The sequence below is a fragment of the Chamaea fasciata genome, unplaced genomic scaffold (assembly GCF_029207755.1).
Source record: "Chamaea fasciata isolate MVZ Bird 193981 ecotype frontalis unplaced genomic scaffold, bChaFas1.0.hap1 SCAF_1, whole genome shotgun sequence".
NCBI lineage: Eukaryota > Metazoa > Chordata > Aves > Passeriformes > Sylviidae > Chamaea > Chamaea fasciata.
Window position 1 is genome coordinate 66,938,482 of NW_027094086.1, and position 121,896 is coordinate 67,060,377.

Here is a 121,896-nt window from a genome sequence, read left to right on the forward strand (position 1 = left end):
AGCAGCAATATTTGGGACAGAAGGCTGGAAGATCAATTTAACTCCTTTGATGTGTCATATCTTGCTAGTAAAGGTTTAAATGCTATTTCTGTCTGCCACATTGATTTTCATTAACGTGGATCCTCTTCCTGAGGTAAAGAATTTCTCTCAGAGAAGTTTCCTAAACTTGTTTAGCTTGTGGTGATGTTATGTTTTAAATTACAACACAAATACCTGCATGCATATATGCACCAGCTCATATTATTCGTAAGAAATCTGTGTATGGTACTGTGTAATTTTAGTTTTCCATGACAGCAGCATTTGAATTATTTATTTTCTTCAGAAAAAGAAAACAAATCATAACTCATCCAGCTTCAAGTACAACACCCTGTCCCATTGGTCCTCTTCCATTAATCTGGAGATTGGGAGGCTTTAAGTGACGCAAGACCTTTGAATCTGCCCCCTCAGAAACTATGACAGCTCAGAACATTGTACGTTCTCTGTTATTGTTCCAAAATATCAGCTTGCACACTCCAAAACTATTTAAGAAATACTGATTTAATCATATACTCCCCCACATTTTTTCAACTGCCATCACTACTGTGAGTGTTAATATGCTGAGTGGGACAATGGTGGTGTTTTGCTGCTCTAAAGAAAAAAAAATTTCCTCATAAATTCCAGGAATGGGTTATTTCTGCTGTTTTATCTATTTCATGTGACGAATAATCTTTGCAATATGAGAATTTGGCTCATCATGCAGATTTGTGTTCTTTATAAGTGGAAAATAATAGCAGACAGTCTTCCCCCTGTGTCAGTGCTTTTATTCCAGTCAAGGTCAATAAAATATTTCTTGAAGACAAACGGACAAATCAGCCTGCATAGGAAACCTGATGATGATGATGAGCGCAAGTTTGGGGGTGACATTCTGATGTAGTGCAGTTCCTTCCCTGTGGCACTTGGGATTTGGCTGGTGGTACTTGATAGGAGACCAATAGAAGTTCTTAAGGCAGAGATGAAATCCATGCATGGTGTTACTGCTGGAAGAGCTGCTTGGAGGAGCCTGAGTGTTCCCAGAATAGTACAGTTTCTCTAACATAGCTACAAGCAACACATCAAGCTCCAAAGAGATTCTTTTTTTAGGCTTGGATCTAAGGGGGGGATGGGGGGGGGGGACAAACAGCAGAAGGCTGACAATGACAAGCAGGCATTTATTTGAAGGAAAGTAATGCATCTACTAAACTCTTTAAGACTCACAACATAAAGCCTTGGCAATCCCATCACTTTCCCCAAATATAATAATGTCAGGATTTTGGTGGTGTTAGAAAAAAAAAGAAACTGCACAATGTTTAAGACTACAAATAGCATTGTGCAGCATTATAATAATAACAAATACAAAGCTATCTGGAAATATATGAAATAAGGGTGCCTTTTTTTGCCTTTTTGTCTGGGCTGAGGTGCTGCTGCTGCTCCTGCATAATCATATACATCAGTCATGTGGTAGGACATGGAGGCCCTGGCAGTGTAAAAAAAGCCACTGGATTTTGCAGTAATTGCACAGTGACTTTAAGAAATGTCAGTTAGCATCCCACAGCATACTTATTGTTTTGTATAGTCACAGGATTTAATGACCCTGGGCTGTATTTTTGAAGGGATTATTTGGGTGTTTATGTTTGTTCACTGCTCCTTGAAGAGTTCACCTTCCTGAGCAGTCTGGTGAAGGCTGTTCAGAATATCTCAGCCCCTCCATGGAAAGAAATGAAAGATTTTGTAGTTAGACCCAGACATTTAGATTTCTTGAGCATTAGATACTTCCTTACCCTCTAGACAGCTTGGTTCTCTGGCTTACAGCTCTGGGTTTCCCTGCTGTCTTGGTCATGTGCAGAAAATACAATCCAATTACTTCTTCCATGTGGAGAAGATGCAGAGAGTCAGCAGTGATAGATAGATCCCTGCAGGGCAGAAAGACCCATCCTCTGCAAAATAATGAACCCTGTGGCAAAAATAAAGAAAAGAAAAAAAAAAAAAGCTTGGAAAAACACAGCTTACAACTGAAGACCCCACGGCCCTGAGTGAACTGAAGTTGAAAGTTCATGTCATTTTGAATCATTGCTCGAGGCTCTCTTCAGAGTCAAAGGGATCTCGGTTCATACACTGGTTATCCATTTAATCCTGCTTTAGCGGCTGCAATCAAGTCAAAAGTTTTTACTGTTTGGGAGGGTTTTGAGTGAGAGTTGATACCGCATGTGGCGAGAGAGAGCTTTCTTCAATTCCACAGACCTGAACAATCACTACCACAGTGTGAGCTCCACTTCATTCAGATGCAGTGTGGGCCGAAACTTCTTTCCTAGTCCTGGATATTCTTCACAGAGGTGAGAGCCTGAACGTTTCTGAAGCAAACACTGGCATTATCAATCACAGCAGCACCCGAGCAAGTGATCTGATTTTAAAAGTGATGAAATGGAAACTGTTGGTGCTTTTTCACCTCTGAACATCAGACAGTATATTCACAGCTTTCTCTCGTTGGAGGCATTTAATATTTGCCACTGTTTTGTAATTTTCCCTCTCTTCCAATGTGTTACGAATGTGGGTTCAACAGGCTAGGTGCCACTATTGTTTCCAATAAGATGCAGTAAATATCCACTCATCACTGCTTCACCAAGATCACATTAATTATAAACACAGGAATTGGACTGCCTTTGATGTCATTGCATTCATTATTAGGATTTCTTTGCCTACTGTGGAAATCAGTATATTTGGGGATCTTCTTAATCAGTATATTTGGGGATCTTCTTAATGGAAGCAGTTCCATTTGGATATGTATAAAATTGTTGACCTTGCAAAACAATGTCTGACTATACTTCTCCCTCCTCCCCAAACCAAAATTTGCCAGTTATGTTTGTGAAATAAAGAAATCATTCATTGTGTGGCAGAACACAGCTTGGAAAACCTTCCCAATGCTCTTTGCCCAGCTTGTAGATTTGGTGACACTTGCTCTTCTTACCCAGAAGCCGGAACAGATGCTACAAATTCAAGGACCCTCTCCACATTGTAGGTGCTCTGGTGTAATTCACAAGCAGCAGCACACACTGTGCCCTCATCAAAGCCCAGGCAGGGTGATGGAAGCCTTGTCCCCACAGAGGAGCATCTGCATCTGCAGATGGTTTTAGAGAAATCAGAAGGCGGCAGAAGAATAGGACTCTGCAACTGTAGCCACCTCTTCCCAGGTGACCTGCACATTAAATTCTTTATTATTCCCTGGAGAAGCTGCATTTGAAACACACACAGAGATATTTTTCAGCCAGTTTAAGCCATGGAGGGGAAGTTTTGTGGGCTACAGAATAGGTGAGTGCAGTTTCAAAAACCTTTACCCTCTTTTAGTAGTCTGATGCCAAATGATGGTGAGTTTATTAGCCTTTCCATAAGGCTAATAAGCATAAGCTTATTAGGCATAAACATCTGTTTCCATCCGTGATGGACAAACTGAATTGCCTCCAAGACTGCTGACATTCTCATCTTAAAAGACATTGGCAGCAGCTGAGCAGAATCAAACTATGGTGTGGGGTTTGTGGAAAGAGCAACCTGCCACACACACATCCTTGCCCAGACAAGTTGCATTGCATAGATCTCATTTCTCTAGGAACTCAGACTCTAAAAATATTTTATTTTTTCTGTCTTTATTCTATGCATTTCATTCAGCTGTGCTTCAATCAGTCTCTGCCAGCTTTTCTTGCTTTTGTGAGGCTGGAGAAGTCATAAATATGGCAGGTCCCTCTGAGTGTTAATACTGGATGCTGTCCATGACTGCTGAGCTGCAATACGTGAGCCAGTGATACCACAGAGAGAGAGTTTATATTACTCCCCTATTACATATTTTTAGTGTGTAAATCCACAGAGCAGAAGAAATTTATAGTGAAGTGAGTGGTCATGGGGAAAGTAATCTCCATATAAAGCAGTGGCAGATACCTCTTTCTGTCTGGGACTCCATCTGTTGGGAAGTTTCCCACAAGGCAGAATGAAACCTTTAGCCACTGCTGTTCTTTTTTGGTGCCTTAGTTTTGTGCCTCAGTGACAGGGGGGTCACTGACATTGTTTATCCATTTTTCATTTAGCCATGCCTCTGGGATGCAACTTAATGTCATGTATTTTTGACTTACATGAATTGCAACAAAATGGTTTCTTCTTCAAGCCTGCCTGCACTGGGAAATTTTTCTAAAGTTGTTTCACAGCCAGCATAGCTTAAACTGTTTGGAGGCTGCAGCAAAGACAGCATACCAGCATACAGCTGGTAAAAGACAGCATAAGGTGAATGATTGGTTTATACCAATGTGGCTTCAGACTGTGGCACTAGCTACACTTACTAAAACATGAACTATTAAGACTACATAACCCAGAAATGTTTTGGCTTTGTTGAAATACAGAGTATCTATCTCTCTTGGACTGAAAATGCTTCTATTCCACAAAACTGCTCATTCTCCCTTGAAAGGACTGGCTTTTGGTGGGAGATTTGAGTTTTTCTTGCTTTGCTTTCCTAGCCTTCTTTAAAGCAGGGTATTTTAAGTCAATATATCACTAACAAGCCCAGATGAGATTTCAGTGCAGCCTTTACTGTCAGAATCAAAATTACATGAAGTACTGCATTTTGAGGCAGTGATATGTGTGCAGTCAAGAGGAGGTAGATTCTGATCTGGCCGGGTGAAAAGCTCCCGCTTAAATCCCATCACGTGCAGGCCTCTGCACAACCAACACGTTTGTGCACTAATAAAACTGAGGGGCTGGAAAGGGGAAAAAAAATCTCTCTGTGTCTAATAGGAAGGATGTGAATAAATCACAGCTGAAAACATGGAGCAGAAAAGTTTGGTGGATACCCAAGAGACGGAGATGGCAGATCCTTTGTTGAAGGAAGGCAGCTGAGGAGAAAGAGGAGGTGCTACACAGAAGGGAACACTCATGCCTGTCCTCAAGTCCTCCTGGTCTTGACATGAGCAGTATATGAGTATATATGGAATGTAGTGGATTAAAAATGATCCTGTAGTTGCAAAGATACATTTCCTGAAGAAATGAGATATGGTGAATTTCAGCTGGTGTCAGATGCACATGCTTCACTCCTTCAGACAGTCTCCAAAAATAGTAGAAGCAAGGTGGGTTGTTAAAGCATGAGTCTAAGTCATTGTGTGAAAACACTTCCCTTGGCATGGGAGGCATTTTTACCTCAGGATAAGGCATGGCCAGGTTAGGGAGCGTAGACCATGCCCACAGGGCCTGGATCAGTCAGAAGTGCTCAACCTGTCCTGGGAGCAACAGAAGACCCTGCTTCTCCTGTAGCTGCCATATCCCCTCCGTACTGGGCCTCTGGCACAAGGAGGCAGGGGGTGTACTTTGCAATGTGCCAGGGATGAGGACACGGGGAAGAGGAGAAGAAAGGCAGGAAAAATGAGTTGTCTCTCAGCCTTTAAAAACCCATTTTCCTCCTGAGAACAGCTCCAGGGCTCCCTGTGAAATTAGGAATCATGTGGTCATATGAAGAGGCACTAGGACCATCCCAAAGGAGAAAGACAGCCTCTTCCGGAGCAGAAATTGTCTGTATTTCCCTTCAGTGCTCCCATACCTTCTCAGATGGGCTATGCTCTCATCTCAGGCTACCCCTGGAGTAGGTTTGGCTTCCAGGGTTCCCACAGCTTTGGAGGACAGTAAAAGGCAACTGGAACTGTTTGCTGACCTGTGCAAAGGGGCTGGCTGGTCACTTTTCCCTTCCCCCTTTCTTTCCAGAGCCAGCCATAGTGGAGATTCAGTGGTCTGTTTGCAAGGGTGCCAACCCAGGCTTAAATTAACTCATGAGGACCTCTGTGTGCACTGAGAGGAACCAGCTTGTTCACACCTCCATGTCCTCTACCTGATGAGGAGAATGCCTGATTCCCAAGCTGGAATTTCTGTCTGGCCAAGTGTCCCAACACAAGACCCTGACCTGTTCTGCTATTGAGCAGCCCTGGAAGGAAGTGCTTCTCTTCTCTCTTCTCTTCTCTTCTCTTCTCTTCTCTTCTCTTCTCTTCTCTTCTCTTCTCTTCTCTTCTCTTCTCTTCTCTTCTCTTCTCTTCTCTTCTCTTCTCTTCTCTTCTCTTCTCTTCTCTTCTCTTCTCTTCTCTTCTCTTCTCTTCTCTTCTCTTCTCTTCTCTTCTCTTCTCTTCTCTTCTCTTCTCTTCTCTTTCTCTTCTCTCATTCTCTTCTCTTCTCTTCTCTTCTCTTCTCTCTTCTCTTCTCTTCTCTTCTTCTCTTCTCCCTGTTCCAGCCAAAGCAGCCTTACACCTCAGGGTGGAAGCATGGTGCTCAAAGTTAGGGTGCCATGTACAGGTCTCCCTTGAGTCTGCACTGAGTGCAAAGGATGCCTGAGGGCACATGGAACTTTCCATCATCCCAGAATTAGTTTCTCTGCATAACAGTTTTGTACTTGCAGACACTTGAGCCTGTCCATGTCCCTCCTTTTTCTTGCCTCCCAGAAGCTAAGATTCTCACATAAAATTCAAATGAAGATGTCTTTGGTGGGATACTCAATGAAAAAGTATGTTGAATGGTGAGACAACAAATCCTTTCTGTCTCTGAGAAATGACTGTATGTGGTCCTTAGGGCGAGACTGCCCAGATTGCCTGCTATCTAATGAACCTTATCTTGCCTCTACCAAACATTTGACTATAATCAAGCTTTTACACATTTGACTATAATCAAGCTTTTACATATTTGCTTTAGTCTATTCTTACTTCAGCTGATAGGGTGGTGAGAACTGCCTTACCAGTTCTCTTGAGGCATTCCTGGTGGCTCTCCAGGTTGCTAAATCATCCTTCATGCAGATCCTCTCAGAACTGGTGGCTTAAAACACAACTTCCATGCTCTCCCTCAGCTGGATTACTGGATGGGGGCCAAGGGGTTACTCTGGCCACTGTGGCAAAGGCAGCAGGCCCCTCTCATCCTTGCAGAGCCACTGCCTAGGTTTGCAGTGAATTCAGTTTTCTCTATTCAGTCATGAAGCTTATGGGCAGCACAATGTGGATCATGAACTGTCAGAAAACTTCCCTACATTCTCTCTATGGCAGACAGATGTGTAGGTGGGTTTTTTTTGGTCTCAGAAGCCTGCAGCTTGATGATTCACCAGCACAAGCTTTGATGACTCCTACCCTCCAGTGCTGTTTCCTGCTCTACAGTTACACTGGCTGCCCAGCTGGCAAGCTGAGGGGAAACCTGCGAAGAGAGGGTGCGAGAGCCAAAGGAGTCTTGCAGTGAACAGAGAAGGCTGTGACTGGTGTGTCATCCACTTTTAATATCATCAGGCATCCCCTTGGAGAGTGTGTCTCCCATGTATACTGCATGCTAGCCAATATATTCCTGCGGCAAGCAGAAATAGGGAAGAGTGAAACCTTTTTGAGGCTCTGTTGGAAGCTGCTTGCCAGTGTCTTCCCATCCTGGCCACAGGGGTTGTAGTCCCAGGTGGAATCAAAGATCAAGGTTTCTCCCAGCATCTGGGCTGTGCTACCCCAGCTTCCTGCTGTGTCCTAACTGGAGGTACAACTCCAGCCATGGCCCTGTGAGAAAGGGGTGGCAGGTGATCCTGCTCTGCAACAAGCAGGCATCCATCCAGGCAAAGCAGGGCACAGCAGCAGCACACCAGTGTTAGCCCCCTCAGAAAAGAGCAGGCCCCCCCCAGAGGGAAGGTCGGCTGCAATGGGCTGTAAGTGGGAATTTGAAGCAGCAGTATTATGTGCACAAAATATCCATATAATACTTATGAATAACACAAGATCAACTATGGACTACTGAGGAGAAAACAGCAACATTCCTTCCCACAAATGCAAGGTTAATACTTCTTATCCAATTTATTTTCTATGCTTAATTTACATTCTTTTTCATGTGGCTGTGAAAATACTCACGATATTTGTGATAATAAGCGTGAATTGCAAACTCCATTTAAATACCTGTATTTATTTTCATTCTTCCCCTTTCAGTGAAATTTTTGGTGGCAGACAGGCTTCTGATGGACAATTTGCATACACATCTATGGGTTTTTTTTGATCTGTTATAAATATAAATTATATAAATTATTTCATAGCCAGATATTGCCTTAATTGCTTACATACCATTATCTGGGGACAGATAATGTGTAGCCTAGGCTTTATTTAGCATCTTAAACTAACATGTTACTGAGTGGTTGGTAGACAAAACATTACATTGTAAGGGTTTGGGTTTTTTCCCTTGTCCTATAATATTTTACTTTGATTAAAGCTGCACTGAGGTAAAATTGCACATCTCATGCAAAAAGCAATTTACCTCAGCTCTTATTGAAGTTAACCGTACTTATTTGTCCTAGCATAATGTATTTTTCTAGCTGCATTCTAACTGCAGTGCTTTATCATATGAACCAAGCTAGATTTAATCAAATTCAGTTTGTGTTGTGAATTTTAAGACATTTGTTCAATTAGTTGGAATAAAAGCAAAACCTTTGGAAGAAAGATTAAAGTTGAAAAATGCTGTTGCTAAGCTGGGCATCCAATGCTCCTTCTGCACTTTTCTCATCCCAAGATAGTTCTCATGCTTGAAAAGGCTCCCAAATCTTTTTTTTTTTTTCTCTTTCTGTTCCTCAGATTGCTGGTAATGCTCATGGGATGGGGAAGATAAGAGCTTTTTTATCAGGTTTCAACAACCAAGGATAAGACCTGACGGGTTTTCCTCCTGTTGTGTCTGTCATGAGCTTTTTCTGGGCTCTGATGGATGGGACCACATTCAAGCTGGGGGCTTTCTTAATGTATTGGAGTCCATCGGGAAGCCGCAGTGCTGCTACCCAGTTCCTCTCTAATCTTCCCAGTGTCCCTCAACTGCTTTCCTATTACACTCCTTGTTGCCATCTTGTGGAAAAGTTGCCATCATTCATTCCTGTTAGCCCTTCAGACGTGGGTGTGCAGCTCAGGGAGACCAGCACAGGAGCGGAGGGGCATCGAGGAGAAAGGTCAGACCCTAACACACCTTGCCAGCAAGCAAATTCCTTTCTCCTCTCACCTCTCTATTGTTTCCCCTAAAATGGCTTGTTTGCACACAGACAAGATATTTTGGGCTATCAGAATTTTTTTACTGTATTGTCCTGCCAATGAAATCAAACATCCATTAATTTTTATTGTATTACTTTTATCAAGAAAAATTTTATGCTTGTTGTTACTATGTCATATTTTCCTCATTAGGAAATTCTTACATAATTCGGCTTAGGTTCTCCAGCCTGAGTGATTTGAAAGGGCCATGGCAAAAAAAAATTGTGAGAAATAAAAATGTCTTAGTGAAGTCAGAGTCCACTCTCTCAACTGAGAAGTGCAGTGTTTTTATATTTTGAGACAGTTTCTCAGACAGCCAGACAAGGTGACATTAAACAAATCACACTAATTACAACACAATTTATGTAGAGAGATTTTACTGGCCTACTAATGCTTGGCAGGAGCTGTCAAGTACTAATGTTTCAAAAAAGAGCATTTCCAGCATTCACTTTTTTGGGTGCTTAGGAAAATGATGGAGCCTGTTGACGTTCCTTGTTTATGCCAAGGGAAGCAGAGCCCTGCCCAAGTGCAGAGAGAGACCAGAGTTCAGGCTATGGCTTTCAGACAGAGTTACACAGACTGTGCTGCTGCCCCAGGCAGATCACTCTGAATGCACCCCATGCCAAACCAAATCAGCAAAAATTTCTGTGATCCCTGGAGACTTTGCAACTCTCTGGCTTCACAGGTGTCCAGCTGCATGTGTGTCACGCTCAGAGGTGCAGACAAGACCCTGCCATTCTGGGCTGAAGATATTTTACATGGTTGATGGTACATTATATGACTGAGGAAAACATCATGCGTTAGCTGCCTTATTAATAGAACAAGGATTAAACACTTGCCTATAAAACTTGCCAACAGCACCATGAAATTTGTTTCTCAGGAGCCTGTAAAGTGCTTTAAGCTTAAACCTGAGAGATATTTAGGGCTTTGCCTCCAATTCACTTAGTTTAATGTTGTATTCCTGTAACATGGTATCTCCCCCCAACCAACCCCATCTAGTGGTTACCTTCACTTTCACAGAACCAGCACAAAGGTACGGGGCACCCACTCCTCACCCATGGTGGTACTTACACCATAGCTTAAACACTATAGTTTACAAGAAACCACCCTGAGAAGCGCTCAGGGGGATTATGCTGATTTTGCTGCAGGGACAACAGCAGCCTGATAATAGCAAATGGCTTTGGGAGCAGGGCCAGGAGGAGAAAGCAGGAAGGGGAGAAGGCTGGTAATGGCCTCTCACTGTGAGGGTTTTCTGAATGAGTCTCTAGCATCGCCGTCTGGAGAGGCATCCACTCCATGTAGTGGCTAGATATGACATGGGGCATAGAATCACAGAATATTCTGAGTTGGAAGGGACCCACAAGAATCATCAAGTCCAACTCTTACATGAATGGGCCGTGTGTGGGAAAACAAAGCTCTGGATTAAACTTCTAACTCAAGGGAGAGTGAAGTGCTATGGGGAAGGGTCTTTGAAACACTGCTGCTTAGAGCTAAATGAGCCCAGACCCTCCCTCTGCTTCTCTGGGACAGCTGGAAATAAAATCCAATTAGATAACCATCTCATTCTCTGGAAAAGTAGAAATGCTCTGGCAAGCTTTTCCTCATGTGCTCAAAGGAAGACAGTGGGAATCAGTCTGAGCTGGACATTCTCAAATAGGCTGGGGGGTGAGATGTGTTGCGCTGGAGGTGGGTTCAGATCCTTCTCCGAAGCTAATTGACCTCAGCTCTGTGAATTGGTAGCTGGATGCAGGGCTCCCCACACTCAGACAAGTTGCTCTCATTCTCCCACAGTCATTCATGTAGCCCGTGCCTGGTTTTGGTATTGTTTGGAAATGTCTGTAAGCATGGGCATACCTCAGCAGAGCTTGGGCATCTTCTTTCTGGGCTTCTTATGCTTTGCCCTGAGCTATATTTGCAAGCAATTCTGCATCTGTGCTTCCAAGGCTTCATGCTGCCTGTGGGAATTTCTCTCTGGTGAGTCCTGGATACTTGTGGAAATTGCTCAAGAGGTAAGCTGTATTTTTGAGAGGGCAATAAGGACTCTAAATGGTATATTTAGCACCAGCTGGAGACAGGAACACCTTAAGGGGCCTTGGTGGAGCTGGCACTTTTTGCATGCATCAAGGAAATGCAAACTCCTGCCAACCATAATAGCACCATTAAGTCCTGCAGGGCTTGCACATCCAGCGAGCATTTGCAAAAGTTACAAAAAAGATGTTTGAGGGGCAAGGGCAGTGTTCTACAAGGGGCAAAGCCTCCATGGGGCATGAAGCCTCCTGGTCTCACCAGGAAATGCAATTCCTGGGAACTGAAGATGATCAGCACCTTGTCTCAGCAACCTCTGCGACTTACACCTGACTAGCAGCAGACATTCTCCTGTGGTGGTGACACACAGAGCTCGTTTTCCCTTACAGCTGTACCCAGTGGCACATGTGATTGTCACTTGCCGAGTATGGGCACATTTTCACACTTGACTCACAATTAGTCCAGTGCCACAAGCCAACACTGCCCATGATTACACAAAAATCTAGTAGGACCAAGAATGCGTATAGCAGGGGAGAGAAATGGGTCAGAAGAGTTATTTCAAGCAGATGTGGGTGATTGATGTTGGTAGCAGCACTAAGTTATCAAAAGGAAACAAACATACAAATCTTTTCAGAATAAAAAATGAGCATCTGCACTTGAACAGGGTTTAGTGATCGCTAAATGGCTCCAATGTCAAGCAAGAAGTTTTATGAACAGAAGGATTTGCATGAAGCAGTTGTTGTTTACACCTGAAACTTGTGTACAAATAAAGCCATCATTCTTTGCTGCCAATTCTCTGCTCTGAGCCAGAGCAGCCTGTGGAGCTGCATGACAACCCTCCCTGCAATTGTTCCTCACAGGTGCAGCTTTTATATGTGTTTGCTAATGGTTGTTCAGGTCAACTCACACACTGAGCCCCATTTAATTCAACAAACCAATGTGTTAAGAAAAGCAGGGAAGGCATTATTCAGAAAAGAGAACTTTGGCCTTGGACAGAAAAAGGAGAGCAGGGAGTTAATTTTCTTCTTTGAATTGCCCTGCAGAGGAGTTTAGCTTTTTCCAGTGAGTGTCAGGGGAGACCAGGGACAGAGGACACCACGGACAGAAGTTTCCTTGTGCAGCTGCCTCCCTTGCCATCCCTTCTACGGGTAGCAATCACAGCCCCACAGACTAAACTTCAACTGGATAAAAACAAAGCCTAAATTGTAAACCACTAAAACGTTAGTCTGAAATCCAGTCTTCTTCTTCCTCCCCATTTCTGTACCATTTATACAACATCATCATCATCATCTCTTTCTCCTGTATCTTTCTCCTTGCTAAGGTAAGTCACATGAGGTGACCTTCACCTTGAGAAGATCAATCCTGGGAGCTGTGACCCTCTGGTACCTCTCACTGCAGCTGCACACCTCCTGTGGAGGCAAACCTCAGCTGCTACAGAAGTGCCAGGGAGCCCTGTGAACCTCAGCACCAAAATTGTCCTCTGCCAGGTGTAGAAGGAGGCAGCAAGCTCTGAGTGATTGTGTCCCTTAAAGCCACCAGGAGCCTGGGGTGAAAAAGTGCCACTGTTGGAAAGGACACAAGAATGGGACCAAGGGACTAAAACCCTTCCCATACTCACTGGGTGCTTGCATGACCAGGAGGAGCACAGGGAGGTGGTGGGAAGGGAGGAAAGTCTGAGAAGGGCAATAAAGAGGGGAGATGGGGGCTGGAGTAACATCAGGAAGAAGGAAATGGAGAAGCAGAAAGAATTAGCAAAGTGAGGAGGTATTGATGGCAGTAGGAAGCATTGTTCCACTGTGCTGCATAATCGTAATGCAGTGTTGTCACAGCTACACTTAAAAACCCCCACAAACTGGATCACAGAAAAGCTTAAAATGTACTGCTTAAAACAGTAAGTTTGACCCCTTTTCTTTTCACTTCTCATTGACAAAGGAGGACTTTGGTCATGTCTTCAGGCATTTTTTTCTAGAAATTAACATTTAAGAAAACAATTCACACCAAGCTGTGTGACTCAAAGAACTGGGGCACTGGGGAAAACATCAGCTATCACAAACCTTTCCACTGAACGGCAAGCACTAACAAGTGGGGGATTAGGTTTTCCAGTGGACCTGCCCCTTTAAGTTCCTAGTAGCTTTGATCTGGCAGCAGAGAACTGACGTGGGAGGACAGATCACATGCTCTCTCCTGGATACTTTCCTTTTGTAGTTGCATGTGATGCTGTCATTTAATCTTGACTAGAAATGGGAATTGATGGGTTCTCTTTTTTGTGGAGAGCATGGATAGGTCCCATGCAGGCATTCTCAGCCATCCACAGATTTGAAGAAGCAGTGGGAAACTGGGTCCAGCCCCAGCTATTGTGGCTTCAGGAGACAGTTTCCAAGCAGAGGTTATCCTGGGGTTCGTTACTGCCTAGGCATGTGTGCAGAAAAAAGCCAAGACACAGACCCATACCCCACTTGTGAAACACTACCGGGTACAGTGTTACTCCCCTGGCAAGCTTTGTTTAGCACTCAGAAACTCCTGACAAACAGTAGAAGTCTTCAAACTGTGTCTGGGCAAAGTTTCCAGATGGACAAAGAGCATATATCTTAGAGAAATGTGGGCTGTATCCAAAGCCAAAAAAATCCAGTTTCCCATTCAGACACCAAGTGAGAGTCAGCCCCAGCCTTCAGATTTACAAAGGCAAACCCAGATCTCTGCATCCCTTTAGACAATGTGGAAACTAATTTGGGCATTTAAAGATAATCCAGATAAAAACTCATCTTAATCTTTCATCCAATGCGACTATTAATGTATTTGAAAGTTTATATCATCTTTTCAAAATCACTTGTAAAGTCTGAAGTCATCACACTCATAATAAATCCCTTCATGAAAGTTCAGCTTTTTGGAATTAAATTAGAATAGGAGGTATCTGGATAGACAGATACACAAAATAAAACAGGCAGGCTGGCTTACAGTGTTGTATACTGTCTGTAAGAAAATACATCAGTGGTTCCCCATATAAAAAGCACCTTTCTATAACTATGGCATGCATTAAATGACATTTTTAATGCTTTTTTTTCTTTTTTACTCTCCAGTAAGAAAAAGTGATTTCCCTGGATATTGCTCTTGCCTGAGCCAAAGCCCATGGGGTGTATTGTCATCCATGTCACTGTAAATATTTCTGTTAGATCTCTTTCTAAGGATTCTTCCTCCAAGCTGACATGATCAAAAGCAACAAATACAACATGTCTTCAGTTTACTTCCTTGCTTACAGGTGTTCTGTCTCCTGAAACGTATCTTACAAGCATTATGAGTATGAACTGGAAAACGTAATCTTTAAATTCATAAAGAAATGCAGGCATATTATAAATTAGTGCTGTTCTATATTAGACCACAGATCTTTCTGTTAAAGGTAAGCCATTTACTTTTCCATTTTACTTTATACAATGCAGAATATTTTCTGAGATTTGATAGATCACCCAAAGCCACAGACATCCACATCAACTCTCAAACAAGTCTTCATCATTTCTTGGAATTCTACTTTTTCCCAAGAAAAAAGCCAAACCAATAATTTTTGCCTACTATGTTCAACTGCATTTAAACTATTGGTTACCCAAAAGGTTTACACAGTTAAGACTGTACTAGATGTGAAGCAGCGCCTTATGACAACAGGTACCACTGCCTAGAGTCTTGCTGGATCTGTTCACCTTTTTCACCCTGGGAAGGCAAAATAACCCCCTCCAGGAGACAGTGCTACTCAATTGGAAAGATTTTCCATCAGACACAGTTAGCAAAGATTTGGCAGAGGCCCTTGCTGGTACGGTCTGCTGTTCAGGAGCTCTCTTGGGCTTGTGCTGAGGCCCTTTGGGGCCCTGCATCACACCTCTCCATCACTGAGGGCTCTCTTCCCCTCAGCTTCAGCTCCATTGGGTGACACTCTTTATCGCCTGTCTTCTCTTCCCCTCTGCCAGAGCTCTACCAGGTGACACTGTTTGTCCTTTGTCTTCTTCCACCTAGGCTTGTGTCCAGCATCTGAGAACATTCTGCTGAGTTTCATCTGCACATTGACAGGGGATTTATGGCTGCTTCTGCATGGCTTACTGGTTCTACCAGCTCTGGTTCCCCACTCAACATCTTCTTCTGCTTGACCGTGGATAGCAAGAGAACCTAGACAGCAAGCCCTTTCCCTTTTCAGCTGTTTCCCAGAAAAACAAACAAACAAACAAACAAACAAACAAACAAAAAAAAAAACAAACAAAAAAAACCAACAAAAAAAACCATTAGCACGTCAGACTGCCAGACAACACACCACAGAGATTCTCCCACATATTGCTTCTTTCTTCCTTTTTTCACGTCAAGAGCTAAAGAGGTGGGTGACAGATTTCCAGTGGAGGAGGGGGGAAATTATGCTGAGCACTGCTATTGTGACCTCTCTGTCTTTTACACTTGAGCAGGAAGGAGCCCTGCAGTGAGGCACTAAAACCAACAGCCTATCCACAAAACCCCTAGGTAATTAGTCATTAAAAAATAAAATTTAAAAAAAAAAAAAAAGAAGAAAAATAATTGCGATCTGCCAAGTGAGGAGAGAGGGCTTTAACAGGATATATCTTTATAGCCATAAATCGCTAAAGAAGAAGAATTACAGGCTAATGTAGAAAGGGTCAATGCAATAAAAGGAGTGAAAAGACACCTGAGTTTCCTTGAAGTCACCGGGGAGGCAGCTGTGCTCGGTGTGCTTGCTGCACATACATGTGGCTGGATAATTGCTTGGTTAGGAACTGAAAGAGCAGCACGTGGGCATCATCCAAAAGAGCAAGTAGACACACAGAAAAAAAAAAATCAGCAGTCCAGCCTTGGGCAAAGTTTCGCTGCATGCAGAGTAGATCAACTATTTATTTCTGAAATTTACGCTTTGTAAAGCATAAATAAGCAGGGAGGATCAGCGTGCACCCCAGCAATGCACATACATACCCTCTGACAGACGTTGTGTTTGGGTGGCTCTAATGAGAGCAGCCCCAGAAACAAGACTACAGACATGCAGGAGCTGTGCACTCTCAAGTTGCTTCTTTTTTAACACACAGCTCGATTAATCTGAAGGTTAACTTAATTAAGTAAAGCTCGCCTCCTTATCAGGTTCTTCTAGATTTTAACAGCACACCAGGTACTGTGAGGCCATTCATTAGGACTTACAATGTGCCTCTCAGCTAGGTAAATATGTGCTAATTGCGTTTCACTGAAGGGTTCAGACAAAGGCAGAACCGTTAAGCCCAAAGTTTTGAACGTCTGGCCTTGGAAGTTGGGAAGGCAAATCTGGGTCAAGGAATGAATTCCACAGCACCCGTGGGACCCATGGGAGTCAGACAAAGGAGGAGAAGGTGACCAGAAATGAATCCTCGCACAAATCACCAATTTCTGTGCTGCACCAAGCATTTGGTGTGCTCCCAAGGTTCTTGAGGCTGGGGTTAACTGCAGAAAAAGCACAGCCACCCTGCCCTGCAGCTGGGAAGGCTCCAGAGAGCCAAGGACTCTGGGATACTGTGACATTTTGTTTCTGATCCATTTTAAGGTCTTGCTTTCCTCTTAGAAAAAAAAAGGAGAGCTCACACCCATCAGCGTGCGTCACCTCTGGCAGGGTGGTCACAGTGCAAAGCCCCGTGGAAGCCCTATGTGCAAATACAACCTGTGCCTCCTGTATGCAGTGAGGAAACCAAGTGACAACAGGCCTGTGACTCTCTTGCATGCCTAGATGTTGGTGACAGTGCACCATGGAGCCCAGGGTAGGGATGCATGCATGTCAACACCGGAGACTGGGGGGAACCATCTCTTGTTCTTACATGATGAAGAAGGGAGTTTGTACTGCTGTTCTGCAGCGATATATAGTGCAGCAAAAGAAACCTGAAAGAACTGGACAAGGTCACCAAAAGAGAAATCTGAAAGAGGGTTTTCAAGGCATCCTGACTTGAATCCACGTCCCATTTACAGTCTTCCTGACTGTCTGCACATTACTTACCTCCATTTTTCTTTACTATGAAAGACAAATGTAATGTTTATTTTTGCAAGGAGTGCAATGCCATAATCAGGTTAAGAAAACAACTGACTGAATTCTGATGTATATTACTAAAAACCTAATTCTGAAAGCTTCATTTACTCATTGGGGACACTTGTCTTGTTTACAATGTCACTTCCGTTACAAGTGTTTTTAAGGACAAATACTTCTGGGAATGAGAGGAGCCTGACAGTCTTACGAATTTGACATGCAAATTTTCCAGGCAGACTCAGCCTTTGTTCCCTTCCCTATCGCTGCTAGAAAAAGAGTGTGCATTGGCCTTGTTTGAAGAAAGAGAAAGAAACAAGAGAAAGAGAAAGAAACAAGAGAAAGAGAAACATGCAGAGAGGAAGGAGGACCGGGGGTGGGGAAACGTGGACCAAGAGCAGTATGGGGAGTTAGCAGCAGAGGTAAGAATTGTTTGTACATCTGTCTCTGTTAGCATTACACCAGTTCTGCATCTACCTTGGAAATACATTCCTTGGTGCTGCTTAAACACTGTAGTTGCTGAAGTTTCAGAGACAAAAACATCTCCCAATAACCCTATTTTCATCTTCTCCCCAGCATTTTAAAAAATGCACCACCTCTCACCCCAGCCAATCTTTTCTTCCCTTTTCACCACAAATAAATTAATGCCAAACTAGTACACAGCCATATTAGCCTTTTTCCAGCTTACTTCAGAGATTCCTCAGGAATTTTTATACTGATTTAAATGACTCAGAGTGGTTGCTTTCAAAGCTGATTTTTCCCATATGTTGCTGCTTTGGAGGTAACCTCAGAAGCTGGTTAGGATTTTCCCTTTCACATACTAGAACCAAGTCCGTGTTTTAAGGACACATTTCTCTCATTGTCATGCTCATATTTACCTTATTTTAAACAAAGAACCATTTCTTTTGAAAAAAATGAAATTTGTGGTAGTGCCAACCTCTCCAAATTTGCCATAAAGGAACAGCTACATGCACTCTGGCACAGGAGATCTGCAACCAATAATTGTGGAAGTGCAAGTGTCTCTTCACTGGCTCACCTTGAGAGGTTTTGGGCACACATGGATTTGCAACTCTTAGGAGCCTCTCCAGTCCTAGCCATTTTTGAGGGACTTTAGATGATCTCTACTTCAGTACCTCTGCCCTCAAATTAAACCGTGTATTGAGCAGCCTAACAAAAGTAGCAGAGCTCTGCATGATGTGCTGACTCTTTTTCTAAACCGGAGCCTTTGGCATGTGAGGTCTCATTCAGCCAACAACATAGCAGAGGTCAATGATTCAAAAGTGTTCTCTCTAAAACAAGAAGGACACATTTAATTAGCAAATCGTCAGCAGCAAGAGATTAAGTTAAGACTGCAAATAATGAAAGCATAGAAGAGCTATAGTTTATAGTTTATAGAAGAGCTAGAGTTCTCCCCTGAATTTTGAGAGGTTGACTTCACTGTAAAGAGCCACAGGGGTTTCTGCAGCCCTCTCCCGGCTCACTGTAAAGGTCAGGAGGAGAGATCATCATAAACCCCTGTGGCTCAGGGTGGTGTGCCAGCAAGCTGGAGCTGAGGTAGTCTTGTAAACAATCCTGTAAAGCAGAACAAAACAGGAGCAGAACGGGAGTCACTTTGTTGAAAGAAGTGTAAGTGGAAATATTTGCCAAGCTGTGCGGGACTGCCAAACTCACAAATGATCTGAGACTCCCTCCCACTTCAGGGCTTGGAAAATATATTCTGTGTTAAGAGCTACATGTGCTCCTAGAAGCCCATAGTTTAGCCTAAAAGTCAGTCTGATTAATTCACACACAGGCTAGGTGGGAGCAACCGAATAGAGATGGGAGAATAAAGAAACTAATTAAGGCAAAATACACTTAGGAGCTCCGTGGTGGTGGTGGAGATACTTGGTGCTATTAAGAGTCAGTGGGATTGATAGTGGGACACCTTTAGAAAAGTCAGCAGATAATAGGAAACAGCATTAAGAACAAATTGAGGTGGCTAAAATTTACTGCTGTCTCCACTGAGACTGTAAATGGAAAACTTGGAGAGAGCTGGTGAAAATGCTAAAAGAGGCCAAACAAACAAATCCCACTAGAACCAGCAGAGTGGTTTTAAATCATGTCCTTTAATAATCTACAATTCACATTACCGTAACATGTCATTGCATTATTCTGGTCTGCAAACAATTGTTGAGTTCCCAACTTCTGCTGCTGGAAAAAGCGATGACCTGGGGGAAGGAATTTTTGTAGTAAATACCTCAGCATGAATAATAAGATGAGGTTATTTAAGCGACTGCTCCTTGAAAAATTAGCCTAACTTCCTAATAACTGTACTACATAGCTTAAAGAAATCTAATTTTATCTCTGCCTCCCACACAGTAAATCTCCCTATCACATTCTTTCCTTGCTTCATTGCTATTTCTTTGCTTAATAATCACCTACTTAAAAGATTTGGGATAATATTAATAATGGGCAAATTATATGCCCAGAAAAACAATGTTTTCTGTACTTTCAGAGATACCCAGCATGACTGTCATTAAACCAAAACCAAGGCTTGAGGAGGGAGCACAGAATCCTAGGCAGGCAGCAGTGGAACAGGGCAAGGACTCTGGCTAACTTAGTGTTGAGCAGACAACATTAGTCAGCGTTGCAATGCTGGAATATTTAACAACGGGAGCGGCTCTCCCCTTCAGCATTTTTCTCCCATAAACTAATTAGGCTATAATATTATGAGCACTTCCTTTGAGGTTAGGCTTTCCTCTTAGCATGACTCTTGGCAGGCTGGGCAAAGCTGAGTTATCACTGTGATGAAAAAACTGGCTCTACATTTTGCCTCAGTCTCCTTTATTATTTTTTTCAAAGTTCTATACAAAGCCACTCACATGCCCAATGGCTCAATCTCACTTCCAATTAAGTCAATGATAAAACTCACATTGACTTAAATGGGAGCAGGTTTGCATCCCAAAGGCTAACAGTCAAGGCTTTTAACAGTCAGACTACTAATGGGGAAAGTAGAAAGGGTTAGAAAATGTCATCATCTTCTCTTTTCTTAGGAGCAGTAATTCAAAGTGAATAGAGTAGGCATGTTCGATTTGAAATTATTTTCAGGGAGAAAATATACGTGGTGAGTCTATTTATAATGCGGTGATTCAGCTCTTCTTATAATACGTGTGGATGGCTCCATGGCAGAAAAGAAGGCAGCACATAAGAATTATCGACTCTCCCTTTAAATAGTTTGCAAGGACTTTCTTAGCCCTTACTATATTCAGCCCTTACTATATCACCTAGCCTGTGCACTGCTAATAAAAGGTTTTGGCCAATTAACTTGGTTATATTGGAGTCCAGTGCTGAAAAAAGAGCAAAAGACCTGGAGCACTCCAGGTGCTCCCTCAGCAATGGCCTCTGCTATGGACAGAGACCATACGAGGCCAGCAAAACAGAGAATTTTGTTTTTTCTTTTTATAACATTGGCAAAATTAAGCAAAAAGAAGATATTAGATTAAAAACAGCCACATTAATGTTAATTTTCTTGCTTGAACAAACATACTTTTGGAGGAGGAAGGGTAATCCATTAATAAAAAACCCTTTGAAGACAGCCAGAGACGCCCAGCATTTAAATTTCCCATGAATCTTTCAAAGGCAGATAATTCCACTCAACCTCCCCAGCCTCAGTGTGATTCCCACTCCTCACAGAGGGCATAGGCACCCACACAGAAGTGCAGCCCTCTGGGAGCAGTGGTTTAGGTGGTGATACCAATTTCTTGTCCTTTCTCCCTTCTCCCCTATCCTGCAGAGGACAAGGGATGCAGGTTGCAGTGACTAAGCTGCAGTCCCCAGCAGACAGCAGCTTCTGCCAGCAGGGAGTGAGAAGGGAGGACGTTGCCACCACCAACTGGGCCTTGAAATCTGCTCCCTTATAGGTCAGTGTGATGCAGTGAGTCAGTCCTCGATGGAGACTCAGCTCAATTCCAGCATGCATGCAGCTGGACAGCTGCCACGGGAACCCTGCGGCTCCCTGCCTGGAACTGCCCCAGAACACACAATGGAGGCATTCTGGAGAGGATGACACCATGGAAAGTTTGGAACCTTCTGCCAGCTGGATTTGGTGTTTCTTTAGGATGCCCAGGACAGCCACAGTTGTAAATGCACACCGTGTGAGGGAACAAGGAAGCCTGCTCTGCCCTGCACTGCCAGCGTTGAAAGTATTTTCTTGCTATTCTGGGTTTTGTTTGTTCATCAGCTGGTGGATGTGTTTCACCTGTAGTTTTGTCTTTCATCTCAGTGCCTTTTCTACTCCAAGCTTTTCCCCTGCTAGCAGAGTAGAAGGAAATGTGTTTGCCTTTTGCAATGTTTATTATCAAATTCAAACAGAAAACACTGAACTGTAGCACTGCCTGAGTAACCTGGTGCGATACACCCACGCGGGGGGGAGAGGTAAAGAGAACAGCTTTTGTGAATGACATTTGGGTTCAGCTTGCAGGTTTGCAACTCTTCTGAAAAACTGAAATGACTCCTGCAGCAAAGACAGTGAGCAAAGTTTCATGACCCACTACTTTAAAGGGAAGCCAGGTGGCTCAGCAGAATTTAATGGAGTTGCTCTGGAGGAACACATGGGAAACAGGTGTCTCTGACATCGGCTCCCAAACATTTGCACCTCTTCTCTCCTCAGCCCATGATCCGGAGAGTACACCTGCACACACCCACACATGCTCTGTTTTTGTCTCCTTTTTTGCACCACTCTCCATTTCAAACCTTTTTTGATTGTCATGGCTTCAAAATTCAAAATAGCCCCAGACTCCCTCTGCAAATAAAGAAGAGATTGTGGCTTTGCACTTCTGTCAAATGCTGAAGGCCAATGGCATTCCAAACATCCATAAAGTTGAAATAGTAGGTCAGTACTGCAAAATCTCCTGGAAGAGGAGGCAGTGCAGTCCTGCAGGATGTAGGTCTAGATCTCCTCCTTTTACTCTCTCCCTACCTCAGCCCCTGACTCTTTCTCCTTCCCTCCCAGCCCCCTTAGAGCAGAATGAGTGACACTGGTGGCCTTTGCCCACACACACACTGCCCTAATGGGATACTCTAATCCCAGCCTGATTCCATCCTGCTCCATTTACACCACATAACCTACAGACCCCCTCTGGGACCATATAGCTCAGAGCTCTTCCCAGCACAGTGATGGTGAAGGAAACGTACCAATGGCATTGCATAGAAAATCCCACTTCTCTCTTTTGCTGCTGTCTTCTACAGCAGCTTCTTTCTCTTTGGAGAGCAGAATCAAGGGAGAAAAGCATCAGAAGTGCAGTGGGGCCAGACAGGAGCCTGTGCTTGAGGTGAGAGCACCCAGCGATTGGCACAGCCACGTGCATGAAGATCAGCAATGCTGTCACAGTGTCATGGTGTCAGCCAGGAGCACGATGCATGAGGATTCAGGACACGGCTTGTACTGCCAGGGAAGCCACTCAGCCTTATAAAGGTAGACAACTTTGAAAAATTTCGTCTCACAGCTAATTGGCTTTGCAGGCCAGTGTGAAGAGGGGAAAAATACCCTCCTCATTTTCCTGCTGCCACAGGCACCAGCCACTCACCCCATCCCTCCCACTGGGATTCTGTGTCAACCCTTTGTCAGATTTACAGGATTGCTCTGGCAGATCTTTCCTTGCTCCCTTCCCTTGCCTGCAGGGAAGAGGCATGCACCCACAAGTGGCCTGCTTTGCCCAGCCTGGCCCCTTTCAAGGAGCACTGTGGGGACCCACATGATTGTCATGCCTCTTTGGCGAGGCTTAATTTACAGGACAATCTCTTTTCTGACCACTGCAAGTCAACCCAAGGCTCTTAATAGATGTTTCCCCTGAATCATGACTACTGATAAACATTCTTCATTAAAGTACTAAATTAATCTCTGCTGAATATATAGGATGCAGCCTGAAGCCCACCTCAATCTCCATTAGCTGAATTGTTCTTGCAGCCGAGAGATATAAGATTTATTTTAGTCAGTAAAGTGAACAAACACCACCTGTGAACCACTCAGGAAACTGACCTGAGCTAGAAGGTGACATTTTTACTGTTCCTTTTTGACTATAACAAAGGCTAATGGTGCATGGATTATTATGTTTCCAGCAAAGCTGCCTTTTTCAGTTGAAAATGAGGTCTTTGTCAATTAAATACTCAGTGAATCAAAGACATGTAGACCATACATATGATAATTCAATTTAAAAATACTGAAAGGAGCTTTAAAGAATGGCACTGTAAATGACAGATAAGATTTTTTTTTGTAGTTTGAGTGAATTGCTACTTTTGTTCTCATGTTCTATATAGTGATCACAGACTGATTCAGCCTGCAAATATAAACAGCTCCTTTGCTTTCCAGGAAAGTCACTGGCTAAAGTAACTTATACAGTGCCGTTGTTTTACAGATAAACAGGCTAAGCCATCTCCTTATCCTGTCAGAATGGAGATCTGACAATCACTAAATTCCATGTTTTGAAGATAGATGGAGAAACTCTTTCAGTGAACTGCATGTGACTTTCAAAGCATAAGTAGAGCTCAAATGAAGACGAGGGTGGCTCTTTATTATATCTCTTTTTCACAGTAAATGCAACCCCTGGGAAGTTCAGCGTCTGTAAGTGCACAGGCCTTTTCCATGTATGCTGCAAAGCTGGTTTCTGCCAGCAAAGTCAAACAGTATGTGCCAAGGAGACGATGCCTTCCCACTTTGTCCTACAAGATGTACTGTGCTGGATTTCCTGCACATGGATGACAGTTAAAAATACAGTCAAGAATTAAGTACTAGAGCTTGCATTCTGCCACATCCTCTGTCCTGGGACTGTCTGAGGGTGTCTGAGCCTTAACAGATCTTAATGACCTTAGTGCTCATTAAATCAGAGAGGGCTGAGAGTATTCAGAGAAGGGGGAGGAGGAGAACAGGAAGCAGAGTACAGATGAAATCACAAAAGGTTCAGGCATGAATAGGATGGGATAGGATAAACCTTTAGGTATTACGCCCCACACTCAGTCTCCTTCTCTCTCACACAAGATGAAATCAGAGCCACATGGGCAGAACTGGAATGATCATGTCAACTTGTGCTGATCTGTGCAAGAAGTCAGATCAGATGGGAATCACATGCAGCAGTTTAGAACCCAAAGGGTGGAGGAGAGGAGAGGAGAGGAGAGGAGAGGAGAGGAGAGGAGAGGAGAGGAGAGGAGAGGAGAGGAGAGGAGAGGAGAGGAGAGGAGAGGAGAGGAGAGGAGAGGAGAGGAGAGGAGAGGAGAGGAGAGGAGAGGAGAGGAGAGGAGAGGAGAGGAGAGGAGAGGAGAGGAGAGGAGAAACTTTTAAATGGGATCTTCAAGACTAGGCTTTGCTTCATTATTTGAAGCAAATCTTGTGAAGCAGATAAGCTATAGACAGTAAGACTAATGCTGTAGTGATTATTACTGTCAAAGGCATCTAACTCCTTCAGATTCCCTGGAAAATCCCTGAACTGCTGCATGTTGCACTGACGGAACTGGGTACGGGCTCTGACTGGTTCAGGAAGAAATAGCTCCCACCATTTTCATGCTTCATCCATGGTTTCCATAGCAGATTTGGCAACATCTCAAAGCTTCCTCAGCCCTATACCTATTATCACTTACGTTATGTTACAGTGCTGCATTTTAATCGCTGGTTTTTCTGAGACACAGGGAGCTGAATCTAAATATATCTCAAGCACCAGCAGTGATATTTAGCACAGCTACTGTAATCAAGCATTCAGCCACCGCCAACAAATAAAACTTCTCACTTGAGCAAATAGGTTCTCTGAAAAACACCTGAATGTTTGACAAAATCTCTCTTTCTGTTACTTTAATATCATTAGGAGGCCTCAGCTTTCTTGATAGGCAGGGTCTGCATCTAAACTGCCACGAAATTACCCATTTTTGATCACCGATCTTTTCCTTTTCTAAATGCAGACACTGACAGCTCTAACAAAGATGCTCAGCTAGGAAGCTTTTTCTTCAGTAAGAGAAATGAAATATTGTTGAGTTAAAACCACTAATTACAGTTTATAATAACAATATTTCCTGGGGGAAAAAAAAATCTATACTTAACTGCTGGGTTTTTTTTCTTTAAACCAGGGGTTTGGGTACAGTCTGATCGCTAACTTCTTGCAAAACTCTACTCAACTGGTACAGTCCAGCTGGCAGATTTCAGAGGGAAAAACTACACCTCTCCCACAATATAGGCATATTTTTCTGTCAAACCATTTGCTTTGTAATTCAAGTGCAAAATGTAATCTATGCAATAGGAAGCAGAGTATTTGAATCAAGATCACTGAAAAAACCTGAAGTACATCCTTAATTTTGAGTATTTTAGGAAGCTCTTGGAATTTTTGCAAGCCCATATGGGATATTTTAGAAAGGGAAAAAAACACTGGGTAAAATGCTTAGACTGTAGTAAACTTTGCAATTGCAGAAATTTACACCCAGACTTCTGCTCTCCTATCCCAGTGCATGAGTTCCTGTTCTCTACTGAAGTGTTGACACCTCCAAGGCTTTCCACTGGGACGGGAAAGTTTTTCTTACTCCTTTTCCCCTCAGAAGATGTCAGAACATGACTTGTATGTGAGAATTCTGAAAGATGGACCTCCTCTAGCAAAACTTTTCAATATTATCAGGTTTAATCCTTCAGGACTGAAAGAAGTGCTGGAGGCAGAGACATGCACACACAGAGATGCAACAACTGGGCTGTTCAACCCAGTGGGAATCAATGGGATAAGAAATAGCATTGGACCATCAGTCTCTTGTGGATTATTTTCCTAATTCATTCTACTGACTTGCAACAAAGCTCAAGAGATCAAACAGAAAAGTATAAATGGCATTGAAAAGTCATCCAGTGACCCAGGGGGCCACTTTCTTAATGAAAGCTCTCTCTCTCATTTAAATAATATCTACACAAAGTGTGCAGGAAACACTGAGCCTGATCAGAGAAGTGAAGGTGAGAATATTTATTTACATTTCTTAAAAGTACCTTTTTTTTCCCCCTCAGAAATAGTAATGCAAAATGAAGTGCAAAAATAGAGTATTGGCCTGGTAAGGCAGTCTTCAAAAACCCTGTCTTATGATGACCCAAGGTTCAGTTCCTGCTATTCTTAACTCTTTGATCAGACCTTTGTTTTGTGTGTCTCGCCACTGAAATCAATCAATAGAGAATGGGGCAAAGTCTGAGTGATCAGAGACAGCCTGAAAACATATTCTAAGTTATTCAGCTTTTACACCAAAATCTAAATTTTGGTGTATTGTCTATTGACACGAGGAGATATGTCTTTGCAGTTTCTTAAAAGAAGTCAAAATGGAAGGACGGGAATACGAATATTTTTAGTCACCATTATTATGTTATTTTAACAACTCAAAATACAAATCCATAATCCTCTTCTGAGTATTTCAGTATTTCAATATATTTTTAATCCATATATTTAAAACATTATATCCCGGTGTATCCAATATAATGCAGCATTAGAAAGGAAGATTTCAGTTGAGTACACTTTATTGGATGGGACAAAAAGCATGCAATGTTTTAAAAAAGTGGCAAAATTCAGCCAAAACAAAGAAATTGTGTTGCAGTTCCTACTAAAGATGAGGCACACTCTGAAGTCAGCTGCTGAAAAAAGTGAAAAATTTGTCCCAGTGAGAAACAAAAACTTCAGTGCTAATCACAGGCATGCTCTCTGCTTAAAACACGTCAGGATACTTATTCTAGTTCTTTTTCTATGGAAAGCTTATAACTGCTGAAGTACAGAGACGAAACAGCTGAGTTTCAACAGGACAGGTCATGAGATAACTGCAAACTGTTTAGTGTTTAATTCAGCGATTCTAGTCAAATTTGCAGAAAAAAACCCCCAAAATAGCAATGCCAGTGGCATTGCAAGTATGGTAACTTTTACTACCTGATTCAGAACTTTCAATCTGCATTCAAGGTCAGGCAGAAATCTGACATCTCCTCTGGATCTAGGAGAAAGCTTCAAAGGCTAAAGCCAGGGATCACATTCCTGAGTCTGCTTCTTTAGATGTTCAATGAAGTCCCACGCCTGTACCCGTCTCTCACTTTCTCTTTACATCTCTTTCACGTTGGTTTCTTCTCCTTATCTCAGACTCTGTTGAAAAGATGTGCCCCTCTGGCTGCAACACAAGACACGAGGGTTCAGAAAAGCTCCCATGTCCTGTGTTGTAGCCGGAGGTCTCACAATAGTTTAGAACAAACCCTCTGATGTGCAGGTTCCTTTTGCAGGCAAAGCTCTTTTCCTGCACTTTTGAATTCAACCTACGTGTCAATCTGTGAAAGAGAAGTGGAGAAGAATGGAAATCAGGTGCACAGATAACACTGTGTGCTATTGGTACGGTCAACACAGCAAATGGAAAAAGCACCCAAGTAGCTGCCAACCTGGGGCAGAAAAGCCAAGTTCTGACCTGGAATCTAAAGCTGCCATTTAGTTGACCTCAGTAAAGACACAGCAGCTCACAGCAGCTGGAATGAGCCCTACTGACTTTGCAGCATGATCTCCAGATCTTGATGGCTGAAAGCATTTCTTTGGCAACTTTGCCAGCATCTGTTCTTTCGATAGTAGATAAAGCTAAGCAAATAATTAGCAACTAATCATGTAAAAACAAATGCCGCCTTTTGTTTCTTGTTTGCAAATTGCCCTTACATGGATCACAACATTTCCAAAATTGTTATGCAGAATTATTTATGAATGCCTTCATAATTAATAATTCCAGGTCTGCAGATCACTCATAAGGAGTTGTGAACACTTGTAAATCACACTGCATTTCTTAATTATATAAGCCATTTAAAAGTTATTCCTGATGAAGTTAGTTGTCTAATTAACTAACTGACACTGTGGATATGCAGCTCAAGACACCACTTTTGGTGAACATCCAAACTTATGAATTTAAAGGGGGCATTGCTGAGAGCAGTTTCTGCTAACAAAGCTCTGTACCAAATATCCACAGAAAACAGGCCCTTGAAATGGTTCAAAGAGTTACATTGAAATTCACTTGTGAATCCAAGTGGATATTCACAGGACAGCATGTTTTCTTACTGTTTGCTCAACTCAAGTCATAAATTAATGCTAACGAAAATATTCAAGGCTGTTGTTGAATTTCTTATGAGCACAGTATTTACTTCTATGTGTTCTTTTCCCTGTGGATTTACATTTCCTTCCCAACTGAAATGTTTTGAAAAGCAGAGCTTGAAAATTCCTTCATATACTTTTATAAATATATATTTTTTTATATATATATATATATATATATATATATATACACTATATAAATATATAAATATAGATAGATATAGATAGATATATGTGTCAATCTAGCACAATATATTGCTATACACTATAATAAAGATCAGCACTTTGAAGCCAGGTGCACAAAACAAGATTATTGCTATCTCTGTTCAAAAAATCTTTGGCAGATTTATTGGGTTTTTTTGTCTCTGACTCTCCACATATTACTTTTATGCTGTCGCTACTTTGGTACTTTTGCTTCTCCAAACAAACTCAAAGAAGTGGGCAAGGAAATGAGGTGTACTTAGCTGCTATTTTTATGAAGATGACCGTCTGAATGCCTGTTCAGGCACTCTGTTGATAAGTCCTCACATTAACAGAATTAAGCAAATTACATAAGCTGTTTGCTTTAAAATGTCAAACTTCTGTTCAAAAAGATTTTAATTTTTTTAAAGCTTTCCTATCTACTTCAAATAAAAGTATAAAAGTCACAGCTATCAGTTTGTTCATTTCCAGATTTATCTTGCAAGGAATAAAGTGCAGTTCAACTGGTCCAACCTCAGATTAGGCAAAGGACAAAGCTATGAATTAAAAGGTCTTTCCCTAGGAGGTCATCAAAAGGAATGCCATAAGTATTTTTGACAGTAGCATAGCTCTTAAGGTTGCCTAATGATGAGTGCAACAACAGTTTTTAGTCATTAGTCTGTAACTTGAAGAATCCCCAAATCTTTTAATGCATGTATTCTAAGGTTTATGCTACGAATTATACAGTTTATCTAGAAATTAGTTATTTTCAGCCACCTGCCTTTCATATTTCAGCTGCATAGTAAAAAAAAAAACCAAAACACAAAACCCTACCACTTTTACATTCAGCGTGAAAAAAACATCATGCTAACCAAGCTCCATCTGTCTTACCAATTCCCTAGACTGTGCCTATATAGGCACTAAAAGGAAATCAAAACACAGAGTACTAGAAACTTGGGACCCGGAATTAATCTGCTTTTTACAGAAAAAGTATGTTCAGATAAAACTAAATGATTCACTCCATCCCGTTTCTACAGCAAGGAAATTCAAGGTTAGAGCTGAAATTGCATCCTTAAAGATTTGCTGATGCCCTATGGAAAAAGCATAAAAATATTTTGAGTTAGAGAAGATTCTGCATAATTAGTCTGCACTTCTTCCTTTTGTGTCTCCTCATTTTTGTTCACTGAAGGCATTTCTAGAAGAAGCTAGTCTGAGCCCACAAGGCCCTGTGGAAGGGTCTCATTGTCTGCTCTGTGTGACACCTCAGAGAGGAAGCAGGATGTATTAGCAAGCAACCTGTTGTACACAGAGTATCCTTTTACCTGTTTTATACCACCAACAAGGATAAGTTGATTTATGGATAAATGGGAAACCTGCTCATTCCTCAGGATTCATTTCCCTAGTCTGACAGTGCAATCATCTTTCACTCCACAGCTATAAACTTTTAGTCATGATGAATAGTGATGGAATGGAGGCAGAGATTTGCAAATCACCTCTTGCCTGGTATTTCACTCCCCTCTTCCCTAGTGTCAGAGGAAGTTGGAAGCTGCAGTGAATGATCACTGAGATCTTCCCTCTCAGCTAAGCTGGCCAGTGTAATCCTCACAGTGAGGAATTCAAGAACCATCACCGGCAGATACCAGTAGCCAGACAGTCATTACCTCTGTGGTTTGCATAAGGAGCAAGAACATAATGTGTTCGTATGACCTCAGAGGTGTCCAAGGGGTTCTTTCTCCAGGATGAGGAGATGCCATTCCATACCTGGTCGTCAAATCAAACCCCTAAACTGGAGGTCTGAGAGGAATTCTGACTTCCACCATGAAGCCCACACATAAAATTCTGTGGTGTGGCTGGACCCAAAGCGAGAAGAGAATTATTTTCCAGTTTCAGAAACACATTACAGGAATACTGAAGCCACAGAATATGAATTTGAACTCAAGCCAGGGTGATTTTTCCTCATCTTCAACCCATTAAATGTAAACTATCATTAGTTCAGGAAGAAATTTCTTGCCACTGTTGAAATCAATTTTTTTTCACAGCCTCCATGCTTTGTAACAATTTTTGAATTTGTGACAAATACCCTTTAGTTCTAATTAAATTTCACATCTCTTCCACACCGATTTATCCTTTTCTTTGGAGAGGACAGTTTTGCTGGGGCACACGAAAAATTTCTGTCATTTTACTGAAAAATAGATGTATGTGTTACAATTTACCTAACCACTGTGAAATAATTTTCTGTTTAAAGTGACACTGTACTAATTACATATCAGTACATTAATGTAGCAGCAGGCTATAATCATTTCCCTTTGAATGAATAGTACACACTTCCAGCAAAGTCCTCAAGAACTGTTTTGGAATTCAAGAAAGCAATAATCAATTCTCTGATGGTGCTACTTCAATATAAAGCAAAGAACAGGCTAACTTTATTCCTAAGTAGATCAATCTCTATTTATTGGTAGTAAAAAGATTTTGACAAACTCTGCCCTTGCATGAACACAAACTCTTGTGGTACTCAATAGGTACAAATCACCTCAGGCAGAATCTGGCCCTCAGTGATCTTAAGTGCTCCATGAGCCTCATCTTCTTCTGATCTGTATCCACGGGGGGTTTCCCTCATTCTAGACTCCAAAGTCTATAAGCACGTAGCTTGGAACAAGGCCTCTGTGGGCTGTGTAGCAGCTCTGCTTTGACATGGTCATACAGAAGCATTTATCAGTGACGACTGTTAAACTTTAACTAGCATAATTTGAGAGAGCAAAAGAAAGGAATTTACTTTTAAATGTGGAAAGCTTTATCTGATATTTTCTGAATTAAAGACCACAATTTAAAATAATCCTGTAAATTGAAAATCTATATCTGATGTGGCTGAAGAGGGACTTCTAAACCTAACTGTCTTAAATATAGATTTTAAATCAATATGAGTAGTTTTGGAGCATTACTGTTCAAGGATTTTGTGCCACTGCTGTTAAAGTATTATTAATTCATGCTCTTATCTTTTTCATTTCATAAAGTGTACGAGGGTTTTTTTTCTGCAAGTCTATTAATGTAGGAACTATAATCCATCTTTTTCTATTTCAACTTGGTATTGTCTCCCCAGATCAAAGTTAGATTATAACACAGAGTGAATTTCATAAATTATTTTGAATTATTTTAGAGAAAAAGAAGGAAAGGAGAAAAAAAATGCAGGTTAAAGTCAGAAACTCATCACATATGACACAATTTACCAAGAAGCAGTCAAGGCTGCTTGAGATAATCTGCTAAAACTCAGCAATAAAAAGTTTGTTTAATTTCTAAAGATGGCAGATGTCATGAAAAAAGGAGGCTGATGAAAAAATAAAGCCTCCAGAGTCTGGCAGTTCTGTTTGGATGTCAATAAAAGATAATGTAACCTGTCAAATTTGCAAGCATGTTTTATCCAACCATCACATTCTACCTTCAGCACTCAAGCATTACCTTCCAAGAAACATCCGCATCTGCCTGATTATCCTAAAGTAATTCTGATGAAGAGAGCAGGCTGCAAATTAAAAGTGTCTTCCTCTGACTAGTTTTCTCTATCTCCCCCCTCCCCACTATTTAATTCTTCATTTTTTTACAGTTCAGCTAATTTTTTCCTGAAAGGTTAAGGAGATAGCAATTATTTCAATGACTCTTGCAGCTTTAGGCTATGTTTCTCATCCGGCCTTTATTTTAAGGAGCTTCCCCTCATTCTTCATACTCCATGTCTCTCAGTGAGCACTGAGATTACTCCAGAGTTGTGTAACTTGGAGCTGCTGTTCCTCTTCCTAGCAGAGCATACAAACCATGGTATGGAGATGGCCTGTAGTGCTTCACACTCCGTTGCACTGGGCTTGCACCACCAAAATTCTAAAGGCCAGTTCTTGATTTATGCTGATTTAGACATATTCTCTCTTGGGAAATATTTTTTCTCCCTATATCCACTATGAATTCTCCAAACATTTTGTCTTCACTTTCTTTTACCATCAGTTCATACATTGTGACTTCACAAAGTTTCAGAGGTTGCTTAACTTTTTCCATTATATATGTTCAGTTCTGGAAGTAGGCCCAAAAAAGTGCACAATCTCAACAAATCAAGCATTTATTTTGAGGCTTCTGCTGCCAGTCCTCATCATTGAATTGAGAAAGTTCATATCATATCCTGATGATATGTCATCATGTTGTTATGCTTGATAGATTCAATCACCCTGGCCACTGTGTTTCTGTCCAAATTCTGGATCAATCTCCAAAGAAAGCTGGAAAGTCTAAAGCTCTCTTGCTTGTTCTCCAGATGCACAGCAAACATGCATAAAATCAGCACAGCTTCTGTCTTGTCAGGCAGTGCTGTCCTCCCATGGCCTGCACAGCCACGCTCTCCTTGCTGGATGGCCACTGGGATGTACGTGCACATCCTGCATAGGGATGCTGTGGCTTGCACAGCTCAGGCTGCTTTGACTCCCTGTCCCTGCAGGGTAAGGATGCACAAGGAGACTGTCATCGTCATTATGACAAGCCATAATTTTTTTCCACTTCTTATTCAGCTGTGACTTGAGTTGTCCTTTTCCCATAGAAATGAGCTTGTGTGACAGCATTTGTGTCCTGCTTGTGAGCACTTAACATCATCTTTTCACTGCCTTTCAGGTTCCAATTTACAAAGCAGAGTGAGGCAGTTATTAAAACTGACCTAATAAATGAAATTAAATAGGACCAAGGGAAGGCATGTGGACTGATATAAAAGTTTCATCTAGAGGTACCCTTCACAGATATAGTGACCCTCAGGCCAATATCTCCATGGGCTGGAGACAGTACCACTGAATGTTGCTTCCTGGAGAACTGAGCAGCTATTGCAGGTATTTTATATCTGGGAGCCCTGCCACACCCTGGCTTATCTACAGTTACATGGAAAGTGTGGGCTAGAATTAACAGTGAAACCAAGATTTTAAAGGTGGAACTGAACAGGCATCTGCTGATGTATGTAAAAATTCTTGGCGGGTTTAGACGGGTTTAGAGCTGGTGCCCAGAGGGCACCAGAAAATAGGATTGGACACAGCGTAACTGGTGTGTCACACTGACACAGAAACAAGCCTCCCAGATCCCATCAGGCACACACAGCACTTGCCACGTAGCTCTTCCCAGCCAGCCTATGGAAAGCCTGTGACTTCAACTTTGCAGAAACTGATTTCCATATTTACTGTTAAGCCACCATCAGTGTTGTCTGAGGTATATAACTGAAACATGCTGGAGAATGGAGCTGATGATGGATTTAGAGATGATATAAATTTGCCAGTCTGTAGGCGGTTTTGTCCACTGCTACTTCCTTCCAGTACTAAGAAATGACTATTGCTTCCAGAATTAAACACTCTATATGAAGAAATTTTTCCCACGGCACAACTGACAGAAATTTGAAATGAAATAATAATAATGTACAGTCCACTTGCTGTCTAATGTATGTGTGGGCTTGAATAGTACTTTGCAATACATTCCTTTCTTACTGAATTACTCTAACTTCAAACTGAATTAAAGTACTTAGTTGTCACTACATCATTGAACTTTGACAGCTGGATGCATTCCAAAAGCTGGGACTGCAATTGCTTTTCTTGCAGAAATTCACAAATAAGGGGAAAAGAGAAGATTTATTGAAAAAAAACCCCAAAAAAACAAAAAGCAAAAACCAAAAAAACCCAGCTTATTCCATTTCATAAGCTCTGCTTCATTCACCAGTCTGGAAAGTACAATTAGGATGTGAAATATGTATGAGGTGGAAACACCCCACCCCAGGTGGGGGTCTGCTGTGGATGTGTTCCCAGTCTCTTATCCTGCAGTGGTACAGATACAGCTCTGACTGAAGCTGTGTGTTTAGCTGTGAACCAATCGATACACTCCAGAAAAACACCTCCACTGGTAACTTTTGCAAAACCATGTGGATACCTGCTACTGAATTCAGTGCAACAGCCTCTCACACCCTTAGCTCGTGTCCCTCTGCCTTCCATTAGTACTACGCTGAATTGTGTGGGAATGCACCAAACTATGGATTATAAAAATTTATACTAAATTATTGCACTATACAAATATTGCACCTAGAATCCTACCTCTAGGGCACTTGTTATCACCAGCTTAGTTACTGCTTAGGCAGCTTAGGTTGTAGCTGTGACTGTATTGAGTCATGCACTCGGGCACAGCCATCTACTAAAGCATCTGCACTACAGTATTTGCTTTTGAATGGGCTCCACTGTTCCATGCTGGTGAAGCAGCAAAGTCAGTAAGAAACTGCACTCACCAAGTCTGGTGCCTGTGGGCAGAACAGGCTTCCTGCTCTTGTTGCATTTGCCCGGTAGTGAGGGATGTAGGCAGACAGACAGCCTGATGAAACTGGCTACCAGGGAATCATCCTGCTGTGTTCTCTGTGTCTTCAACTATTCTTTAATTCAGGGAAAATTTTGTGCAAGGTCCTTCTGACTCCGAACAAGCTATGTATGTCCGCTCCAGTTCTTACAAACATGAAAGAACATAAAAGATTATGTTACCATCCTGTCCACAGATGCCCTTCTGCTACTCAGCCTTCATAGAGAACAAATGCTTCCACTTAAGGAAGGAATAACACACAAGGCATTTTTTGAAGTTCAAACTATTGAAGTACAGTTTTTGAGCATTTCTTATACTTCAATGACTATTCTTGCAGCTAACTGCAAAAGAAAAAGGACAGACGCCCAAAAATAGTAAGTAACTAGTCTGAGGTCACACACACCCTGGTACAGTGTCTGGCAAGGGTAGGATCAAAGCTTAAATATTCTCAAAACTAAACATGTCTGCTGCACAGGGGTGAGCCTGAAAGCACATGAGCTGGTACAGCTGAGGAACACCCTCCAGAGCATGTGCTTTCGCACAACCAGCACATCAGTGCACGGCTTTCACAGCCTGCACACACATCCTCCACTGCCTGCCTCCAAGGCAGCCTGCAAGGATGGGAGGGAGGAAGGAGGCTAAGCACAACACCCTTGCACCTACTCTGAAGACAACCCCTTCAAAGTGCTCTACATTTATCCAAGACACTGGACTTGAATATGATTTCATACTTTTCTATTTCCTCAAGGACAAAGGTGCTTTAGGAAAACCGCAAATTTTGGACAACTTTGGGGGCATCATGTTCAACACTGGAAATGAAATGAAGAGATAACAGAACAGAAGGTTCACACATATAGCTGCGGGGTGAAAATGGGAAGAGGGAAACAGAAAACAAAAGAATCAAGCATCTATACATTCCTTACGGGAATCATTTGCTAGTATAGCCTTTGGTTATTCCAGATGCCATTAGCCCTTCTGCCATGTTGTTCATAAAAAGCAGCATACAAGAAGTCCTTTGGCTGAATTTTGTATTTAATTAAAATAGTTTAGATTGATCAGTAAAATGCATTTGCACAGAATGCATGTGCCATCTGGGTAAAGTGTCTCTAAGTAAATGTAGATTAGGGCTTGTGGTCTGTTTTCAATTCGAGTGAATCGTCTATAAATTAATTTAAATAGAGTAAATGGTGACAGAGCATGCTAAGGACACTGTGGGTTGAACTTCAGAGAAGATGCTGTCCAGTGATAGCAAATGCAGTTGAGATGAATGCCAAGGGACAGCAGGGAAGTTTTGGTGGGATGTGACACAAACCTGGAGCTCTGAACAGTTTCTCGTCAGGTAAGAGGATAGAGCTGGAGAAGTTTTAAAGGTATGCACATATGATAGACAGTGAGAGTCACTGGTAGTTTTCAGTGAGATGTTTGCAGCAGTCTGGACTCTCTGTTTGTGGGAAGCAGCATGAGAGGACCACTGCAGGTTGTGGTACATATGGTACAGGAGGGAAAAGTGGTGCTGAGATCTGATCCTTGTGATGGAGCTCATGGTGACCTACACTGGCTTCATTTTTGCCAGCACTCCAGTGCTAAAATCCACTAAGCACCAACCTCCTGTCAGCTTCAGCAAAAGAATATGCACTTAAATTATCTTTAAGGATTTGTATATCAAATGGTATTACTGCTGTCATCTGTCAGTCCACCCAGAGAATTCTTCATGTCCAGCTTGGGAAATACTGATTAACAGAGGGTGGGAGAAGAGAAGGTGGAGGTCTGGGAAATTTGCAAAAGAAGATATTTGTATATTAAAAAAAAAAAGAAAATAAAAAAAAGGAATACTAGTATTCAGTAAATTAATTTTCTGAGATTCTTAAGGAGATGTTTATTTCTTTAAGAGGGCACAGGCAGGTAGAATTAGCCCCTGTAGATATATTAGTATTCAGACAGACAGATTACCTTTGTAGTCCTGCATAAAAGAATGTAGATAAATGAAAAATTAACTATTGAATAAAAACTTTTTCTGATGTTCAAATGTTCAAAATTTTTTCCCCTTGTAAATACTGTTTTTGTAGCTCAAATCTAGGTTAAAAAAAAAAGAAAGAAAGGAAAAAAAAGCAATCTCTATCACTCCAAATTATGCTCATTTACAAAACATATACAGGGAACATACTCTACAACAAATCTTTGTGTCTTGTTATAAGTAAGGAGGCATCAAAATCCATAGTAACAGAATTTATAAGAGAAAGATCAATATGGCATCTGGTATTTCAAAGGCAGAAAATGATTCTATTAAATTTGTACTGGTAGAAAATGCACTAACAAAATATATAAAACCCATGGTGGGTTTTAGCCTCTCACACTGTGCCACTGGATAAATCATAGGGAAACCATCACAAAATTCTTTGTAAAAGATGCACTAGCACTTGCTTTACCTACTTCAGATTGAAACATCAGCTTTCCAAGAGAATATTGTGGCTCAAGACATCACTGACATCTTCCAATGTGCATCTTATCAGAGCATCTCTGTTGTTGCTGGAATGTGGGAGTAAAGCTTAAGATATGGGGGGTTTTGCCTTAGGTGCCACTGTTCTAATATTCTGTGTGTGTGTGTGTAACTAATTCAGTTGTGCTGCTGGAAAAACAATAAAAAATAGTAACAAAGAGTGAAAGACTCTGATTTTGATTCCCATTTTAGATACACAAAAGCAAAACCTAAGAATGTCTACAGGGGGTCAGACCTTCCCCCAAAGGTCTGTCCACTCCAGCAGTGCATCCTGTTTTTACAGAACTGACATTAAGAGATCTCTGAGCACAGTCTTTGTTCCTGGGACTGTTTACAATCTCTTGTTCTGGTGTTTCAAGTAAAAAAAAAAAAAAAACAAAAAAACTCCACAAAGTATGGCCATAAGTGGATGGTTATGGAATCATAAGAACAGGACAGCCATATGTGAAACTTGCTAATAATCTCTCTGCCTTTAATGCTTTTAGCTCAGGACCTTATTTCTCTGAATGTGGGCTTCAAGCAGTTTGAAATGCTCAGTGGATTTATTTTCATGAACTTCAGTCATCCCTTGTAAATTTTTAGAACCTACCAAGTCCTTTGGCAAGGACTTTCACAAATGATCTACCTGTCATGGGAAGAAGGGAATGAGACAGCCCTAGCCAGTGGGAAGTTACAGTGTCAGCCCACTGGCTGTCAGTGTTGTCATGTACTCTGCTAGGGACTCATAAATGGATCTACAGAGCAAAATAGTTTTGAAGTGTGATGATGAAGTAGATGTTGATGGATATTTGCAGAGGGCAGTCCCTCAGCATGAGAGACATCAGAGGAGAAAGCATGAAAGAGGCTGCTGAGGTGGAGTGTAGGAAGGACCAACATAAGGGCTTCCTGGAGGGAGATGGTACACATGGCAGCCTCAGACCTTCCCAGTACGTGGGTTCTGGGAGTATAGTACTGAAGAAGAGCTCGTAAGAGCAATACAGAGTCAGACTCCATTTAAAATACAAGACAAAACACATACCGCTAGGCCAGAAGAAGTCTGGAAAGTTATATCTTTGTTTCTTCACCTTTATATAATTGATCAATCATACAATTCATTCATTCTTCACATGGAATGACTGCATTCAGAGAGGAGGCTAGACTAAAGCATCTGCTCCCCTTTTCCCCTTGGAATGTGTGTGAAGGCTCATTTTGCTGCAATCAACTGACCCTTTTTACAGTCAAATACAAATACGACTAGTCATGAGACCTGTAAATAGTTTCAGCTTGGAGTAACACTCAGTGCTGAAGACAGTGATGTTTAATCAAGCTAGAGATTGGATTTTTAGATGCATTTGAGACAAAAGCATAGCAACTGGTACAGGGCCTTAGGAATTTGTACATTGGTAGAAATTAACACCAGTCATTAACCTGGGAGCTACAAGGGCTCATGGTGTATGAAGGCCTCCAGTGGTTGCTAATAAATCCAGGCTTTTATAAAAGGAACAGAGCAGTTATGGATAAAGGCAGTAGGATGGATGTGACAACCAGCAATTTTAACTTATCACCCTGTAGTTTGATTTTTGAAAGCTTTTACTTCCCACTGATTGCAGGCTTCCAATTTTGTGTTGTCATGTAATAAATTACAAAAATTATCTTTTTTTTTCTTTTTTTTTTTTTTGGATGGTTCTTCATAGACAAAGAGGAGAAAAAGCTTCTTTTTTTAACAAAATGAGATAAGTATTGCTGCCATGGTGATTATAAGAAGAAATCAGCACCAAAAAGTAGCCTAGAAATCTAGACACAAATTCAAAATTCTCAGAAGCTAGGCTATTTTCGTTTAGTCTGCTCTAACAGGAGGATTTTGCTGTGTGTCTGAGGGGGATGGGCATCATTTTGAAAAGAAGATCTTTAACTCTTTTCCAGAAAGCAGAGGACTGTCTAACTTAATATTATGTCTGAAGGAGATCTGAAGGATATCACAGCAGGGAAATGAACATCCTCCTCTCATCAGGGTTGTGAAGGAGAAGGCATTATCATCCCTGAGGTGGCTGTAAGGGTGACACCACTGTGCTGATCCGTTAAAAGCTGTCCCATTTGATCAGGAACTGCCCTATTTAGCACTAGGGTAGTCTTGACTCTAACATTTATTAACATTCACTGCCACATTTACTGCTCAAAGAATTCATAATCTAAATAAGTATTCTGGACCAAAAGGTCTACTTGTCTTCTTTGCTGACAGTGCATATGCCTTGATCATAACCATCACAAAATGTCATTAATGGATGCAAAGAAAAATTGTGAAGCTAGTAAATATGTTTTCAATATTTAAGTAATTATCTCCTATGCATCACCCACAAGAAGAGGACAAAGGTGTTGTGGGTTAATTAGAGACCTAAAAGCACAAAGACATAAATAAAGCTTTACTCAGACCTGCAACTTTTCTAAAGCAGATGTAAAAGCAGAAATAGGCTGTAAGCATCTGTCTAAAAGGTAAAGTCTTTGCATCAGAAAATGGTATGAACTCAAAGATGCAAAGTTTTTGCCATTAATGTCCCACTATGGCTGGCTTGAGAAGGGAGTCCAGGGACTGGTAGCTCAACAGATCTTTTCCAGGGACACAGAGTTGGTCAATTTAAACTGCCCCATTCCCTATCATATGTGGCATTTGAGATAGGTCACATTTTACGGTCAGTGACATTTAACTATTTCATAGTGATCCATGTGCTATAAGTGATAATATATTACTGAGAATATTTTAATCACCTAAAGTTCCGGGACCTCAAAGCACATATTAATTAATGCTTATTTTAATTAGCTCTGCCTCAGAGAGAGGAAGAAGACAAAACTCTGCAGCCTTATTAGCACTACACTCCAGATCTGTAATTAAATCCAGAACACACAATATAATAAGTATAAGGACCTAAAGCAGTGGAATATTGGTCACCACCACAGCAGCCTCTCACTGTTATAACTTTCTTTTTCGTTAACATCATACTTCTTTCTTCCAGTTTCCACAAGGGAAAAGGCAAAAGAGTTCTGCTCCTCAAGGGCCAAACTCAGCTCTATTCTTGCAGTAACAACATCATCTCTTGTGGAATTATTCTATATTCTATTGTACTCAAAAGAATAATCTATCATTATGAGGAAAAATCTTTTTGTCTACCAGCCACTGTGTTTCTGCAGGCACAGAAACTTCTGTTTTGCTGCCTTCAAGCATTTTGCCTCTTTCACTGTCCAAGAATCGCTGAAGATGCTTTCTTTTAAACTTCACAGCTGCTGGATTATGAAAGGAAAAAAATGGGTTCTTCTTATTTTCTGTCTCTTCATGACAAATTAACTGTGGGCTGAACGGGCAAGTCAGTGTGCAAAGGTCATCCAGCCAGTCAGTTGAAAAGCATCAATACAACGCCCAGTAGTACCAATCTCTAGCCTCCTACCCTTGCCAATGACCAAGCTAGGAAATTCCAATCACTGCAATTTAAGCATCTTCTTATATGCATTAAAGGCACTAAAGACAAACAAACTCCAATAAACTGACATTCTAAGTCCCTGAAAGTCAGTTATGGTCTTCCTGTTGACTTCAAGTTTTTTAGGATAAGATCTTCAGAGCCCAATTACAATATTGGAAAAAAAAAATTATCCAGTTCTGTACTGGTACTATCATATAGCATTAGTTTTCAACCTCGTTTTGGTTGCAGCTCCTTAAAATTTACCCAGTAGGCCTGATTCTCTTAGCAAAGTTCTACAGACACCCTGAAAGTTGTTATCACACTCTCAGACAGGTATGGGTCATGCATTGGAAACATCTGCTAAGGGGAAGGAAATTACACTCATGTAAAAAAAATCCTAAAATCCTACCAGTAACTAAATACAGGAAAGTGGGGGTTTTTTTCCCTCTTTCTTATTTCATAGTAATTAACATTTTTTTAAACTTTAAATTGCAATAAATCCCCTCAATTTCACTCCTCCTGTTCCATTCCATGGAATTTCTCCAAATAAATGATGAAGTTGAATAGTTATGCTTGCAGAAATTTCTATTACTTTAACAATGCCTGAGCCAACAAAAGAATTTTTCATACACCTGCACAAAAGAGAAGGAACTGAACAGCTTTCAAGAAATGTGCTATATTTCAATATGTCCTGGTGACATGCAAAAATATATCTACAATTCTGAAAGGAGTAGAGATGTAAGAATGGGTGGAGAGGGAAATTTTGTACTCTCATGCTTCTTTTACAATGAATTCACCAATATTAGAAAAAATAATGCTGCCTTCCTCCAGAAACAATTCTTGGCCAATAAATTTTGCATCCAGTTCTAAAACATAATTTTAGTAATTTCTAAAATGCAAACCAATGTTAATGTTTCAGAATCTTTTACACTTAAATGCGAAATTTCACTTTATTATTTCCTTATTTGCATTTGCTCTTATTTTGATTTATTGTATTCTAATTTATTTTGCTATTTTAACCAATTTTGGGATATATTTAAAGTGTTTTACGAATTCTGATAGTTTTGTTAACACAACATGACAGCATATTTAGTGGATTATAGCAGGTTTCCATCTACTCAGCATCAAACTGTAGAGATATTAATGTATGCCCAAATTAGAGCAAAGCAGCAAGTCAGTTTAGGCTGGATTAACCTTCCCCAAAGTTTTAGAGGATCTCATTAATGTTGCTCTCCACAGCATCTATAATCTTATAATGAAGACAGTATGTAAGATTGCTTTGATACTTCCTTGCCAAGCTCCCAATACCTTGCAAGCAAATGACTTTTTATGCCCTGTTATTCTTACAGTTATCATTTTTTTCATCACAATTCTTAACTTTGACTCCTCCCATAAAGGTTCCTGATGTCCTCCTTATATTTTGTGGGTTTATTAGAAAGACCAAGAAGAAAGGGGGAAAACAAAAGGCCAGGGTGTCACTACCCTGATTCATACCTATGAATAATGCTTTACTCCATATATTAGGCACTGAACTCACAGCATATGGTACAGGTGTTAGTTTGCCAGAGTTTACCCTCATATGGATATACATATTATTTTCATTACTATTTGGGGATTGGGAGAAGACTTGTTTTTCATTTGAAGTTGAAAATAACAAAAGTCAACCAAAATTTTATGAAAATTGTGTACAACGAAAAAATACAGTTACATTAGTGCTTCAGTTGCTGAACTCCAGCCTCAGGATTTAGCTTGCGACAAAATCTCATCTCACAATGCCTTGGATTTGGACAGATGCAAAACTTAATGGGTTCATGCAGACATCTTTAAATAGAGCACAACAAAGTGTTCTGTTTACTGGGGGCAAATGTTACAGACAAATTTCCTTGAAAACTGACTTCATTTTTTTGCCTAGCTTCTGCTTTCTTGTTAATGCATATCCATGTATAAATTGTGAAAGCCTAAAAAAGATTTTAAAGAGAAAATCAAAGAGAAAACAAAACAAAACAAAACAAAACAAACAGATTCAATTCCCTCTGCAGTGCATTTGCAGAAAGATATCAGACTAGATACTTTTAAGTTAGAGAAGAGCAGGTGAATGGACACAAAGATGGACTTTCCACAAAAAGCTGGCAGTTGTTTTGGAAATATAGAAAAAAAAAGTAATTCTTTTCCCTCTCTGCCCCCAGCTTCTTTCTTCTTTAATCTTCAAGGAACAAACGTTATTTTAACCGTGAACCCAAGTGCATTGGGGTAACTTAACTTCAATAAACTAAGCAACAGCTGTTCCTTTTAGAATTCCAGTTGTAAAAATTGATTAATTAACTATTAAATGTTTCATAATTAAATATACTTCCTGAATGTGTGCCTGCTAGAATGCAAAATCCTGGGCCTACTTTTTTAACTTTCTACATTCAAGTGGTAGAGCCTGAAGTGGAAAGCAAATGGAACATGGCAGAGGATATTCTGCTGCTGAAAAGAAGCCTCTGAAGCTGCAAAAGGTAAAGCAGTCCAACTTCTGTAAACTACACTTCAGGAAAGATGACTAATAGAAATAATCACAATATCAGAAATATAAAGGAAAATATAACTTCCTGAAATAAAATGAGAAAGGCATTCAAAGATAGAGACAAACTGGGAGGTTGACTTTGTTATGCTTTGTGGTAATGAGCAGTGATCAAGATTACAAGGAAGAGATTCATTCCTGAAAGCTGGCCTGCTTCTTTCAGTTGATCTAATAAAGGATAGTATCTCCGCTAAAATCTTGCCTCTCTTTGATTTTTAATCAATTCTGATTAGAAAAAATAGTGCCATTTAATTTTTCATTGGAGATTTTAAATAGCTTTTCAAAGAGGTTTACAAGTATCACTGGGATTCTTGATGCATGAAGTACGATGGACTACATCCTCAGAGACCATCCTTGGTACTTTGACACTCCATATCCTGACTTAGACACTGATGTGCCATTAGATGGGGACAGTCAGGTGCCCCAGCACAGAACATCTGGAAGGCTAATCTGATGAAGCTGGTACAGTGATGCTGCTGAAAATGGAGGTGCCCTTCTTTCCCCCTCCCCCTCAACACAGGCTCTATCCTGAGCTTGGACTTCCACAGTTTATGATTATGTACCATCTCCTGAAGACAGATACTCAAGCCATCCCTTACTCACAAAATACAGACAACATCCTCTCCAAACATCATGGAGCTCACTCGGAATATCAAATCAAATGCTTTAAATGTCTGAAAATGTTTGGCCCCTTCTCCTCTATCTCTCAGTACAGTTCATTCTCCTCCTGCCATCCCCTAATCCAATAAACATTAAATCACTTCATAGAAATTGGAACAGCTTGAAACAAGGGAAAGACAATCCTGACTCCTTGTCCCATCACCCTTTCTTAAAGCTTACTCTGAGTCTGCTGTTTAAGTTGCTTCCCAAGAGAGGCAGAAAATGCAAATTCGTATCTATTTACACAGAGGTGGGATTTGAAGTGGGACCTCCCAACTGCTGGATGAATGCCACTAGACCAGAACTGAATGTGTCAGTGCCATAACATTGAATCTTGCATCCATTTCTAAGTTTAAAATCTTGACAGGTCTGAGGTACAAGACATTGCTGAAATGCTCAGCAGTCTCCAGGCTGGAGACACACTGGGCATGTCAAGGAGGAGGATATAAGGCACATCAGGAACATCTTAACACTAGATGTTTAGACTATACCTGATATCCAGAGACAAGTGGTTCTACCCGTATGTGATTCCAAGACCTCTCTATTTTCTTATCTTGGAAATAAATATCTTCACACTTCAGGAATGCCCAAACCACCACCTTCCAAATCTAGAACACAGAGCAGCAGACTGTGAACAGAAAAGACATCTACAGTGCAATAATGCCAGTTTTTTTTTATTAACAGCTGACCTGCTCAATAGGAGCCTGGATATTGTAGAAAGAGAACTGATGATGGCATGAAGGTGTGCTGGGGCCAAGAAAATGTGGACGAAGCTCTGCATACCTGGGATCAAACTTTCCAAGCTGTCTCAGTTAAGTTCTGTTTTTTTCAAATGGCAGTTTCACATGTGCACATTACCTGTGCAGCTGAGCACAGCTGGGAATGACTTCATTTGAATCCATTCCCATTCAAACTGCAGGCACAAACCCTGTGAGGACCATGAATTACAACCTGGACTTTGCACAAATCTCTCTATGTGAGTAATCTTACATTCATACAAAAGGAGGCTTTTAATATCCTTTGCCAGACAGCTACCACAATTTCATGGGTGTATGAGACGGACACATTTCCTGACCTTTAACTAATTATTGTGCCATTATTACCCTTGGTGCTTTCTACATTTGCTGACCTCAGACTAAACTTACATACCTCTCTTCACATGATTTCAGACTGACTATGACTTTCCTCTCATACCCATTTTCATTTAACTCTGATCTGTCCCTTTTTTGAAATTCTGAGCTGGTTTTCATAGAAATCTTATCTGAAATCAAAGCTCTGTTTCCCTGTAATGCTTTGGAATAAGGCCTTATCTCATGCCATTATTAAAAATGGAAAGCTCTTTTATTCAGGTATATTTTTGACCTCTGCTCTTCTCTATTTGGAACAAAACCTACAGCATCACGGCCAAGAATAGAAGCAGCATCATTCAGTTCCCAATTCTATACTTTAACTTCTAGATGATGCTTCCTGTGAGTATATAAAATTTCATTTAAATGCAAAATCTCATTATGTTTGCTTACACTAACGATGTGTTAATATTATTTTTTATATCCTGCCTTTCCTTGACCTCCCTAGTCCTCCGGGGTTTAGCAGATTTTCAAGGTCCCTTACAACAGTGGAAGAAGGTTTAGGTGACTACTTGTCACTCAACCTGTATGTTGAAGGTTCCCATAGAACAGCTGGGGACATTTATTACACCATAGTCAGTGCTGTTTGAACAAAGCACTCATGACTCTGAACAAAATCTCTGACAATGCAGATATTTTAGGAAAGAAGCAGAAATATTTTGAAGATATTACCACCAGCCAAGCACTCATATTATCCAAGAGTTCAGCACTTTCAATATGTGAGGAAATGTCCAAAAGTACTTTTTTTGCAACCCCATGTATAGAATGGGATGCATTCTGCTTAAACAGAGGACACTATTTTTCTATAAAATAGTGTTAAGACAGCCTCAATCCCAGCCCATCATAATTACAGTAAAAGAAAAACAACATGTGGTTCTGTAGATAAAGTTACCAGGTAAGTGGATAAAGAGTTATTGTTAGTATATAGTGCTCTGCCAAGAAATTATGACTAACAAGAAATTAAGAAATAATTAGAATTTAGTAAAAGGCTCAATAAAAGTGGCTATATTGCACATCAATCTATTCCAAAATCTTTTAATAGTAAAACTATGACTTGTTTGTGACTCTGGCTTATTGTGTACATTAAGAAGCTGTTTTCTGAGTGCAGAAGGAAGGTAGAAGAAACATTCTGCGTTCTACAAAAGCTTGACTTCTATTTAAAAATTTTGTCAACAAGAAATGGAGTATCTGAGGAAGAACAATTGTAACAAGTCTCATTATCTTCTGAAAAACCAAGGCATCACAGACAATGTATTAGTCCAACAGTATAATCATATGTTCATGTTCTTTTGATCAGCAGTAACATTAGCCAGCTAAGCTCCAAATTTGAACAGCACTTTAGTACCAGCCTTTCACTGAGTTGGCAAACAGTCACTGTGAATGAAATACTCGCTGCACTGAGAGATGGTCAAAATTGGAATTTCTGTTCTGCAGGAAACTCTGGACCCTTCAAAATTTGATGATGCTCTAAATCAGAAAGAATGTCACTACTTCAGAATTTCCCATTAAACAAATGGCTTGAAGAAAAGAGATTCAGGAATTTAAAACAAAAGCATTTTGGTAATGACAAAACATTTTTTTTAATATGAATAATGGTTTTAGTTTGATATGGTAAAAAGCTTTGCATCAATTGTATCTAAATGCTGTCTGAACTATTTAGATAACATTTGACGTCATCACAGTAACATGGTTAACAATATATAATGTAGAAGGACAAAGTAAAGCATGGAATTACTAAACCAGAAGATTTTTATGGAACCGAAATAATTATTTCTGACAGTTCTCCATGGATATCTCCACTGTATCTGTTATAAAATCATAACATATGACTACCCTTCATTCACTGGTAATAAACAGAATAATCTTCCCTCTTCCTGCCCCAAAATGACTCGATTGAAAAATGTGATTAGGTTTGGCTTTTCAGAAGTGAGTGGGAGTTCTGGCATTGACATCAATTAAGTCAGAACTTTTTTCACTGATTTCAGAAGGACTATTTGTGTACTTGAAAACATGCAAACATAAATCCTGTATTGATCTGGAACCTTAACAACAAAACTTCAAAGGAAATGATCCCATCTAAATCCCAGCTGAAAGCATAGACCAAGACTCTTAAACATAGTGCATAGACTCTTAAAAAAAGCAAAGGCATTGTCTAGCCAGATTGTGAAACCATTTTCCATTAATTTACATCATCTGGAACAACAGCAAAAATAGATTATTGCAAAATCAGTATGACCAGTCCACCAATTTTAAAGCATCTTCAACCACAGGAAAAGAGTGACACTATTTTTATCATATACTTAGAAAAAAATCATTACTGTTACTGCATTATTAAAATCTGCATACTTATAAATAAGGCAGTGATTTCTGACACGAAGAACATACTGTTCTCAACAGTCAATATAATAAAACTAAACCATGTAGTAAGATGCATGAGAAAAGAATTCACCAAATGTGGGAAATACGCCTCAGGCACCATCTATTATGTGCACATCTGCCCACAGAGCAGATTGCTATCATCTAGCGTTATCAAAAAGCTCTACGTATTTCTCAGGAAACAAGCACAAACACTCTCAATAAATCATGATGCTAAATATATGTTCATCTGTCAGTAAGACATTGCCTTCCATCTTGGTTTTGCCTGAGAGAATTTTTTTTTTTTTGTGAGTTCAGATTTAAAAAAAGAGTTGATTCACTTCTTCCCTCCTGCCTAATCCCTTGAACATGTGCTTTACTGCAGACTTGAAAAGCCTTGTGGGGTCCTTTTGTTATGCTACAGGCAGGGCCTCATTGCCAAGCCCATCTACATTGCCTGCCACTTTTCTGATGGTGCCTGGGAGACAAATTTCTTTGCATCTCCACCGGCCTGGATGTAAACATGAAGCTAAAGATCCTCACATCATTTTTGGCCAGGATAGTCTAAGGAACATCCCCACTGCTGCAGCTGATGAAAGACTAACAACCATCTTCATCTACTTTCAAAATCAGCTGGCGCAAAGTAAAAGGTGTCCTAATTTCCAACAATAGAGAAACATAATTAAGAGAAAGTAGAAAATAATATTTCAAGCACAAAGCATGCAACACAAATTATTGCAAAATGGCATTGAAATTTTCAGAATGATCATTTAAAAGCCTCTTTGTTTTCTTTAAATGAATGTTTATTTTTGCTACGTTAACTCAGTAGTTTTGGTATCAGTAGGTGGAACGCATACTTTAATCTAAACTTGGTAAGAATATTAGCCAGAGCTTTGCAATTGCTTTCATCCAAACAGATGACTGTATTTAATACTGCAGTATAACCTTGCTTACTTTCCAAAATAAATTTGCAAAGGGAGTGGATTACTCTGAGGATAATTAATGTGATAGGGAGGTTTTTTTTAATCTCAATGTCATTATTTGAAACTGACTTACGTTAAGTAACCTGGGGAACCAAATGGAATTTGAACCCTTCTTCCAGGTACAGCAATATAGTAGGAAACAGAGCTGTGCCACGAAGCAGACTACCCAAAGAAAGTAGTTCTGTCAACCCTATTAAAACTGGCCAGAGTGACTGAGACATGTTCCACAGCAAATACACCACAGAGATGGAAAATGAGCAGTGATCTCCCAAGTACCAAGGTCTTTAGCACAAGTCCCAACCATTACAATAGAAGAACCTGCATGGACCCTAGTGGATTAGAACTCTGGCAGCCTGAAAGAAGACAAAACAGAGATGGGGAGCAAGCATGCATCCAATGAAACGTGAGGCTAAGGACCACCTCTCTGTGTTGACAGATGTGATGCACCATTTTGACAACGCAGTTCCACTGAGGATGTCTAATCTCCATTTAAGTATTGTTGGATATTGTTGGTGAATTTTCCACATTTTAAATGTACAAAGAATGATCAAGCACCTTGCTCTATTAATGCAAAATTTTACCTATGTTTAATAATTATGTCTATTGACAGCAAAAGCATGTAAGGTGTTTAACAGTGATGAAAATTAATGGCCTGGTGGAATGTGCAAAAGGTTCACTAGAAACTCGTGGCTAATGGCCAGAAGTCAACATTACCACAAGCGTAAAACTAGAGTAACTGCAAGAATGATTCCAGGCCAATTTAGGTTCAGTAAACATTCAGCATCTGTGAGTTCCTTCTGGTTTTTATTAAGCCAGAATGAAAGGTTTATGCACATAATTCTGTACCATTTTTTGCTTTATGCTTAAATAAGAAGTATCTCCCTAAAGGTCTCCCAAGGTCTGAATCTTTCTCTGTATTTAATCACTTTTGTTGTCTTTCCTTCTTCTTTGCTGCAATTTTGCCTGAGTACTCCTGGGACTGGTGTTGCATTACAGATTCATCAATGATTTGCTGCTTACTCTACATTATCCCACAAGTGCTGAGGCAAACAGTTCCTTGCCAGGATCAAATAATCCTCTATATTTGCCTGCAGTTTAAAATCTTGTTAATGTTGACACTTCTGACGAAAGCTCCACATTGACACTGGAACGTGTGAAACCTGCAGGCTGCCACATAAACAGGTACCCAGGGCACAAAGTTTTTTCTAGGTCCTCTATCTGCCCACAGGGACATAATCAACTTGGGCAACATCTTTACCAGAAACAACGTCAAACAGAACAGCTAACACAGCCAGTCTGTCTGGAGGTGATGTTGCTGAAGGCTGACAGTGAGACTGCTTGCTATCCTATGTTGCTAAACTAGCATGTCCGAGGATTTTGCTCTAAAGTCAATTAACTTAAATGGAAAGACTCCAAATTACTTCAATGATCTTTGGACCAAGCTCAATAAGAACTAATTAGGTCTCCATTCCAAAGGTTAGTTGTCAGAATTATTAATGGATTTTTGTTTGTTTGTTTTTAATATTGGACAGGAGGGTCTTTTTTAATTATTTAGAGGAACTGACATAATATGGAAAGTCCTAAATTGCACATACAGATGCCAATATTTAAAAAATTTATTTCAGGTAAACAGACAAGGAAAAAAATTTTTTCACACTGTGCAGATGAGGTCCATTTCATGAGGACAAAGGAAACACAAAGTAAAGTTAGTGACACCTGTAATTTAGTTCTATGGTATTTACTACATTCCACAGCCTTACCAAACCTTGCATGTGTTTTACATGAGTACAACTTGGTTTACTGACGATAGCCTCCAGTACTGGCAACAAAATCTAGGACCAGGGCTGGACTTTTCAGAACTCATCTCACTCCCTCTGCTGAAAACTCTTGACACAGGAGAAGATTATATGTCTGAAAAACTTACCACAGGAGAGAACATACTTGAAGAAAGGGTGTGATGAAAGGTTCCCATGTGGGAGTGATACCACAGCAAATGCATGTGCAGTCTCAGCACTTTCTACAATTTATTTATTCTGTCAGCAGATCATCACCTGCAAATTCAATTAGGAAATGCTCAGAATCTGAAAGTCACAAATTACACTATTTATGTCACAGTTTTCCTCCTACATTTCCTTCCGTTCTTTTCCTGGAAACTGCAGGAAATAATAGAAGTTCAAAGTACAATAAAATATAATCTAATCAAATTGCACTTATAGCATACAAGACAGGAACCAGAGATGTAGTCCTTCACTATGAGTTGGTCAGAAAACAAAATTATTTAACTTGAAATATAATGTTCAAAAAGAGACCTAAATTCACTCTTTGGATACTAGAGTCCAAATCTCTGGCACTAACAAAATGTCACGTCATTTTCTGGAAGAACAAGGTCTGCACTTTTGCAGCTGAGCTCTGAAGACGTAGTTATAGGAGAGGAGAGTCTGTCTTGGTGGTATAGTGGGATGAGAGGAAAGTTGTAGGTCACATCCTCACATGATGCATACAAAGACAGAGACCCAAAAAAATTTTCTTGTGGACAGGGACTGCCCTTCTTTCTCCCTGATAGGGACTAACCCCCCCGAAATGCCAGAGATTAAAAGAGGGTTGCTCCCCTCTCCTCCATCTCCTGCCCACCTTGCAGTCACCAAAGGAATAAGTTCAACTGAATTCCAGCACAGAGATTTTTCACAGGCTGTACCACCTGCCCCTTTGCCAGAGGCCTTGACAGCTGAAATGTGTTCCTGCTCTGTACCTGCTCCAAGTCAAGGTCACTCACTGTCTTAAAGCAGATGAGACAGCAGGATACAATTATGATGTGCTGAAGGTTACCTGATGGAAGTCAGGGTGAGCATAGGAATATGCACACACATCACTTGTTCTGTGTCTGGACACAAACCCTTGGCTACTAGGTTTGGTCTGAAGTGTTGGGCTAAGGGCTGGGCTGCAGCCCACAGTCTCTTGCAGAGATTGAGGTTGACTGTGTAGCTCTGGTGCTTAGAAGCAGTGACACTTGACTTGAGCTGAAGACAATGAAGATGTGGGCAAACAGCCTTTCTGAAAATCAGTTTCTCAACAGCATTTAAAACTTCCCTGGAAAATTTAATTCTTTTCTGCAAGAGGAAAAAAACCTGAAAATATTTTTAATTATCTCTAGACACCTAGTTTTTATTTACTGTTAAATACGTAGGGTGTCAGGTGGTACATAGAGCCATAGAATGTTTTGGGTTGGAAGGGATCTTAAAAATCATTGAGTTCCAATCCCTCTGACACGGGCAGATGAATCTTCCACTAGACCAGGTTTCTCTAAGCCCCACCTAACCTGGCTTTGAACATTTCCAGGGATGGGGCATTCAAGGTCTTGTAGTCACCCTACATATCTGGGCAAGGTCTTGTAATAGCACTGAGCAACAGTTACTCAGATTTCGAATTAACAGACAGACAAAAAAAGTATTTTGGATTAATATGAAGAAAAAATTGGAAGACCTTAGAAGCACTACATCCCTGCACCAAGCCCAGACTAAAGCCTCAACTAGGATGTGTAAGCATCTTTGAAACCTGTGTGAAAAATAATAACAAAACTCGCATGAAATTATGCCCAGTCAACCAGAATGATCCACAATGTAGAAGTTTTTAACAAGCTGCTGCCCAGAATTTTTGACATGTTTTAAAACAAGCCATCCTGATCACCCCTGTAGAGATGAGTGCTTCTAAACTTAATGGCTCTCCAAAGAGGAGAAGGCATAAAGATTTAGCAACTCAGCAGACATGACTGCCCAGACCTCTGCTGCCAGCTTGGAAATGACAAATGATTTGTTAATAAAGAAGCTTTCTTTTTGTATTATTTTTGCCAATGAAGTGAAAACAGAGCATTGATTAAGCAATCCAAGCTGAAAAAATTCCATCCAAATTGGATGAGAGCTTTCAGACCATCAGCATCAGACCAGGTTTCAAGGCTTTGAAATACAACTTCTGCTTGTTGCTTCATGCTTAAAGATACCTATCCTGGAGCTAGACAGTAATTGATGTCAAGCTGACACTGTAGTTCACAGATGAATTTCAGTTGTGTGGGCACAACACTTGTGTGAAAAAATGCTTTCTGTCTCAAATGCTACGAACTGAGAGGATTAATAGAGACATCAACAAAAAAGTTCTCTGCACAAATAGAGTATAGCTGAAGAATACCAATGGTCCAACATGCTCCTGAATCAAAATCACCCTTCTCTTCCACCTGTCAGATGAAATCATTTGTACAAAAATTCAGACTGAGTATGTCACTCACAGTATTAGATTTCTGCACAGCTAAAATTCTAAACTCATATCCTGTGGAATAATTTTAAGGAAGTCACCCTACGTATTTAACAGTAAATAAAAACTAGGTGTCTAGAGATAATTAAAAATATTTGCAGGTTTTTTTTCCTCTTGCAGAAAAGAATTAAATTTTCCAGAGGAGCTTAAAATACAAGCTTTGGCACTCACGGATATTAAAGTTTGAGTGACTCATATTCTCATTCCCTTGTGAAGCTACATTACTAGACTGCATTTCCCTCAATTCATCACAGAATAGGCTATGTCCACAGCCATAAAGCAGACAGAGCAGCATGTCATGGAACACTAGGTCCAAACAGGAAAACAGGTCCCTAAGTAGAACATGAGAAGTAGGCATCTAAATTGTAATATTCAGAAGGCATTATGAAGCCTTATTTAAATTAAAAAAATGCATAAATTTTTAAGTTGACTATTTGGCATCTGGGGAAGAGGGAGTTATTAAAATAAACTTGGAAAAAACCCATGCCCTATCACTACAAATATCCTAACACACTCATAGAAAACTGCTGCAATGAAAAATTTTTACCTTAATCTGGCCAGTTTGTCTGGATGACTTCCGGGTAAACAGCTATGCCATTCTATTTGTATTGCAGCTCTTGCTCCAGAGCTACCAAAAGTCAACATAGACATAGAAGCCAAGTCCAAAATATGCTTTCTTTTTAACAGATAAGCATTGAAAGAAATGCTCAAGTAGCGATCTGTATATTTTGCACATCCAAAAATTAAACCAGTTATTTTTGTGTCTGTGGATTTTAAATCGACACTTATAATTTTACAGCTTGTTAACAAATGGATTGTCCCTCATGTAGCAGAACTGTTTTCCTGAAAAGTTCATGCAGGATTACAAATTCTAAGGCTAAGATCCTGTTTTCTAAAAAACTTGCTCAGAAAACAAGCACAGATATGTAAAGGAGCAGATTTCCCTTACCATGGTTTATCAGCCCTATTTAACATATTATCACCACATTCTTGATCAAAAAGTTTCTAATTGTTTGAATACGTCCTTCTTCCCTGGAAAATAAAAAACAACTACAAAACCTCAAAACAATCAGAATAAGAGAACAGTGATTTGTGTTTATTGTTTTAGAAAAGAAACTGAGGATAAAACATTATCGATGATAAAATTATTTGGATTTTTTGTTGTTGTTGTTGCTATTGAAATAAATTACTGAGCACAAGATTTGCTGGGTGTAACACTGGTGCCAGGGGAGACCTTCTTGTAGGATTCTTTGCAACACTGTGGTGGTACCTGGAATTCCATTCATAGTCTGAGTACCATCTTGATCAGATTTTCCTTGAAATTCCTTAATACAACATTATGCAAGCACTTCTATGAGATTTGCTGTTCTTCTTTTTATAAATCATAGAATCACGGAATGAATCATAGAATGGTTTGTGTTGGAAGGGATATTCAAGAGCATCTAGTCAGACCCCCCCCTGCCCTGGACAGGGACACCTCTCACTAGACAAGGCTGCTGAAGGCCTTGAACACTGCCAGGTTTGTATCTCCCTGGACAACCTGCTCCAGTGTTTCACCACCCTGATAGTAAGAAATTTCTTCATAATTACAGTTATACTAAGAACTATTTCTTTCTAAATAGAGTACATAGTTTCACTGCCTGAGAGGGATGTAATAGCTCTGTATACACATGAAATGGCACACTTCAAAACAGAATTCTGCTTCCATTTCTTTCTTGCTTTGACGTGAAGATGACATAAGGTAAGTACTGAAACATACAGATTCCTCACTAACCTCTCCTGTATCTTTCTGACACACACAGAAGTGACATTCCAGCTGACTTTTATCAGTCAAACTTAGATTCATGATGCTGATGAAGTAAACGCAGGTAGTTACACATGAAAGAGATTTGAAGAGAGTTTTTTTTCATTCTCACAGCAAAACATTACACTATTCAAAGTAGTTGTGTCCATTAGAAACAAAAAATCCTTTTTGTCATTAAATCATTATTTTAAATATGTTTCATAATTTATTTGTAGTTGAAAAAAGATTTATAAGTAGAAACCACAAGAGAGTCAAAATTCAGGTCACATTTGTGCAGCTCACCAGCTAATCTGAAAATCTAAATCTACTGAGACTTTGTGATATCTTCTCAGAACTGTGTGTCATATTACTCATGAATAGACCCAATTCAAAAGAAAGCTTTTAAAGTACCAAAAAAATATTTTCTGCATTGTCATCTACTTATTTGTTCAGTCTATCTCTTTTGCTCAATATTTGCAAATTAACAAATTGGATTTTGACCCATCCACTGCCCCCTCCCTGTGACAGATTAATGGCTAATGCATAATCCTGCTGCATTGGCTATAAAATGCAATGGCTGCAGTAGAGAACACACCACACTTTCTCCTTTTACCAGTTCTTTGTGTATGGTGATAGATTTTAAAGTGAAACAGCAGGAAGATAAATGAAATTTTGTCTCCTTTCATTCCCAGTATCCTACTGAAATTTCCTACTCCTACTAACAACTGTACTGGATGAAAATAGGAAAAAAAAAAAGCCTTCCTGTAACTGAGAAATTGATAAGTCAAGGGGACTGGGTGCAGCTACTGGTTGTGCCCCAGATGAGTGACACTGGCTTCTTTCCCACCTGTCACAGTACCCATGAAAATGATGTTTGCTTCATTTCGCGCTGAATGTATTTTACATATTTCAGTTGCAAGCTTTTTGGGGCAGTCAGCTGCTAAATATGCTTTTCTACTGTTAGTGTAACACAGTCATGACACATCTTGAGAACTAACAAAAAAAATCCAAGTAATAAGTAGTTACCAAGGAACTTTTTCCATGCAACAATTTAGTTCTGTGAAAGACCATTTCCCAAGCACTCAGAACAGTATTTGTACATTTGCAAATCACCAGCGTGCCAAAAGAAAATCTAATAATACTTAAAAGACAGAAATAAAACATGAGTCGATTGGCAAAAAGGCTATTAGAGAAATACTGGGCACCTGAACAAATCCCTGCATTCTTCAGTTTCCAAGCAGTTTCATCTTCCAAAATGTTTTGCATTTCCTTTGATACTGCATATGTATCTCTTAAACAGCTTTTAAAAGGCCACCACTGTGAAAAAATGCTGCACCTGGTGAAAGTACTTCAAGGAATGTAGACCCTAATCTGCACCCTTTTCTCTCACAAATAATCTTCATAGCTTTGATTCTGACATGAGTAGGATTATTCATATAAGAGAGAAGAAAAGTAGGCATGGGAACTTAAGAATTGCACTAACATAGTAAAGCATTGTAAAATGACAATAAAAATGGCATTTAAACTCTTGAACTATGCCTATTCTGCAGTACAGAAAAGGGTCAGTAAATTGAACAAGTAGCTTTTACAAAGCTGCAGCCAGCAACCAAGCAGGACCTTATAAAATGAAGGTACTGCAAATAAGCAGAGTTCTCACAATGCCAAAAGTACTGTCCACAAGCTAAAAACATCTGAGAAGTCAGGAAGTACAAAGATAAAGTTTGAACTCCCATGAACTTAACTGACTTCTGTCCTGCAAAGAATTTGAAAGCACACAGTAAAAGGCTCTTTGGTAGTATAAACAGAAAACAAAACAAAACAAAACAAAAAAAAAACCACAAGGAAAAATGCTGTGCCACTGTGGAGGAAGTATGGAAATGAGATTAAAGATGGCACAAGAAAGGCCTCAACTAAGTATTTTCCCCCAGTTTTCAATCAGAAATTTTTAGGTTAAATATACAGACAAAGATAGGGTGAATAACAACAATGTGGATATCCAAATAGAAACTACCACAGCTAGCAAAAAACGATTCAAAAAGCTAAATGCTTGAAGTCTGATTAATCACCATCTCACACTTCTAAAAATTTCTCTCACATGTAATGCTGGTCCAGTGATGAATATTTTTAATAGCACCATCTAGATGAGGGAATGAAGCTGAAAAATAGTAGATATGGTTTCTTTACTGACAAAAAAAATCTGTGAAGAAAAATAAGAGGAGATGGCAGTTGGGAAATTACAAGCTATTTCATTGGATCTCATAGGTATGAAAGGCTTTAAAATACATTTTGAGAGAGACAATATATAAAGACACAACATACAAAGAGGTAAATGAAAAATGGGATAAAGTGCAACAGGAATTTAGCAAGAGGACACCATAAAAATCATCCATATAGTTTTCTTAGATGAGGAAAAAGATTTTGTGAACACACAAAGTGTAATAGATCTCATCTTTCAGGACTTCAGCAATTATTTGACATTGTTTTATACACTATCAAGGAATCTGAGGACTAAGACTTTTTGCATTATTAAAAAACAGCTAAAGGAGAAGTAATAGCAAGTAAGTTCCATTAAGAAGGGATGTATCAAATCAATTTAGATTAGCAGTGGGTCTTCAGGATCCATTCTGAGGCTACTGTTGTCCTTCCATAGCTCTTGATCACTGTGCCCAAGGTAGAAAAGAACCTGCGCACTCTAATGTCCGTAGAGTAGTGAAACTACACAAATGGAGGTGCTTGAAGATGTGAGCCAAATAAATGGGGTAAGCAACAAGGCCCAGGGCAGAAAATGAAAACATAACTTGGGGGGTGACTCAGTAATCACAAATGAGGACTATAGCTGTCAATGAAAGAGTGACTAAACAGGTAACAAGATGAAAAAGGCAAGTGAGGCTGTAGGACATGAGAATAGTTATTTCCAGTAGAACCTGGGAGACAAGGAGATTTCCCACCCAAATACACTAACAGAGCTGAGTTATTTAGCACAGCAAGAGAAGAGCTAACTAAGCATATAATTGCTGCCTAGAAATGCCTTGAGGAAGATGCCTCCAGGTAGAAGTAGCATTATCTAATTCAAGGAGCAACAAGAGCATGGTGAGGGAAGGCAGCTGTATGTGCCACATGCTCATCTAGGCTGTACAGAAGGGTAGCAGCTATGAGCCTATGTGTTTCTCAAATAGTCTCCCAGACAGAAGAGTAGGGGCAAAATTACAGCCTTGGAGTTGGAGTTTGATACACAGCTGGAAGTACCACATGCGGTAACACCCTCTACAACTACCTGGACCCAATGCTTGCATCCACTGAGCGCAGATTGTCCTTTAGCTCTTCCATTATTAGTGTGGTACTGATATTATTACTGCTTTGATGTTACTAGCTTCATTTTGGGGGACATATCCAACACACCATTCCATTTTTCACGTACACTTTTCATTACAAAATCCATGCAAAACTAATTACACAGATAAAGGCTTTTGCGATAATGCAGGCTACTTGCAAGTGAAAATAAATAGAAGAACGTATTTGAACAGCTAGGGCTCACACAAATATAATGTCAGTAATAATTAAGTGTTTTCTGAAATAATTAATTAATAATTATTATTTTGTGGAATAATTCATGGCAAACTGCAGAATTGTTCCTAAATTATTAGCTGTTTAGAAGAAGTTTGTCAGATAGGTGCTCTAAAAAGAAATTTAACAGAAACGGTATTTTTAGAACTTGTGGAGAAATGCATTTCTCCTGAAAAGAGTGAAGATCTGGCACCTCCTATGAGCAGAGATGATCTGGCCCAAACATTCTTGTTTGCAAATGATGACTATTATATTATTCACTTTGTCTGGGCACAGTCAGTCAATAGAGGGAGTGCAGCAGAATAAAGAAGCCTTTTCTCTATTTGCTGATAACATTTTTAGCACATTAAGGGAGAAATTTGAAGAACCATAGTAATTTCTACACTCTAGAAAATGTGTTGAACAGAGAGAAAAGGACAGAGAGGACATAAGGAGTTGCAAAATACAAAACAAAACAGAAAAATGTCTCCAAAAAGGGAATGTGAAGTAATAATCCTTAAAATACATGTAAGAATGCATTTGAAAGAGCCTTTCCAGGAAATAGTGCCTCTTTATACCCATTAAGTTTACATTTACTTGAAAACAAATCAGTGGATACTATACTGGGGATGAATCTAATCCTTGTATCCAAAATAATAAATTCAAGGGATTAGCCAGGACAACAGCACTTTTTTATCAAACAGAATTCATTTGTATCCATCCTCACATTACCAGAAAAGTATCTCTCTCCTAATTAGCAGATCTTGAACATTAACCTTCTGTCTTGACTGCAATCACTTCGATTAGTGGTAATGTTCAGCCTCCTCAAAACTTTTTCTTTCATAAATTGACTATTCCCATGGTAACAGCTGCTACTTTCACTCTACAACACCAAGAAAATGTGATTTCCTTTATAAGAGTGGGCCAGGCTGGCAGTGCAACTTTGGCCTTTGTCAATGCTTTTTCAGATAATACTGTTTATCCCAGAAGAAGAGGAAACAGGTGCAAGCACAATTCAGGAAGCAGTTGTTGACTAATCCACGAAGCAGGTTTGGCAATGCTTTGAAAGGAAGTTGTCAGTCAGCCTACCTGCAATGCCAATATGTTCTGTGGCTGCATGAGGGAAGGACAAGCACATTCAACAGCAGTCACCAAACACAAATCAATATTTTTCCAGAGCTGTTGTTTGGATGGCATTTTATTTCCTTTTTGCTTCTTTCACCAGTGGCTCCACAAACACTAGGAAGACATCAGCTTAATACCCCCACAAGAATAGCCGAGAAATGTAAATCAAGGATTTTCATTCAAAGAATATTGAACTTTAGCCAAAAAGAACATAAATTCATTGCTGAGATGCTGACACAGCTTTAATGATTGGTGCCTTCATCTTCAATGCTCACATGGTCTGTAAACAAAGTCCTAATCTTGGCTGAAGTGAATTCCCAAAGTAGCATCAACTTCGGGGGGCCCAGCAAACATTCACAACAAAGGTACTTTCTCCCCAGCGAGTCAGGCGCAATTTTCCTGAGTTTATCAAACCTGAGGCTTTTTCCAGAAAACCCATCTGTTGCCTATGAACTCATCTGATACCTTTACCTTCTTTGAAACTGAAGGTTTCCAAGTCAATCTGTCAGGGTGAGAATGGATAAAGTGAGATTCACATCTACTTCTCCAGCAATCCACTGAAATAATCAAGTTTTCCCTTAGTCACAAATATAAGATTCTGTCAGAAAATAGAGCTGCAATTTTCCAAAGTTAGAATTGCATGCTCAGTTTCTTAAATTGGTCTTTAAAATACATTTTTAATTTTTTAATGAAATTTTTAGCAGTCACATAAAGGACTGGCAGACAGCAAAGAGACTAAAAAATTAAACACAACTCTAGAAGCCTTTATTTTTTCCTTCACCTTAATTCCTGATTAACCCTTCCAGCACCAGACCAGGTGATTGCTTTCCTTGCCTTACATACTTTTCATTCCAGGCATAACCAATCCATATTTTTAATTAGAACTCTGAAAACCTGAACACCGTTTGGCACCTGGCCTACTCCCAAAACTATCAAGTGTTTGAGGACAGAAAAGTCATGGATCTGCTTTTATGAAAATGAACAGTCAATGGCTGCAATGGTGCAGCCTACATAAACTCTGTCTCTGCTTATTCCAGCAGATGTTAAGATTGCTCAGAAATGGACTAATTTCTGACCCTCATGTCTGAGCATTTATCATGTCTCCATATCTGCGTGTTCTGTTGCCATCAGAAGGTACCAAACCCAATTCCAACAGTAAAGCCCACAGCTTCTCCCACTGTAGCTGAAAAGGAAAATGTCACTAGTTAGGAATGAACAGGAGGCTGCAAATATTTTGCAAAGCACTAAGCTGCTGTATTTGTACCTACATGAGTATCACACTGTATGCCATTCAGACTCAAAACCTCACTCTGACACGGGATCATAATCAAAAAGGGGCCAAATTAAATCTCTCAGTTCTGGGCTCATGTTGGGGAAGTCTGGGTTTGAGCTGGCACTCAGCATTTCAAGCTCATGTTCATTTTCACTCCAGCTCAAAAAAAAAAAAAAATTGGTGAATAATCCAGAACTATTCATCCAGGAAAGATTCCAAAGCCTTGCCAAGTTCCAGACTACAGTCCATGGAAAAAACCAAGTGCACAGATTTGTTGGCAAGAGATGCCTCTATCCACGCTCAATTTACACGTGTTCTAGGGTGGTTCTCAAAAATGGAACAACCTTGGGAAAAGAAGTACAAGGGAATTAATTGAACCCTACCTGTGAACACCATGAATACTGCTCAACTTTAATGCAAAGGAACACCAAAAAATAATTCAAAATAAGCAAAGAAACCAAAAGTATTCAAAGTAAACAAAAAAGTAAACAAAAAATTACTGATCAGTGAAAAGGAGGAAATTTTGGCAGGAAGGGTTGCCTGTAGGACTGGCAATATGATGGTAACAAAATTATTTTACAGGACAACTCGTGTTCTGATGCTACAACCCAGTTTTCAGTCGTGCTACAGGCACCAGGATTGTTAAGGTATTGCACCCACATCCCACAATACTAGTGCACACCCTGTTTGGTGCCTTTCTCAGCAGTCTGGCCCATCTTCACCTTGCACCTACTACTTGCATTGGCCCTGGAGTCAGGAGAGGCAGAGGAAGCAAGCAGTGCTCATTTTCCACATTCCTCAAGGTTTGTTCTTTCTCTGCAGCAAAACACCAGAGCAGAGCAGCTGTACCTGTATGTTTTACAAGGATTTGTGGGTCAAAGTGAGTTCAAGGACTGGATAGAGCCAAGCTGGAAAGTCCCATACCGCAGAAGGATAGATAAGAGAAGAGGGGATCCTAACTACAATGCCTCCCAAACTGAATCCTTGAAGGGTGAGTCCTGGTTTATTTCCCACCACCTCCGCAACAACATCAGCTCAGATCTCACAGGAAGCAGGCTAGGGAGGAGACCACTGTCCTAACCCACAAGTCCTATAAATCCCACTCACTCTCTGGCTCAGGAATATTAATACAATTGCAATATTTAGTGTCTTTACTCTGCTTAAAAAAAAAAAAAAAAATCAGTAATATGGGGGATTCAGTACGTTGGCTTGTCTTCATACTTCTTTTAAGTGTCCCCAACTCCTGCAAAGCAGTGTATCACAGGCCCTTCCTACCTCATGCTAGGGAAACATAAACAGCATCCCTGCATCGCTCTTTGAGTTTTGAGGTTTTTTGTGTGCTTTCACCATATATTAATGGAACTTGTCCCACACCAATTGGTGAACTAATTGCTGTCAAAGCAGATGGTAAAGCATGCCTGAAAAAATTATTTGGCATCTCTATTTCATGTGAGGGGAATGCAAGAGGAAAATGATGTCTTTTCCATTTTCCGAGGGCTGACACAAAAGTTAAAGCAAGTTTTTATGATCAGCAGAGTTTGAGGAACAATTACCTAGTTCCAGTGATTGCATACCTGGCATCTAGCTCCATCTAATTCCCTCCTCCATAGCTTATTTGCCTCGTGGGCATGCTATGTGCTGGGGGTTCCTCAAGTGACAGCATGCTATCAATCTGCTCCAGGCACCAGCGCTCAGAGAGTAGCATTGTGAAGCAATTCAAGATACCAAAACTTACCAGGAGCAAACTCATAAGTTACTCATGATAAAGAGGTAAAATTTTTTACTATATTCCCTGCAGTTATCTTGGAGGGATACTGGCACAGTAACATCCTCAGTGGGAAACTACTGCTCACTGCTGACTTCCCAGTGTTGCTCACCTTGCATATTCAAGAAGAGCTATAAATAGCACAGCGCTATAAAAATTAACACCAGCACCAGAGGTGTGTGTGACGATCAGACCTCCAAACGTGACACTGCAGAAGAGATGCTGCATTGGAGCCATTCAGGCAGAAGGCTCTGCATTTGGAGAAGGAAGAAGAGCTTGCCAATTGGCATTCCAGCAGTCAGTTGCTGGCCAAGATTTTCAAGGTTGAACTTTATACCCGTAGCTTCACAAAGGTCACACTTAGCAAACTGTTGGGGCTTAACAGACCAAGGATGCATTTGGCTCTTATTCCAAGGCCTTTTCCTTGATATTAATATTGATGACAGCGGAACAAACATCTCAATAGCTGCACAGAAAGGCCAATGCACAAATGTGCTATACTCAACATATGGAAGAAGTCTGAAGCCTTTCAAACCACTTAATGAGAAATCTGTGGATATCAACAGCAGAAGGAAAAAATCTAAAATGGGAGGAAGAAGCCTATACCCTACCATGCTAATTTACATTGTTAGAGAGGAAAGTACATGGGAATGTTAGCTATGCTGAGGGTTTTTAAAAAGTTGAATATATTTATGGTTTTCTTTCAAAAATAGTGTTTCAATGAATATGCATCATGCTGGGTTTGTGGCACTGGTAGTGTGTCGATCACCATGGTACCTGAGCACTCAAGCCAATGATTAACCAGCAGAGCAAATGAAACAGAAGCTGAGAGCCAAAAGGCACTGTGATAAGCTCTTCACAGGCCTTATGTATGCCACAGCATCTCTGTCTAGACTTCAGGCTTTCCACTGTCTATCTTCCCTGCTCTTAGGATAACCAGGTCTTTTTTTCCAAAGAGTGCTAAGAAATACAGAGATCTCAGACTGGCTTAGGAGAAAGGAGATTAAAAAAACCCTACCAACAAACCCAAGAAACCAATGCACAAAGATTTTCATCAGGAAAACACTGCTTAAGCACACAGTAAGGAAAAGAATAATTTTCATTTCTATAAATTGATTATGAATTGACAAACTTTGTTACATCTGCCCTGCTATCAACCTAGTTCTTAAAATTACTGTTCTGAAGAAGGAAAACAAGTCTTTGCTCGCTAAGGAAATGACCTTTTCAATGCACTCCTGCAGACCATACCTGAACACCACTGTTAGCTTTATCTAATAATAATAATGAAAAGAATACATAAAAACATATGGCTATGTGCCTTCTCGAAAAAGATTAGAGATTGCATCAGCCCCCCTCCACACTGCAAATAAGCAATAAGTTAACACAACTCTGATTATGTTTGTTTAACATACGTGCGTACAATCAGTGTACAATTAGTGTGAGCTTTTTCTGGCTTGGGATGCTTAAGCAGAGGCCTCCGGATTTTAGAAAAAGAAATCTTCTGTTGCATTATCCATCCCTTGCTGTTTTGTTTTCTGTACAAAGTCTCTGAGGGGCACAGGAAAGCTGAGGGCCTTGCATGCAGGCCAACTTGACAAAGGTTAAATCCTTTCAGTACTGGGGAATTGCGCAGCTATAATACAATATTTGCTGAACAAGTTTCCTGTTTTCCATCACTAACCAAGGCAATGATACTGCATTCTAATTAAATTGATGTCACATGGAGTCTTATCTCTTTACTGTATGCTTCACACTTAGGAGGTAGCTACATCCAGTTTATCCTTTAAAAGAGGAGAAGGTTTTGGGGACAAGGTCCTATTACCAGCAATGAAAACCCAAGTGCTCACTTCCTAGTGCAGTTACAATATGTTGTGCTACCACTGTGCCTCAGCAGCAGCAGCAGTTTTGAAGTATATGAAGCACTGCACCACCCACCTATATTTGACTGTGAAACTCTGGATTAAAACTCAATCTAAGCATCAGTCTTAAACTGTTACCTCTCCTGTGTCTAAATTATATCCATCACTGTCATATCTAAAGATTCAGATCCTCGGTGCACTTCATCAGGCATTATAATCGAAGCTAATGAAAGACATGTTTGTTTAGCTGTTGTAAATGGCTTTGAAGATCTTAGTTTCAGCCAGGGTGATGAATTAAGGGTGTCAGCTGGGCAAACAGTTTAATTTAGAATGAATTTAGCTAAAATGGATTACTGAAAAAGCAATATGGATTTTTCAAATTCATATTATTTCACATACTTTAGCAGTAAATATTTCACCCCTTTCTTAACGTCTGAGTCACCAGGCATAGACCTGGAAGAATCAGCAATGACACCAGCTTCTCAAACACAAGACCAGCTTAGGATACTATAAACAGGTGTGAAAGCCACATTTTGATTGCAGCAGGGAGTACAGCCCTCAGTTTATCCCTCAGCTGACTACACTTCCGCCTAATACCATTTCTGCAAAGCAGCCTGAACATGGTAATTAAAGCATTTTGTGAGAAAACTCAGAAACCAGCAACTGCAAAGAACTCTTTCATAACACAAGTATTTATTAGAAGGACCTGGCTTTTATTTTCCCAGGTGCATTTTCAAATGAGTTAAAATAGTAACTTAAGGGGAAATAAAATTATCTTTAAATAGTGGGGGTTTGGGGTTTTGGGGTTTTTTTTTGTTTGTTTTGTTTTTTTCTCTCTCAGGTAACTTGGAGTCAGGAGGAATCCAAAATAACAGCATGATTATTGAAAATTACAGGGTAAGGTTGGAAACCTCTAGAGGTCATCTAGTCCATCCTCACTCATGCTCAATCCAGTGCCACCTTAGAACAGATCATTCAGAATTAAAAGGGAAAGAAAATAATTTAAAGCAAAAAGAAAAAAAATGAAGTCTTCCTCTACCCTCTTTTGCATCAGAAGGAAAAAAAATTGCAAGGAAATATTTTCTTGAAACACATAGTTCTTCTGTGTTGTTTGTAAGTAAGTATGACCAACCTGGCAAAACAGATGAAAGCTGCCACCTTTGGCTGACCAAGTTCCCTTTCTGCCTTGATGCAGGTAACATTTAGCACAATGTGTGGCAAACTCCGACTCAGTTGCCAGCACTGCTCTGCCACACTGCTAGCCAGAAAAGGCTGGGAATGCTGCGTGCTCAGCTCGAGTGACAGGGAAAACGCTCCATATCATTCATTAGCAGTCTGTTCCAAGTTAATTAAGGAATGGAGCTGACAGCTGCTGAAGCGGGTTCCACCTCATCTTTTCCTGGGAAAGCAAGGCCTCCAGGGCAGGGCCTGGACTCCGCAGCAAAGAAGAATAGGGTGGGGAAACCTTGCAAGATCTCAGTGAAACCCAGATGACTCATCAGAAAGTAAAATGTTTCTATTTTGGCAAAAGGCTGAAATAGCAGCCCTGGGTTGTGCTGCGGCACAGCAATAAATGACCCTAAGTGCCCGGGACGAACTCCTGTGCACACAGATATTCCTAACAGCATGGGCTACTTCACATCTCATTAAGCAAAGGGGTTTACATGACAATTAACATATTAATTAGCAGCATCTTTTTCACAGATGAAACTTTGGCTTGAGACTTCAACATTTTTAGATTTCAACTGTTCTGTGAGTGAAAATTAAGGAATGGTTTATTATGACTCAAGGTGACAAGGACTTACAGGCAGAACTGGCACAGGAGTATCTTTGTGTACTGACGGACACTGCAACCTAGTGATGGCCTTTCCCATAACTTGCATGGAAGGAAGGCATCCTTGTACAATCTGCATCCTGCCATTCAAAGCCCAGCCCCTGGCATGGGCAAGATGCCAGGCTGGCCACTCCATGAGCTGACCATAAACAAACCTAATGTACCACAAAGTCACACAGGGAAAAAACAAGGCCTGGACTTTGAGGAGTAGTAGCTCCCACTCCTCAGCCCCAGCCACTGACATGTGTGGCTCCCTAGTACAAAAATCCCTTTGACTGTTTTTGTAGAGACATAACACCAAAAAGCAACCCTGCTAATTTCACTGAAAATAGGTATCAGCTGTAAGAGAATGATTACTGCCCTAGAGCTTCATATCTTAGATACAGAGGTAATAATTTTTACCAGAGACCGCTTTAAAGAAGAGCTGGCACTATTAAGCTGCATGAATGTTTCCGAGTTTTTTGTTCAATACCACCTTTAATTTCTATTATCTTTTGAGAGAATGGATTTGCAAGTATACAAGAAGATGTAGAGTACTGGAAATTGAATGAAAGGATGAAAAAATTGGAAACTGGAACTTGCAGCTTTCAAGATCAGGTGGATTCTGATAGTCATTGGGTCCATTCCCAATCAGATGGATGTTGCCAACCCACAGGAAATAGTGGCATGCTTTGTATATGTTATCTTTCACCTCCCTTGAGTACATACTGCAAGGAAGCTGTGCTCTAAACAATGTATAAACTAACAAAAACCACACTAATCTTTTACATCTTTTAGCACTCAAAGCATAGATAAATTACTGTGTCATAGCCTTACCTATCATACCACTTACAAAATAAATCCAGGCTCAGGAGGAACACCAGACAACTTATCCTTTAATTAGCTTTTAAACACTGATGGTTTGTTTCAGAATATGATTTATTTCTTTTATTTATCAGCCTGCCTTGTTTCAAACGGGTACTGTCTGACTGACCTCTAGATACCCTTGCATTTACTCGGTGATATCCCCAGAATGTCAATGCTTTGATTCTTCATCTTTCATTTCCCAAACATTTCTTATTGGTCACTTCTGGTAGCGGTAGCAGCTGAAGTGGAAGTTTATCCTCTGATAATCTGTACTGCTTTAATGGTTCCCGGCATTCTGAGGATATTTTCCAAGTGTTATGGTGACACCAGCTGAGATCTTGGCAATAGAAAAGTGTTTAACATGTTTATTTTCTAACTTAGTCTCTTGTGGTTTTTTCTGCTTCCCCAATCCTCTGCCACCCCCTTGATTTCTATGGCTTAACGCCTTTTGTTATTACTATATTCTTAGTTATCACTTCTCAATATCTTTCTGATTTAAAAGCCTTTGAAAAACCTGAGGGCATTCCCACTATGCATCCAAAAAATCTCATAATAAATTTCTCCAAACCTCCAAGCTACATTTCTCTAAAAGCTGAGCAAAAATCCCCTCCGAAAGGAACAATAGTCCCATATTTTTTATATGTTTCTTTGAAAACTAGAGTCTAGGAACTATAGTATATAAACCTCGTAAAACGATGTGCACATTTCAAACAGTTCTAACACAAAATATGCCATATAAAACAGGTCACTGGTTTTAGCATGTCTCCAAAATAACATGCTTGGAAATGCTTATCCTTGTAGCATCACTATCGTCTTTTTTTTCCGTGAGAAAATGAATCTTGCAGAAGCATGCCTGAAAAAGCAAAATTGTCATACAATTTCAATCACTCAGTTTGGTCATGACTTTTATACAGCTGACTGAACATTTATTATCTCACGTGAAAGAGAAGCTGTGAGTTTGCTCACCTTTTTCACCTGCAGGATCTTTGAAATGCCTCCTCTTCTGTTTCTTCCAAAGAGTACATTTCCCCATCTCCCAGTCCATTCCCGAGTCCACTGAACATGCAGACATCAATAAGTTCTGGCTAAGTTATCCTACTTAACTCTGAAGAAAAAAGGAGAGACTTGCAGATGCTGCAGAAGGTCTTCTTTACTCTCTTTGAAAATTTTGTTTTCCTGGTGGTCTGTCACAGTCAGGTCTCCGGTAGTAAACTGAACAACCTATCCTCCTGGCTCTTCTTTTCTTCTTTTTCTTTTCTGTAAACACATAATCAGGGCTTCAAATCCTTTAGGCATCACAAACTGTATTTCTCTATTGCCCTCTACTGACTGCTGGCTCACGCCGCCTTCCCGGAGAAGTGGCGAGCAACAGATACGCGGTACGCGCTCCCCGCCGCTCTCCCCCGGATCGATAATGATACACGATGACCAAAAGTCAACACAAATCATTCTATTTTTTCCCTTTGTTACAAAACACCAGCCAAGATTTACAGCCTGTTCGCCAGCCGCGGTAGCTGCAAAACGCTAAACAACAGAATCAGGAAGCGGTTCGTAACATGGCTCTGCTAGCGTGGGCTTTTTTTGGTGAACAAAAGCCAGGAAAAAGTAGAGACGAATGCGTTCTGCCTTGAAATGCGGATGAATTCATCCCACTGATGCCATAAATACTGTGCCAGGGATCTGAGAGTTTTCTGGTTTTAAGGGTTTGGTCCTGCCAGCACTGAATGCACAGAAATACTGTCTTCGGATGGGAGTTCTGCAGGAAGGGGCTGGTAGAGAGCCGTGAATTTGAGGCCATGGTTTTTTGGCCATTTCCCCTTTGTCTCTAGTGCTTTGTTTAGCACATTCAGCACCACACCTAATACGAGAAAGCCTCATGTGACGGGACGCGGGACGAGGCACATCACCCCGTGTGTGGATGGCACAGGGAGTGCCTGTTTGCCCTGCTTTTTGGACAAAGATTATCTATAATGCAAAAATAATCCGGCAAAGTAAGATAAAAAAGAAAAAAAGAAGAAGGGGAAAAAAAAAAAAGAAAAGGAATAGCCCAGTGTTGTCTCAGGATCAGAAGGAAAAAAAGAAAAAGTGTATAAGTAGTTTAGGCAGACTGGAAAAGACTGAGAGAGAAAAAAAAAACAGGGATATAAAGAGTGTAAGAGTGAAGGTGGGGGGGAATATAGATGAATCCTTTGCATTGTGTTAGTCCCTGCTTAATAAATACAGCCCATGCTGGTTAATCAAGTCGTTAAGGAAGCTGTTCTCACAGGAAAAAGTTAATCCACCGTGCTGGTGAAGATGCTCTGGCCCAGCTGCACCCTCAAGGGGCAGGGAGGAGTCAGGTCCCAGCCCCAGGCAAAAGAAGAAAACCCTACCACATTTTCCTTTTTCTAGGCAGAAGCTGGGAGAGAACGTGGCACTATCTTGCCTCACCATTCTTCCTCCACAACCAACTTCCCTAGGGAAAAAAAATGCTTAAAAATTATAAACACACACCCACCCCTCAAAGGAGTGTTGGAATTATCTTTGCTTACTTGTGTTCAAAAAGTACTTGCATTTTCCTCCTCCGGTATTAACAAATGGGGATATTTCATTTGCCAAAAAAAATCTGTTGACTGATGAACACTGGTTATGTTTTGAATAGATATTACGTGACATCCCTGCTCAGAAAAGGTAGGAGTTCACTCAAAAATTAAGATCAAAAAAGTCAGCAACAAAAATGCAATATGGAAAGATTAATTGAAAAAATTAGTTTCATTGAAAAAATAGTCAGCAGAGGCCTTAATTGTACCTATTATGAACATTCCACTAACAAGTCCAGATTTATTGACTGTGCAGTCAAGCTGTCTTAAAGGAAGCCTTGTAATTCCTTTTCCCCCTTTCTTTTTTATTTCTAAAGCCCTTGGCTACTCAGTGTCAGAAAATAAAAAAATAGAAATATTTATTCAAATTCCTTGATAGAATATCGAAGCCAGCTCAGCTGAATACCTCTCCTAAATGAACACCATTACCAAGAGATCAAAGGATAAAAACGTCTAGCAAATGAACAGGGCCGAGGGAATTAATAAAACACACATCAAACGGTGAAAAGCTGAGGGTTTGGTTTTGGGGCGTTTTGGGGAGAGTGGAGAGGACGGGGTTTTTTCTGGTTTTATTTTATTTTTTTTTTTTTTAATGGGAGCACATTTGCAGAGTGATAAAGCAAAGTCTGCAGTCGCCAAAACCCACGATCAGGCACCTCAGAGAGGATGACAGAAGTTCAGCACTGCTGAGCATCGGGCGGATTTCTGGAGCTGCCGCCGCAGATCTATCACCTGACAGCCCCTCACAGAGAAATCTGTGGGGTTTGGACTTGGTTTTTTTCTTCTAAAGAACCACAAAATTGTTACGGTTTGAAAGGCCCTCTGGAAATCATCCAGTCCAGCCCTCCTGCCAAGGCAGGGTCCCCTGGAGCAGGTGACACAGGATCCAGGTGGGTTTGGAATGTCTCCAGAGGAGATTCCATGACCTCTCTGGGGCAGCCTAAGTGCTCAGCCGCCCTCAACGTAAAGCACTTCTTCCTCACTTTTTTTTTCTTTCTTTTTTTTTTTCTTTTTTCCCCTAAGGTAAAAGTTTCCTTTCCTAGGGGAAAAACTTCCCACGCGGCTGGGGACGCAAGGGGCTCCCCGAGGCGGGCATCGCTCCCCGAGCGGCCTCGGGGTGGGCTCCGCTCCCCGGCCCCGCCGCCCGCGCTCGCAGCCCCGGGCCCAGGGGCGGGGCCCGCTGCCCGCCAGCGCCGGCCCCGGCTCCGACCCTCGCCCGGGGCCCGTCCCAGCCCGGTACCCTGGTGCTGCGGCCGCGGTGCCGCCGGGGCTCGGCCGAGCGCTGCACATCGCCCGCCTTCCCTTCCCGTCCCTTACTTTCCGGCGGGGCGGGCGCTCGGCAACATGGGGCGGCGGCGGCTGCTGGAGGCGGCGGAGCAGCTGGCGGGGGTCTGCCCGGGACAGGCGCGATTCCTGCTGTAAGGAATCGCGGCGGGGCGGGGACGGGCGGTGGGAGAGCCCGGCGGTGACGCGCCTTGACGCTTTCCCTCTCTCCCGCGCAGGTGGAGGCTCCGCAACACCCGAGGCGAGTGAGGGGCCCCGGGCGCAGGCGGTGGAGCCGGGGCCGCAGGACGGGGGCTCCAGAGCCGGGCGCCCCGGGAGCCCGGCGCGCTCCAGCGGAGGCTGCGGCAGGACAGGAGCGTGGGGATGGATGCCGGCTCGCCCTTTCCCTCCGTTTTCTCCTTGCCCCTGCACTGCCCTGCCCTCGCAGGGTTGTGTTTCGGGGCTGTCGGCAGCAGTGGCGAGCTCGCCAGGACGCGGGGCCGGGTGTCCCTCGGGGGTTTAGGGAGAGGCGCCCGAGTCCAGCTCCGGCAGCAGAAGCTAATGAGGCACATGCCAGGAGCGAGCCTCTTATTGGGTCTGAAATTTATCTCAAAGCGTTTCTTCATTCTAGCCTGAGGTCGTGTCATCTTCTCACACTTAAAATGGGCAAAGAGCTTTACAAGGCTTTGGTGTCCCTGATCTGGTAGAAGATTGTGCCTCCATGGAGATCTTTGCAGAATTGTGAGCCTCCGTTGCTAAAGATTTTTAGCAAGGAATTGCATTTTTTCAAGAAAACCTACAGTTACATATTGTGGAAACTTGTGCCATGCATTAACTTAGTCTGAATTGTGCTAAGCTGAGCACACTCTGGTGCTCAGCTTCCTCTTCTGTTCTAGTGTTATCTTAAACACAAAAGCATGTACTTAGGTAGCGCTGAAATTGAAACACACACCGTTTTAAAGTTTGCTTATAAAACATAGTTATTTCATCCTTTTGCCTTTATTTATTTCTAGTTAACGAATGTGGATTAGAAAGGATATGTCCTTACTGCTTCCAGTTCCTGGTTCCTGACAGCTACAGGGTACGCCTCAAGCCAAAGATGAAAGTGACTCCACAGATAGAGAAAGTTCTTAAACGAGAGGCAAAGAATCATAAACTTAACATGAAACAGACCAAGCTCTTGAGAAGGTACAGGGAGTCAAGAAGCATTCTGGTAAGGACATTTATTTGGAACTGACAAGTACGTGATATTTCCCTGAATTTCATGTCCCTATTTCAGTGGCATAAAAAAGAAGATGCAGAAACCTTTCTCTTAGAAGAAAAGCCCACACATTTCTTTTTCATGAACATAAGACTCTTCCTTTCTTTTTGAAATAACTTCTCTGCATAAATGACATTTTCTAAATCTACCTTCTACAACAGATAGATCATGAACACAGTGACAAGACCAGTAAGCTTTTCTCTCGTGACCCCACATATTAGAGAAGCTACACAAACATCTCCTTTACTGCCTTTGTTTCAGTTCATCAGTTGTTGAGCAAATATGTTTTGACACAAGCTTTACTTCATGTATTTTACTAGCCTCTCATGGTTACATCAGATTATTATTACCATCTGTATTAATAGAATTTTTTACATTTGTCTGAATAATACTGTTTGTAGGAGGTCTTTCAAAACTAAAGCACAGATGGAATTCCAACAAGTTGATGTTTTTCTTGAGGCCTCAGTTATTTTTCCTAAAAGTACTCACGTATGTGACATTTAATTACTATTAGAAAAATAATAGTATACATTTATTCTAGTGTTGCTAAGGTAGGTACTGTTTTAAAAACATTATGTGAATGATATAATAAATGAGGCAGCACCCTATTGTGTCTAGAGTTGCTGGCACACTTGGCATTTTCTTGGATGAGGGTCTTGTGGTTTCAGGAGTAAATTTTGGGAAGCCAAAGATTGTTAAAGAGTCAGTAAAAAAATATAAACTGAGAAAATATAACCAAGGTTCTTGGCTGTCAGAGCAAAATAAGATAGCACAGCAAAATAAAAGCACTCTCCACAAATTGTAGATCACAGTTGAGCCTCCAGAAAGGACGTCTGAAAATGTTCTTCACCCAGAGGGTGGTAGGGCACTGGAACAGGCTCCCCAGGGAAGGGGTCACAGCACCAAGACAGACAAGAGTTCAAGAAGCCTTGGGACAACACTCTCAAGCATATGGTGGGATTCTTGGCATGTCCTGCCTGTGCTGGGCCAGGAGCTGGAATTTGATGATGCTTGTGGGTCCCTTCCAACTCAAGATGTTCTGTGATTCTGCAAGCTGAAATCTTTGCTTTGTTTTTCTGGGATCACGAACATTGAGGGTACATTACGAACATTTCTTTAAGCAACTGATAAACAGAGCAGTGTCCTATGAAATGATGATGGGCTCTTATTGTGTAGCTCGAGAGTGTTAGTAGGGACACACTGTGCACTCATATGAGTAGTTTAAAATTCAGTTTAAATAGGTCCAGTTTAAACTCTGGGTAATATTTTGATCTTTGTATGTAATTGCAGTTTGTTGTACTTGTGTTCCGTTCAGTTTGTCCTGTGGATTATGATTTAAGTGTTTCTTGTCTTAAGTCTTTAAAATGCTGTCAGCAACTGGCAGCTTTCAAAATTAGCAATGTAGATCCCTGTAATCTAATACCTGAGACTTGTGCAAATGAAAATTCCAGTGTGGTTGGAAATTTAAGCAAGCAACAATGTGACAGGTTCAACCTCTGAGAACTTTCTTAGCAAGTAGAACTTGATTTTAGATTGATTTCCCCATAAAAAGGCATATAACATAGGAACTGTTTCAGGGCTCTAAAAATTTTTGGAGTTAAGTGCTGATCCATTTCAGGGAATGGAAATGAGCTGCGAATTGCTATGATTAATCCAGGAATTCCTGCATTGTTAAGTGGTTACCTCCATTTATATTCCACACAGTTCTAAGTCACCATGAGATGGTGAGTTTGTTTCTCACCTGAATTTCATTTAGAAGAACTAAAAATTCATCAATACCTGAGCACTAAAATAGGTAATGCTATTATTTTTTTTTTTTTAGTTTGTTAGGCTGACAAAATATAGTGTCTAGAGGAAGTCAAAACACTTAACTAAAAATGTTCCATTTCAGCATCTCTAAATATAATTTTTACTAAACAATCGGAATTGAGTTAAATTTACGCACTTTGAAATGAAGAATGATTTGCTGTAGATGTTTTCAGAACTGCTTAGACATTTTTGTGACAGTCTTTTGAGTATGTTATTTTTAGCCAGAAGCATCACGTAACCGCTTTTCTGTCAGTCTAATTGGTGCCTCAGAAAGTTGTCTGGCTGTATTACTCTCCCGTCTCTTAGTGTGAGTAGTTGCCATGACAGTAAGGGATATCAGGAATGCCTGACAGTCTCTGTGACTGGGTGACATGATCAGTTCTGATGCATCTCTCAGCTTGGTGTGCTGCTGAAGTTCCCTGCAGCCTAGAGGTACACAGAGAGAAGAGAAAGTGCCCTTTGTTTAGAAAGTCCTCCTTGTTGTAGTAAGTACTTTTGCCCTAATACAAAGCCTTGTCTTTGTTCACTGAGACTTGCTGCTTTTAGTAAAATGGGTGACTGGGTTTGAGAGTTTGGTAGTTTATACATTTTATCCCAAGATTCCCTGAAAGGTGTGCAGTATAACTTTATTGGGGGAAGAATATACTAATGACTTTAGATGACACAGAGTGTCATGTTTTTTAGCCTAATACCTAATGCATAGCAGTACTTTAGTATATTCAGTGTATTTTGTATGCTCAAGATATGATTTGCTCAGTTCAGGTGCTGTTTCATCTGTCTTGATAGGGTTGTTATCTGTATTTCACTGTACAATATTAGATAAAGCAGTACAAACGTCCTGAAATTAGTTCGTAGGGAATTGGAGTAATTTCTAGATAAACCCAAAGGATGTGTTTGTCTTAAGAAGCTCAAATTAAAATACTAGTTATAAAGTGTATGTTACTTTTTAGTATCTCATGTTTTATTTAAGCAAATATTTGTGTCATGGTATTTGGAGAACAGTTTGGATAATTCTACTAATGGCTTTATAATATAAAGGTGGTAAGACTGAAAGGCAGCTTGATATTTCCTTTCTTCTCTCCATAGCTGGTTACTTGCAAGTCTTGCAACAAAACAACAAGACATTATGGTAAAAGCAGAGATTTTCTGGCAACCAAAACACAAAATTGTGGCACTCCAGGTATCAAATCTAGCCTGAAGACACCAGATGTAAAAATTCAGTCTGCAAAGAAAATGACACCTGTAAGCTGCAGTAGGTTGGGATCTAAAGGAAACAGTCCCTCATCACTTTCCAGGTACCTGTTTCTTTCCTATTTAAAGCAGCCCTTTGCCAACTAGAGTGTATTACATCTTGTTAATTTTAGATCAGTCATTTAATAAAGTTGAAATTGATAACTTAGTGTATTTCTGTTGGTATGGTTGGGGAGATGAATTTTAACTTTCCAACCTTTAAAATCAAAGATTGTCATGAAAAGGGACTGTGTGCAAAGAATGCCCAGTTACATTTGTGTCATTATTGCAAAATGTCTGTCCTAAAATTTGCATGACAGAGTAACACTTTTGACTGCTCACTTGCATGTAAAAATGCACTATTTCTCTTAGATATTTTTCACTCAAATTAAAGCAAGCAACATGTGAAAGCAAATGTGTGCTTTCACAGTTACATTATGTTAATTCTGATTTCTCTCCTTTAAGACATTTGAATCTTTTGTTTTTCAGGACACATGAATCTGGACAGGCAACCACCAACTCTACTTCCAAGACTCCCCGAAACTCCAAATTTCACTTTTCTAAGCTAAAATGGATGCTTGACCTAGAAGAAAAAGAGAAAAGCCAGAAGGCAGATTTGAAAACCTTCTTGACTTTACTTTAGTTATATATTATTTCAAAGTAATAAACATTACAGCAATAAATATTGCTCCAGTTTTAGTAAATCAACAAAGTGATTTCTTTAAAACTCAAGCTAACATCCTCTACCTTGTGAAAGCATAGACCATATTTTTTAGAAGGAAGTTCTGTTTCTATGGGGAGTGATTGTCTGCCAGAGGGAGATGAGAAGAAAGCCAGTTTAATATGCTTGGGAATCTTGAATATGTTTTGCAGTTTCTGATGCCCCAAGAATTAAAAGCCAGGATTTATCCTTTGAGGAAGCTGATGATCCCATCAGGACCACTTAATTGTCAAGATAAAAGATTTTCAATTTATGTTTGGCACAGAGATGAGAGAGGACAGTATAAAGTCACTGTTCAGGACTGAGGTTATAGGCTGTCCTACATACAGTCTGCAGTGATAGTTCTGCACATGGTGCTTCACATCTCCCCACTGAAAAATAGAGCCAATTAGTTAAAAGCATGTACTTCCTTGGATTTAAAGGTCTCTTTTCCATTTCTTTTGCTAGTTTAATGAATAGTTCAAGTGACTTCAGACTCAGTGAACACTGCCTAATAAATAGGACCAGCAAATGACTTGGTGGACTGGAAAGCAGTCCAGGGTAGGGAGAATAGTTTGTTGTAAACTGTACTTGAAAGTCTCAGGGATTGGCATGTAACCTTTCTATATTTCCTGTACACTTGCACAATAACTGAAGGGTTCACTGTTCTTTGTCTCTTATGTATGCGTAGGATAAAATGAACTGCCATTCTTTAATCAAAATACAAACCTCGGAGTGTTGCCTTTTCCAGTGTAGAACTTGGCATTAATTCACCTGTTGCTATACTTACAATCCAGTCTCTGGAAAAATACTTCATTTTGTTGATGGAAAATGTGCATTGCACAAAGGTATTTGAAAATACAAATTTCACAATAAATTTTCTTACTAAAAGTACACACATGAGGTACTCCTGTGCTTCCCATGAGGCCAGTGTGAAACCAGCACAGGCATCTGCTGTGTTTCAAGGTGCCCCAACATTAAAGTGTTTGTGAGATCAAAGCACATTTCCCTGTTGTCCCTACACTACACTACTGTTGTGCTTCCTACACTACACCTTGCAGTCCCAAGAGTGCATTCCTTTTGGATAAAATACAGATAAGGGATAAAAGACATGAAGGAGGGAACACAACCAGTGTGCAGAGAAAGCTAATGGGTGATCCATCCACAGGATCACAGGAGAGCTTGATCTAAACTACACATTTGCAAATATGTTTTGTGAGTGGTAGGCACTGAGCTACAGGCATTCTGCACACCAAGTGTGTTACCTTTGCAGCACACTATTTGTTAACAGAGATAGAGCCTTGTTGTGCTCCAAACAACATCTTTTTTTTCTTTGGAGTTACCAGAGTTGTCAGGTATGTCCAGATGTGTTCTTAAAAGGGATTGTTATTGTGAGATATTAGACTATTCTGAGAACAAAGGGGAAAATGTCATCCAGTACGTGCCTTTTATTTTACAAGTATGCTTCAAAATGCTGGGTAGAAATAATCTCCAGTGCTTTTATGTTATTCCTAAGCCTTAATAGAGTCTGTCTTTTCTGCTAACTGGACTTTCACAGAACTGGTGTATTGAAAGACAGACACATGTATAAACGTAACTCTATACATAATATTTATAGGTATATACATACACAGCCACACATCAGAGGCTTACATGCAGACATATACTACACACATATTCATGCACTCTTCCCTTCAGGACACATTACCTTCCCCTACTTGATGAAACACTGAAGGCTGTTGGCTGTGAGAGACTTGCTGAGCTCCCCTGCAAACCACTGCCAGGCCACATTACTGGCTTGTGTTTAAAGAGCTGGAAGAACAACGAGAGAGGAAATGCCTTCACTGATTTCAGAGAGGGTAGAAATTCAGCCAGACTTTGTAAAGGAAGAGCAAGAAGGTCTCTGTTAAGCATACAGCTCTGCAAAGAGGCATTTGATTAGAGAGAGTTATTTCCCAGCTCATACAAATTCTACTGGGCAATGGTATCTGTATCATTGGCTGTACTTGTGTCATACCACATTGAAAATGTTACAAAAGTGTGTCTTAAAATAACCAGCTAAACTAAGTTTACAGTTCTAGAGATAGGACCTCAGACCCTTTAATGCACTGCTTCCTCACCAAAAACTATCACGCAAAATACAGGGAGTAATAAACCTCTAAATTAGTATGAAGCATTTCCTCAGCATCATCACTGAGATGAGATCTTGGCTGACTCCTGAGTATAGGGAGCAGTTTATATTAAAGCCATTTCCCACCATGAGACTGAGAAGGCAAGCAATGAACAATAATTTTCAAAGATGTTTCTACAACAATGTTTTATTAAATATGAAAGAGCGTACATACAGGTGTTATTCTGAGGACATAAATTACACAAGGATTACAGGTTCTGTCAGAAAAGCACAATAATGAAACATCTTTACATTTCAAACTTTTCTTGTTAGCTTTTAACAAATAAGTCTATTTCTGTTGCAAACAAGTAATGAGTGCTATTGAACTTTTGCAAATTCCCACAAAAACATCATGCTTAGTAGGATAGTTTAACTATTGTAAATATGAAATCAGAATTAGATTCCTAAATAACATGATGGAAGAGATTTACTACTTAAGATAAATGACACACTGAAATAGGAGCTGAGACAAAATTGGTCATTCATTAGAAAAAAATTCCACTTCAGACACTATGTTTGAGTCTGCTTTCTTTACTTGCAGGAATAATCACTGTGATTAAATGTAATGAGCAGAACCGGCCTAAATATTTGTAAATGTAACCATCAATTTTTAGATGTGCTGATTTTCACTGATTTTCCCACTGAAAAAACCCCACACCTACAGATCTATTTCCTTACATTTTAAAAGGTTCTTCTGCAGAGGGCCAACCAAGCCTATGTATGATGTCCACGTCCTCCATGGTCATCTGCACTGCTCGCTACTGCATCCTACGTATGTGTTTAGGGATATCATCAAGGCACCAGACTGAGTTACCACTGACTTGTGAGAGAAGAACTAGTCTGTGCAAGTCCTAAGACAATGTTTTTTTAAACTTCAGGTAAACAGGAATGTAATTTCATCATAATGAAAGCTCTCAATTTGACACTCGGAAGACTATTCAGATAAAATACGTTATAAGCATGTGGTTTGGGTTGTTTTGCTAGGAATTAACAGAGGTGCTTTAATATATTAATACAAACATTAACAGAGTGAATCAAGCTAATATTACTGCAGGCTGTAGTCTAATTTCCAAAAGAAGTCATGAAACGTAATTTCTTAGAATGGTAAGTTATGTAACTAAGGACTTCACATTTATTTTTAAAACCACAAAAGTGGGGTAGTATTCCTGATATCTTTCAAAACGTTCTGCAAAAAACACAGCTTGAGCCTGCACACGCTAGAATATATAAGCAGTCCCAGTGACCTCCAAGGTAAGCATTCTCATATGGCAAAGTGCTGCAGGAATCTCTTTGCTTTTTGTCAGAGAATGCTTAATAAAAGTGCAATATAGTGAAGCAAATAATCTAATTATTATGCCTTTATTATTAGATGAAAAATAGTCAGATATTTTATAATTGTGCCTTTTGTAGGGCAAGCATTCTGCTTTGCCTAGAGCCAGACCACGTTAGAAGAGGTAGGCAGGGTATGCCCACACATTTTCTTTCCCAGGATGGCAACAACCCAAAGCAGTTCTGTGGTACAATCCCACCTACAGATAAAATACTGTGCTGCCCAGTCTCACAGTTATTTCTGTTTTGACGGAAGCTGACATGAGGTTTGCTTTTCCTTTCCACCCAGGCATGTTCTCCCTTTTGTCTCCTCAGCACCCTACCGTTCCCCACCCAGCCTCTTTTCTTCCTGAGATGTCCAAAGCACATTAAGCTTTGGAACCTGAGAATTTGGAGGTATTTTTTGACACTGCAGGGCTGCATCTGTACCGTACCATGCTATCTCCTGCTATACTATTACAGTTACAATATAAATCTCCTAACTATTTGATACCTGATGCCTTTCCCATATAAATAGAAAAAAAAACCCCAGCGTACCATTCAGCCATTAATATACGAGACTTGCTCTAAGAGTGACCTTTGCCTTTCACAAGTCCTCCTTTCCAAACAAATATTGAGGGATAATTTCCAAAACCCCAGCTATGAAAAACTTGTTGAAGTAGACAATTTCACAGTAAAACAAAGAAAAATATATCCAGAAAATAACACTCTTTCAAAATTAAAACTTATATACATCAAGAAGAAGTTGAGTTTTTTTCCTCATTCTTTTATCAGTTCTATATTACCTGTAGATAAGCAATGTTATCACTAGGAGTTATGAATAGGAAAAACAAATCCAGTGAAATAAGTGTCATGTCTTTTTTAAAACCTTTGAGAGATCAAGAAAATTCAGCAGTCAACTTTAGTATTACAACTAATTTCAATTCAGGCAGCAAAAGACTGTTTAAGCTTAATTCCCTATGATTCTGAGTATCCAAGATAGATCTTTCAGCACAGTCCAATAAGCCTTGTCACTGCACTTATAATCACCTCTGGGCACAAATTAAGTTTTCTATGGATGGAACTCAACCATGAACGCACTATTTATGCTTCTTGTTTTATGGTTTGTTTTAGAATTCTTAATAGATTAAGCTGGTTTAATATTTACCACAAATTTGGTGCTATTTAGCAAAACTGAGCTTTAACTGCACCTGCAATGCACATACATGTGTGGAAGAATTTATGTGATGAGTTTAACATACTAGAACAGAAATATTTAAAACATTAATACTGTATCAGAATGTTTTCTAATCAAGAATCTACACTGAAAATATGTCAATAAGTGTTATTTAATTTTGCATATTACACTTAAACTAAAGAAACTAAATCCTCTGGATTCAATATAGTGAGCTTTTTCCTATGGAAGGGAAAACTACCACTCAAAACTTTGAAATTTTTGGATATCTAGTGAGCCCAGATAACTGTTTTGAGCACTCCTATTTGTCAGTCAGAATTTTTTAGGAAACCAGTATTCTACATTGCATGCTACAGACTGCTATGTCAACAGCCTGTATTTCTATATTTTCAGGTTTTTTCCCTACTTAACTGAGGTCTAATTCATGGCAACTTCCACGAGAAAAGTTCATCTCACTGGACTGAGATGCTTATGTCCAAGTATATCTACTTTAAAGAGAATGGTTATCCTCCATTCACATCCTACTAGTATTTTAGTGATTAGCCCTGTAGAATCCAGTAACAAGTGGCAGATAACTACCTTGAACAATTTCACTCCGGGACTATTTTGAATTGTGGGTTTTGAAAAGAAAGAACAGCTTTCTGTAAAAAAAATTGCTTTCATGTGAGGTATATTAAACTTGTAAACTGAACTTAACTGGTACAGAACAATGCCTGACAAGCTCAAAACCATGAACAAATTGCAATCATTAAATACTCCTATGATATATCCAACTCAAAACACCTGCAGCCCAGGTTTTTAAGGTCATTGAAATGCCAAAGGTACAGGTAGGCATTTTTAAAGTCACTCAATGATCATATGGTTAATTCCAATGGATTGAAAAGCCGGAACTTTCTGGAAAAGTGCTAAATGCCTGTCTGGATCTTTAAGTTTTTAAGTGAAGTTAAAAGCTGATGCATAGCATGGAAACAAGGATTCTTCACAAATTCAGCTGTTCCCAGACAAATACTGCATTTATGCCACACAACAGAGTTTTTTAACTGGGCAATAGTTTTCCGCTGTTTGACTTATACACAGGCCTGAACAGTCTCCTCCTGTTGCGTGAGAAAAAGGCAATTGAGACTTAGCTGGAGCAGGTGAAGGTGGTGAGGTGGTAGCCCATGCTGGCCTCCAGGGTTTCTCAGTGGAAGAGGATGTACAGTAGAGCTGTATCGCCATCTTGTTGTATGTACGGATGGTACATTGTCAAAATTTAATAATGGGCACTTAGCAATTGAGACCATTTAGAGAATGACCCTTCAATTTAATTAGAACTGTAAAATGGCTTCACATTTCTGGGATTAACCTTTTTAGATGGAAACAGATGTTCCAGAAAGGGCTTAGATTACAAATGAATGGTCCCTCGATTTAGAAACTAAGCAGCTGTAAAAAGCTACAATTTCAAAACATAATTAAACTGGTCAGTTTTATAGTTTCTACATGCTGACTTCTAAATGATACAAAAATATTGAAGTATTTTGAGTCATTTGAAGATCTGCTCAGTGTAATGTGATTAAGATTTTCCAATAGAAAACTGGTTGTTAGCATTTACTTCAAAAAACCCCATATTGTTTTGGGAGTGGGTAATGTAAATGTAATGGACAGTAAGATCACTTTTAACTTTGCATTAAATTGCATTGGCCTTCTTGCAAACATAAGCCTGCGATTTCCACATTTCACTCCCTCACTAGCAACGGAAATATCTCAAGTTAGAATTAAGTTTTGATTATGTTGATCTACATTAAATACAGGGTACATAAGAAAATTCTTAGCATGTTTTTTACAGGGCACCCAACTAAAATCTTTACAAAAGATAATTATTCATTCTTCCATGTAACAGACACAGATCCCACTTTTATAAATGTACCCTTATGTTCACTCGCCAATAAAATAGTAAACAAATCAACTTTTTAAACCATTTTTTATAAATTATTAAAGTATTTTTACTGACACTCTGCAACAATATACAAAAATAATACTACAAGAGTACTGCTCGGTCTGGCCTACCCCTCATTTCACAGAAAAGCAGAGGTTATGGGGGATGCCTGGTGATCAATCATCGCTGTAGATGTCTCCTGCAAACGGTAGGTGTACATGGCTGCCCGTGACATTGGGAAGTCGAGAGAGATCAGGCAGGTTCTGGATGCGTGACCTGAGTTCTTTCCGTACTTGGGACACTCTGGCTAACTTGCGTTTGTACTCCTGCAGGGCAGAAGAATTCAGTATAAGGTTTTCTTGCTCATCCCTACTACTTACTGCACATGTGATTTTACAAACAAAGCATTCCTTCTGCAAGACAGGTAAACAGCCTTGAACAGGTGAGAACCCAGAGATCTGGGTATTTAGGAGACAGAGGTGTCAGCTCCAGCATTTTCCCAGCAACGGACTTTAAAAGCATAGCCATGGGATTATTTTGCTTTGAATTCTAAGAACATAAATGCTAAACAAGGAAGACAATCCCAACTAACACAACCACATGCATTTCTCTATGTATCTAGGAGAACAGGACTATTCTTAAAACTTAATTAAGGATAGTTGTTACACATATTCCACTATCAATAACAGAGGCTGGAAGGATAAACTTACTGATGTCAAAAAAGTTATTTTCATCTCATACTGCTGAAATAATAAAAACCAACCAAATGCCCCTTAACTAGGCCTAATAGGCCCCACTGAGCTGACCAATGGTAAGTATTCTGTATTAACTTTTATAATAAATAATATATTTCCTCAGTACATTTATGGATTTAATCTTGGGTTTTCAGAAACTTTTTGAATTGGGAACTTTAGATTTCATACTGTGTTGGAATACAGGTCAAACAACTTGTAATTGATATATTTAATGATTATGAGGAACTTTTTACTTGAAACAACATTAAATAAATAAAGTTCAACATTGTAAATCAGTGCACTAGAAGATAGTCAGTGGTCACCTCTTAAGAACGAGAGACATAATGGAGAAGAATACCAGCTTTTATAAATGAAAACAGTTATTCCAAAAATGAAAGAAGATTAATGTATAATTCACAGGAACATTTGAATTTCAAATAGTTGGAAATTGTGGAAAGCAGAAGAAACTAACCACTAGCAGACAAAGCAGTGTTTCATGAAAAAATACCACAATTCAGAACACATCAAATGCAGATGCTTTCTAGTGTGGCTGCAGATTTTGCTGCAGCCTGGGAATGGCTGGAAGTAACAACACATAGGTAATCTACAACTTGGATAATCAGCCCATGGATAACCAAGGTCTCATGACTGTAACAACTTCTAAATAACAGTGGGGGAAAATTCTATATGATCCTGCAACAGTGACAAATATAAACACTTGATAGTTCCAGCAAGTATGAAAACACTGTGCAAATGTTAATTAAAGGTAACAATTGGGCTGTTTCTATACAAGCTCTAAATGTAATTTTAAAAATGTTACTATACTGTTAATAACATGGAGTAACAAAGAAGAACAATGGAAAGACCTTTTGGTAGTAGAACCAAAATGTAGTAAAGAATGTTAGATAACTGGGACACAATTAGGATTACTGGACAAGGTACAACACACATTAAAAAGTTTGCAACTACTAAAGCAGCAGCATGACCTTCTTACCAAGGGCAGTAAGAGAACCATGAGATACCTTAATTTCTTAATGAGAATAGTAATGGGTAGCTAAAAAAACATATCAAATCTTTACACAGAAGAAAGAAAAAATGTCCCTGAATTAGGATCATCAATGCCTTGGTATCATTTATATTTCAAAATCAAATATTACATGCAGATTCTTACGAGATACTAAACACAGTGAAAATACCACATATGCCCAGTCAGTGGAACTGTAAACACCTGCTAACAGTACACAGGGTAAAGCAGCATTTATTTTAGGATACAGGTGGCCAAAGAAATCTTTCAACTGTGAGTCCCTTGGTCCAGTGAAAACCATCACTTGCTCACACTTGTCCAAAATGTTCTCTTTGGTGCAAGTGACTTCAGGACATGGCTGTGGAAATGAAGGTCTGTATCCTGACACTGTATCCGTACAGTAAGACCCAAAGGCCACAAATAGTTCACTGTTTGATACTTGACTTTACAGCAGCATCCAGAGGTCTCACCAAGCAGACTCTGTGCAAGACGCGTAGTCTTTCGTCAGCATTGTAAAAGGCCAACCACAGGCATTCTCACTATGCATTTTAGTCCAGGATGCAGAGACTCCTGACTATTATTCTAGGGAATAGGTTTTAATGCCAGAGGACAAGACCAGCTTCAGGTTTCATTGTTTACTAAAACAACCAATTTGGTGCTATACAGAATACTAGTCACCTAGAATTCCTGTTTTCAGAAGGAGGATGCCTCGAGATTGATCACTGGGCAACAAGGGTTTCGAGGAAGCCAGGTGATCTGGCCTCCACTGTGGAAGATGCACTGCTATACAGAAGAGGATGAAGAGAATTGTAAGCAGAATCAATACACTCCAGAGGCCTAAAAATCATAAAATATATTAACTATAAAATCCCTCCTGCAGTTAATTCTTGTGAAGAGATGAATCCTGTCCAAGTTTATTCTCCATCAATGAGGAGTGTAAAGCAACAAATTGGTATCCCTTCACAAGCTTAAAGCCTGAAGCTAGGCAAATAGACAGTCACTTAGCAACAGACTCAGCAGCTACATTCTTGCTAGACTTTACTCCAAAACCTGAAATGTGCCTTATATTAGATTGTCAGTTGCTTGACTCCTTTAAAGTTCCCTTTAGCTGATAATAAATCATTTCCATAACAACATTGCATTTCTGACATCCAGCATTTTCCATATAAATTCTGCCTGGGACTTGTTGCCTAGTGACTATCAGCTTGATCAATACTACTAACAGTAGGTTTCTTTTCCTCACTAAGGAAAATGTTCTCATAAATTCTATCTCCCACATAACAGAGTCATCTTCCTCTCACCAACATCTCTAGCATAATGCACTCTAGGGAGTAAAAATTTGTTTCTTAAGCCTTCTCAGAAATATGAAACTCTGAGAAAATTTGCTCCAAGTTTTTACTGTAAAACTAGAGTAAAAAAAAAAAAAAGTAAGTAAGGTTTTATAGTTGATTGTATTATTGATGCAATGTAAGGTAGAGAATGCAGTTTTAATCCAATTTTGGTAATCCAAAGCATATGGGAGATCTGAAACTGCAGGTTAGATGTTCACAGCAATCTTCCCCCATAAGCAGAAAAATTATTCACCTACCCAGAGCACCTAATTTCCCATGACACTCCTGAAACTATTCTAGAAATCACTGGAGCTGTCCAGTTTTTATGACTGGTGAGCAAGTCTGAAAGAGGACTGATTTTCCCAAGTACAGTGACTCAGCAATTTAGAGGTATTTTCAAGGCAGCTGCTGTTCACAGTTTGGTTCTATTTAAAACCATTAGTCTCTTCTGAAAGGTGTGCTTGTGTATTTTTAAGGCTGTTATTATAGTCCTGGCATGACCTAAGTAGTCCTGGACTGCTAGAATACAAGTATTAAGTACTCATTATCAACAACACCCACTATATGTACAGCCTTTACTGTTTTATCCTAATAGCATGCACATGTCTCTACAACCTTTTTTCTCAGTGTGTATATTAGGAGTGTGATAATGAAAGCAGAGAAGCGGGAACTGGGATATCTAGGTGTTATTTCTAGTATTGTTGCTCCATTAGAAATGCTGGACATTATACAATCAAGTAACAATTCAATTCTATTTTTGAGACTTTTAACTGTGGAAATCCTCATGGGGAATTTCAATTTGATTGTCATTACGCTGATTTTAGATAAACTTCAAAATACCTATGTAAAAATGAGGCAAGATTTGAGATATTTACTTCAAAGAGTCAAGGACAGGCAGAGGTATGATGCTTTCTTTTGTTACACTGAGCCTAATTTGCATTTCTTCCTACCTATGCAGAACCTTACTCTTGGGATATATGGGCAACCTGATGTTTGGAATTAAAGTCTCTTCCATTTCTCCAATGGCTTAAGCTAACACTGCTTTCAGGCAGTATTTGTTTGTACTTCCAGTCATAAAAGCAGGTTTATGAGGTAATTAGAACTTATTTTGCTCATTAGAGCCCCACAAATTACTACGGTCTCCATTATTTGACAGTGTAGATGGATATTTCATGAAAGCAGTGCTAACAACATATGGATTCAGAATCTAGATCAATAGTGATTCTCTATCAAAAAATACCAGGCAAAAACGCCAAATAATTTTTGATTAGACATTACAGATATCATAAATAATAAAAATGTGGGCAGGTCAAACAAGCTGTGCACTGCAGAGAATATATTCCCTTCCAAATAAAATAAATCTTTATATAGATGTTCTGCAATGGGAAAGTAGTACAGATAAAAAACTTCATGGATATGCTTTCCCTTTATAACACTGATATTACTTTGAACCTTCATCTGATCACTGAAGCTATGGAATGCACCAAAATACTGTCTGGTAGAACACGTATAGCAAAGCAAGAATAAAAGTTTTGCAGGAAAGAGCAATATTTAATCTGCATCCTCGTTAGCTACAGAAAGGTAAGGTGGAAATAAATACTTCAATTCAGAAAAACAAAACCCAGACATTTAAAAGGCTTTTAAGGTGCTGAGGGCGTGTGTGTGTACATCAGCGTCCACGGCCTGTAAGTACACAGTATTTAAAATTCAGATCTCTGACTTTCTAGGTCCATTCCAACACACAGTTTCAGGTGCAGATATCAGAGCTGCATCACAGAGCAAAGGCTTCTCCTGTACTGTGTCCAACAGTGCAGAAACTACCAGACCTCCTCAAAGGCTCAGAAGAAAGCAAATGTCATGTGATAGCCTGGTATCTAGATTCTGAAGTTCAGAATCACAGCATTTACAGACTCCAGCTTGCTAGACTCTACCTCACCCAGTCTGGGTATTTTTCTGCAAGGAAGACTGACAACTAGACTTCCAGGATTCAGGTAAGCCTCATCACTATCATCTCAGAAAACAGATGAGCAGCCTTAAATTTTGCACTGCCTTTAAAAATTTGGCATAGCTCGCATTTGTCAGCAGTACAATTAAAAGCTCAACCTACTTACCAGTGTTTAGGATCCATGATACCCTGAAATAACTTTTAAGAGACTGAACCAACATCCATAAGCTTCACACAACAAGGCAGAAGAACTAAGGACAGTTATGACAAACTTAAGAAAGGACTGACTTGGCTAACCTTTCATTGCACATTGCCAGCTTCCTAGAGAAGAAATTTCTGGAAGCAAGCTTCAAATTTTTAAATCGACATTAATATCTAACTCTCTTGCATTTTGTCTTGCTAGGTTTTGAACTATGTAAATAGCACTGAAGAAATGTTGACTGCTCTGTTTATTCCTTTTTGTTCTACGCACTGCCCCATGCATTACTTACTGTACACATTATTTATTCTCTGCATAGATTTACTAATATTCTCAAAGGTTTCTAATGGCAAGCTTCACCACTACAAAACAAAATTTATTCTTCAGAAACCTTCGAGCTGACAGATGAAAATGAAATGCATTCTCTAATTCTGGGTATCCCAGGTTTTTTAGTACTTAAAATTTCCAAGAAATTAACACTTTGAAGAAATTTTCTAAGCTAAAGTATTAGAGAATCTTCAGCTTGTCTGCAAACAAAGCAATAGGAAACAATGAACTCAGAAGTCTGAAACCCACAAACTAAACTAGCAACCATCTGGGGAAATGTGACTTTGTCTACCATCAACTGTTATGTTGTGGTACAGACTGGAATACACTGCAGATCTTCAAATCACAAAATCTTGTCTGGAATATTAGCAGATAGAAACAAAGCATTTTATCAGGACATTTTCCATCGGAAGTGTGACTAGCAGAAATGTGAAGTCCTTCTTACTGGCCACAAATTATTCTTCCTATTTCTTGAAAATGCATTTTTTGTCCAGCTCCTTCCAGCCTTAAACAGTATCTCAAATCTCATTCACTGCAGCCTTGACTCCTGGTCTCCATCTCCATTCCTGGAACATTGCTCCTAGAACCAACTTGTGCCCAAGAAGGACGTTCAGTGTCTCTCAGACTCCTATCATAGCTGTATTCAGACACAATAAAAACACTTGCAACTGTTTTTGGCCTACCCCTACCCATTTCTAGCTTTTCTCATTCTGATGTAAATTTCTCCAATCCTGGTCTCCATTTATTCTCTCTATAGTTCTGGTTTCGGTTACACCTGTTTCTCCCCAGTCCTATACTAGGCATGTCCCTATTTTCCACTTATATAATATCTTCATCAGATCTACTAACTCATATCAGTTTTTGCTTCCATTGTTTTAGTCCAAATGAATTCCAGTTCATTTCAATCCTACATGGTATTACACTCTTCTGCCTGGTCATTCCCCTCTCAGCCAGCTCATCTCCTATTCCAATCTTTACTATCTTTATTGTTATGTCAACTCCTGGATCTCTTCTTAATCTCCACAGCCTCTGGTGCTAAGTTCCATATGAACTTATCCAAGTTTTATGTTCAAATCCATCAGCTCCCATCTCCCCATTATTTAGACTCATGGGAGTCATGGACAATCCCATTGAAGAAGTTCTTTGTTCTCACATCACAGAGAGGAAGTAGCCAAGCAGTACATGTACAGCCTAGAGAACAACTGTACATGCTTGTAATTGCAGAAGGCTTCTTTAGCCCAGGCTGGAAAACTCTCTGGCAGTGATCTTAACAGGAGTTAGCAATGTTTTAAGTAATCTCTGATAAGCATATTAAAAGTAGTATTTTTTTCCAAAGGCTTATAAATTCATTACATTTAGGTTCATTTTCATTAGTATATCAAAATGCATGTCCCTTCAGAAAAAAAGGATTTCCCCATTTCATAATTTGAGAAAACACATGAATTACTTAATCTTAAAGCTAATCATTTTATTATAAACTTGTCTTTAGCCTTTCTGTTCAAGACTGTATTGCCAAAAAGTTGCTCAGGACTTGCAAGCCTTCAGGGAGGTGGTGGAATCACCATCCCTGGAGTTGTTCAAGAGGCACCTGGATAGGGTAGTGGGTGATGTGGTTTAGGGGTTACATTGGTAGTGCTGAGTGGACAGTTGGGTTGGATTGGCCTGATGATTCTATGAGCAAACTTAATTAGCAGACTGGCTTAATTACCAGACTGGCTTTGTTTATATTTATCTCCCCTCAATCATAAAAGGTCCAGGGTGATAAATATTATATTTATAAAATAAATTACTATATAAAGACATTGATTTAATTAGACAATCTCAATGGGACTATGATTTAATTTAAAGCATTCCAGGATGGCAGATATGAGCAGCAGCTGAAATGAAAGATGGCTGCCTGAGGTTACACTCGGTCTACCTGTGTTTCATTATCTGATACAGCATTTATTTAGCCATTATAATAAACTCAAAGCTACATACTTCCAAGAGATGCTTAAATTATACTGAATTCTTAAGTTTCAAAAACTGGCTGACAGTATGAAGCTTTGGAGAACTTTTGATGATAAGTAATCAAGTACTTCAGAACAATTCTGAGCAATTTTGCTCAAATACTCAAGTTGCTACTCTGCACAGGCACACAAGGGATAAAGCAGAACAGCACTGAAAATAAGAAAATAGAAAAAAATTAAATGGCTGGAAGCTTATAGATAGCTTCTTGAAGTTTCACTTATTCACAGAAGATCTACATGAAACCCAAATTAAAGGATATCAGTGTTTCATTTTAGAAAAATTTAAAGTGAGTGAAGGATTTTGATGGTCTATGAGAAAAGCATGCCTTTAGCAAAGCATTTAAGAACTATTGTGTAAAGTCTTCAGGCTCAAATATTTACTGAACCTAACAGATGAACTGTAAAAATTCAGATGTGTCAGATGCACACTCTTCAGTTCACGCATCCCTCGCCTTTGGGTCATTACAACAATCTCAATTCCAACTTCAGATTTCACATGTGCAACTCTCTCAACCTAATGCTTTAAGTGTTAAACCACAAAAATGTGGACTGTGTAGTTAATTATTTAGCAGACACATATAGATTTCTCAAAGCATGAAACTGATGTAAAGCCAAGACAGCATGTACTTATTTTGAAGATGAAATTGAATGTAAGAATGAAAGTTAACACTGCAGGTCACTAAGTAGGGATTTATCTATTGCTAGCCATGTTACAACTCTCTCAGATCTTTGTTAAAGACAGATCTACATAATGTAGAAGCATAAAACCTAGTTTTATTGTAGCAAGGCTAAGCACTAGTAGCAGTCTAATCCAAGCGGAGAACTTAAAGCAGGGTAAAATATTATAGCTGTTGCAGCTGCAGTATACAACCACTCAAGTGTTAACCTGCAGTCAAGAAAGAAAATGAGAAAGCATTCTAGTGACCTGAGACTGAGTATTAGCTTTATTTAGTGTGAAATAAATAAAGGCAATGCAGATACAGGACCCCAGATTTCTGTTACAGGTGAGCCCACACTGGTGACCTTGTTCATTTTAATAATTCTATCAGTGTAGGGTCTATCTGCACAAAATTGGTCTTGGATATTTTGAAGAAGTTCTTCCAACTACTTTTTTTTTAATGATTCATGTCTGTCTTTTCCAAGTTCATAAATTATTCCTGTGGAGTCCAAACAAAGAGCTGTGAAAGACAGCCACCTTAAATTTCAAAACAGTCTTACTTGCACAGCATGTGGTTTTTAAAGACTTTTAAAGCACAGTTCTTAAAAGAAGTCAAGAAATGCCATGGGCCATCCAATATGTGTATATTCTAATTAATTTTATCAGCTAGACAGTTTCATATTACACTTGTCAACTCATTCTCACAGCTTCATTAAGTAGGTTGAACCATCCATTTTAGATACATGGATTCTCAAGAGGAGCATTAAGTTACAGCTCAAAGATAAGCATTCCCAAGCCTGATTTGCTTAATGGCAGTTGAATATGTTCAATGTCAAGTGGTAACTGAAACTATAGCTTATATGAATAACGAGAGTAATTCTCTTAGATAACAATTGTTGATAAACTGCATGGTGATTTTTGTGTTCTTCTCTCATTTTGTGCAAAATAGGTATTTCAGATGCTGTGTTCAGCAAGGGGGATGGGAGCATAAGAAAGGTAAAGCTGGAAAGGAGAATTACATAGCAGCAGTACATATTCTGATTTACTTGCCCCTCATACATCCTGTGGGAGTATGTCCAGTGAAAACTCTACTATGCATGAAGGAAGTGAAAAACTGCATATCTTCCATGACCAACAAGAATCATAATCTAAATTTAACAAAAATGCACATAGATCTATCAAGTTCTATAATTTAAAAAAATATAGGAAAAAGGGCTTTTAAAGAAAGTGCTTGCCTTCAAGCTTTAGTATTAAAATATGATTGACTAGAAAAATCTGCTTTAGCAAAGTGATACCAATAGAGAGTACAGAACAATTCCAAGAAAAATTCACTATGAAAAAGTCCCTTATCAATCAACCAATTTCAGGCAGCAAATTTGGCACACACACTTTTTTTACATTATTTACCCAATTCCAAATTGCTCAAATAGCTGGTTTTATTTTACAATAAAAAAGGTGTAAAAAGAGGTTGTCAGGAAAAAAATTATGAGCAAAAAAAGCAGTCTAGAGAGAGAGTAGAAAACAGAACAAGTAAACAACATTAAAAAGAACAAGACATTTATAGTGTTCTTTGCAACTCTTCTTTACCATTATGAACTATATTGCTCCCAAATTCCTACCGCTTGCAATAACCCTACTAATGCACATCTTTGTGTGATCTACTGGTAAAACATGTATGAGAGGTTAGCAGTCACAGAATTACAGAATACAGTGAGTTGGGAGGGACTCACAAGGGATCACTGAGTCCAACTCCTGCCCCTGCCCAGGACCATCCCCAAGAGTCACACCATTGTGCCTGAGAGCATTGTCCAAACGCTTCTTGAACTCATCAGGCTTAGTGCTATGACATCACTTCAACCTAAAATGTCTTTGCTTTTTAAAGCACCTTTCATCCATTCAAGCCACCTATAGTTCACTAAAATAATCTTTAAAATCATTATCCTGGTTTGTATAGAACTCTAGGAGTATCTGTGGAGTTTTCCATTTTGTATGTCTGTATTCCTATCCATTTGCGGATGAAATGACCTTGGAAGATCAGGTCATGAGGCAAACATACTAAGTTAAATGTTGTTACAGTAATCTACTATTAAGATATTTGCAAACAAAATCATGAGTAAATCAGTAGACTTGTTACCGAGGGGGAAAAGGCAAATGATGCAAGAAATTCCTTCTTTCTTCACATTTACACAGTGTCAAAAGAAATAGAATTATACAAAGTAATAAATCACTTAAATTCCCTTTTTTGGCACAAGCTTTTTGCATGTCAGAATGCAAGTCACTTCAGTATATTTTCACCAAGTTCTTTACCCTGGGTTTCTTGGATGACAGACACTCCAATCCTCTCTCTTATTCACACTAAATCTGCTCTCACAAACTTGATACTGCTTTAAATTTGCACGAAGGGTTCTAGAGAAAACCTCAGGCTCTGCTTCCAGTTGTACAGCCAAAAATAAGAACCTGTACCAACTCTTTTAAAAAGTTGGTTTTCCTGACAATGTCTTAGAAAAGCAGGGGTTTAGCAGATTTGCTGTCCAAATTGCAAAGTAATGACATCTGTCTCATTTCACTGGTGAGCTGCTTCAAATTCCCTCAGAAAACAAGACCTGAAGTCTTGCTGCAGAAAAGGGCTTACCATGGTGGCAAACTGAATTGAATTCAAATCCAGCATACATGGCTAGTGTAGCAATTTAAAAACTTTTAATTGTCTATCCCTACTTGCTCTTAAGACCTTCAAGGATGATTTCTCCATAGACTCATGTTTCCAGATCTCTTGTAAATGTGAAGTTTGAAAGAAAAATAAAGTACACCCAGCATCTGATGACAAGGGAAACAAAACTAGCAGGTCTGAACTTGCAGCTGATGTTCAGGCAAGAGCCGGACTGACTGGTTGGCACAGCAAAACCTGCCTGTCAGGACCTGTTTAAGACTTCTGGTGTGCTGGACATGATCTGAGGCAGGCTAGAGTGTTTATGAAGAACTACACAAATGTCATCTGAGTAGATGTTTCCAGCCTGCCATGAGGTAGAGGGATTGAGTATTAGGCCTGGCTGTGGCGCTTTTCTGCCACTCTGCAGTGCAGTGTCATGGAAAACAGCAACATTTCCCCATGTAGGGTGGGAAACATGACAAAATTATTTACTATTTGGCCATGACTTAAAATAAAATGTAAAGACTTGCACAGAAACTTAAGATACCATCTTAAAGAGTAACCTCACAAGTAACCATGCATTTCAAAGTTTTAAATTACTTCTTTGAAGGGCTTGCCTTGTACAGTAAAAGGCAGTTTCTCTACTGACACCCCTCAAACCCAGGCTAGCCAGCCACCACAGGCTGAAGGGCTCAACAGCTCAAATGAGTCCTCCAGTGACTCCCAGACATCTCTAGGTGGTCTTTGATGGTGCAATAGCACAGCAAGAGGAGCCCGTGCTGAGAGGGCAAGTACCTGCAGATGGAGCAGAAAGGACATCTGTCCCTCACTTCCACAGCTAAAAAAACCCCAAAAACCAAAATCATCTTTTTGCCGGTGTTCAGGGAAAGTGAACTTCCTCATAGCTACCTTATGAAGAAGAGTCAAGACCACAGGATCAAATAAAAACAGCAAAAAACTTCTCCCCACATTCATTCGCATGTAGGCAGAAAGCTGCAACAGTGTAGGGCATATTTCACTATGTTTCCAAATGAACTGAAGTTTGGAGGAGAAAGTTCATTGTGCAACATGGCAAAAGCTCTCTGACACTACATAAAAGCATCCTAGGCACCCCAGTGCCGGGAGAAAAAACGCTGTTAACCCCACATGCACCATGAAAAAGTGAGCAACATGCTTTTAACAAGTACATCTGTATGCAGCAGCTTAAGAGAAAGCTTGCCTTCACATCCCTCAAAATTAAGTATTTTGAGGGACATGAAGAACACGTCTCCTGAAGAAATTATTTCAGTAAGACTCGGGACCTCGCAGCATTCTCAGAATTGCACAGTATTCCTCCCTCCCACTGCAGCACTGAGCCTGCCTGCTGACCCGCATGTCTGTGCTTGTATGGTTTCTACCAGCAGCTTTGTTTTTACTGGAGCTCTAATGAAATTCAGTATTTTCCAGCAACCTCCTCCTACTGAAATCTGGGCTCTGGCTCGCATGCAGAAAATAAATACGGCTTAAATCTTAAATCACGTAATACATTTATGACTTTAAAATTAGAAAATATATATTGAAATGGTAAGCCTTTATCAATTACATTGAAAGATGCAAATGTGGAGTTTGTACTCACCATTTTATAACTGAAGATTGTAAAACCTACATTATGAACATCAGTTTCTATTACTCTTGGTATTTTTAAGAGTAGCTCCTGTAAACTCTCTTGCTCTTTTAGTTATATATCTATATATATATATCTATATATCCTAACCGGATATTAGCTATTCAGACTACAGAAGACAATGAATACTTCCCAGTAAATCCAAACCTGAAGTTCAAGTGACCAAGATTATTCTACAGCCCACATATGGATTTACCCTCCGAAGCCTAAGAGCTATTGCTTACTATTTAACAGAAACACAAGGTTGAAACCTACAGCTGCCATTGAGCATGTACAATTTTTCTGATCATGCTGCATGAGAACATTAATTTTCCACTGACTACTGCAGCTGCTGCTGAGCATGGCTTCAAGCATTTGGGAGTAGGATTTTTGCTGAGTTGTATATGCACACACAGAGCACAGAGGACACTAATGGAATAAGTGAGATGCTCCTAGTCAGCAATGACAGGAATCTTCTCTATTTTAAACTGTTAGAGTTGAAAATGCTAATATTATTATGCTAATAATAATAATAATTTTGTGGTTTACATATGAATTAACACAATCATTTTCAACTGGCTTAAAAGCAGTTGCATGATCCACTATTAATAACACTGATTAGCCAAATAATAAAGCAGCATCCTTCTTGGACTCAACGACTAAGCACAAAGCACAATTCTACTGGAGTGTGGGTTGGGAAAAAAAAGGAAGATCTTGGTGTTCCAGAAAACTGGATTCTTCTCTTTGCATAAAGCAGAAGACACTAATCAGCAAGAAGGCAAAAAAGTTTCGAGGTGCTCTTTTCTAGAAATGCTTAGAACATGGGCACAAAACAGCTGCAGAAGGCTGCCCATTACATTTTCAATGACATTATGATGACTTTCCCTTACAAGCACTGTGGCAAGGGATGCATTAATAATCCATATAAATTACAGGTGAGAAGCTAGCCAGGAAACCAAAGGAATAGTGTTTTAAACACTACTATCTAGAGGATAGCCTAGTCATGTTAACTTTCTTGCTGCTGTGTTCTAAGACAGCACTATTGTACAAGAAGAAATCCAGAAAACCAGGAATTACTGGTTCTTAAGAAGAATGTGTTGTCTGAAAAAGTTCAGGCAGGTTCTCAAAACCAAACCTGTGTGTAGTGACTGTACTTTCTACTTTGGGTTTGCACCTGGATCACTGCTTTATTCCACAATCTTTTAGCCTGAGGATAAAGCATCTTTGAGATAACATTGCTTGAGCAAGAATGCTTGTTTTCTTCCACAGTAAGAATACTATAAATAGGGACTTTCCATTCCTACATTTTCAGATAATCTAAGCGTAGTAGCTGTGTTATCACCAAGAAAGCAAACAACAGGTATACACACAGACAGAATTTAATTTTCTCTACAAAAATTGCACCATATCACCCTATTCCAAATTATGTGTTTCTCTACTGGAAATGGCACTGTATTCACTACATGATGTGCGACAGCAAATGTCACAAGAAAGACAAATGTCTGGCTTTCAAGATAGCATGCTAAATTGTTTTGTTTAAACAGTCAGTGTATAAAATACTAATTACAGTGGTACAGCTCCTAGATTTAAATCATGTAAACCTAAGACTGTTTAATGTACCACCATTTAAAAAAAAAAAAAACAACAGCAGCAGCAAAAATTGCCATAACAAAAATTCGCCACAACAGAAGTTGTGTCAGAAGAAGGCAGAAAATGAGGAAAGAGGAAACCATGATCAACTGGCACTCATCCAGCATCTCTCACTCTGGTTATTATGGACTCATATGCACATAAGACTAAACAGGTATGTCTCGAAGCTATGTGCTGAGTATCACTTTAACAAAACCCCTGATTTCCTCTGGATGACAAATACTCCAAAATAAAGTTGATGATGGCACAGCTCGCCAAATTTATCTATCAAATATGCTGGCCTTATGAGCTACAGCTACCACCTTTTGCCCATGGTTCACTACACCTGAAGGACATCAATTATCTCCACCAGAAAACAGGTAACTTAGTATGGGAAATTTTATGTTTCTAGAACGTATCAAGAATTTAAACCTGGCTTCACCTTTATATTCTCAAATCTCAGGCAATGAAGAGCTCCAGCTTTCACTGTTGAGTCTGGATGTGTAGGACAGCAAAGACAACGAGGGATGCAAAGATAAAGGAGATTCTCTATGAATGCAATGTTCTCAGTGGTCTCTGGTTTGGTGACCAGGCATGGTTTGAGGAGAATGCAGAATAAATAATAGTGCACAAAAGAAGAAAAAAAGTGATGGGTCATTACAACCAGCAAATAGGGATGATGCAGATTATTACTGATTTCATATGTACTGCCTTTGCAGAATCATTCCTCCTACTCTGGTAGCTACTAGCAACCTAGAAATAAATTACATCAAAACTTTGTGTGTTTGAACCACTGCCAAGTGTAACACTCGGGGGAGTTACACCGTCTGCTGTCTCTTGCCTTCTACCTTCTTCAGGATCAAAGGACTCACATTTACTAAGAACATGACAGTTCTAAGGCCTGTCTTTACAGAAGTTATAAGAAGCTCAACGTTACACATAGAATCTAGGAACTGTTTAAAGGCATAAATAACTGGTAAAAAACAAACAGTGACGTTCCTCTACTTCCTTTGCTGTCCAATGAAGTATTTGGGCTGGAGTAAAATGAACCTTTGATACTGACTGAAGGAAAAAAAAGGAAGAAATACATAATTAGGAATGGAAAGTGGTCATGACAACCTAACACTTGAGGAAATAAGAGCCCAATAAGCATCTACTTAACCTGTAGGACCAGAGTCAGATGTAAATCTTGATTTTCCAGGCCTCTTCACATTTTACTGCCTGCTACTTTTGACATATTGTCCAAGTTCTATTTTCAGAGCTGACCTTAAAACAAAGGTCTTTTGAAGGGCAGAACTCAAAGCTCAATGCTTACCTCCAACTTCCAATTCTGTTCTTCAAATCTGTCTCTCTGTCTTTCAATGTACTAAGTAGCCACTACACATTTTCTACTTTAAATTCTGCTTGCAGCCAAGCTTTCAAACTGTTGCATGTGCTGACTACAAAACCAATTCTCCATACCTTTACAGAGCAACATAAAAAAATGGTTTGGATGCATGGGGAGGAAGAAAAAAAAACTCCACCAAAATAAAGAGGGAAATGTCTAACTTTTGGGAAGATCAAAAGCTAATTTTTACAGTGATTTTTATCTATTTGTTAACATCAGCCTACACTTAAATCAGAGCCTCACAAAATAGTTTTGAATACCTCAGGATTTATGCTGGATCACAAAATCCTGATTTATATCCCAGCCCTTTGGTGCACAGCTACAGTAACGTCTACATTTATTTTAGAAAGCATGTGGCGTTTCTCTTACTTCTCAGCTTCCTCTCTCACCCCCATTTAAAAATTATGTGTATACTATGGAAAACAAACTCAACTATAGAGAGAGCATTTCCTTTGCACTGAGAAATAAGCCTGATTCAGTGAGAGAAGGTCTGGGACAGATAGTGTTCTTAACAGTACTTTGTATCTCATCAGAGTCCTCATTTTCTCTACTAACCAAAACGTAACAGACTTGTCTCTGCCTAACACTTCGCAATATATTCCTCTCCTACCTATGGCCCTCAAAAATACCATCCCCACTGGATTGACTTAAAATGCATCCTTTTCAGTTTGGTAGTGTAGAAGTGTGGAAAAAGAAGTAACCAAAATTACTTTCTGACACTAACAAAATGTTTCAGATGTTTTCATTTAAATATGTATCATCTTGCTTCAAATTCTGAACATCTAATTCAATTTCATGAAGTTGTAACAGCAGATTTTTCTTCTTTTTTTGTGATAGAGGGTACCCTATAAGATAATAGGGTTATCATCCTAGTGTGCATAAGGTTGGGGAGTTTTATAATCAATTTGGATTCATAATATATTTCTCAATTACCAACCCAGTCAGAATTTAAGAACATGCTGTGAAGCCAGTTTCACAGATGAAGAAAATTAAATAAAGACGCTTTTGTGAAAAAAAGAATTTAGCACTGAATCAGGCAAGAAAACAAAACAGCTAGTGGTATTTGAAAGAACACCTCAAATACTGGCCCCTTAGATTACTTTCTTTCAGAGAAACATCGTTTCAGTGTTGCAGACAATTATTTTACACCCACGGTAGTGCCAAATGTTCTAACTTCATCCCAATTAGTCCAATTCTTCATCTCACAGTAGCTCTCAGCCAGTGTGTGCCCTCCAACTCTCCCCTTTCCACCCCAATATTCCTTGATGTCTTCTACATCATTTAACTATTGCTGTGGCAAAGAGTAGTAGAAGTTATGGCTGGTTCCATGCTCATAGGCTGACTAAGATAGACCGAGGGGAGAACTACTGCAGCATTCCTCTGGGCTTCTCTTCTCTTTATGTATTCACAAAAGTAATTTTATCAAACTTTTAAGAGCTCAATTAGGATTGTTTCCCTGCCAAAGGAAAAAACTGATATGACTGGCAGCATAACTGCAACTGTCTCCCAGGAAATTATACAATACCTGCAAACCTTACGAAACAGCAATTCACTCTCTCTTCTTCTGCCAATCACTGCCAGCAATAACTGAGAAATATTACAAAACTGTTTTGCCCTAATAAAGTCAACTTTATGCACTTTTTATGTCAGAGATACATCTTCATACTATAAAAATAAAATGAAATTCCAAGACAACACAGAGTTCATTTACAGGATTTATACACCATCCTGAATTGTTTCCCTGTGTTCTGTTTATCCCTATTTTCATCAATTTTGCTCCACAGCATTTCAAACTTTGGCAGTGGAAAAACTTTACCAACTACATATTAGACTAATACAATATTCTTTACTTTTGGCAGAACTGAAAAATATCACAAGTGCTTCAGTTAAATGCAAAAGTAAATGTGCTCTGGCTATTCCTTTAGTTTAGAATGAAGTTTTAAGGCAAGTGTAAGAACCACTTTACACACTTGTCAGGGGTGGTCAGTACTCCTATGACAACTTCCACTTCTTCCTGGCTAAGTAACATTCTCAGCAAGCACAACAGCTGTGGGATACATTGTTTCCTCACTGCTGCTAAACCAGCATCAACTGCTCTTACGTCACACCCCCAGAAAAACTACTGAGACAGCTCCAAAGGACCAAGAGAGCAATGTGTTTCAACATTGTCCTCAGCCACAACTCACACTTTCCAAGTCGTTCTCCCCACTCTGCAGACACATGTACCATAGCCCAATCAATGAGAGAAATCCAGATATGAAGAAAATAACCCACCTTAACACATCTTGAAATAAGGGGGGAAATAGGAAAAAAAAACAAACCAAACCACCCCCCCAAAAACCACACACACAAAAAAAGCCCCAACAAACAAACAAACCCCAATGTGCGTATGTCTAAACATATACATGATCATAAAATCTCAGCTTCTAATCAATGCAAGAATAAGCACGCCTGCCAGGTAGCTATACCACTGTGTGAAAGTTCTGGAGTTCTCCTCCTCCCATTGCCCCTCTTTTGACTCATGCCTCATCATCATGTGTTTCAGTATGGAGGCAAGCCTTCCAGACCAGATTCTCTAGGAAAAACAGCTATCATTAATCTTAGAGATTAATTTTCAGAATCAGGCTAGTATTAACTGCAGTTGCTACTACTTGAAAGGAAATATTACCAAAGTTCTGTATTTCACCAATGACCTTTAACAGAAAGACACAGAGTTTTTGAGAACTCTATTTTTCAGTATAGTCCAGCTAAGAATTGTTACCTAACAATTTTCATCTTTTCTCAGCTGAGGCTCTTGACCTACTACACCATGAAGTAACCTACTATTCTCTAAGCTTTAAAGGAATGAGGATAAGCTGGTTTTATTTTAAAAGTCTGGATATTTTTAAGCAAATTCTGCAGGTTTACTATATGAAGACATTAGTGTAACTGTGGTGGTTTCGATTTGTAAAATTTGGTTTCACTGTGAGTCCTACTGAAGAGTATTTCTGATCTCTACATTCAGCCGCCTTAGCTGAAGAGATGGATGCTGACTGCAGGAATCATAATAAATGCTGTGACTAGTTTAGTAGCATCATTACAGAAGATTACAATGAATTTAAACAAGGAAAAGAGAGTAACTTTGGTTCCTGATTAAAGCAATTCAACCAACTCCTTCATTTTGATTGATGAGCTCAGAATTTTGACAACAAAATTACTAAAGCTAAAAATTATTCCAATCTGTCATGAAAGATTCATATATTCTTGAATGTTCTTCTTATTTCCAGTGATATTTGACCCATAACTGATGGGCTTAGTAACAGACAAATTTCAACTAAAGCTCTGAACTTAAAAAAAAAAAAAAAAAAAAAAAAAAAAAAAAAAAAAAAAAAAACCCAACCACAGACATGGAAAAATGCACTGTTGTTACACACTACAAAATTTTAATTCAAAAGCAAGAGTATTTCACTCCTAATAAAGCTCTTTTAAATGCAAACAGGTTTTTGTCATAAAGATGGCACCTATACTTACTAATCACTTTGCACAAATTAACATTTCTTACTTTCCCCTATGCCAACATTAAATACAACATAAAAGGTCATACATTATTTCATTAACAGGCTCTGACAAGATTTGCTGTCTCAGACCACTACATAAATGACAAATTATTTTCATATGTAGACATGAGGACAGGGGTAAATATGAGCCCTCTGCCCAACCTCTACAGGAACTGGATGCGTATTTTCTTTAAATGCCATCTTACAGCTATTTGCTGTCCACCTGAAGACTGTTTCCTTGCTGTGTACATTCAAATGCTCCAAAAGCTCTGTTCACAACGAGTGCCACTATGTTTTACAGCAGATTTTACAAGAATTTCTATATAACATTGGAATGGTTCTGAGTGAAACCATCAGAAGCCTGCCGTAGAATAAATTCTGTTTTGGGTTGTTTCAGCAAGGCTGAGAGAAAAACCAGGATGATGTTCAAACCATTTCTCTTCTTTCTTCTGTCAGAGATTTCTACAAGCAGTTCTCATCAGCCCTCCCAATCAACCAGGCAAACCATTATCAAAAATGAAGCAAAAGAATGTAACTCCTGTTATAGGTCACAGTAAAGTGTAACTGGAGCATCGTGCTTCCTTTTAACTTCATATAGAAGCTCATTAGACAAAAATAACCCCTTATTTATAATAAAGTTTTTAGATCTTAGTGATAGCAGAAAAATAAATAAAAAATTTAAAACTGCAAAAGTTGTAAAACAACTTTTGAATATCAGTCTAACAACACAGGCTTTAATGTGTAGACTATTTACAGAGAACTCTAAGGAGCACAGCTTTTGAGTCAACTGCAATTATCTTCAAATTCACATGGGCTTATTTTCCTATTAAATAAAACTACCAGAAGACATTAGCTGAAGCAACATATTTTGATTCAGCTTTTTTATACAAGTAATCTCAAATTGTGGAGCAGAGCTTTCCAACACCCTCCATTCCCTCTCCCTTTCCACCCATAACATTAAGGGGTTTTTGAAACTAGATTATGAATGTTTCCTTAGTAACTACCATACAGAAAGACTGATGTTTACTCTGCCTAAAATGACTACCTGCCATTCAGTGTGGTCTTATGTTCCAATTTAGAGTTTATAACTGCTTTAACAAAATGTCAAAAGCCTCTAATTGTGGGAGGGATACAAAGAGGGTGTACAGTTCTGCTGACTTTGTATTCAAAATACAGATTAAAATCTTTACATGTAGTAAATACAACAACACAAACATAAGATTTTTAAGAAAAAAAATTGAACAATAACAGTATTACTATTTGAAATTAAGGCTTGCAAAAAAGGTAGCTTGAACTTGAAAAACCTCATTGCTACTACTGACATAAATAGGCACTACAGTAGCAGTATCTCCTACATCAATTCCTTATATCCAGGTTTTCTTTTTATTCCAGCAAACTCCTGATCAAAGCAAAGGGAATATCTACTACAGAATGCACTACAGGAAAGTCACTTGCTAATCTACAGCTACCCTTCAAAAAACTTAAGTTAGAGCACCGATTATTCCCTTTACAATTTCCTATCATCTCAGATGTTTGCACAAGGTTTTACATACCTGCAAAACTTGTTCTTCTGAGGATGACACAAATAGATCCATTCATTTTGGTTAAGAGTGAAGTTTTTGGCTGGCAGTAGCCAGGAACATTCTGGCTAGAAGTCTCACAAACAACAGTAAGTCCTATCTAGGCAAGTCCAGTATCTTCTTTCAGTATTTTTATGAGGAATTCAAAATGCACATCAGAGGTATTAAAGTACCTGGTATCTTGCAGTATCTCATTAAGATATAACATTTTCTTCCCCTTTCAATAAAAACTAACTGGTAAGCTGCAGAATAAAAGCTAAAAATACTCACCCTTCACAAATAATAAGGGTGAAATGCATTAAAAAATGTAACAGCTGAAACATTTTATTATCTTGTTTCAAAACCAGAGTATCTTGAATGACAAACAATGCTTTAAAATGTGATGAACTGAAGCAAAAGGTTATATTTATTTTACAAGGGTGAACAAAGTACAACCTACAACCTGTTCAGTCTGTTCTGTTAGAAATGCCAGGATCTATATTCAAATATCTTATAAGTCAGTTTAAAAGGTGGAAGCCTTCAACTGTTTCAGCTCTCTCAATGGCAACACTGAGCTGTGAAGTCTAAGCTCTCAGGTACAAACTGAGTAACTCTCTACTATCTCTACTATGCAGGTATCTGCAGCTGCAGTTGGTAAGTCGCTATATGCAAGAGATGTATTTACTGGTCAAGTACAGAGAGGTTGTAAGTTTGTTATGAAAACAGGTCAAATAAGCATTACTCTCACAGAACGGTTACAACACAGGGGGAACAACATGCACCAACCATTTGACTTTGCTTTGTTGTGTTTGACATTAAGGGCTGCTGTTCTCCACTCTAGTCTTGCAAATTACTTCTACAAAACTCTGCAAGTTTATCTCCTGACACTGAAAAAAGTGCTTTTGGAAACAAAGACACAACATCTACAAGATAGGTCAGCAATCTGTAAAAACTTAGCAAGCCTACTTCCATTGCAGAGAAGAGATGCAACCTATGTCTTATTTTAAACATCCCCTCACCTTAACTTCTAACTAAATAAACCTTTAAGAGAAATTAAGGCGACATTATTTTTTCACTGATCACTTAATTCTCCCCCGTCACCTTTTGGCAGATAATCCAAACATCTCATCTTATGGAAACTTAGTTTTGGTTTTTACAAAACACAAGCCCAGTCTTGGTATTTACTAAAAGATTTGTTCTGTGCAATTCTAATAAAGCATTTACGCTACAAAAAGCCTCTCAAATGGCCAACCTATAAGCAAAGGACTTCAACCAATCCACACCAATATCTAAGCATAGTGGCCTGGTACAAAATCACATTTCATTTCATACAGGGCAGGATAGGGAGAGCTAGAACATGAAGAACATGCCCATTAGAAATCTTTACCCTACATTTCCTTCCGGATGGTGAAGAGCTCTATACATGCCTGAAAAACTGCAAGTTACTCAGAATTGGGCCACTAGAGAAAAAAAAGTAAATTTGGTGAAGGCCCTGTATTATTTAAAAAAAAAAAAAAAAAAAAAAAAGAGCTCCACAGTCACGTTCCACTCAGCCCAAGAATATCTACCTCAACTCAAAACATTTCTTTCAGGAGAAGTCAAATATTCCCTGAACTGGAAGCACTGCCAAGTCAGCTTCAATTTTTGAAGCTGCAATCTTGAACAAAAATGAATACAATGGTTCAGCATGTCAGTATGGTCTGCTGTACCACTATTAGGTACCACTATCTCTTTTACCAAGCATCTATCAGAAGATCTTAAATACTCAAACCAGTCCTAGTGGGTTTGGATGAACCTTACTGACCACTTCCTGATACCTTGCAGTCACCAATTCTGTAATCACTGCATGGTTGGCTGCTCAGCTCCAACTCCAGAATAACTTGAGTTATTGTGCTGCTGCCACATTTATGGACTTCTAGATCACCTACAATGCTGCAAACTCCACCCCATAATAAAAGGCAATGTAGGGTTCATCCTACAAATCAATCTTCAGCCAAAGCTTAGTAAAATAATTTAAGTGCTCAGCTGCAAGGTTATAAAGAAATGAAGCCCAGTTATCTGTAGTGAACTTGAAAAATATGAAGCATAATGGAATATATTACCCTAAGTACTCTGTCACTGAGCAAAAAAAGCTGACATACTAAGGAAAAATAAGGGGTTCAAAGAAAAAAAAAAAAGCCAAGAAGGATAGCACTACCCCCTGTGGTAACACAAAGGCCACAGTAAAGGGCAACAGTAGACAACAATACCAACCTAGTTTGGTACTGAAAAAAAAAAAACCTTAAGGATAAGAGGCCTGTTATATCACTGTCAGCCCTAAACTGTTTGCTTAATATTTTTGACTACATTTGAAACCACTAAGTGTGAACTGAGCAGGAAAAAAAAAAAAAAGTCTTTAAAATCCAGAGCTGAAGTCAAGGCTGACTAACTGCTTGCTGTTTATCTGTAAAATTCCAAGACAAAATTAAAACCTTTAGGAAGACAAGTCAGGCTATATGGAGCCATAAAAGCTCAATCATGAAATTAATGTGCATTGAACATATTGTATTCTCTCAACACGCTAAGAAACCACAATTAAAACCAGATGTGTGAGTGTAAGAATATGAATACTGCTTAGAGATCTGTAGTAAATCAGAAATGCAAGATAGCACCATTAAGTGTTTTAATTAAATGCAAGCTGCTAAATCAGAGGCAGGCTTCCCTAAGTAGCACTTCCCTCATAAAATTTTGGATCTACTAACAAGATATTCCCAAATTTGAAGTGGTATATTGATAGAGTGTGCAAGAAACTATATCCACTATACACTTAAGTGTAGCAATACTACATCTTTTCATAAGGTCAAAGTGAAGGTGAGATGGTGTCTTGTGATCCCCTACTCATACCTGTTCATGAGTCAAGTAAGAGTTACAACTATCAAACCCTTTATTTGAAATTTAGTAAGAGACTAACCACTCTGTAATCCAGGAGTCTGTGGGAGGGAGAGGTAAAAGCAAGACACGAGAGAACAGTAAATCAAGGACTTCTCTTGTTCATGTCATTTCTAAGGCCGTATTAATTCTAGAATAACAGGACAGTCGTATCAAAAGGACACGAGCCATCTGGGTATCAATTTATCTACAGCTGATTCCTTGTTCCTGTATAAGATAAAAATTTCATTTTTATTCTTCAGTGACACCAAGAGACCAGGCAATATTTTTGTTCAAAAACTAGTGGATGGGCAGAGAGATAGGAGGGACATACAACACAGAAGGAAAGAAGGGAAAAGTCAACCAAAGTAGTAGAAAACAGGAATGGTATTAGTCATCAAAGGCTTCAGAAAAAAGTGTTCCACAAAAGTATTTCTGCAAAAATTTCCATTTTCTCTAACAGACAGAATCCTATCTAAATAGAAATCCTAGCTGGAGCCACAGTACACTGAACCTTAAATATTTATACTACTTTAAAACTACCAAAAGTGAAGGGAAAAGACTCCTTAGCATGATCCTGAATTTGAGGGGGGTTCTAAAGGGGTTTAAGTGCAATTATAACGCATACCTTCTCTGTTACTTAATAAAGTGAAAAGTTTTTTTATTGTGCTCGTGAAGGAGAAGTCCTACGTTCACCTCTTCTCATTTCTAATCATGTAAACCCAACAGTGTCAAAAGGCTGAAAAAAAAGCTTGTTTTCACAGCTTTCTCCTTTTGGAAATGGCAGCTTCAATGCAAGCAACTCCCAAACTTCTGCACTGGGAATTTTGAATTATTTCACTGAAAGAATGTGAGAGTTTTAGGAACAACAACGTGAAAATTGTAGTCTTCAAGAAAATGAAGTGACACTGGATAAATGCTTATCCATCTCAGGCATAAACTCAGTAATGCTTGTGAGAATATAGATGAAAATAGCAGAGCTTTGGTATGAGTAGTTACAGAATTCCTCCTCTTCAAGTTTTCAAAAACAACAGACAATACAAGATTTTGATTCTTAAATTTATTTTTAGCAGGATGTGTATACTAATGAATGGTGACATCCTTAGAAGATAGGTCCATGTCCACCACCTGCAACAGAAGCTAGACAGATGTTAAAGAAAACAATTTAAGAGTTAAAGATGACACTACTTACCCGAAACATACTTAGGAAAGTGACCTACCAAGCAGGACAGTTAGCTTTTGATGCACACATAACATTATTTACCAGTTATCAAAATTTCCTGTCAAGATATAGCACATACATTACCTTGCTTTTGATGGGAATCACGCACTTCTGTTTCAAAAATAACTATTAGAGAGACTCTTACTCTTAAAAAATTACTCACGGGAAGATTGGTTATTCAAAATTACTTACCTGTAAATTATCTTTAGAAGAAAGAAGATCTGGAAATTTAGGTCTAAAACTTTTATCTAATGCTGAAAGCTACTGACAACTCAGCTCGAATTCAAATTGTTAAACAAGGTTAACAGCAGGTAACATTTTTAGATTCAACGAAGAATACATCCACTTGTTCCTTACTATACATGTTTGGTATGGTAAGGGATCAGTAAGGTAGGATCTCAGCATTATATTCACAGATTGGTATATTCACAGATAGTAATTCAGGAAGAAGTAAAGATTTTCTGTCAAAACTGAGAGCCCATGTTATAACTCAGGAAAGTGTCAATAGCCAGAAGTCTAACACAAGAAACAAGCTTGTCTGGAACAAATTAATTTCACCAGAAATGAAACTTGAACAGCAAAACCTAGGAACAGACATTTCAAGGAAATACATTCTAAATGAATCAGGTGACAGGCCCTCTCCCAGTGCTATTTCAAATGAGAAGCCAAGAAGCAAGGTTCAATTTGAGCCATGGAATTTCCCAGATCTGTAAAAACAGAGACTCCTTGCTTCATCTCCATTTCTTAATCATCAAAATAAATCCTACATGTGCTAAGTCAGCAAGCCCTACAGACACTAATCCCACATTTCAAAACTTCAGAATGCTAATCAGCCTCCACTTCCCAAACCAAAAAGCCCTACTGGTAGTGAACAAGAAGTCACTTTACTCAACACTAGTTTACAAACTTAATTTTAAGGTTCTTGTTTTTTGAAATCTCGTGGCTCATAAGCCTTTATTAGTAACTGGGTTGACACCATCCTGGCTTGTAGTTCTGTATTAGGAAATCATTTATGCCACACTAATCAGCCTAAAAACATTCTTACAGTGTACTTCAACATCCTACGACTTCACCTGTTTAAAACAGACTGCTACAGATACTGAGGACTGTCTCCCGCTTATTTTAAAGACTTCAAACTAGTCCAGAAATGAAACTGTGCTATATTAGAACTAAGTTCTTTAGGAGTCTAAATAATTCCACCAAGAAACTACGTGAAGGACCGTAACAGCCCAATAATATGGAATTGCTTTCTCTAAAATTATGAATTCTCTGATCTAGCAATATTGGGAAATTACACTGGTTTGTATTTGTCAAAAAAAACCAACAAGGGTGGAATCTGTTCACAGCTAAGCTACCACTTTTAATTTCTTTTAAACTGAGCTCTCTCATTTTACAGAAGTGTAAATCTGTCTGAAGGACTAAGTCATTGCCTTTTGAGCAACTCACTATCCTGGTAGTCTACTATAACTAAACAGGGTATAACTCCTGGTAATGAGATGCAAGTAAACAAGTCAGTGCCTCTAGACAACCAGCCCTTCACTGAAACTGTGGGAACTTGTCCTTCAAAGGACACAGGCAGAGGGAAGGTAGGGCATATGATGAAAAGCTTAAGGCCTCCTGTGCCTTAATCTTCCAGGTTCCATTATGCAGTTGGACCAGTTGCTACTGAAATCAGCACTACCATGCATACCATCTATCTTACATGAAGTTGGTTGATATTCTTCCCACAGGATAAACACAGTAAGGTTGATAAGAAGAACCTTCACCAATTGCTTTTCTGTGAGGCACAAAGGGAAGGAAGTAAGTCAGGGAGTAGGCTAGGAATGATACAACTGATCTTAATGACGACTTCAAACACATTATGAACAGCATTTTCTGGAACAAACGCACAACAAAATCTGAATCCAAGTTATGAAGTTATAAAAAGGTTAAGAAACCACTAGGGAAAGAAAATGTTCTTGATAGGTGTATATGAAGAAACCTGAAGGGTAATTAATTTTGGTACCATATGTGCATATGCTACAGTTACAGGGCACTGTGATTGCTCAGACATCTCCCCTTGCAAAATGATGCAGCTTGATCACTGTAATCCCCAAGTTAGCACTGGGAAGCAATTGACATGAAATTATGGACATATTCTAAATATGTAGAATGTTCAGTAGGAGGCTCTACAGTTGTACATGGTAGGAAAGGAAAATAGATGACTGGCAACAGCGAAGAACAGAATAACTTAAGGGATCATTTGCTAATAATGAGCTCCTCACCCTACATCCTTCTTTTCTTATGATCTCTCTGGTCCTGTTGGTGCTAGTGCTGATAGCCAGGTGTGTTAGAGGGCATAGAAGCTACAAATACATTTTCCTGGGTTTAATGGATGCTTGAGTCAGGTTAAAAAGTTGTGCTGAAACCTGGAATTAAATTCTTATCCTTTAGCAAATACATACTTAAGACTTATAACAATGAATGAAAAGAGCATGGAAAGAAAACGACACTATGAAAAATTAAGTTTGTAACACCAAGGACAAGACTTTCTATCTGCACTACTAAAACGAGTCTGTAGATATAACCAAGACTGAATTGCTAAAAAGGCAGAAAGAGCTGGTTTACTAGGTTTAGAACACTAGAATCAAACAGTGTGTTAATAATGTGCTGGAAGTAAAGACATAACAGTGGCAATAAAATATTTATCTTTGGAGAGAAGTTGTTTAGGCTAACTAAAAAACATTTGCAAGAACAAGCTTTAGTGAAGAAGGGACTAAAACAAAACATTACGCACTTCCAGCTTATGTTCTTTCTCTGCAAGGAACTCTTTTTGACACCGGAGAAAGTCTGATAACATTCGAGTTAGCTGTTTTCTATCATCTATTTCAGCTGCCAACCTGCCATTGTAATCCGCCAGTAACATACATGCATCATCTACCATTTTGGAAAGTTGCTCTCCAGATTCCTTATCTAAAAAGCAAGCAGAGAAAAACAAACAAAGCGTGATTTCATTATGAATGATTACGTTCTTCGAAGAGCATTTCCATTACCAGGCCCCCAACCCTCACCTGTTATTCTGTCTAACAGGGACACATCCTGGACCTCTAGAGGCAAGGAAGCTATTCTCTGGTGAACTGCTGCATCCCCAGAGGCAGCGTTTTCTAGTTCTTGTAATGCTCTAATGAGATCTGTGGTCTGAAAAAAGCATGCAAGATTGAGAACTAGTTTAAATAAACAGATCCTAGAAGAAAACAAAAGTACTTTACAACAAGCTTATAGTATTGATTTGATGGTAATTTTTACAGCATTTACAGTATCACCTTTAGAGTCAAAAAAACCAAAACCTTTAATTCTCAGCACAACACTGCAGTGTTTCTAGTTTTAAAGGTCACCTTTCTACAAGAGCTTTTTCATTTAAATTCTCAGTATAAGAATAGTTATAAATCTTTTCTTCTTGACAGTAGTGATTATTTTACAGTACCTTTCATTTTATAACACATTTTTTAAAATTACAGTTCTTGTTATTTTCCTAAAGACTGTATCAGTGCACTTCTTCTGGAAGTAGTGCTGATGTTCACAGAAGCCCAGATATCTGCTACAGAGAAACATACCAAATTGTCATGACTCGAGGACAGTCGTTCTTTGCTATAACAAAAATCCCTCTGAGATAGGACAATATCTCAACAAAACCCCACAAGAATTAGAAAAGCTGTAGACAAGAATTTTACACAGCCATCACGACTGAAACTTTGGGAAATATCTTATCGATAAATCTATAACAATCTTACTCTAATACATGTGTTAGTCACTACTACCCTGGAAACTGAATGAGAACTCAATACATTGTAGAAACTATTGCTGATATCCTGACATGAACAAAGCTGGACATACAGTTCATACACTTCGGTTTAGTGTCAAATACATAAAGTTACAGCACACCCTGCTGAAAAACTATGAAAAGTATCAGGTGTAGTCAGCCTTGCCCAGAAACAGTACTTTACTGAAAAACAGAGACCATTCAAAAAAAAAAAAAAAAAAAAAAGAGTAACTGAAAAATTCTAAATGAAACCATATGTAGAGAATTTTATAAACATGCTTTTACCTGAGGAGGATCAGTGGGAGAACTTCGAGGTGAACAGTTATTTTCATCAACTTTGATCTGTTCATATGTGCGCTTCCTCACCTTTCTGTCTCCATCTAAATGAAAACAAACAGAGCACTCAGGGAAATACTATTTCAAACACGAGACTGAACCTTCATACACTCACAAAATACTTACACAAAGCTTGCCTAAGTTGTTCTAATACATCATTTTCATAAACAGACCTTTCTTCCCAAATAGACAGCACTCGGCCAAGGTGTTTCTTACAACTCTCATCAGATTCACTGTTACGAGGAAAAAAAACAAAGATCAGCACTAGGTAGAAGTACAGTGCTGCTGTGTAAATATTTTTCACAGAAAGACCCTCACAGGTCTTAGCAATATCCAAGCATCAGGAGTCAAATAAGCTCAGAAAATAACAAATTCACATTTTTAAGTAAGGAAAGACGAGTTCAATGCGTCCCAGCAAGCAGATTAGAAAAAAACAAGGGCCAACACCCAACTCTGTTTTTTTTTCAACTCATAAATCTGCAAACACTACAAATAGGTTTATGTTCTTTCAACAGCTGTGTATCATTGTGAAAATAATCCTGTATCAAGACTCCAGCTTCCTCATGCAATGAGATTAGAGGCTGCTGGGAGAAAAAAAAAATCACGCAACACCCAGTAATGAAAAATGTCAAACTGTTGTAGCACAAACACAGATAGTAAGCAAGCCTCAGTTTCAGGAATAGCTAACAGCCTTCCAAGGCAAAAATGGACTGAATGCTGATGAATTTACTATCAAATTTCATCCAACAGTAGTAAGATTATCCAAGATGAAAAGAACACTGAATAAATTAAACTAACAAGATTTCAAGCACAGAAATGGCACATGAAGACTAGCTGGGCCAGAAGACATCAACTGACAACTTCTCTGAATGCCCCTTGAGTGCGGTATGAAGGACACTGCACACACAAGTTTACTGTACCTTGAAACATGCTTAAAGGCCTCCACTATTACTGGAGCAAAGTCTTTTGTAAATTCTGGTCCTTTCCTTTTGCTGTTCTGTATGACATCATTGGCCAAGTACAGGAATGTCAGCTTCCTATTTGGTTTTGCTAATAAAAAGAAAAGTAAAGAATAATTAGAAAATTTATTTCCTTCAGCTAATACCTATACATCCAAGTTCACACTGAATACAAACACCCACCCCCCACATCCTGAAATCAAGTGCGTTTTTCCCATTTTCATTACTGTTTACACCATTTCACATTTTCAGTATTTTCATCTGAAAAGACTTTAGTCATCCATTGGGTTTTCTCTCCCTTCATTCAAATTCTTCTTCCTTCATAGTATGACAACTTCCATTTAGTGTTATCTCAAAAAACAAACAGAAAAAATCTCCAGATATTCCAAAGTGTTCTTCATCCCCAAACTATTTTCAGGTGTTTTCTTGAGCCTTTTATGACTGTTGTTTGGTGACCTTCGTGGATTTCTTCCAAGTACTTCAGCTTTCTTTTAAACCTGCTTAAATTTCTTACACTCATGAAGTCTTCTGACCAGGCACTTCACAGATCCACGATCATTCACACGAAGAACCTCCTCCTTTTCAGTCTGAATTTCACTCAGCCTTACATAACCACTCCTCGTTCTCACATCTGAGGAAACTGAACAGTCAATCCCTAGTCAGTGTCCCTGTGAAACTCCCCTTCCTCACCCCCGAATTGTTAAAACACTCCTGTGCCAGCAGCTGTAATAGCACAAAAACGTTTTCAAAAACCACTTTCAAGGTACTGTAGTGTATCTCTCCTCCAAGCACCTTGAACATCTTATCCCACCTCTCAATGTGCAATAGACTACAAACTTCCAATTTATGAGTTGTTTCTCAAAATCTATTCCATGTTTTCTAAGTGCTCCTACCTGGGTATTTTCATTTACACTTCATCTAATCTCCATTAGTCTGCAAGTCTGTTTGAGCTGAAACTCTCATTGCAACATTTCTACCCTTGGTTAACACCAGAATACCGTTACCACCACATAATCTCAGTATGTACACTCTGATTTGAAAAAGAGGTTTCTCTTGAAAGACAAGTTTTACTGTTCTCCCAAGGAAAGCAGCACTGTGGTAATGAGAATCCAGGATTTCTTATCATTTGCGCAAGCAAATATGATTTGATTTTGTTACCTTCTATGCCATCCTCTCAAAAATGCAGAACTGCCACCCTCACATATAATGAGAAAATTCAATGTTAATATGCTTCCACTCTAGGGAAATGCTTTTGAGAATAATTTTTGCATTACAGAACGACTCCTCTGAAGGATTTCTCCTTGAAGTACTGAATTCTTCCCAATCTCTTGAACAGACATATCTAACAAGCTGGGAGTTCTGGACTGACTGGGGAAAAAACCTTTTGTTAACTGCAAAAATGCACTTCTCTTACAATCAAGGCAAACTAGAGTAGAAAACAACAACAAAAAAAAATTATCTTGGAAGTGCTGGACACAAGGAGGACTCTTTACAGAGTCTGCTCCAAACAGTGAAGTCACTACATGCAAGCACCCAGGAAATTAATCTATTTCAGTCAAAATCTGGGCTAATCTATAATGTAGGTTTTATAAACTTGTGCTGCTCAATTTCTGTATTAAAACCTATAAATTTCTATATTGAAACTGACTGATGATTAAAAACACATCTACCTATGTTTCACGTAAATCAGAGTTCTGACACCCACCAAGTCTTCAATTATTCAAAGAGAGAATGTCAGTAAACACATGCTGTCTCATAGGCACAATCAAAAAGTAACTAGTGTTCACCAAAGATGGCCCTGGCCCCTTCTCCCAGCTCTTAAACAAGCCCAGAATTAGGACTCAAAATCTAATGAAGCAGGCTGCTCCCCATCCTATATCCTCTGGAACTGCAGGCAGGATAGGCCCTTGTCCATCCATTTTACCAGGAAAAAAACCCTCATGCTTTAATCCTCAGTGATGAGGATTTAGTCCTCATTTGTGACAGACCCCAACTTCCTTCTTTCCAATAGACAGACAAATCAATTGGGCTGGCAAAGACATGAGATGGATACACAGTGACACACAAAGCCCAGACTGCATCTATTCACTACAGTAAAAGACTTATGTATCATATTTGGTAAAAGCATCCTAAACCCCAGAAAGTTACTTTCAGGCTTATTTCCTTTTCAGCTTCCTACTGCAATTCAACATAAACAAAGCTGTGCAGAACGAACAAAAATCCTAAACCCACTATTAAGCTATCTGTGCCTTCAGCTGGAAATTCAATTGATGTTCTATCCTTATTATTCACAAGGAAAATTGTGAAGTAAAATTTAATTCCTCTTGCTGTAAGAATGTGCTGCACAAAATTTCAAAGGTAAAAATCATTCCTAGTCTTAAGAAGTGCTCCCTTTCCCTTCACAAACCATCAAGACTTACATACTGGTCTACTGGCACTTGGCCTTACACATCAGACTGAGGTGCAATGCAACTGAGGCTGACACCTGAGCTGAAAACATTCTATTGCTAGCAAGAGTATAAATTAATTAAGTGATGTCTAAAACACAAATTAAATTCAGGACCAAACAGATCTGTTCTGGATAATGAACTTTCCAGCCCTGGGCACTGATAAACCTCAGAACATCAAAATGGATCAAACAGACAATTTTTTGATAGTGTTCAACAAATGGCAAGGCTAATAGCAAAAGCACTCTTACCATCAAAGGAAAATGAAGGGAAAAAACCTTTTCTAAGGTAAGAATTTAGGCTGAAGAAGGATTTGAAGGGCACACACTGCCAGAATGTGCAGTGTTAGAAGTAGCCAACCCACAGCATCTCTGGCACACCAACAGTACTGTCTGCAAACACAAAACTGCCAAGAAATCATCCATGGTGGATCAAGTCATCTTTTCAGAAGCTCTGTGCAGCGCTCACAGAACTCCTCTGCTTGCTGCAACCAGATCCCCATTTAGTCATCAAAGCAGCTCCCTGAAGCACTGGATTTTGAAATATTTTAACATGTCAACAGTACTGGTTGGTATAAGAGCCATATTACACATATTACTATTAAAGGATCTACAATGAGACTACAATCCCCAATGTGGGATTGGCACCTTGCAAACGAAACTATGTCTGTCCCAAAAATGTATCTGACACGTTTAAATGCCAATGAATATTCTTCAGATAATAATGATATTTCACCAACAATTAATGCATTGAGATATCTGCAGTGGAGACATTATCAAGTCTTAGTTCCTGGCAATCCATCCTTCTCAGGAACTCGTTAGCCCTGCCTGGGCATGCCTGGTTCTCTAACAGCTCAGTATCAATGCCCTGACATTACATGCTTTAATCCATAAGACTTAGAGAAGTCTCAACACTGACAAGCCACCACTTTAGTGCAAGAAACCCGTGTTTTACCCTGAAACGCAATAAACCAGTCATTTGCAACGAGGTTAGCCCTGGCAATCAAAAGTCAGCATAATCACCTGTATTTGTCTTCTTCAGGGTTACCTCCCGCATTTGAAATTGAGCTCCCATGAAGACTGCTAGAAACATGCCCATTAGTTTCCTGCTGTTTTACACCTAAAGCTTAGAGGTATTTGCTGTCTTAGATTTACTGGAAGAAACTACAGGAAAACACACAAGCATAAGAGATTTCACTTATACCCCACTACAAGTGTACAGGCTGACTGAGCCATTTGAAAATGTTACACCAGGCTGTGACCCTCTAGAGGCCAGCTCTGCTGTGTCAACTGACCTTGAAAGAAAATATCACCCAACAAAAGGGTTCGAGACAATAAGCATCAATATGTTAAAATCCCACCACAGTTACCATCTCTAAACATTTCATCAGCATACTCAAGTTCTCTAGTATGAATTCAAATAAAGAGTTGGCTAAATTGCTTTTGAACTACTTTAGTCTATACACACACAGGAGACTTTATGAGTGCCACCAGTTCTCCCAAAATCTTGGGCACACTTTCTCACAGCACACCTCACACCTTTGCAAGAGGAGCTCTGACATCCCTGTAAACACCTGACAAGCTTTCAAGCTTTTTATTACAAGACCAAACATTATTAAGAGTCAAGCAGCAGTGAAACTTGAGTGCAAGATCACTGATCCTTCACACTGCAGAGAGTTAACCTGGGTTTTTATGCACGCTGATTAAGCAGAGCATCTTTGGCACTATGACTCTAAAAAGCCACTTGAGAGGCTGCCACCAGAAAAGGCAGTTCAAAGATAACATAATCTATAAAAGGCAAGCTGTACAACAAGCATTTGACCTTAAAATTCATTAACCTTCTACTAAGAAAAGGTTAAACTAAGTGTTAACCTTGCACAACCACCTGGTGAATTTTACCAAGGTTTGATGATTGCTGTGTTTTCTTTTGAAAGAGGGAAATCTGATTGCCAACTGAGTGTATTCAAGGTCTGAGGATCCAAGTATTTTGACTGAGTTTGGAGACTGGTAACAAAGGGAACACAGCACACAGCCACTGCTGGGAATAAAGCCATCAGCATCCAATTACCAGGGGAATGCCAGAAAGCTAGTCACAGACCAGGGAAACCTTCCAGCATCACTACTCTGCACAAGCTTCCCACTGCACTTAATGCATATCCTGAATTACCTGCACACATGAAACAAACTCCTTTCATTGCCTTGCCGGGCTGGTAAAATGCCAAGATGGACATGAACCGACAGCAACAACAGTTTCAGGATAGGAAAAAGACCCAACACTTCAGTATTCAGAACCAGAACGATGAGAGACAGGCAGGTACAGGTGACACGCATGTTTGGACTAAACAACCCAAACATAACTGTTTTAAATGAAAGGCTCTTACATCGCCACTGTGCTGCTCCTAACTACAAATCATTTTGTAAATCATGTACACAGCAAATAAGTTTCCCTAACTAGACTCAACAACGTTCATTCACCCAAAGTTTTGCCTGTTTGCTGCTCTCCAAACCTTTTGACGTGGATGAGAAGATTCATGTGGGCATAACCAGTGAAATACAAAAGCCATAGTTTTGCTTCTCTTAGATAAAATAACCCAAAATTATTTATTCTCTCACACTGGCCAATGACATTATACCACCACTAAGTAAAATAATCTTAAAACCACCAGAAAAGAAAGATTCCTTCTCCTGGCAGAAAAAACTACACTACATGGTACAGAAAATAATTGCTTTAAACCAGGAACTTGTTTCCTGTGATCCACTTCCCATCTTCAAGGCAATATACTGCAACCACTTTCGGCTTCAGTTGTGCTCCAAAGCAGCTAAATATTAGGGTAATTCAGATGTAGTACAACTTTCAAATCTGCTTTAAGTGTTGCTAGGCCTTCTCAATTTACTTACTAAAATCCTCTATCTTCCAAATTTCAGCAGCTGCCACGACAGCCAGTGGCTTCAGAAGAACACATTGCATCAATGCCAACAGCTATACTGGATGAGGACCCAAGCAAGAGCAAACGTCCCAGTAGCAGAAGCTGCAGACAAACCATAAATAAGCAAAAAAGGAGCTTCTTATATCACTGAATGACTTAAACACAAAAAAAAAAAAAAAAAAAAAAAAAATAAACCAAAAAACAAAGAACAAACAAACAAAACAAAACAAAACAAAACACAAAAAAAAACTACAAAAAACAACACGACCCTAAAAAAGCATAATAAACTGGAGCAGCAGGTGAACTGGCAGAGTGAAGCACTAGACATACATTTCCCTGTAGCAGCCCAGATGTACCCACACAACTGTGGCTGTCCAAAGGCAATACACAATGGCTCTGCTGACCCAGATAAGCTGTGCAGGGAAGACAATCAGTGTGACACGGGTGAGGGGACAGGTGACAGCCTAAACAAGAGGCCAGGTGATTAAGGAGGATGGAGGATGATCACCATCACCTTATTATTGACTCATCATTGAGATGCCGTGTGGGCTCTGAAGAAACAGATACCTGAACCTGAAATCAGATTTAAAGATACACACAACAGTGTCCTGTGCAGAGCCAACACCTGGACATGATGATTCTTGTGGGTCCCCTCCAACTCAGAATATCCCGTGCTTACTATAATATCACTAAGAAATAAATACTTAACAAGTGACAGAGCTGGACCTGGAAAAGCTAACAGAAAATGAGATGACAGGAAAAGATTATTACGGACAACTAATTGGAACTCAAAATAACAAGTCCCATGTTATAAACTTTTAGCCATTTGGGGGTTTTTCCTCTGAAAAAGAACACATTTTAACCAAGTACAGCAAATTACACATTGACCCTACTGAACAAGCAGTTACTGTTCACCCTAGAAGACAGATGCTTTGAATTACAGAAGTGAAATTTTTTGTTTCAAAAAATGAACAAACAAGTAGCAAACCTCTACAGTTGCAGAGCATCCTGAAATCAGGGAGCAAGAGATGTATGCAAGAGAACATCCCTGACATGCAAATAGCAAAAAACAATTCTCAACAGGCTCCATCTGAGAAGAGCCTATTCAAAGGTGCTCCTCCCTGAGGGGTTTCCCAGCAGCCATTCCGTGAATGCAAGCTTACACAACTAATTTGTATCTGTTATGCCACTACTCAGTTTCAAAAGAAATCCTGTAAGTCATTTCCTTTATGGATATACAATATTACATAGGTTTAAATGGGCCCATCAGCTGCCTTTTTAAAATGAGGTAATCACAAGTTAATTAATTACTACTACTTAACTACTTAAATACCGAATAAGCTTTTGACTACCAAGTAATTAACTATTTAACTTTGAGAGTTATATTTCATGCTTCTGAAATCTAGCTGAAGCAGGATCATTTCCCTCAGTACACACTTTTCAAGAAAACCTGTACATGAAGGTGTGCTGAACTGATGATCTGTAGGAATGCCAGAATATGGGATGTGACCACTGCTGATCAATCCAAGTAAACAGAAGGGCACTAACATTTTATGCTGTGTAAATTATATGTAGCTTTGAAAAGCTGTCTTTTCACCTCCACTCTTTTAAAAATAAAAGAATCAGAACCAAACATTTAGGAAAGTAAGAGCTCTGCTCTTAGGACTTGTCCTTATGAATAGTTGGAGACCTGTTCAGAAAGGCTCATGCAAGCTCATCTGACACCAGCAGCCTTTTACCAAAACCAAAAGCATCCAAAAAAACATAGAATCGTTATAGTGTGCTCAAGCCAACTAGTTATACAATGATCCTGAAAGGCAGGAGGCTGGAATGAAGGTCTGGAGACAGGGATCACAATAAAAAAGGGGATACAACGAAAGGAAATAAAATCGACAAAGGGAAGGTTCAATTTTCAGTTCTAAGACACTACTGGCTAGCAATAGCAGCTGTCAATGTCAATAATTTTGATATCCATATTCCCCAAATAGAAGTAATTCTCCTCTCAGGTAGGAGAGAAATCACGTTTCTATGGCTTGGATGACAGGCAAGTCAGGACCCTTAAACTTACTCCAGTTACAGCCTCACTGCCAATATCCTACTTTGTGGTGTGTTATGCACTCACTTCACCACAGGACAGCAGTTTTCCTCTCATCTTTCCCATGCTGCCTGCTTAGATCACTTGCTTCCACATTTGGGGATTAGGCACCATCTTACAACTCTCTGCAGCAACTAGCCAGAAATTAGTATCAAGTAAATGCAAGATAACATTTTTGAAGTTTGGATATTATAAGAGATGGAAAGTTAAAACACATCCTGTGTATATTACCTATGGCAGCTTCAAATGAAACTTCCTATTTTCCAATATGAAACAGTTCACATAGCCCTTAAAGCCCAGAAGGGTCAGCCCTGAAAGCAACTAAGCTACTCCTAGCACACACAGAGTTTCACATGCATTCCACAGACCCTTGAAGGCTAGCATCCAAAGAGAGGTCACAGCAAAAAATCCTACTCTGAAGCAGCAAAAGCAGGACAACAACTTCAAGAAACAAAACAGACCCAATTCTGGCAGCTGTCCTCAACAAAAGCTCAAAAGAAGGTTGTTAACCTTGCCTCTCAATGCCACTCTCAGACACGCAGCCCAGGCTTCAAAGATTGAATTTCTCCAGTTGGTCAACCAGCACAACAGGAAAATTAAAGTTAAGGACTGACCATTATTACCACAGATTACTATGACCTAGTATTGTGCATGCTAATTCAGATGAGCAACCAAAACCCTCTGTCTATTTCAATTAGTTTAAGACACCTTCCTGGTATCATTCATAACCCCTTACATTGGTCTTCTTTGATTAGAAGGCCCAGAAATGTGAAATGTTTCAGACACAGGTGAGAGATTCATTAATTTGCTCCTGGAACATAAAAAAAGCAAGCCTGCAACTAACACAGAGTGAAAATGTGTTTTCTTCTTAAGATGGAATACGCCACCAATCAGTCTTTCTTCAGTCAACACAAAAAAAGAATTCAACTCATTCCTCAAAGTTCAAATGACAACAAATCCCAGAAAAAGAGTATTTTAAACTAAACTACAGAAGCCATATCACACGAAACTCAGTGGTTCCTTACTCTTTCAGAAGTCCTGTAATGGCTTAGTGCTGTTTTTCCTCTCAGTCTGAAAGACCGAGTCTTCTACTTTTCCCATTAAAGATCCACGTATTAGCGAGGCTCCAAAGGAAGCTACTGGAAAACAGCATCACTTTGTAGACCAAAGCAGAGTTCTAGCAAGTGAGTTTTCTTTTTTTTAAATGAACCAACTTAAGGTCACATTATTACCCAATCAGGTCAAATAAACCTTCATATGCCACTTCTCCCCCTCACTCCCCGAACTACTGCCCACAGCTGCAAGTCCTTCGCTGTTAAACGGAAAGCCACATTAACATTTAAGTTTGCACACTGAACACACCTAAAGAAACTCACGTTTCTATTACGCTAACATTGGTATTAACCATTTGGCAAAACCAGGGAGTGAAAACCACTTTGGACACATTACACTGCTCTTCCCTCAGTGTATTCCCATCCTCATCGGCCCTTCAAGAACAGGTTCTGGCAAAAAACCTGAGTGGACAAGTAATTCAAATAGTATTACCGCAAAGCACCACTACAGACGATGAAAAATAATACCTAAAGAGGCTCCGTCTTGAAAGAGCTGTAATTAATATTAACAACAAAAAGCCCTACACCCCTGGCTCGCCGGATTCCTTCCGGTTTCCCACTTCCCTTGCTCCTTAAAAAAGAGATAAAACACAAGGGGCAGCCTCCTCAGAGACATCTCATTATGGGGAGAAAGGAGAACGGGAAGAAAAAGAGAGGAGCGAGCAGAGTGGAAGCAAAAAAAAGGAGAAGCAGCGCCTGGCAGCCCACGGTCATCGAAAAACGGAGACCCGACGTTTAACGCCGGCCTCAGCAGCTCCGCTCTCCCCGGGCCTACCCTCCCTCTCTCCCCGGCGGCTTCCCCGGGCCCGCAGGCCGGGCAGCCCCCGGGCAGCCGCGCTCCGCAGCACCGGGGGCGGCCGCCTCCGCCCCGGACCCGCCGCCCCGGGGCGCGCCCGGCGGGCCCTGCCCGGCCCCGGGCTCACCTTTGCGCAGCTCCCGCTCCCACACGCTGACGATGAGCGCCGAGTGCTTGCGGTGGTGGATGAGCCACAGGCTCAGGGTCTGCACGCTCTGCTGCGAGTTGCTCAGCTCCGACAGCTTCCGCTCCAGCGCCGCCTCTGAGAATGCCGACATCGCTGCGCCGCGTTGGGCCCCGCCGCTCCGTCCCGTGCCGGCCGGGCCGCGCTCAGTCTCCGCCTCCCGGCCCCGGCGAGGGAGGAGCCCAGGAGCGATTCCCAACCCTTCCCGCCCCGGCGGCAGCGCCCGGCGCCAACAAAATGGCGGCGGCCGAGCCCCGTGGGTGCCGCGCGGCCCCGCCCCCTTCCCCGGCCGCCATCACTTCCGGCCCAGCGCCAGCCGCGGGGCGGGACGCGCGGGGATGGCGTCCCTCGGGAAGTGGGATCAGTCTGTCAGCATCGTGCCCTGGGAACATGGCATAAAAACGCGCATGGGAAATAAGAGCCCCCCACAAGGC

The 121,896-nt window shown here is 39.7% G+C and overlaps 2 protein-coding genes across 3 annotated transcripts; one reads left to right on the plus strand and one right to left on the minus strand.

Annotated features, from left to right (window-relative positions):
• The first annotated feature begins 70,509 nt into the window (after positions 1–70,509).
• Positions 70,510–75,447, plus strand: CUNH18orf21 (chromosome unknown C18orf21 homolog). The gene is made up of 5 exons (XM_066185438.1): positions 70,510–70,619; positions 70,704–70,726; positions 71,478–71,677; positions 74,621–74,829; positions 75,254–75,447. The coding sequence occupies exons 1-5, from the start codon at positions 70,546–70,548 to the stop codon at positions 75,405–75,407; spliced, it is 660 nt and encodes a 219-aa protein (XP_066041535.1). The 5' UTR covers positions 70,510–70,545; the 3' UTR covers positions 75,408–75,447.
• Positions 75,448–77,762: 2,315 nt separating this feature from the next.
• Positions 77,763–121,665, minus strand: RPRD1A (regulation of nuclear pre-mRNA domain containing 1A). Of its 2 annotated transcripts, none has more exons than XM_066185413.1 (7): positions 121,406–121,665; positions 111,864–111,993; positions 111,070–111,176; positions 110,893–110,987; positions 109,859–109,985; positions 109,585–109,760; positions 77,763–82,378 (listed from the first exon to the last, which is right to left on the minus strand). In XM_066185413.1, the coding sequence occupies exons 1-7, from the start codon at positions 121,554–121,556 to the stop codon at positions 82,229–82,231; spliced, it is 936 nt and encodes a 311-aa protein (XP_066041510.1). In that variant the 5' UTR covers positions 121,557–121,665; the 3' UTR covers positions 77,763–82,228. The 2 variants fall into 2 exon arrangements, with proteins under 2 accessions (XP_066041510.1, XP_066041520.1); XM_066185423.1 differs by lacking the exon at positions 77,763–82,378 and adding an exon at positions 106,632–108,585.
• Between the last annotated feature and the right edge of the window lie 231 nt (positions 121,666–121,896).

Excerpts from the sequence above, each read along its gene's own strand:
- RPRD1A (XM_066185413.1), bottom strand. The coding sequence starts at position 121,556 with ATGTCGGCATTCTCAGAGGCGGCGCTGGAGCGGAAGCTGTCGGAGCTG. Across the intron at positions 111,177-111,863 it reads GCCTTTAAGCATGTTTCAAG|TGAATCTGATGAGAGTTGTA; the intron begins GTACAGTAAACT and ends TCCTCGTAACAG. Across the intron at positions 110,988-111,069 it reads ACAACTTAGGCAAGCTTTGT|ATGGAGACAGAAAGGTGAGG; the intron begins GTAAGTATTTTG and ends GTTTTCATTTAG.
- CUNH18orf21 (XM_066185438.1), top strand. The coding sequence starts at position 70,546 with ATGGGGCGGCGGCGGCTGCTGGAGGCGGCGGAGCAGCTGGCGGGGGTC. Across the intron at positions 70,620-70,703 it reads GGACAGGCGCGATTCCTGCT|GTGGAGGCTCCGCAACACCC; the intron begins GTAAGGAATCGC and ends TCTCCCGCGCAG. Across the intron at positions 71,678-74,620 it reads GGGAGTCAAGAAGCATTCTG|CTGGTTACTTGCAAGTCTTG; the intron begins GTAAGGACATTT and ends TTCTCTCCATAG.